Genomic DNA, 144,179 nt, shown 5'->3' on the forward strand with positions numbered 1-144,179 from the left:
ATCAACATCCTCCGACTTCTCCATGACAAGATGCCAGCAACAGTCCCCACTGACGGAAATAAGACAGAAACCTTCAAGCAGGGATGTGTCATTGCCCCCAGCCTTTTCTCCATCTTCATCATCATCATCCTTCACCTTGTCAAGACCAAGCTTCCCAGTGGGGTCGACATCATTTACAGGATGGATGAAAAGCTTTTCAACCTCAACTGGTTGAAATTCAAGAAGAAAACACCACTGACATAGTCTTCAGTGTTATCCTGCTGTCATTACGCTGTTTGTCAATTACATTGTTTATGGTTAAGCAAAACAGATGATTGGTATTATTTCTGTTTGAGCACATATAGACAGGGGATGGTTGGGACACTGGGTCATGTGTCAGGAGAGCTGTGAGACTGAACAAGTCAATGAACACTCTTAGTAAAGAAAAGCTCGATGTCTTGGTTTTACCAACCAGCTTATATCCTACTAACACTCAACCTCAACCTGCTAAAGGCTAAAACTAATATAATCATAGAATTTACAGTGCAGAAAAAGGCCATTCGGCTCATCGAGTCTGCACCGGCCCTCGGAAAGAGCACCCTGACCAAGTCCACACCTCCACCCTATCCCTGTAACCCCACCTAACCTTTTTTGGACACTAAGGGCAATTTAGCATAACCAATCCATCTAACCGGCACATCTTTGGACTGTGGGAGGAAACAATATTAGGCGGGAACTGAAGAACATAGATCGGGGGCGGATGTTTGAGGGCAAATCAACATCTGACATGTGGGAGGCTTTCAAGTGTCAGTTGAAAGGAATTCAGGACCGGCATGTTCCTGTGAGGAAGAAGGATAAATACGGCAATTTTCGGGAACCTTGGATGACGAGAGATATTGTAGGCCTCATCAAAAAGAAAAAGGAGGCATTTGTCAGGGCTAGAAGGCTGGGAACAGATGAAGCCTGCGTGGAATATAAGGAAAGTAGGAAGGAACTTAAGCAAGGAGTCAGGAGGGCTAGAAGGGGTCACGAAAAGTCATTGGCAAATAGGGTTAAGGAAAATCCCAAGGCTTTTTACACGTACATAAAAAGCAAGAGGGTAGCCAGGGAAAGGGTTGGCCCACTGAAGGATAGGCAAGGGAATCTATGTGTGGAGCCAGAGGAAATGGGTGAGGTACTAAATGAATACTTTGCATCAGTATTCACCAAAGAGAAGAAATTGGTAGATGTTGAGTCTGGAGAAGGGTGTGTAGATAGCCTGGGTCACATTGAGATCCAAAAAGACGAGGTGTTGGGTGTCTTAAAAAATATTAAGGTAGATAAGTCCCCAGGGCCTGATGGGATCTACCCCAGAATACTGAAGGAGGCTGGAGAGGAAATTGCTGAGGCCTTGACAGAAATCTTTGGATCCTCACTGTCTTCAGGGGATGTCCCGGAGGACTGGAGAATAGCCAATGTTGTTCCTCTGTTTAAGAAGGGTATCAAGGATAATCCAGGGAACTACAGGCCGGTGAGCCTTACTTCAGTGGTAGGGAAATTACTGGAGAGAATTCTTCGAGACAGGATCTACTCCCATTTGGAGGCAAATGGACGTATTAGTGAGAGGCAGCATGGTTTTGTGAAGGGGAGGTCGTGTCTCACTAACTTGATAGAGTTTTTCGAGGAGGTCACTAAGATGATTGATGCAGGTAGGGCAGTGGATGTTGTCTATATGGACTTCAGTAAGGCCTTTGACAAGGTCCCTCATGGTAGACTAGTGCAAAAGGTGAAGTCACACGGGATCAGGGGTGAGCTGGCAAGGTGGATACAGAACTGGCTAGGTCATAGAAGGCAGAGAGTAGCAATGGAAGGATGCTTTTCTAATTGGAGGGCTGTGACCAGTGGTGTTCCACAGGGATCAGTGCTGGGACCGTTGCTATTTGTAGTATATATAAATGATTTAGAGGAAAATGTAACTGGTCTGATTAGTAAGTTTGCAGACGACACAAAGGTTAGTGGAATTGCGGATAGCGATGAGGACTGTCAGAGGATACAGCAGGATTTAGATTGTTTGAAGACTTGGGCGGAGAGATGGCAGATGGAGTTTAATCCGGACAAATGTGAGGTAATGCATTTTGGAAGGTCTAATGCAGGTAGGGAATATACAGTGAATGGTAGAACCCTCAAGAGTATTGAAAGTCAAAGAGATCTAGGAGTCCAGGTCCACAGGTCACTGAAAGGGGCAACACAGGTGGAGAAGGTAGTCAAGAAGGCACACTGCATGCTTGCCTTCATTGGCCGGGGCATTGAGTATAAGAATTGGCAAGTCATGTTGCAGCTGTATAGAACCTTAGTTAGGCCACACTTGGAGTATAGTGTTCAATTCTGGTCGCCACACTACCAGAAGGATGTGGAGGCTTTAGAGAGGGTGCAGAAGAGATTTACCAGAATGTTGCCTGGTATGGAGGGCATTAGCTATGAGGAGCGGTTGAATAAACTCTGTTTGTTCTCACTGGAACGAAGGAGGTTGAGGGGCGACCTGATAGAGGTCTACAAAATTATGAGGGGCATAGACAGAGTGGATAGTCAGAGGCTTTCCCCCGGGGTAGAGGGGTCAATTACTAGGGGGCATAGGTTTAAGGTGAGAGGGGCAAGGTTTAGAGTAGATGTACGAGGCAAGTTTTTTACGCAGAGGGTAGTGGGTGCCTGGAACTCGCTACCAGAGGAGGTGGTGGAAGCAGGGACAATAGTGACATTTAAGGGGCGTCTTGACAAGTACATGAATAGGATGGGAATAGAGGGATACGGACCCAGGAAGTGTAGAAGATTGTAGTTTAGTCGGGCAGCATGGTCGGCACGGGCTTGGAGGGCCGAAGGGCCTGTTCCTGTGCTGTAATTTCTTTGTTCTTTGTTGGAGCACTCGGAGGAAACCCACGCAGACATGGGGAGAACGTATAGACTCCGCACAGACAGTGAACCAAGCCAGGAATCGAACCTGGGACCCTGGAGCGGTGAAGCAACTGTGCTAACCACCGTGCTACCGTGCTGCCCCATAATCACCATTTCCGTAATAGAACCACAGTATGCTGATGATGCACAAATTAGTGCTCACTGAAGAAGAACTACAACAGATATTTGTTCTTTTCACGGAAGCCCATGAGAGCATTGGACTTTCCACAAACACCATAAAGACCTAGGTCCTTTACCAACTTCCAATTCAATACCTTTAATTCAGGTTCATGGTGAAGTGTTGGATAATGTCCTTCACTTCCCATTTCTTCGAAGTTCTCTATCTCAAAAAGCTGACATTGGATACACAGGTGCAGCACTAAATCCAATGGATATCTCAGTCTATGGTAAATGACATACTCAAGTTTTCAAGATTCGTGATGTCAGACTACATTCAGTCTATCAGGAAGTAGTTTCCCCCAGGCTTCTCTATGGTTGCTGAGGCTTGGATATCTTACAGTTCATAGAATTAGAATCATAGAATTTACAGTGCTGAAGTAGGCCATTTAGCCCATCGAGTCTGCACCGGCCCTTTGGAAAGAGCACCCCACCGAAGCCCACAACCCCGCCCTATCCCCGTAACTCAGCAACCCCACCCAACCTTTTTGGACACTAAGGGCAATTTAGCATGGCCAATCCACCTAACCTGCACATCTTTGGTCTGTGGGAGGAAACCATGCAGACACGGGGAGAACGTGCAGACTCCGCAGACAGTGACCCAATGTGGGAATCGAACCTGGGACCCTGGAGCTGTGAAGCAACTGTGCTACCCACTGTGCTACCGTGCCCCCCTCCATAACAAGGCCTGAGAACAATATAATTAGCGCTATCTTAGAAAGATCTTGCAAATCAGGAGCAAACATGATTATCCTCCAAAACACAGACATGCCAAGTATTGAGGTAATGTCAATCTCACATCAGCTGAGATGGATGGGATATGTTGTCAGAATGCCTAATTCAAGGTTACCCAAAAAGGTGCTCTACTTAGAGAAACGCCAAGGAGCTCATTCAGATGGGGGGTAAAGGAAATGCTTCAAAGTCAACCTCAAACCTCCAAGATGGTCTGGACTATTAACTTCGTCATATTGTTGTACCTTAATGCCCAATTGTGACCAAAGTGGTGATCCATCATCAAAAATGGTGTAAAGAACTTACAATCAAAAGAGCAGCCAGTGAGAGACAATGGCGAGAGAGATGGAAAGAGAGGGCAGCTGCTCAAGCCAACATTTTGCCACCACCTCTGCTGGCTGACAACTGTTGTCCTCGTTGTAGGAGAGCTTGCAAAGCTGAAATAGGACCCATAAACATCTGAAAACCCACATCAAACACTGGCACCTCACTTAAACCCAGCCATCCGCAAGGAGCAATCCTCCTCAACAAAGGAGATTGCCAAAAATTATGATGATGAAACTTTCTGGTCGTCAAAATCATTCCCACCTCATCAGAGCAATGTAAACCTGCATATATATTAGTGCCAGTCACTCTATTAATTCATGGAATTTTAACCATGTGATAAGTAACAGGTGTCCAGGTCACTGAAAGGGGCAACACAGGTGGAGAAGGTAGTCAAGAAGGCATACGGCATGCTTGCCTTCATTGGCCGGGGCATTGCGTACAAAAATTGGCAAGTCATGTTGCAGCCGTATAGAACCTTAGTTCGGCCACAGTTGGAGTCTGGTGTTCAATTCTGGCGCCACACTACCAGAAGGATATGGAGGCTTTAGAAAGGGTGCAGAAGAGATTTACCAGGATGTTGCCTGGTATGGACGGCATTAGCTATGAGGAGAGGTTGAATAAACTTGGTTTGTTCTCACTGGAATGACGGAGGTTGAGGGGCGACCTGATATTGGTCTCCAAAATTATGAGGGGCATAGACAGAGTGGATAATCAGAGGCTTTTTCCCAGGGTAGAGGGGTCAATTACTAGGGGCATAGGTTTAAGGTGCGAGGGGCAAGGTTTAGAGGAGATGTACGAGGCAAGTTTTTTTTACACAGAGGGTAGTGGGTGTCTGCAACCTGCTGCCTGAGGAGGTGGTGGAAGCAGGGACGATAGTGACATTTAAGGGGCATCTTGACAAATACCTGAATAGGATGGGAATAGAGGGATACAGACCCCGGAAGTGTAGAAGATTTTAGTTTAGACGGGCAGCATGGCCGGCACAGGCTTGGAGGGCCGAAGGGCCTGTTCATGTGCTGTACTTTTCTTTGTTCTTTGTAACAAAAATACCTGAAAATATGGTATCATAAAGTAGTGAGCAGAGCTGAGTCACTCATGTTGTAAAACCATCAACGCAGGCTGCCCTGAAACAAAGTTGGGATTGTTGGTCAGAATTTTTCTGTTCTATAAAATGCCAATTCGCTTTACTTCATTTTTTCATTCAGAATTATTACATTGAAATTTTCATTATAAATATTGATGTGACAATCTATTTGTGATAACTCAAAGCTACTTCAAAATCCAAAAATGTTAATTAGGTTAAGTGAATAAAACAATCAAGTGGGAAATTGATCCTTAAATTAAATTATGAAATTATTTAAATTTTGCAGCATTGAATACAGTATAAATTATATTCAAATTGTGACAACAGGAAGTAAGGTTTCTGAACAGGAAGTGAGCATTGTTGCAAAACGTAGGTTTTCTGACCAGCATATGTGTCTCACACTTTAGGCTACAAATGCAAAAGTACATACAAAAAGAAACAAGTAATTTCACCCAATGTGTCTGACTTTGATAAGTTGACATATTTCCCGAAGTCAGGAGCTTTCTTTCCTTAATTAAACTGGGAAAATGACAATGTTCCTGAGTGTGTTTGGACATGTCAGTAGTGTAAATAGCCTCCTTTAAGAGTGCACCACTGAAAATAATCAAATGGAGTTGAATCAAACTAATTGAAGATTGACATGCATTAGATATTTCATTATTTCAACTGATAATGCAATGAATGTCCTGCAGTGTCCCCCAGTTGCGAAAGACCTGCAGCAAACAATGCATCCAAGTCCATCTGGCTAACGACATGTCTGTGTAAGAAAGGAGCAACATACCCTGGTGCAGGTAGTGAGGATTTTCAAGTATCTGCCAACCTATTCAATAACAGCAACTTGCATTTATATAGCGATTTAAATGTCCCTCGATGCTTCATGGGAGCGTCATCAGACAAAGTGCAACATCAGACCACAGAAAGAGCTATTTGAACCAGTGACCTGAAATTGGTCAAAGAGATTTGTTTTATGGAACATTTTAATATCACAAACGAGAGCTACACAGGCACAAGAGATAGAACAGGGGAATGCCAGAGCTCAAGATCTAGGTAACTGAAGGCATGGCCAGCTGTCAGACCTGCTGAGATTTTCCAGAATTTTCTGTTTGTTTCAGATTCCAGCATCCACAGTAATTTACTTTTCTGACCAGCAATGGCCCGGAGCGATTAAAATTGGGAATGCACAAAAGGCCAGAAATGGGGGAGCAGCGAGAGCTTGGAGGATGAACCCATTTTAAACAATTAGCTTCATTAACCGCCGTCTGTTTCAAAATTGCTAATTTTCTAGCAACAATCAAAATTATCACCTCCCCATATCTTCTGAGGAGGAAAATTAGCAGAAACGTGAAGTGCAAATAAATACAATAGAAGATTTGAATGTTATTGGTGTCAAACAAAATATGCCTAGATTGGTTCCAGTCAATAGATGTGATTGCAGGGGTAGAAATACACCCACCCCACCAACCAAATAAGTGAGTCATGAGGAAAGAGAGAAAGGCAGTCTCGCTTCTAAGTAATGCGATTGTGAAGATAATTTATTCCAGGAAGGTTGGCTGAGCAAATAGTTCCCTCAAACCATTTCTGGCCCCACCTCAGAAGCTCTGAACATTTTGAGGCAGACAGTAACAAGATGCTTGACAGATCTTTTTGAGGCAAGAAAGTAATTCTGTGCATCATATTGCATATATGCGAGGACTTTCAGGGCGGCACGGTGGCACAGTGGTTAGCGTTGATGCCTCACGGCGCTGAGGACCCAGGTTCGATCCTGGCCCTGGGGCACTGCCTGTCTGGAGTTTGCACATTCTCCCCGTGTGTGTGTGGATTTCACCCCCACAACCCAAAGATGTGCAGGTTAGGTGGACTGGCTACGCAAAATTGTCCCTTAATTGGGAAAAAAAGAAATAATAATAAATGGGTACTCTAAATATATTTAAAATATATATATATATGGGATGGCTTTACTTGAATACAATATCAAAACTATAATCGTACTTTGCTATTTTTTTCTCCCAAGCTAAAAGCTCTTACAATTTAAAGGTTTTTTAATAAACATGCACTACAAGAAGTGCAAGCATAGTAACTCCTTTACTTGGTTTTAAAATAATTTTACTGGCGTTATATTATTTGTAAATATTTAGGAGCTGGATTATTATTTACATGTGGATCCAAAATGCCTCATCGCTCACCACACCACGACAGTGAAGTCACTCGTTTTGTGTATAAAAATGTGATTATTTTGAACTTTTGGGAAATTCAATGGGGTGCCACTTATTCCATAATTGGCAGATGGAGTCATCATTATTATCATCTTCACTGTTATTAAGGATGCATCAGTCACAGGCCAAAGAACCAAGATGATCTTTAAAATTCGGATGACATTAAGTTTTCAAAGCACTTTAAATAAGCAAACTACTTAATCAGTGTTGCATTAAAATTTCTTTGCCGGGATACAATTTTATTTTAAGAAATACATTTTAATTAAGGACAGGGCTCAGAGAGATTCTACCAGTAACCAGCCAGTCACCCTTGAGCCAAAGGGAAGGTAATGAATTCCAATAAACTGGAGACATGTTGCACACAATTCACCCCGAATATGATCTGAAATCTTATATTCTGGACGCTTTTAAGGCCAAACAATTATAATAAATTAAACAAACTCAGGGTCAAATTAAAAGGAGCTGCTCCTGATAGTGGCACTGCCCAAACAAAACAAAGAGCAATGGAAACTTGATGAACATCAATTCAAAGTGAGGTTCAGAGGGTTGCTAAAGTACTCCAGCCTCTGCGGTGCCCATTGGGCATGGAAAGCTATATTGGTGCCAGTGGACACTACACGCTCCCTCACCCGGCCGCGAACATAGCTGCAAAAGAGGGGCAGACAGTCTGGCCTGACCACCCCCTCGGTGGCCCGCTGCCTGGACCTGTTTATGGTGAGTTTTCTTATACTGTGAAAGCTGGGAACCTGAAAAAAAACAGAAAGCACCCAGCAGATCAAGCAAGATCTGTGAAAAGAGGAACAAGTTAATGTTGCAGAAAAAGAACAATCTTATACTCCTGATGTCATAAAATCTATTTATCTTTCAAAATGTCGGCTCGAGCAGTGTTTTCCAAACTTTTTTTTCCAGGGACCCATTTTTACCAACTGGCCAACCTTCGGAACCCAGCCCGGCTGACGTTTGCGACCCACGCCGGCCGACGTTCGCGACCCACACCGGCCGACCTTTGCGGCCCACGCCGCCCGACTTGCGCAACCCACCATTTTCTCTTACCTTGTTTGTTGCTGACAAAAATGGAGGAAATGGTTTTGGGTCCCTTTGGCCCCCGAACTTGAAACAAAAAGGCTGCGACCATATAAAAAAAATGCGGCCGCACTGCGCATGCGCACCAATGATCGGGCACACATGCGCAGTGCAGACGGATTTTTAAAATCTGTTCCTGGCCCTTTTGAAGGCAGCTCGCAGCCGGCATTATTAAAAGCCGGCTGCTGCGCGCGGATTTGCATGATCCGAACGCCTCGACAGACGTTTCCATGACCCTGCCAACACCCGCCCGCGGCCCACCCGCGGGTCGTGCCCCTGAGTTCGACAATGCCTGGGCTAGAGTGTGGTGTAGCATGCCAATGGCGTGGATTCAATCGGTTTCTGGAACACGTTCCTCCTTGCCTTCCCCCATGCTTGACGTGGAACGGAACCCTCCAGCTTTATAACCACTTGTCTCGCTAAAGGGAGAGATGCCCGTGGCTATGCATAATCACCTTATTCAGTGATGTACCATCAATTACGAGACGAGAATGGTGAAACAATCAAGGCTTTATTGCACAAGATGTTGTGCCTCCTGCAGCTGGAACCAGAATGGGAGCAGTGCAGGAGAGCATATACTTTTATACCTCGCCTGCTGGGAGGAGCCAGCAGGCTGGGATTTACAGTGGTACCTGTAATACATGCAATGTGTTACCAGTGGTGTTTACCACATTCAGCAAACAAGTCATGCAAAATGAGCTGCAGGGATTACAACATCTATGTGCAGAATTTGGCTGCAGGGGCTGGAAAATGATCACAACATTGCAGAAAGAAGGGGTAACAGAACAGCAAAATTTGGAAATGGTCGATTGGTCCGAATTGGATTTACATTTTAAGGCGTACAAGACAGTTCGTACCAGCACCAGTCGGCCACGTCCAAGTTGCTGGTAGTTGAAATGATTGCAAACATGAATGATGTGGTGCAGCTACAGTACATGCAACACTGGCCACAGCCGCCAGCAGCAGCAACAACAAAAATGATGATGATGATTGACAGCGCCGGCTCGCGCAGCCCGGACTTCGCTTCCTGCAGCCCCACCTGCCAGTGCCCCAACCCCAGCCTTGCTTAGGTGCCTCTTTCACTGCCTGACTGCCAGAGCCCAGCTCGGACGACGTGGCCTCCCTCTCGTCACCGGGGCGCGAGTGGCCTCGGTGCCGTCGCTGTGGCGTCGCCACCGCCGGTGGCCCGTCCCTGGCCGCCACCGCTGTCTGTCGTGCGAGGCCCCGGCAGGCAGGCGGTGGCGCGCCCGGGGCTGCGGTTGCTGTGGGGGAGGGGAGAGGGCGGCTTGGCGGGGAAGATGTCCGCCACTCTCCTCTCGCCCATCGTAGATTATTACAACGATGAGGAGGAGCTGGACAGCGTGGACGAGGAGGACGACCGCAGCATCCGGGCCCGCGACTCGGACGAAGGTGAGTCTCGATGCAAAACCGGAGTGTGAAACGAGAAGGCGGGCGGGCGGTTGTCGCCGCCTGACGGCGGGGCCTCATGCAGCGAGAGTGGGGACCGGTGGAGGGACGGAGGGGAGGCTGTTCGCTTGAAGCCGGTGTCACAGAGAGAGATCCGGAGGCGTTGCTTATAAAATGGATGACTTGTTTACATCTTGTTCTGAGGATGAGAAGGTGAGGAGGAAGAGAACCAGCACAAACTTTCAGAACGTCTGTTGGGGACAGAGGAACAGGCTGCCAGCCACTTTCCTCCCTGAAATGTTACATGTACTTTCAAACTCCTCTTATCATCATGGAACAATTCAAACCCCTCATTCCCCCCCCCCCCCCCCATAAAGTAGGCCTACGTTTTACACTTTGCAAGCTCCAGCCGATTCCAGGATGTGGGAAAGTTTGAGAGCCGGTTTAGCTCTGGATGTATTACAGAACAAACGAATTGTCCTGGGCTTTTCCTTACTCCTTCCCACTCCAAGCAAAGTTTAAGGCAGAATTACATGAGTACTTTGTTATCATCCAGGCATTGGTCAAGTATCTGTGAACCTAGATATTGATGGTCAGTGAAGGGCATGTCACTTGGCGTCTACACTGTGTGTATGTAGCAAGGTTTTCTGGACATAATCAAGACTCAACTGAAATCCTAGTTGAATTTCTTCTCTCTGAGTGCCGTTTGCATTTATGTAGCATCATTTGTCTATTAGAAACATCCAAAATAATTTTATATACAGTAAATTACTTTGAAATTTCAGGCGTAGGCAAATATAACCAGTGTGTTGACAGCAAAATGGATTGCCAGTTGCTTATTTTAGTGATAATTGTCAAGGGGGTAATATTAACCAATGCTTTCCTACATTTTGAAAAATGCTACTGCACTTTTAATGTCCACCTGAACTGTGGAAACAGGCAAATGTGATTCAGAGGAGAAATCACTCTGACACTGCAACACTCCTGAAGTACCTAACTTGTATGCCAGACTAGATGATGATGGGGTAGGAAAATGAGCAAAACTGGGAGCAAAAGGCATCTATGCTCACAGTGGAGGAAGAGCTTAAACTACTAGCTGTGCAAGGGAAGCCTTAATATTCAATCACGGGGAAGAGCCTATTGAATTTGATATGCAGTTTTTATAAGATGAGAAAATGAGATTTGAGGTGGATAAATAGCCAGGACCTGAGGTTGCCTCCATAAGGTATGCATTAGTAATCTTTGAAAGTGCACTTAATTCTGCAATGGGTTGAAAAATTACAAGTATTTTTTTTATTCAATCATGGGACGTGGGCACCACAGGCTGGGCCAGCATTTATTACCCATCCTTAATTGCCCTTGAGGGCAGTTAAGAGTCAACCATGGACTCACATGTAGGCCAGACCATGTAAAGACGGCAGATTTCCTCCCCCAAAGGACGTTAGTGAACCAGATGTTTTTTTTTACGACAATTGACAATGGTTTCATGGTCATCATTAGACTTTTAATTCCAGATTTTTATTGAATTCGAATTTCACTGTCTGCAGTGGCGGTATTTGAACCTGGGTCCCCAGAGCATTACCCTCTGGTTTACTAGTCCAGTGTCAGTACCACTATGTCACCGCTGCCTCTTCATTATTTAAGAAGAGAGTATGAAATAAACTGTACAAGTACAAACTTGTCTGAAATTTCTGGACAAAGCACATGGTGACAGATTGACTGAGCAAGTAACTAAATTTGAGCTGATCTTAAAAGTCAGCATGGATTTATAAAGAGTGTGTCTTGTCTAACCAATGAAGTTGAATTGTTTTGTAGGTTACGATTGTTGTAAATAAGGGAGTGTCTATGGATGTTAGTTATGCGCAGTGTAAGAAGGCATTTAATAAGGTATACAAGAATGGTAACAAATTGAAAATACAAACAGTTTGGATGCAATCTCTTGACAAGGATAAGAAATTGGTTTAAATGACAGTGGAAGTAATGAGTATGTACTCTTAATTGGCAGAATGTGACAAATGGTATTCCACTGAGATCTGTACTGGGGCCTCCACTTTTCACCATATTTATCAATGGCTCGGATGAATGAATAGAAAGTTGAATATCGAAGTTTGCAGATAATACCATGTTTTAAAAGAAAAACATTTTTTTTTTAAATTAAAGGTTTTCATAAAATATCAATAACAAAATGAGAAAGAAAAAACAACCCAACAGGGTTAAGTACAAAACACAATCTAGAAAAACAAACCCCCAAACCCCTCCCTCTGTACATAAATAATAAATTAACATTAACACCCCGACTTAACACAACAGGTGTATACACCCCCTCAGACCCTCCGGTGTAAATAACATAAACAAAAATGAAGTAAACCCCCCCCCCCCCCCCCCCCCCCGAGCTGCTGCTGCCATCGACCAATGTCTATCGTTCTGCCAGAAAGTCTAAGAACGGTTGCCACCGCCTAAAGAACCCTTGTACCGACCCTCTCGAGGCGAATTTCACCCTCTCCAATTTAATAAACCCCGCCATATCGCTGATCCAGGATTCCACGCTTGGGGGCCTCACATAGAACATAGAAAAATACAGCACAGAACAGGCCCTTCGGCCCACGATGTTGTGCCGAACCTTTGTCCTAGATTAATCATAGATTAACATTGAATTTACAGTGCAGAAGGAGGCCATTCGGCCCTTTGAGTCTGCACCGGCTCTTGGAAAGAGCACCCTACCCAAACTCAACACTTCCACCCAACACCAAGGGCAATTTGGACATTAAGGGCAATTTATCATTGGCCAATTCACCTAACCCGCACATCTTTGGACTGTGGGAGGAAACCGGAGCACCCGGAGGAAACCCACGCAAACACGGGGAGGACGTGCAGACTCCGCACAGACAGTGACCCAAGCCGGAATCGAACCTGGGACCCTGGAGCTGTGAAGCAATTGTGCTATCCACAATGCTACCGTGCTGCCCTTGAGAACAAATAAATCTACACTATCATTTTACTGTAATCCATATACCTATCCAATAGCTGCTTGAAGGTCCCTAATGTTTCCGACTCAACTACTTCCACAGGCAGTGCATTCCATGCCCCCACTACTCTCTGGGTAAAGAACCTACCTCTGATATCCCTCCTATATCTTCCACCTTTCACCTTAAATTTATGTCCCCCTGTAATGGTTTTTTCCACCCGGGGAAAAAGTCTCTGACTGTCTACTCTATCTATTCCCCTGATCATCTTATAAACCTCTATCAAGTCGCCCCTCATCCTTCTCCGTTCTAATGAGAAAAGGCCTAGCACCCTCAACCTTTCCTCGTAAGACCTACTCTCCATTCCAGGCAACATCCTGGTAAATCTTCTTTGCACCTTTTCCAAAGCTTCCACATCCTTCCTAAAATGAGGCGACCAGAACTGTACACCGTACTCCAAATGTTCTCCATCTTTCCACTGAAGGAGAATCCTTCGCCGGGCCACCAGGGACGCAAAGGCCTGAATTCCGGCCTCTTTCTCCTCCTGCACTCCTGGCTCCTTGCCACCCTAAATATTGTGAGCCCCCAGCCCGGTTTGACCCTGGATCCTACCACCCTCGACACTGTCCTCGCTACGCCCTTCCAAAATTCCTCCAGCGCTGGGCATGCCAAGAACATGTGGGTGTGATTTGCTGGGCTCCCTGAGCACCTAACACACCTGTCCTCACCCCCAAAGAACCTGCTCATCCTTGTCCCGGTCATGTGTGCCCTGTGCAGCACCTTAAACTGTATGAGGCTGAGCCTCGCGCACGAAGAGGAAGAGTTCACCCTCCCTAAGGCATCTGCCCACGTTCCCTCTTCGATCTCCTCTCCCAACTCCTCCTCCCACTTACCTTTCAACTCCACCACCGAGGCCTCCTCCTGCATCACCTGGTAAGTTTCCGAGATCTTCCCCACTCCCACCCAGCCCCCCGAGAGCACCCTGTCCTGTACTGTGTGTGGCAGTAGCCGTGGGAATTCCACCACCTGCTGTCTGGCAAACACCCTTACCTGTAAGTACCTGAAGGTGTTCTCTGGGGGGAGCCCGTACTTCTCCTCCAGCTCACCCAAGCTCGCAAACTTCCTGTCCACAAACAGGTCCCCCAACTTTTGTATCCCTGCCCTGTGCCACCCCGAAAACCCTCCACCTGTTCTTCCTGGGGCGAACTGGTGGTTCCCCCGTAATGGGGTCCACACCGAGGCCCCAACTCCCCCCCCCCCCCCCCCCCCCATGCCGCCTCCACTGCCCCCAAACTTTGAGGGCCGCAACCACCACCGGGCTCATGGTATACCTCCTTGGAGGGAGCGGCAGCGGCGCCGTTGCCAGCGCCCCCAGACTCGTACCCACACAGGACGCCGTCTCCAACCTCTTCCATGCATCCCCCTCCATCAACTACTTGCGCACCATCGTCGCATTGGTGGCCCAGTAGTACCCACAGAGGTTGGGCAGCCCCAGCCCCCCCCATCTCTACTCTGCTCCAGGAACACCCTTCTCACCCTCGGAGTCCCTCGCGCCCACACAAACCCCATTATGTTAACCCGCCTGAAAAAAGCCTTCGGGATAAACACGGGGAGGCACTGGAACAGGGACAAAAGCCTTGGGAGCACCGTCATTTTGATTGACTGCTCCATCCTCCTCCTCCTGCATCACCTGGTAAGTTTCCGAGATCTTCCCCACTCCCACCCACCCCCCCCGAGAGCACCCTGTCCTGTACTGTGTGTGGCAGTAGCCACGGGAATTCCACCACCTGCCGTCTGGCAAACGCCCTTACCTGTAAGTACCTGAAGGTGTTCTCCGGGGGGAGAGTACCCGCCAAGGACAGCGGCAATGCGTCCCACCTCTTGAACTCCTCCATTTGCTCCACCAGCCTTGTAAAGTTAAGCCTATGCAAGGCCCCCCAGCTCCTGGCTTCCTGTACCCCCAAATATCTGAAGCTCCTCTCCGCCCTTTTTAGTGGGAGCTCGCCAATCCCCCTCTCCTGGTCCCCGAGCTGAACTACGAACAGCTCGCTCTTCCCCATTTGAGCTTGTATCCCGAAAAGTCCCCGAATTCCCTAAGGATCCTCATTACCTCTGGCATTCCTCCCACCGCATCCGCCACATACAGCAGCAGGTCGTCCGCATAAAGCGACACCCTATGCCCCGCCCCACCCCGCACCAACCCCCTCCAGTTCCTCGACTCTCTCAGTGCCATAGCCAAATGTTCAATCGCCAGTGCGAAGAGCAGGGGGGGGACAGGGGACACCCCTGTCTCGTCCCTCGGTGCAACCAAAAGTACTCCGACCTCCTCCTATTTGTGGCCACACTCGCCATCGGGACCTCATACAACAGCCTAACCCACCTGACAAACCCCTCCCCAAACCCGAACCTCTTCAGCACCTCCCACAGGTACCCCCACTCCACCCTATCGAAGGCTTTCTCAGCGTCCATCGCCACCACTATCCCCGCCTCCCCCTTTCTCGCCGGCATCATGATAACGTTCAAAAGCCTCAGCACATTCGCATTCAACTGTCTCCCCTTCACAAACCCTGTCTGGTCTTCATGGATGATCTGCGGCACTCAATCCTCGTAGCTAAGACCTTCGCCAGCACCTTGGCATCTATATTTAGCAAGGAAATCGGTCTGTAAGACCCACATTGCAGGGGATCCTTGTCCCGCTTCAGGATCAAGGAGATCAGTGCCCGGGACATCGTCGGGGGTAAAGCCCCCCCCCCCTTGCCTCATTAAAGGTCCGAACTAACAGCGGGCCCAACAGGTCCATTTATTCTTTATAGAACTCGGCTGGGAAACCGTCCGGCCCCGGTGCCTTCCCTGCCTGCGTGCTTCCTATCCCTTTGATCAGCTCCTCCAGCCCAATCGGGGCCCCCAGTCCCACCACCAGTCCCTCTTCCACCTTTGGAAAGCTCAATTGGTCCAGGAAACGGCCCATCCCCCCCCTCCTCCTGTGGGGGCTCGGATCGGCACAATTCCTCGTAGAAGTCCCTGAAGCCCCCATTGATGCCAACCCCACTCCGCACCACGCTCCCTCCCCTGTCCTTAACTCCCCCGATCTCCCTAGCTGCGTCCCGCTTCCGAAGCTGATGCGCCAGCGTCCGACTTGCCTTTTCCCCATACTCATAAATCGCCCCCTGGGCCTTCCTCCACTGCACCTCCACCTTCCTGGTGGTCACCAGGTCGAATTCAGCCTGGAGGCTGCCCCTCTTCCTCAACAATCCTTCCTCAGACTCTTCCGCGTACCTCCTGTCTACCCTCACCATCTCCCCCACCAGCCTCTCCCTCTCCCTCCGCTCCTTGTGGGCCCGAATGGAGATCAGCTCTCCCCTCGCCACCGCCTTCAGTGCCTCCCATACCATCCCCACTCGGACCTCGTTGGTCTCCAAGTACCTCTCTATACTTCCTCGGACCCGCTCTCTCACCACCTCGTCCACCAACAGCCCCACCTCCAAGCGCCACAACGGGCGCTGGTCCCTCTTCTCCCCCATCTCCAAGTCCACCCAATGCAGGGTGTGGTCCGAAATGGCTATTGCCGAATACTCGGTATCCTCTACTCTCGCTATCAGCGCCCTACTCAAAATGAAAAAGTCGATTTGAGAATAAGCCTTATGGACATGTGAGAAGAATGAAAATTCCCTAGCCCCCGGCCTTGCAAATCTCCAAGGGTCTACCCCTCCCATTTGGTCCATAAATCTCCTCAGCACTCTAGCCGCTGCCGGCTTCCTACCCGTCCGAGACCTGGAGCGATCCTGTGCCGGATCCAACACCGCGTTAAAGTCTCCCCCCATTATTAGGCCCCCCACTTCCATATCGGATCCGACCCAACACGCGCTGCATAAAACCCGCATCGTCCCAGTTCGGGGCATACACATTGACCAGTACCACCTTCTCTCCCTGCAGCTTGCCACTAACCATTACGTACCTACCGCCATTATCTGCCACAATGCTCGACGCCTCGAATGACACCTTCTTTCCCACCAAGATCGCCACCCCTCGATTTTTGGCATCTAGCCCCGAATGAAACACCTGACGTACCCACCCTTTCCTTAGTCTTACCTGGTCTGCCACCTTCAGGTGTGTCTCCTGAAGCATAACCACATCCGCCTTGAGCCCCTTCAGGTGCGCGAACACGCGGGCCCGCTTAACTGCCCCATTCAGTCCCCTTACATTCCAGGTTATCAGCCGGATCAGGGGGCTTCCCGCCTCCCTCCCCCGCCGACTAGCCATGACCCCTCCTCGGCCAGCCACGCGCCCGCACCCCACACCCGGCCCGTTCCCCACAGCAGCATACCCCTGTCTCGACCCCCCCCACTCGCTCCAGCTCCCCCTTGACCATAGCAGCAGCAACTCGACCCCCCCCCTAGCCGGGCTAGGGCCCATCCCAGCTGGTTTACTCCCCCCCCCCCCCCCCCCCCCCCCCATTGCACTTCCGCAAGTCAGCTGACCCCTGCTGACCCCGGCCACTCCCGCCTCCCCTTCGACTCCTCCCATTGTGTGGCACACCCTCCTCTCCCGATCCCCATCCACAGGCTCTCCCCGTCCCCCCTCCGTTCTAAGCGCAGGAAACAATCCTCGCTTCCCCGCACCTCTCCACCTACCAGGCCCCGCCACCAACCAAAACAGTACCCAACCCACCCCATCCCCCCCTCTCCAACCCGAAAGAGAAAGACACAGAAAAAAGATACCCAAAACCATGCAAAGGCCCCCCCCCCCGAACAAAAAATAGGCATAACGTATCCATCGCAGCCCCCAATCGTCCATCCCGGCCCCTCAGTCTGTGTCCAGCTTCTCGGCCTGAACAAAGGCCCACGCCTCCTCCGGGGACTCAAAATAATGGTGCCGGTCCTTGTAGGTAACCCACAGTCGCGCCGGCTGCAACATGCCAAACTTCACCCCCTTCCTGTGCAGCACCGCCTTCACTCGATTGTACCCGGCCCTCCTCTTCGCCACCTCCGCACTCCAGTCCTGGTATATTCGGACCTCTGTGTTCTCCCACCTGCTGCTCCTCTCCTTCTTGGCCCAGATAATACCATGTTGTGAGGTACGTTAAATATTTAGTATTTAGGCAAATTTAGTTTAACATGGAAAAGTGTGAAGTCATCCACTCTGGATCCAAGAAAGACAAATCAGACCATTTTCTGAATGGTGAGACGATGAGAACTGTGGAGGAGCAAAGAGTTTTGGGTGTCCAGACATGCAAATCATTAAAGATAAGTAGGTTCAAAAAGCTATCAAAATGTCAAGTAGACTTTTATCTCAAGTTGGGTGGAATACAGGAGAGAGGGAGTTATGCTTCAGTTGTACAAAGCCTTGGTCTGGCACTGTTTGGAGTATTATTTTCACTTTTGAACATTGAACTTCAGGAAGGATATATTGGCCTTTGAAGTGGGCATAATGCAGGTTCACCAGAATGATACCCGCGCTTCGAGGGTCAAATTATAAGGGAGGTTGCATAAAGTTGGCTTGTATTCCCTAGAGTATAAAAGATGGAGGACTGAATCATGGGTGGCACAGTGGTTGGCACTGCTGCTCACAGCACTTGGGACCTGGGTTCAACTCTGGTCTTGGGTCACTGTCTCTGTGAAGTTTGTACGTTCTCCCAGTGTCTGCGTGGGTTTCCTTCGGGTGCTCCGATTTCCTCCCACAGTCCTAAGATGTGCAGGTTAGGTGGATTGGCTGTGATAAATTGCCCCATAGTATCCAGGAATATGCAGGTTTGGTTACGAGGGTGCGGTGGATGTGGGAGTGGAAATGGGTAGAGGGCTCTTTCGAAGTGTCAGTGCAGGCTGGATGGGCTGAATGATCTCAATGGCCTCCTGCTGCACTGTAGGGATCCTCTGATTTAATTGTTTTCAAACCATGAAAAGACTTCATATATGCAGAGAAATGATTTAATCTCATCAGAGAATCCAAAACAAGGAGGCAAAATCTTCAATTTAGAGCTAGGCCACTCAGTGAAATTAGGATGCACTTAGTCATATAGGTCGACAGCACAGAAAAGGCCGTTCCACCCATCGTGTCTGTGCTGGTCAAAAACAAACATGTAAGTATTCTAATCCCATTTTCCAGCACCTCCAGCCCATAACCTCTATGCTTTGGCATTGCAGTGCACATCTAAATACTTCTTAAATGTTATGAGGGGCTCTGTCTCCACCACCCTTGTAGGCAATGAGTACCAGACTCCCGCCACCCTCGGGTGAAAAGTCTTTCCTCGCATCCCTTTATTCTGCTGCCCCTTACCTTAAATCTGTGTCCACTGGTCCCGAGGGTAAGGAGGGGGTTCCTACAACGTAGTAGAGACAGAGGGGGACTGGCGTTGCCGAATTTGGGCGACTACTACTGGGCTGCCAATGTGGCGATGATTCGTAAATGGATGATAGATGGAGAGGGAGCGGCGTGGAAAAGGTTGGAGATGAAGTCCTGTAAAGGGACGAGTTTAAAAGCGCTGGTGACGGCGCCACTTCTGCTCTCACCAAAATTATTTACCACGAACCCAGTGGTGGCGGCAACATTAAGTATCTGGGGGCAATGGAGGCGACAGAGGGGTGTGTTGGGAGCCTCGGTGTGGTCCCCGATCAGGAACAACCATAGGTTTGCCCCAGGGAGGCTGGATTGAGGATTCCAGAGCTGGCACCGGGTAGGAATCAGGAGAGTGGGAGATTTATTTATAAAAGGGACGTTTGCGAGCTTGGGAGCGCTTGAGGAAAAGTATAAGCTGCCCCGGGGAAATTTCTTTAGATATATGCAGGTGAGAGCGTTCACGAAACAACTGGTGAGGGAATTTCCGCTGCTCCCGACACAAGGGATCCAGGGCAGGGTGCTTTTGGGGGTGTGGGTCGGGGAGGGCAAAGTGTCAGAGATATACCGGGAGATGAGAGAAGAGGGGGTTTGGTGGGCGAACTGAAGGGAAAATGGGAAGAAGAGCTCGGGGAGGAGATTGAGGAGGGTTTGTGGGCTGATGCCCTAAGTAGGGTAATTTCCTCTTCCTCGTGCGCCAGGCTTAGCCTGATCCAATTTAAGGTGCTGCATAGAGCACACATAACAGGAGCAAGGTTGAGCAGGTTCTTCGGAGTGGAGGACAAGTGTGGGAGGTGCGGGGGAAGCCCGGCGAACCACACATGTTTTGGCTGTGTCCGGCATTGGAGGGTAGTGACCGGAGTGATCTCGAAGGTGGTGAAGGTCCGGGTCAAACCAGGCTGGGGGTTAGCTTTATTTGGAGTTGCGGATGAGCCGGGAGTGCAGGAGGCGAAAGAGGCCGATGTCGTGGCCTTTGCGTCCCTAGTAGCCCGGCGTAGGATTTTACTCATGTGGAAGGAAGCGAAACCCCCCGGACTGGAGGCCTGGATAAACGATATGGCGGGGTTCATAAAACTGGAGCAGATTAAGTTTGCGCTGAGAGGATCGGCTCAAGGGTTCACCAGGCGGTGGCAACCGTTCCTCGACTACCTAGTGGAACGTTAGAGGGAAGATAGATGACCAGCAGCAGCAACCCAGGGGAGGGGGAGTATTACTTTGTGTTATTTGGTTAGTTTACCATGTTAGTTACACAATGTTATATTGCAGTTATCATGTTACTTGTATTTTTATTTCTTTGATTTGTAAGGGAAAAATTTGTGTTTGAAAACTCTAATAAAATATATTTAAAAAAAAAAAATCTGTGTCCACTGGTCATTGATCCCTGGTCGAAGGGGAAATGTTTCTTCCTGTCTACCTCCTCAGTCTCCTCTGCTTCAAGGAAAACAACCCCAGTCTATCCAATCTCTCTTCTCGGCTAAAACTCTCCAGCCCAGACAACAGCCTGATGAATCTCCTCTGCATCCTTGTCAGTGATACCACATCCCTCCTCTAATTTAGATTCCAGAACTGCAACAATATTCTAGCTGTGGCCTAACAAATGTTTTATACAGTTCCAGCATAACCTCCCTGCTCTTAAACTCTATACGTCGGCTAATAATTTGCGGTGTCGATGTGGAGATGCCGGCGTTGGACTGGGGTGGGCACAGTAAGAAGTCTTACAACATCAGGTTAAAGTCGAACAGATTTATTTGCAATCACTAGCTTTTGGAGCACAGCTCCTTCATCAGGTGACACACTACTCTGCCACCATGCTGCCCTCTATGCCACACATGCTGAGTTTAGATGGAGATTCATGTCACTGAGAAGAATATAATTAATCAGTACTGTGATTGAGAGGATATAAGATATAATATTTCAATTTACGGTAGTACAGTGATTAACACTGTTGCTTCACAGCACCAGGTACCCCGGTTCGATTCCTGGCTTGGGTCACTGTCTTTGTGGAGTCTGCACGTTCTCCCTGTGTCTGCATGGGTTTCCTCCGGGTGCTCTGGCTTCCTCACACAAGTCCCAAAAGATGTGCTTGTTATGTGAATTGGACATTCTGAATTCTCCCTCTGTGCACCTGAACAGGCGCCGGTGGCTAGGGAATTGTCACAGTAACTTCGTTGTGGTGTTAAGTAAGTGTTAATTAGTGTTATTGTCGCACTCATAAAGATTATTATTTTTTAAAAAACTGTTACACCTCTTGCGGGCAGTCAGCAGTGGCATCTTAGATGGGCAAGATGTGCATGGGGACAAAGGCCATGGTGAATGCAGCAGTGCCTCCACATTGGTTTGAGGAGGGCATGTGATGAATATACAACTGGAGGGACGGCGTAAATGGGAGGAAAGAGGAAGGAATCGCCAATAAAAAATTGTGTTTTGTCTGAATAATGTTGACATGATCATGGAGGTTGTGGATGGGTGCCTTATTCACAACAAATGAGTGAAGTGGAAGAGGTAATTCAGAACTTAATGAGAGGGCATGAGAATATTCTTCATGGGAAGATATTGGAGGGATCATGGGAATAAATAAGTTGTTAGTGTCTCATCAGTAAGTAAGGAGTTTGGGGAATACCGAGGTAATGAGGTGCCCTGGCAGCTGCTTGGAGAGTTTGAGTTGTGGGGATATTACTACTACTATTAATAATCTTTTTATTGTCACAAGTAGACTTACTGTGAAAAGCACCTAGTCGCCACATTCCAGCACCTGTTCGGGTACACAGGGAGAATTCTCAGCTGGTACGGGGATTGAACCTGCGCTGCTGGCCTTGTTCTGCATCACAAACCAGTTGCCTAGCCTACTGAGCTAAACCAGCCCTTTGGAGCACAACCAGATTATACCTGTCCAGGAATGATGAAAGTCTGGGACGGCAGCGTAGTTGGAGTTCAGCAGTGGAGTGGATAAGTTAGGGGATTGACAAGGGGATGATGTTATTAAGGTCGAGGAGTGAATTGGGACAGAGAACTAAAGCCATTCGGTGCATAGCAGCAGCTGGAGAGCATATCTGAGTTTATTGCTGAGCATTGGTCAAACAAGGAAGAAGGGAATGAATGCTTAAGATTCTTTGTGGCGTCCTCTGTTTAACCCCACAATTATATTATCCAATCTCACTGCCAGTACCTAATGTCCTGTGACCAAGTAACTTGAGTGAACAAGGATACTGACTGTTGTCTATTTTATTTAAGAAGCTTTCATAACTGATGCTCTTTTTTCACCTGGTATCTACATAGTTGGATTCTGCAACAGGGGTTACTGCGTGGTTATCAGTATGGACATCATCTGTTTGTTCTCCTTCCCCCTGCCCCTACTTCCTAACCGGGTGGTTGCTAGAGCCATTGTTGAAATTAGTACTGAAGTGTAGTTTATATTGATTCCTTAATGTCAAGTTTCTTGGTTCGTTGCATTAACTTCTAAAATGTTATTATATCTGGTTGTGCTTTAAATACTTTCTTTACTTCTAACTCCTTGAAAAATATGCTGCCAAAATTGATTGTACAGAATTCCAGCTTTTCTGTGACGGAATAACTCCCTGCACTGTGAAGATGTATTTTGTTTTTTTTAAGTTAGGAGTACCCAATTCATTTTTTCCAATTAAGGGGTAATTTAGTGTGGCCAATCCACCCAGCCTGCACATTTTTGGGTTGTGGGGGCGAAACCCACGCAGACATGGGGAGAACGTGCATTCTTCACAACCGGGATCAAACCTGGGACCTTGGTGCCGTGAGGCGGCTGTGCTAACCACTGCACCGCCGTGCTGCCACTTGAATATGTATTTGAATGTTTCAGCATTTGTTCAACAAATGCACTGTATCTTAGTCATCTGGTTGAGTGTCCAATATTTGCTATTACAATAAACATAAATTGGTTGAGTAATTGGAAGCTTATTGAATGTTATCCCTTTTCACTTAACCCATCTTTCTGAGACAACATTGTCATCTGTCCACTTGATCTTTCTGTTGATGCGAAGTAACACGCTTGCTGTTGGCTGTCAGTAGAAAATAGATATGAGATTGGATGGAATGAAAATAATGTTCCTTGTGTCTTGGGTGGCACGGTAACACAGCGGTTGACACTTTTGCTTCACAGCGCCAGGGACCCGGGTTCGATTCCCGACTTGGTTACGGTCTATTCGGAGTCTGCATGTTCTCCGTGTCTGTGTGGGTTTCCTCCGGGCGCTCCAGTTTCCTCCCACGAGTTGAGAAAGACGTGCTTGTTAGGTGAATTGGACATTCTGAATTCTCCCTCAGTGTACCCGAACAGGCGCCAGAGTGTGGTAGCTAGGGGATTTTCACAGTAACTTCATTGTGATGTTAATGTAAGCCTACTTGTGACACGAATAAAGATTAATATTGGAAGCTAAGAGAGATTGTTAATTTTCAAGTTTTGATGAACTTTTCATCTCAGTGAACATAGAAATCAGGAGCAATAGTGGGCCATTTGGTCTCTTGAACCTGTTCTGCCATTTGAAGACGATTGTGTTCTGATCATGGCCGCATCTCTACTTTCCTTTTTACAGCCTATACCTTCTGAATCCCTTGTCAGTCAGTAATTTATCCAACTCAGCCTTAAAAATATTCACTGACCCTGTCCTCATTGTTCTCTGGGGAGGAGAATTCCACAGGCCAACAACCCTTTCAAACAGGATAGATACCTCTCATTTTTAAACTGCGTCCCTAGTTACATTTAGATTTATTGTCACATGTACTGAGGTACAGTGAAAAGTATGGTTCTGTATACAGTCCAGGCTGATCGTTCCATACATGAAAAACATAGGACATACGATAAATACACAGAGTAAATACATAAACATAGACATCGGGTGAAGCATATGGAGTGTAGTAGAGAAGATGCGTAGAGAGATCAGTTAAGTCCATAAGCGGGTCATTCAGGAGTCTATTAACAGCTGGGAAGCAGCTGCTTTTGAATGTGTTAGTACATGTTCTTAGACTTTTGTATCTTCTGCCCGATGGAAGAGAGAATAATCTAGATGGGAGGAGCCTTTGGTTATGCTGCCTGCTTACCCAATGCAGTGGGAGCTGTAGACCGAGTTAGTGGAAGCAAGGCAGGCTTGTATGGTGGACTGGGTTGTGTTCCCAACTGTAGTTTCTTACCATCTTGGGCCAAGCTATTGTCTTACCACACTGTGATGCAACCAGATAGGATGCTTTCTACGGTGCATCTATAAAAATTGCTAAGAGTCAGTGTGGGCATGCTGAATTTCCTGATGATGTATAGGCGCTGTTGTGCTTTCTTGGCCGTAACATTGACATGAGTGGACCAGGACAAATTGTTGGTGATGCATCCACCTAGAAATTTGAAGGTGTCAACCATTTCCATCTCGGTGTATACGACATTTTGCTTCCTGAAGTCGATGACCAGCTCCTTAGTTTTGCTGACGTTGAGGGAGAGATTGTTGTTGTTGCACCATGCCACTAGGTTCTCTATCACTTTCCTGTTCTAGTCTCTCATAAGGGAAAAATATCCTTTCAGCATCCACATTGTCAATTTCCCTGCCGATCTTGTATGTTTCAACAAGATCCCCTCTCATCTAAACTCCAGTGAATAGAGGCCCAATCTGTTCAACCTTTCCTCATAAGACGAGCTTGTCATCCTAGAAATCAGTCCCGTGAAATGCCTTTGCAGTGCTTCAAGTTAACTATGTTAATTGCATTTTGCCATTAATATACATACAAAATGAACATCATCTAAATAATTCATAATGGTGAGAGGACCCAGTGTTTTAAAACTTATCTACTTCCTTGATCAAGAATTCAAATGTATATATTCTAGAAGTGGGCGGCACAGTAGCACTGGTTCACAGCGCCAGGGTCCCAGGTTCGATTCCCGGCTTGGGTCACTGTCTGTGCAGAGTCTGCACGTTCTCCCTGTGTCGGTGTGGATTTCCTCCGGGTGCGTTTCCTCCCACAAGTCCCGAAAGTCATGCTGTTGGGTAATTTGGATGTTCGGAATTCTCCTTCCGTGTACCCCAACAGGCGCTGGAATGTGGTGACTAGGGGCTTTTCACAGTAACTTCATTACAGTGTTAATGTAAGCCTACTTGTGACAATAAAGGTTATTATTATTAAATATGTATGAACTCCAGTTGCTTTTGATGTTTTTACTTTATTGTTTCAACTCTCAAAACCTTGTTTGTTTTGAACTATGTCTTTGTTAGTTAAAAGGAGTTTGCACAATCTGAGCATGAATTCTATTTATGGGATACACTAGGAAGAATTTTGAGAGTCCAATTGGAAGAATATTTATTTTCACAATAATGTGTTAATTTGTTTGTTTTCCAAAATGACTGGGACAACGGCCTAGCAATAACTGTATGCAAAATATTCAGCAGGTTAGTCAGCATTTGTAGAGAAATACTCAAGTCCTGATGCAAGGTCATTGACCTGAAATGTTAACTGTTCTATTTCCAGTGATACTGCCTGCCCTGCTGAGTACATCCAGCATTTTCTGTTTTTATTCAGATTTCCAGAATCTGTAGTTTGTTGCTTTTGCCTTGTAATCTGTTGTAGCTGTTGTTGAACAATTAATGCAGGAGAATTTTTTAGCAAAAGCTTTAATTTTGAATATAGGAAAATTGACAATTCACATCAGCATAATTACCGTTGCATAAAAATAAAAGATGCAGTTGTAGCCCATTCAGTGAATGTGCTCGCTCAATGGTGTCAGCTAGTGAGTTCCAGGATTTTGGCCCAGCGATGCTGGAGTGATAACATGTGTCCAAGGCGGGGTGGGGGAGGGATGTTTGATTTGGAGGAGAACTCAGAGGTGAGGGCAGCATGGTAGCACAGTGGTTAGCACAGTTGCTTCACAGCTCCAGGGTCCCAGGTTCGATTCCCGCCTTGGGTCACTGTCTGTGTGGAGTCTGTACGTTCTTCGTGTCTGCATGGGTTTCCTCTGGGTGCTCCAGTTTCCTTGCACACTCCTAAGATGTGCTCGTTAGGTGGATTGGCCATGCTAAATTGCCCTTAGTGTCCAGAAATGTTAGGTGGTGTTACGGGGATAGGGTGGCGGCGTAGGGTGGTGGTGTGTGTTTAAATAGGGTGCTCTTTCTAAGGGCCGGTGCAGACTTGATGGGCCGAATAGCCTCCTGCATTGTAAATTATATCCTCTGGTGGTGTTCTAGTGCATCTGCCCTCGTTCTCCTAAGTGATGGAGGTGACATGATTGGGAGGTGCTGCTGGCACATGATGCAGTTGAGTGCTTGATGTTTTCAATATTTGATCAAAGCTCTTGCATCAAGAAATGTTTCTGCCAACAAAGGAAGGAAGCAGTAAAATGCAATACTTGGGTTACATTTGTGCATATTCTCAGGGTCAGTAGTCGTAAGAGACTTGGGAGAAGATTCACATTCTTCTAGCTTCCTCGACTAGAGCATTTTTTGTTCCTTATTCAAAAAAATATACTTAAAAGATGGAGAAATTGTTCCTTCGAGACAAATAATGCAAATTAACTAAATTTGCAGTTCATGGAATGTAAGTGAATAGCTTTTCTTTGAAGTGTCTCATATCAATGTTTTCCAGCAAGTCTTTTCACTGATGTTGCACAAATATGGATTGAGCTTTTCAGGACCAGAGAGGTTGTTCAGCATTAGTTGTAACATAGTGCACCATTGAACAAGATGCTACTTTTTGGGGGCTTTTTGACATATTAATGTACAAAAGCGCAAGCTGTCTTCTGTGATTTCTAATTGATGCAGCCTAGGGCTACTTCCACCAGTGTACCTCACTGAGAAGCAGAGTATCACGAGCAACAATTTCTGGATTTCAATGTTTAATTGTATGCAAAGTTGCTGTCAGTTTTAGAGGAGTGATGACAGCCAACTCCTGACAGTTTTAGTGTCATTACCACTGCAAATTCCGGGTCACATTACTCAATTCAATAAGCTGCTTATTTCTTTTCCGTCTGTGCACAAAATGCCTGCTGCATTCCCGATGTTACAACTAAGGAGCTGGTTTAGCTCACTGGGCTAAATCGCTGGCTTTTAAAGCAGACCAAGGCAGGCCAGCAGCACGGTTCAATTCCTGTACCAGCCTCCCCGAACAGACGCCAGAATGTGGCGACTAGGGGCTTTTCACAGGAACTTCATTGAAGCCTACTCGTGACAATAAGCGATTTTCATTTCATTTCACTTCAAAAAGTACTTAATTGACTGTAAAATGCATTGAGGTGTCTGGTAGAAATGCAAGTCATTGTCCTTTTCTTTCTTTTAACATGGAATATCAGAAATCCTAGATTTATTCAGTTTACAGTACATACCATGGTACTTGGAACACTTGAAAGACAGGACAGTGGAACTTGACCTTTTGGAGGTGTCCTTGTATTCAAAATGTTAACTGCCTGTACGAAATTGCACAAAAAGAAGACCAACATACACTCGATCCCCAAGAAAGTTAGATGTGAAGAAACTATCATTCACAGAATGCTGTGAACAATTTGGACTCAGAATTCCTCTTTTAAAAAAAAACACCCAACTAATGTTGTTGAATTGTCATAAAATGAATTGCCTTAACATCAGCAGTTCTGGAAACCACTAGTCATGTCCTGGGAAAGCAAAATAAACCACCGAGATTGATTCAATGAAAATGATCAAATTAAGGAGCTGCTTCAGGAGAAAAATGCAGCATATCCAGAATGGCTGGGGAACAAATATCCATTTACTGCTAGGAAATCACTCTAGTAGAACAAAAGGAGCCTGCAACAGGAGCTGCTGGAGATGAAAGAAGCATGATGGGTTAAACAAGCCAGAGAGCTCCAAACCATGATCAGTACGACCTGAGGAATTTCTATAAACCGTAAGGTGTGTATAGTCCTCCTCTATGTGGCTATTTACCTGTCCTCGGCACTGATGGGGCATCTCACTTTGACGGGCAGGACAGTTACCAAAGAGTACTGTGATGAGCATTCTAGGTGTGCTGTCCACTGTAAATGTGGTCGCTTTAGGAAAGCTTCCAGTTAGGGCAGCATGGTGGAGCAGTGGGTTAGCCCTGCAGCCTCACGGCGCCGAGGTCCCAGGTTCGATCCCAGCTCTGGGTCACCGTGGAGTCTGCACATTCTCTCCGTGTTTGCGTGGGTTTCGCCCCCACAAACCAAAGATGTGCAGGCTAGGTGGATTGGCCACGCTAAATTGCCCCTTAGAAAAAATGAATTGGGTACTGTAAATTTATTTAAAAAAAAGAAAAACTTACAGTTTGCCCAAATGTGAAAACCTGGACAGCAAACCCTCTGTTGTGGAGCTTGACAAAACCATTATCGCCACTGAAGCAAAGCTTCAGGCTCTGATGGGATCCCAGGACAAATATACAAATCTGGAGACCCCAGCTAGCCATTAGATTCACAAGATTATATCACCGAATAAAGATCAACAAACCATCCTGAGGAGTTCAAGAATGCTACAATTGAATAAAGGAAATAGGCACAAATCTATGACAACCACAAAGGAATCTTGCAGCTTGTGATAGCTGTTAAGATTCTAGTGAAAACAGACTGGCAAGCCACATAGCAGAGCGTGTGCTGCCAGAAAGTCAAGAAAGGTTGAGGAAAGACAGAAAGATACTTGTGACATGATCTTTATCCTTCGGAAAATACAAGAGAAATACTGCAATAGGTGAGACTCCAGTGTGCCTTTGTTAACCGGACAAATGCTGTTGTTACTGTAAATAGAGAGGCCTTGTGGAATGTGTTGGCCAAACTTGGATGTCCTGGTAGAGCTGTAAATCTGATGCAACAGTTTCCACAATGGAATGAGTACTGGAGTCACCGACTGGTGAAAGCATTGACTTCCTTGGTATAACAAGTGGTGTGAAGCAGGAATGTTTCATGGTTCCTTTGCTTTTGAGTATATTCTTCGCTGCTATGCCTTCTGGTACATTTGATTGAATATATGTCCAATTTAGAACAGATGGCAATCTCTAACTGGTGGACTGAAATCTTCAATTAATGTCTCCAGGAAGGTGACAACGAATTGCTATTTGGCAATGATGGTGCCCTTGTGTCACACACTGAACCTGGTTTTGAAAGAACTATGGATTGTTTTCAAAATGGTTGATAATTATGGGCTAACGTCAACTTAAGGAAGACAGATACTCCACCAACCATGACCAAATTCTGACTATACCGCACATGTGACACAATCCTAAAGGCTGTAGATAACTTCACCCATCTTGGGAACACAGCCTATCTTGGGGAAACAATCTCCAGAAATGTCTGCGTTGATAGCAAGGTGGCAAATAGAACTGCAAGAGCAAGCTCAACACTTGCCTGTTTGTGTGGACGCAACTAGGTGTCAAACTTGCAGTTTACAAAGCTATGGTAATCCCTACCTAACTGTATGCCGATGAGACATGGACTACCTTCTCCACACATATTAAACAGTTGGACAGATCTCACGTGAGATGCATTCAGAACATCATTAGCACCAAATATAAGGAGAAAGTGCTCAACAAAGATATTTTAAAGAACTGAAATGTCAGGATCTGCGAGGTAGGCTGATTAATGTTCAAGGACTTTTTGAAGGCAAACCTCAGAAATGTGGCATGATTACCACAGACTGGGAGAAAAATGCCAATAAAGAACTAACTGGGGGACAATCTCTCCAGTCTCAAACATTATTTCCTTCGAACAGTAAAAGATGGCATGGTGGCACAGTGGTTAGCACAGCTGCCTTGCAGCACAAGGGACCCAGGTTTGATTCTGTCATTGGGTTACTGCTTGGAGTTTGCATGTTCACCCATGTCTGCTTGGGTTTCCTCTGGGTGCTCCTGATCCTCCTACAGTCCAAAGATGTGCAGATTAGATAGGGTTACAGGGATAGGATAGGGAAGTGAGCCTAGATAGGGTGCTCTTTCAAAGGACCTCCTTTTGCACCGTCGGCTCCTCTGTGGATCAGTAAAGAATACAGGCAAATGACAAAAGGCAAGTTGGAAAGACTGGGCACTCCCGACAAAATCAGACCATTCACCTTGCCTGCACTCTGGCTCCAGAGCTGTGTTAAAACGTATGTATAGCAGATGACTGCGTGCAAGAAATGGCCAAGTTCGATAATGAAGGGAAACTGATGTACAGTTCTAAAAACAAAAATTCCCATATAATTTTGAAGCATCAGATGAGATGATCGCACCTATTCAGATACAATGTGACATGAATCCCTCTTTCACAAAGCAGCGTTCAGTTCTGTCCACTTAATGGTTTTGCAGTCTAAATTCATATTTCAGTTCAAACTGCTCTCTCTTGCACTTGCATTACTAGAGTGTAACCTCAGTAATTAACTACACTTCTTGGGGTTCCAAGGCTGGCATCGGGCGGGGATAAGAAGAATGGGGGACCTGTTCATTGACGGGACATTTGCGAGCCTAGGGGCACTGGAGGAGAAATTTGAGTTACCCCCGGGAAATGCATTTAGATATATGCAGGTGAGGCCTTTTGTGAGGCGACAGGTGAGGGAATTTCCGTTGCTCCCGGCACAAGAAATTCAAGATAGGGTGATCTCGGGGGCATGGGTCGGGGAGGGCAAGGTGTCGGAAATATACCAAGAGATGAAAGAAGAGGGGGAAGCGCTAGTAGAAGAATTGAAAGGTATATGGGAGGAGGAGCTGGGGGAGGAGATTGAGGAAGGGCTATGGGCGGATGCCCTGGGTGGGGTTAATACCTCCTCCTCGTGTGCCAGGCTCAGTCTGATACAATTTAAGGTGGTTCACAGAGCGCATTTGACGAGGCGAGGCTGAGTAGGTTCTTTGGGGTAGAGGATAGATGTGAAAGATGTTCAGGGAGCCCGGCGAACCATGTCCATATGTTTTGGTCATGCCCGGCATTGGAGGGGTTCTGGAGAGGTGTGGAGGGAGTAATATCCCAGGTGGTGAAAGTCCGGGTCAAGCCAAGCTGGGGACTAGCAATATTTGGAGTAGTGGATGAGCCGGGAGTGCAGGAGGTGAAAGAGGCCGGAATTCTGGCCTTTGCGTCCCTAGTAGCCCGGCGAAGGGTCTTGCTATTGTGGAAGGAGGCGAAGCCCCCTAGCCTGGAGGCCTGGATTAACGACATGGCGGGGTTCATAAAATTGGAGAGAATTAAGTTTGCTTTGAGAGGGTCTGCACAGGGGTTTTACAGGCGGTGGCAACCGTTCCTAGAATATCTCGCGGAGCGTTAGAAGAAGGTCGATCAGTAGCAGCAGCAACCCTGGGGGGGGGGGGGGAGAACGAGAGATTGTTCGAGGGGGTGGACGAGCGGGAGATAGCATGGAGGGTGGGGGGAAACGGTACGTGCGGCCAAGAGTCAGTGTATAAAGCTATGTAAATATACCATCTTGCCATGTATATATCTTGCTCAGGGAGATTTTGCGTTATTTTGTTACGGGGGGGGGGGGGGGAACTGTTTGTAAGGGGAAAAATTGTGTTGTTAAAAAACCTTAATAAAAAAATATTTTTTTAAAAAAACTACACTTTGTTTCATTTACCAGCACGAGGGCAGTTGCAGGATTAAAAAAATATATATATAGATGTATAATATAACAACAGGTTGTGCCAATAGATTGAAGCTTCCAAAGACAGATCTTGGAATGGATTGAGAACATTTGGGAGGGAAAACATAGGTCACATTAAATAGTGAAACTGCAGCTTTCTCGCCAAGTAGTAAGTCTGCAAGGAGACTGGCTCAAGTCCGTCTGTCTTAGAGGGGTGGGGACACCTGGGATTGCCTTCACTTACGTGCCCGGTGCCCGGGTGACGGACATCTTTGACTGGCTTGAAAGGATACCAGAGGGGGAGGATCCAGTTGTTGTGGTCCACGTTGGCACAAACTGCATAGGCAACACTGTCAGGATTATCAGGCACTAAGAACTAAATTTATATAAAAAACAGGTCCTCCACGTTCATAATCTATGGATTACTACCTGAGCCAGGTGCAAATTGGCATAGGGATGAGAAAATTAGGGAAGTAAACACATGGCTAAAGGAGGGGTTTCATTTCATGGGGCTTTGGCATCAGTATTGGAACAGGAGGGATCTGTACCATTGGGACAGTCTCCATCTTAACCGATCTGGGACCAGTGTTTTAGCGAAAGGATAAATAGGGTGGTCTAAACCAGCAAGTAGGGGGGTGAGGGAAGGGTAACATTACGGGAAGTACAATTGTTAATGGGAGGCAAAGCAGCAGGTTAGCACATGGGAAAGTGGGTTCAACTACATCGAAAGATATGAAAAAAGATAAAGGGAAGAACTCGGGGGATGTTATTAATGGAGGTGTTCGAATTCAAAAAGAAGATATTAAAACTAGCATAAAGGCACTTTACCTGAATGCGCGTAGCATTCGAAACAAGATAAATGAGTTGACGGCACAAATCATAGCAAATGAGTATGATTTAGTGACTATTACAGAGACATGGTTTCAGGGTGGTCACTTAAATATCCAGGGGTATCAGACTATTCGGAAGGACAAGCAGAAAGTTGGTGTAACATTGATATTCAAAGATGACATCAGGGCGGTAATGAGAGATGATATAGGTTCTATAGAGAAAAAGATTAAATCCATTTGGGTGGAAATTAGAAACAGGAAGGAGAAAAGGTCACTGATAGGCATAGTCTATAGGCCACCAAATAATAACATCATGGCGGGACGGGCAATAAACAAAGAAATAACTGATGCATATAAAAATGGTACGCCAATTATCATGGGCGATTTTAATCTACATGTCGATTGGTCAAACCAGGCCAGTCACGGCAGCCTTGAGGAGGAGTTCATATAATGTATTTGCGATAGTTTTCTCGAACAGTATGTAATGAACCTACGAGGAGCAAGCTATCCTAAATCTGGTCCTGTGTAATAAGACAGGAATAATTAATGATCTCATAGTTAAGGATTCTATCGCAAGGAGCTATCTTAGTATAGTTAAATTTAAAATACAGATGGAGTGTGTGCTTAAACAAAGGAGACGACAATGGGATGAGGGAGAAGTTGGCTTGGGTAGATTTGGAGCAAAGACTTTGTGGTAGGACAATTGAGGAGCAGTGGAGGACTTTCAAAGAGATTTTTCATAGTGCTCAGAAAAAGGACAAATCAGTGAAAAGGAAGGACTGTAGGAAAAAGGATAGTCAGCCATGGATATCTAAGGAAATAAAGGAGGGTATCAATTTAAAAGAAAAGGCATACAAAGTGGCAAAGGTTAGTGGGAAACTGGAGGATTGGAAAATCTTTAAAGGTCAACAGAAAGCTACGCTAAAAGCAATAAAGAAAAACAAAATTGAGAGTAAACTAGCTCAGAATATAAAAACAGATAGCAAAGATTTCATTTAAAAAAAAAATTTATACAAATTTTTCAACAAATTTTCAACAACCCCCCCCCCCCCCCACCCCAACAAAAAGAAAGAAACAAGAACACAACAATCAGAAATTACGCATTGGAAATCCCCCATATGCAATAACCCCCCATATAACATTTAAAAACACAAATAGGGGGAAAAAAACCACCTTCACCCAAACGCCACCCCAAAAGAACCCCCCCCCCCCCACCCTGGGCAGCTGCTGACCTCCTAACGCTCCGCGAGATAGTCTAGGAATGATTGCCACTGCCTGAGGAACCCTTGCACAGACCCTCGCAAGGCAAACTTTATCCTCCTCAGCTTGATGAACCCTGCCATGTCATTGATCCAAGCTTCCACACTAGGGGGCGTCGCATCTTTCCAAAGTAGCAAAATCCTCCGCCGGGCTACCAGTGACGCAAAGGCCAGAATACCGGCCTCTTTCACCTCCTGCGCTCCCGGGTCGTCCGATACCCCAAATAATGCCAATCCCCAGCTCGGCTTGACCCGGGCGTTCACCACCTTGGACATAGTCCTCGCAAAATCCCTCCAGCGCCGGGCACGACCAGAACATATGGACGTGATTTGCTGGGCTCCCCGAGCACCTCCCACATCTGTCCTCCACCCCAAAGAACCTCCTTAACCTTGCCCCCGTCATATGCGCTCTGTGAGTAACTTTGAACTGTATTAGGCTGAGCCTAGCGCAAGAGGAGGAAGAGTTAACCCTACTCAGGGCATCAGTCCACAGACCCTCCTCTATCTCCTCCCCAAGCTCCTCCTCCCACTTGCCCTTTAACTCCTCCACCGAGGCCGCCTCCTCTTCCTTCAGCTCCTGGTAAATCGGCGAAACGTTGCCTTCTCTAACCCATACACCTGAAATCACCCTGTCCTGAATCCCACATGCCGGAAGCAGCGGGAATTCCCTCACCTGCCGCCTCACAAACGCTCTCACTTGCATGTACCTGAAAGCGTTTCCCAGGGGTAGCCCAAACCTCTCCTCCAGTGCCCCTAGGCTCGCAAACGTCCCATCGATGAACAGGTCCCCCATTCTTCTAATCCCTGCCCGATGCCAGCTCCAAATCCCCCATCCATCCTGGGACGAACCGATGATTCTCCCGAATCGGGGACCAAACCGAGGCTCCCACCTCGCCCTGTGTCGCCTCCACTGCCCCCAGATCTTCAGCGTCGCCGCCACCACCGGACTCGTGGTGTACCTTGTCGGCGAGAGGGCAGCGGTGCCGTCACCAGCGCCCTCAGCCTCGTGCCCACACAGGACGCCATCTCTAGCCTCTTCCACGCCGCCCCCTCTCCCTCCATTACCCACTTACGGATCATCGCCACATTGGCTGCCCAATAATAGCCACACAAATTCGGCTGCGCCAGCCCCCCCCCCTGTCCTTGCTACGCTCCAGAAACACACTCTTCACCCTCGGAGTCTTATTTGCCCACACAAATCCCATGATGCTCCTGCTTATCCTTTTGAAAAAGGCCTTGGGGATCATAATGGGAAGGCACTGGAACACAAAGAGAAACCTCGGGAGGACCGTCATTTTTACCGACTGCACCCTACCCTCTAGTGAGAGTGGCAGCATATCCCGTCTTTTAAAATCCTCCTCCATCTGCTCCGCCAACCGCGTCAAATTGAGCTTGGTGCAGGGCCCCCCAACTCCTAGCTACTTGGATCCCTAGGTACCGAAAGCTCCTTTCCGCCCTCTTCAGCGGTAGCTCGTCTATCCCCCTTCCCTGGTCCCCTGAATACACCACAAAGAGCTCACTCTTCCCTATGTTGGGTTTATACCCCGAAAAGTCCCCAAACTCCCTCAGGATCCGCATTACCTCCGCCATCCCCTCCACTGGATCCGCCACATACAACAACAGGTCGTCGGCATACAACGACACCCGATGTCTCTCCCCCCGGACCAGTCCCCTCCATTTCCTGGACTCCCTCAGTGCCATGGCCAGCGGCTCAATTGCCAGTGCAAACAACAAGGGGGATAGGGGGCACCCGTGCCTCGCCCCCGGTACAGCCGAACGTACTCTGACCCCCGCTGGTTCGTAGCCACACTCGCCACTGGGGCTCTATATAGCAGCCTGACCCAACTGATGAACCCCTCCCCTCCCCGAACCCAAATCTCCGCAACACTTCCCAAAGATACTCCCACTCCACCCGATCAAAGGCCTTCTCCGCGTCCATAGCTGCCACTACCTCCGCTTCCCCCTCCACCGAGGGCATCATAATCACATTGAGGAGCCTCCGCACATTTGTATTTCGCTGCCTACCCTTCACAAATCCCGTCTGGTCCTCATGAATCACCCCCGGTACACAGTCCTCAATTCTCGTAGCCAGCACCTTCGCCAGCAACTTAGCGTCAACATTGAGGAGCGAGATCGGTCTATATGACCCACATTGCAATGGATCCTTGTCCCGCTTAAAGATCAAAGAAATCAGCGCCCTGGATATTGTCGGGGGCAAGGTCCCACCCCCTCCCTCGCCTTATTAAAAGTCCTCACTAGCAACGGGCCCAGCAGGTCCACGTATTTTCTGTAGAATTCAACCAGGAACCCATCCGGCCCCGGGGCCTTCCCCGCCTGCATGCTCCCCAATCCTTTAACCAGCTCCTCTTGCCCAATCGGCACCCCCAAACCAGCCACCACCTCCTCCTCCACCCTCGGGAACCTCAGCTGATCTGGGAATCGTCGCATCTCCTCCTCCCCCGCTGGGGACTCAGACCTGTACAGATCCCCATAGAAGTCCCTAAATACCTCGTTTATTCTCACCGCACTCCGCACCGCATTCCCCCCTCTATCCTTAACTCCACCAATCTCCCTCGCTGCCTCCCTCTTACGAAGCTGATGTGCCAGCATCCGACTCGCCTTCTCCCCATACTCATACGTCGCCCCCTGCGCGGGGGCCTCTGCATACCTCCTGTCCACCCTTAAAATCTCCCCCACCAACCTCTCCTTCTCCCTCCCCTCTCTCTTCCCCCTGTGGACCCTAATGGAGATTAGCTCTCCCCTGACCACCGCCTTCAACACCTCCCTGACTACCCCCACCTGCACCTCCCCATTGTCGTTGGCCCCCAAATATCTTTCAATACACTCCCGCACCCGCCCGCACACCCCCTCATCCGCCAACAGTCCCACATCAAGGCGCCACAGCGGCCGCTGGTCCCTCCTCCCCAACTCCAGCTTGTTGCTAACTTTGCCTTAGTTCAATTACTCTGTTTTATCACCTTTGCTCTTGAGTCGCCAGGTATCTTTATGATACCGCCACGTGGTTCAAGTCCGAGTAATGATCAATAATCTAATACACCGATTAGTAAGATTTAAATCAAAGCACATTTATTATACACCGTAATCGCTACTCATGCACAAATTCTACGTCGAAGCTACTTCTACAACTAGCAGGCCTATACTTAACTTGGAACTGGCCCACCAGGTCAGGGGAACAAATGGCCTTTCGTTCGGGTTCTGAGCCTGCGGGATTCGAAGTTGTTACAGATTGGCAGCTAGGAGCGCCTATCTCGTAGCGAGCGTTGAAGTAAGACTTACAGGTTCGATCAGCTGCTGAAGCGTGAAGAGCTGGAGAGGACGTGGAGAAGAGAGCGACTTGAACTTGGGGCTCAATTCTTATAGTTCTCAGGGGCTTCCCGCCTTTCGGGGCGGACCCTGTACCTGGTCCCAAGTGATTGGACTTTGTCCCAATCGCTTGGTTCGATTTTCTCCAATGCTGGAGCGGTTCCCTGATCGATGGGTGGTCTTGAGGTGCTCGTTCACCTCCTTTTGTGTAGGCTCCTGCTGGCGCCAAAGAGTCTGGTTTTGCTTTGTGTGTCTAAATGTTGCTTATTGCTCCCGGGGATTGCTCATTAGTATGCAGATGGCTGGTGTTTTATTATGCTGATGGTTGCTGGTATCGACCTTGTCTGGCCTTTCCAAAGGTAAATACACAGCCAACCTGCAGCTGCTTGTTTTTGTCTTGTTGGCTGACTTTCCCACCAGCCTTTGCCGTTCGCCATTTTGAATCGGGGGTTGGCCATTTTAAGTGGCTACAAGCTCCACCCAATGCGGGCCGTGGTCTGCGATGGCTATGGCCAAATATTCTGTTTCCTCCACTTTCAGGATTAGCGCCCTACTCAAAATGAAAAAATCTATCCGGGAGTAGGCTCTATGGACGTGGGAAAAGAAGGAAAATTCCCTGGCCAGTGGCCTGGCAAACCTCCATGGATCCACTCCCCCCCCCCCCCCCCCCCCCCACAATCTGGTCCATAAGCCCCCTGAGCACCATGGCCGCAGCCGGCCTCTTACCCATCCTGGACCTAGAACGGTCCAGTGCCCCCCCCCCCCCCCCCAAATTATCAAGCTTCCTACCTCCAGATCTGGAATCAGACCCAGCATGCGTTTCATAAATCCGGCATCATCCCAACTCAGGGCATATACGTTCACCAGTACCAGCCGCACCCCCGGCAACCTACCATTCACTATCACATATCGACCTCCATTATCCGCTACAATATTCAGTGCCTCGAACGACACCCGCTTCCCCACCAGTATTGCAACCCCTCTGTTCTTCACATCCTGCCCTACCCACCCCTTTCTCAGCCTAACCTGATCTGCCACCTTCAGATGTGTCTCCTGGAGCATAACCACGTCTGCCTTCAGTCCCTTTAAGTGAGCGAACACCCGGGCCCTCCTGACCGGCTCGTTCAGGCCCCTCACATTCCAAGTTATCAGCCGGATCGGGGGGCTACCCCCCCTGCCCGGCGACTAGGCATCTCCTTTTCTAGGCCAGCCACGTGCCCGTGCCTCCCACACCCTCCAGAACCCCAGGCGGCGGACCCCAGCCCCGACTACCTCTCCTACTTCCAGCTCCCCTTTGGCCAATGCAGCCAGCAAACCCCCCCCCCCCCCCCGCTCGATCCTCATCTAGTCATTTTGCCCCCCCCCCCCCCCATGACACTCCCGTAAGTCAGCTGACTCCAGCTGACCCCGGCCTCTCCCGCCAGTCCATCGACCCCCCAGTGTGAAAATCTCCCCACCCCTTGGCAGTCAGTGTGCGCTCCTCTCTAACCCCCCCCCCGCCCCCTCCCCCATCCCTCCCTAACGCGGGGAAAAGCCCACGCTTTCCTGAGCCGGCCCCGCCCCCTCTAGCGCAGCTCCTTTTTGCGGCCTTACCCCAACTCCCCATCCCCGGGCCTCCACTCCCCCTCTTCCTCCGTGGGGCCCCCCCCCCCCCCACGACAAGCCCTCAATTCGAGTCCAACTTTTCAGTCTGTATTAAGTTCCATGCCTCATCAGGCGTTTCGAAATAGTGGTGCCGATCTTGGAACGTGACTCACAATCGCGCTGGCTGCAACATCCCGAACTTCACCCCCTTCCGATGGAGCACCGCCTTAACCCGGTTAAAACCAGCTCTCTTCTTAACCACCTCCGCACTCCAGTCCTGGTAAATTCGGATCTCCGTGTTCTCCCACCTGCTGCTCCGTTCTTTTTTGGCCCATCTCAGGACACACTCTCTGTCCATAAAGTGGTGGAACCTCACCACTACAGCCCTTGGCGGCTCGTTGGCTTTGGGTCTCCTTGCCAGGACCCGATGAGCCCCATCCAGCTCCAGGGGCCTCGGGGAAAGCTCCAGTGGCCTCGGGAAAGCTCCCGCGCCCATCAGCGAATTGAGCATCGTGCTCATATATGCCCCGGCATCGGACCCCTCCACTCCTTCAGGGAGACCCAGAATCCGAAGATTCTTCCTCCTCAACCTATTCTCCAGGTCCTCGAATTTTTCCGCCAACCTCTTGTGCAGCGCCTCGTGTGCCTCTACCTTCACCGCCAGGCCCAAGATCTCGTCCTCGTTCTCTGATGCTTTTTGCTGCACCTCCCGGATCGCCGCCCCTTGGGCCTTCTGGGTCTCCACAAGCTTCTCAATCGCCTCCTTCATTGGCGTCAGCATTTCTGTCCTCCGCTCCTCAAAGCAGCGTTTAAGAAACTCCTGCTGCTCCTGCGACCACTACTCCCACGCTGCTTGGTCTCCACCCGCCGCCATCTTGCTTTTCCTCCCTCGCACTTTTCGCTGCACCAGGATCATTTTTTTAACAGCTCCACTCCTGGTCCAATCCATATAATGTCGGGGGGACCTTGCTGTTACCTTCCCACGCTGGAAGCCGTCGAACAATTGCTGTTGGGGCCCCTCTGAAGAGCCCAAAAGTCCGTTCCCGGCGGGAGCTGCCGAACGTGCGACCTACCTAGGCATAACCGCAACCGGATGCCCGATAGCGAAGATTTCTACAAATCCATAAAACAAAAAAAGTGTAGCTGAGGTAAACACTGGTCCTTTAGAGGATGAGAAGGGGGGATTTAATAATGGGGAATGAGGAAATGGCTGAGGCATTGAACAGGTATTTTGTGTCGGTCTTCACAGTGCAAGACACAAATAACATGTCAATAATTGTTGGCAACGAGGCTATGGCAGGTGAGGACCTAGAAACAATCATTATCAATAAGGAGGCAGTGTTGGGCAAGCTAATGGGGCTAAAGGTAGACATGTTTCCTGGCCCTGATGGAATGCATCCCAGGGTACTAAAAGAGGTGGAGGGGAAATAGCAACTACATCGGTGGTAATTCACCAAATTCGCTGGACTCTGGGGTGGTTCTGGCAGATTGGAAAACAGCAAATGTGCTGCCACTGTTTAAAAAAGGAGATGGACAAAAGGTAGGTTACTGTAGGCCGGTTAGCTTAACTTCTGTAGTTGGAATAATGCTTGAATCTGTTGTTAAGGAAGAAATAGTGACATCTGGATAGAAATTGTCCCATTGGGCAGACGCAGCATGGATTCATGAAAGGCAGGTCATGTTTGACTAATTTAGTGGAATTCTTTGAGGACATTACGAGCGCGGTGAACAGGGAACTGGTGGATGTGGTGTATCTGGATTTCCATTAGGCATTCGACAAGGTGCCGCACGAAAGGCTGCCGCATTACATAAAGGCGAATGGCGTTATGGGTAATCATAGATTATCATAGAATTTACAGTGCAGAAGGAGGCCATTCGGCCCATGGAGTCCGCACCGGCTCTTGGAAAGAGCACCCTACCCAAAGTCAACACCCCTGACGAATGTGATATAAAATAGTTACTTTAGAGATACTAGTTAATGTAATGTAGAAATAAGCCACTTTGATTCTGGCAGTTAGGGACAAAGGGGTTTGAGACCGCATGGAAAAAGCAGGAAGAGGTGTGTCTATGAGAGTGATGCTGCATTGATAGGGGCCAGAGAAAGGGATTGGAAGTGAGCCAATCAGAATAGATCGAACAGGTCAGGAGGGACATAGGCTGACCTATGTCCGTCGAGTATGTGAAACTTGATACCATTTGAATTGATTTTGCAGAGATCCCTTTGTCTTTTAGTCAGTCGTTTTTCTGGGGTGTAAGAGGCTGGATGTCTTTTACGTTTCTGTAAGATGATTAAGCTTGCAAGCTAAATAAATAACTTCTTTTTACGTGCGAATCCGTCTCAACTTTTATTGAGGCCAGACTGACAGAGAAAGAAATTTGGGGATCTACACCCCCAGCCTATCCCCATATCCCAGTAACCCCACCCAACACTAAGGGCAATTTTGGACACGAAGGGCAATTTATCATGGCCAATCCACCTAACCCGCACATCTTTGGACTGTGGGAGGAAACCGGAGCACCCGGAGGGGAAACACGCACACATGGGGAGGACGTGCAGACTCCGCACAGACAGTGACCCAAGCCGGGAATCGAACCAGGAACCCTGGAGCTGTGAAGCAATTGTGCTAACCACTATGCTACCATGCTGCCCATGGTAAAATATTGCAGCATGCTGCAGTGCAGAGAGACCTGGGTGAACTTGTGCATGAATCGCAAAAAGTTGGTTTGCAGGTGCAGCAAGCAATTAAGAAGGCAAATGGAATTTTGTCCTTCATTGCTAGAGGGATGTTGTACTGCAGCTGTATAGGGTCGAGTGAAGCCACACTTGGAGTACTGAGAAAGGATGCACTGGACCTGGAAGGGGTACAGATGAGATTCACTAGGTTGATTCCGGAGTTGAGAGGATTAATTGTGAAGAGAGAGACTAAGTAGACTGGGACTATACTCATTGGAATTTAGAAGAATGGGGGGGATCTTATAGAAATATATAAAATTATGCTGGGAATAGATAGGATAGTGAGCAGTGAGGTTGTTTACACTAGCGGATGAAACTAGAGCTAGTGGGCGTAGCCTCAAAATAATGGTGAACAGATTTAGGACTGAGTTGAGGAGGAACTTCTTCACTGAAAGGGTCGTGAATCTATGGAATTCACTGCCCAGTGAAGCAGTTGAGGCTACCTGGTTAAATGTTTTTAAGGCAAAGGTAGATAGATTTTTGATCAGTAAATGAATAAAAGGTTACGGTGAGCGGGCGGGTAATTGGAGCTGAGTCCACAAAATGATCAGCCATGATCTTATTGAATGGCAGAGCTGGCGCGAGGGGCCAGATGGCCTATTCCTGCTCCTAGTTCTTATGTTCTTATAAAGGCCCACAAAGAAGCAGATCTACAGTTTTTTAAAAATGATCAAACAACGGCAGGATCAGGGAGAGAGGTAGTGCCTGAGGTAGCGCGTGGTTGCAGGACTGGGCAGGAAACGATGGCCCTGTTACTGTCGGCAACAAAATAAGTTTCCTTGATTTGGGATGCTAGTGAAGTTATTACAATGCAAGTCATCATGCGGTGGCAATGGGTCATAAGAAATCGTTTGATTGAATGGTGCATTCTTTACCCAGCATACACAGCAGCAAATAAACTGATCTATCCTTGAGATAGAGCTGTGCAAGCATTCAGTCCTATTCCACAAAAGGCAATTTTTCACAAGACCATCCTTTGTCACCATGTGCTGACCTGCCTGTCCTGTGCTTATAAAGTTATTTGTGGCTGCCAATTATTCATAATTTGTAATTGCCTATTTGTACAGATTTTACTGAATTTACAACAGAACGGTCCTGATTTAATTGATGGATAAACGTGTCACTGTTCTTAAGACAGTATTGTCTCCTATTTCTACAATTTAATAAAGGTGCTGCATACACTGATTTTCCTTTGCAGAGAAATCAAATTGCACTGGTATATTTCTTTTAAAAAAAAATTAGAGTACCCAATTATTTATTTTTCCCAATTAAGGGGCAACTTAGCTTGGCCAATCCACCTAACCTGCACATCTTTGCCTTGTGGGGGTGAAACCCACGTAGACACGGGGAGAATGTGCAAACTCCGCATGGACAGTGACCTGGGGCCAGGATTAAACCCAGGTCCCCAGCGCAGTAGGCAGCAGTGCTAACCACCACCACCGTGCCGCCTGCACTGGTATATTTCAAATATGTTTACCAAACTGACTAAACTGTTCATTGTTCAACAGTTCAGTGGTCATGGTTTCTGAGGTGCTTTATATTTCCTACTTAACAGATGAAGACAAAAGGTTCATATTACTAGAGTATGAAGAAAAATCAATAATAATGTAACATTACTCGACTTCAGGATAGTCTCATTAACATGGCATAATCCAGAAGTTGTACCTGAAAATGTGCCTGAAGTCGCTATTTTGCAAATCTCAAATTGCACCCAAGTATTCCCCAATCTTATTGGGTTGCACCCAAACTTAAATGGGCAGAAATCAGCATGAACAATCAGACCCTTGGGAAATGCTGAACCTAATAACAGCATGTTTATTTTTAAGTGTTAAAATTACGAGGCCAGCACGGTGGCACAGTGGGTTAGCCTGCTGCCTCACGGCGCCGAGGTCCCAGGTTCGATCCCGGCTCTGGGTCATTGTCCGTGTGGAGTTTGCACATTCTCCCCGTGTTTGCGTGGGTTTTGCCCCCACAACCCAAAGATGTGCAGGTTAGGTGGATTGGCCACACTAAATTGCTCCTTAATTGGAAAAAATGAATTGGGTACTCCAAATTTATTTAAATTAAAAAAAAAAATAAAAAATTACAGGTTTCAATTCATTTCACAATAGTTCATGCCCCATCAGGCACAGGATTTGTGTGCAAATACAACTGGGTAAGCTGCTCAGCTGAGATTCACTGAGTCACAACATTTTGGATTCATGACCCACTTTCGGACTTGAAGACAAAATCAAGACTGACAGTCCAGTTCATTCCTGGGAGAATGCTGTGCTTTTAGATGAGATGTTAAACAGAGTCCTCAACTGACCTTTCGGGTGGATATTTAAAGGGCAGGGGAGTTGGCCGCTTTGGCCGATCCAATATTTATCCCTCAATCAACATTACAATAAAAGATTGGTTGTTAGATCACATTGCTGTTCGTTCAAGCTTGCTATGCAAAACAAATGATGCCGTGTTCCTACATGCCATCAGTGACTACATTTCAACAGTAATTTATTAGTTGCAAAGCACTTTGGGATGCCAGGTGATTGTGAAAAGTGATCTTTTTGTGTTTTAGTGTAGCATACCTTCCGATAAAATGCAATCAAGGAATTGCATAATACAGTTCAGGTCTTAGTTTAAAAAAAAAAGCTCAGATAAAAGACTGGGAAAAATGACTGTTTCCTGCTGTGCCAAAAGCTGGATAGAACTTGAGACCCCCAAAAAGCAATAGGAGAATACTTTTGTTAAAAAAACAAAGGTAGTTTTAAGAGATTTTTATTGGTAAACATTAGAAATAAGGTAAAGTTTTAAGTGGATTTACTTTAATGTTTCTGTGTTTGGAAGGGTAAAAAAACAATTGTGAGATATGTGAGGGGGTTGGTTAAGTTTCAAATTTGTTTCTATTGTGCTTCGAGAGGGCTATGGCGTTAAGAATAAATAAAAGGCATAAATATGCGGCTGTTGCTTTGCAGCTGGGGTCTTATAAGATACAGAAGCTTTTAAGTTTTGATTGCAGTTGGAGATAGGTAGTGAGACAGAGGCAGCTTTCACAGCTCTGCTAGAAACAGTTGATTTAGAAGGCAAGAGAGGGAACATCTCTCAGCTTTGCTAGAAGAGAAGCCACACCATGGAGTAATGGTTAAGAAAGACAGGGCAGAGACCTGAAGAACAGCTAGTTAAGGAAACTAGGGAAATGAAGATAAGTTTCCAAGAAGTCTGAGGTTAAATGTGCTGGAACAAAGCACTATTCAGTAAAGACAGACAGAGCTGAGATGCCAGAAAGATATCTGAAGTGACTTTTCAGGTTTGTGAAATTTTACTGCAGCCTGTGGAATGTGATTTGAAATAACTATGGAAATTGGTGGCTGGATCTGAGTTTGTGTAAAAACAGTTGAGATAAAGGGAACCTCAACAGAGGCGGTGTAAAATCCTGGACTGGATTTGATGTTAAAAGTAGAATAGAAGCTTCTGTTAAAAATGTCATCAGGAAAACCTGGTCTGGATTTCAGAATGCAAAGCATTATTAAGAAAAGATTTTAAAGTGTGTCTAATTCACCTAACAAGCATGTCTTTCTGGAATTTTGGGAGGAAACTGGAGCACCCGGAGGAAACCCACGCAGACACTGGGAGAACGTGCAGACTCCGCACAGACTGTGACCCAAACCAGGAATCGAACCCGGGTCCCTGACACTGTGAAGCAACAATGCGAACCACTGTGCTACCGTACCTATCTTTCTACAATCAGGCCATTGTAGTTTAAGATGTCCTTTGTAATCCATGTTGATCTTTAAATCTGCATGTATTTGTTCAACTAAGTCTGGAGTAAAGGAGTATTTTATAAGAATCCTTCCTGTTGCTCTTCTCCCTGTTGGCGGCATTGACCTGGCTGGGAATCCGCGACCATCCGGCACCATGAGTGACCCATATGAGGGGCCAGGGCCGCGGGCGCCGAGGCCTAGGCCAGCGGCTCACCGCGCTCCCGGACATCATCCTGTCCGCATCCCGAGACGAAAGCTGAAACATGTGGCAGTTGTCTCTGGGATGAGAAAATGATGTTATCCCTCAACATCAAGGCAGTGATGTCACTTTGAGACTGCAGCGGGTTCGTGGAGGATGTACCCGGCCGTTTGTTGATCACATGAAAGATATTCTGAGCTTTAACTTTATAGATAACTGATGTGCATGACAAACTGATCAAGCTGTCCACATTTTAGGAGTGTGGAGATTGACACTGACAATAGACATGCTTTCAACTGCGTCCTTGTTTTCATACACTATCCTTGTATATGGAGGCATATGGGGGTTTCCACCCTTAAAGGTTTGGAACCTTGCAAATTGCAAAGACTAACCACATTGGACAGGCTGGGAATTTGAATTCTGCAGTAGTATCTTTAGATGATCCTTGCCTTGGGTGGAAAGGATGGTCAAGCACTTCTGTGGAATCTGAATCAGGGCAGCAGGGAAAAGCCTGGGAACTACAGACCGGTGAGCCTAACGTCTGTAGTAGGTAAGTTGCTAGAAGGTATTCTGAGAGACAGGATCTACAAGCATTTAGAGAGGCAAGGACTGATTCGGGGCAGTCAGCATGGCTTTGTGCGTGGAAAATCATGTCTCACAAATTTGATTGAGTTTTTTGAGGGAGTGACCAAGAAGGTAGATGAGGGCAGTGCAGTAGACGTTGTCTACATGGACTTTAGCAAAGCCTTTGACAAGGTACCGCATGGTAGGTTGTTGCAGAAGGTTAAAGCTCACGGGATCCAGGGTGAGGTTGCCAATTGGATTCAAAATTGGCTGGACGACAAGGCAGAGGGTGGTTGTAGAGGGTTGTTTTTCAAACTGGAGGCCTGTGACCAGTGGTGTGCCTCAGGGATCGGTGCTGGGTCCACTGTTATTTGTGATTTATATTAATGATTTGGATGAGAATTTAGGAGGCATGGTTAGTAAGTTTGCAGATGACACCAAGATTGGTGGCACAGTGGATAGTGAAGAAGGTTATCTAGGATTGCAACGGGATCTTGATCAATTAGGCCAGTGGGCCGACGAATGGCAGATGGAGTTTAATTTAGATAAATGTGAGGTGATGCATTTTGGCAGATCGAATCAGGCCAGGACCTACTCAGTTAATGGTATGGCGTTGGGGAGAGTTATAGAACAAAGAGATCTAGGAGTACAGGTTCATAGCTCCTTGAAGGTGGAGTCGCAGGTGGACAGGGTGGTGAAGAAGGCATTCGGCATGCTTGGTTTCATTGGTCAGAACATTGAATATAGGAGTTGGGACGTCTTGTTGAAGTTGTACAAGACATTGGTACGGCCACACTTGGAATACTGTGTGCAGTTCTGGTCACCCTATTATAGAAAGGATATTATTAAACTAGAAAGAGTGCAGAAAAGATTTACTAGGATGTTGCCGGGACTTGATGGTTTGAGTTATAAGGAGAGGCTGGATAGACTGGGACTTTTTTCCCTGGAGCGTAGGAGGCTTAGGGGTGATCTTATAGAGGTCTATAAAATAATGAGGGGCATAGATAAGGTAGATAGTCAACATCTTTTCCCAAAGGTAGGGGAGTCTAAAACTAGAGGGCATAGGTTTAAGGTGAGAGGGGAGAGATTCAGAAGGGCCCAGAGGGGCAATTTCTTCACTCAGAGGGTAGTGAGTGTCTGGAATGGGCTGCCAGAGGTAGTAGTAGAGGCGGGTACAATTGTGTCTTTCAAAAAGCATTTAGATGGTTACATGGGTAAGATGGGTATAGAGGGTTATGGGCCAAGTGCGGGCAACTGGGACTAGCTTAATGGTAAAAACTGGGCGGCATGGACTGGTTGGGCCGAAGGGCCTGTTTCCATGCTGTAAACTTCTATGATTCTATGAATGAGGGGTACCCTGGATGCCGAGGCTGTTGACAATGCTTTGCTTTAGCTGCAACAGATACTGGTACTTGCTACTGTTCCCTGCAATTCCATTTGGGGGTTTAAAGGGAAGATCATGGTTGATGAGCTGTGTCTAGAAGTTATCAGTACCAAGAACAAGGCTGTGCTGCCACAGTGCCCAGTCCTAGCCTGTTCTGATGATGGCCAGACCCTGTTTTCAGTTTGAACTGATCATCTGATCCACGTCTGGCAAGTAACTATTGGGACCAAATGAAGATGCATTGTTTCTCTTGGGAGAATGTTTTAAATTTACTGCTGCGATCTTGCAACATACTATTTCCAGGAATCAAAAACAAATAAATTGATCCAGCAAACCCTAAAAAAAAAAGAATCCTTCCTGTTGTTAAAACTAATTAGCAGCTGTGTGACTCAGTTCCTCCACGTTTTATGAACAAAAAGTAACATTTGTGGTCTTTTGAGCCAGGTTCCATTCTGGGATCTTCCTGTCCATTTATAACATCAACTGGGATCATAATATTTGCACTTGGGAGTTGGGAACTTTGGCATTTTTCAGGGAAGTAATTTGTTTGGACAGAGATTTTCATGGATGCATGTTTTTAAAAAAAAAAGCCAAAGGGATTTGGACATCTTGTGGTTCGTAATTCGGTCCAAAATACCATTCTCGTTGCTTTGCATTCAGATTGTGTTTGTGTGCTGTGAGTGATCTGAGAGTGTGGTAAAGGCGGATTTAATAGAGGCGTTCAAGAGGGAATTGGATCATTATCTGAAAAGGAAGAATATGCAGGGCTGCATGGAGTGGTAGTAAGTGAATTGCTCCTTCAGAGAGCCAGCATAGACACAACAGCCAAATGGCTCCTGTGCTGTAACCATATATATGATTCTAAGTGTTTGTACTGTGCGCAAGATTCTTCCATTTTATCCAAAATGATTTTAATGGCATTCTGTTTCCTTTATATATGACAGATACAGAGGATGCAAGTGAGACAGATATTGCTAATAAGCAAGATGATGAAGACTACCTGGAGGTGAAAGAGCAGTGAGTATTGTTGCCATGTGATGCAGTTGCTTGGTGCAATGCAGACCACAGAGTAAGAAATTGCTGTGTGAAAAATCCTGATTTATAGCAAATAATTTTAGTTCATGAGCCTTTTTGAATAATTTGCATGCTTTAATGAAGTTTTGCTGTCTTGATTGAACATTTCAGGGTATTGAGGGTTTTAAAACAGTGGAGATTTGAATTGACTTTGTTGCCAAGTTTCAGTTAAAGCAAATGGTACTTTCTGAAATTGTGCATTATAGACCGGAGTGTAGAAAGTCCTATTGCAGTAAATAGTTGTATTTTAGATGCTATTTACAGCAATTTGCTTCAGATTTTTGAGTTTTTTTTCTTTTTAACTTGCTGTAACAGCATGATAATAGTACTTTTACATCTGTCAATATTTGACACAATTTCACTCCTTTTTGTGTTGAGATTTTACGAAGCAAAATCTGTAATGCAAAGAACAAAGAAAAGGACAGCACAGGAACAGGCCCTTCGGCCCTCCCAAGCCTGCGTCGACAATGCTGCCCATCTAACCCAAAAGCAGTTACACTTGTGGGGCCCGTATCCCTCTATTCCCATGTATTTGTCGAGGCGCCCCTTAAACATCACTATCGTACCTGCTTCCACCACCTCCTCCGGCAGCGAGTTCCAGGCACCCACTACCCCCTGTGCAAAAAAAAACTTCCCTCGCACATCTCCTCTAAAGTTTGCCCCTCACACCTGAAACCTATGTCCCCTAGTAATTGACTCTTCCACCCTAGGAAAAAGCTTCTGACTATCCACTCTGTCCATGCCCCTCATAATTTTGTAGACTTCTATCAGGTCACCCCTCAACCTCTATCTTTCCAGTGAGAACCAACCAAGTTTATCCAATCTTGCCTCATAGCTAATTTTCTTCATCCCAGGCAACATCCTGGTAAACCTCTTCTGAACCCTCTCCAAAGCCTCCACACCCTTCTGGTATAATTTATTGTCACAAGTAGGCTTACATTAACACTGGAATTACCTTACTGTTAAAAGCCCCTCGTCGCCACATTCCGGCGCCTGTTCGGGTACACACAGGGAATTCAGAATGTCCAAATTACCTAACAGCCTGTCTTTTGGGACTTGTGGGAGGAAACCGGAGCACCCGGAGGAAACCCGTGCAGACACTGGGAGAATGTGCAGACTTCACACAGACAGTGACTCAAGCTGGGAATTGAACCTGGGACCCTGGCGCTGTGAGGCAACAGTGCTAATCACTCTGCTACCGTGCTGCCCTGGTAGTGTGGCGACCAGAATTGAACACTATATTCCAAATGTGGCCCAACTAAGGTTCTATACAGCTGCAGCATGACTTGCCAATTTTTATACTCAATGCCCCGAATAAGGAAGGCAAGCATGCTGTATGCCTTCTTGTAGTGTTGTTTATTATTGTAAAAAAAAAAGTCACCATAGTCCCAGATGACCATAGGCTGCTTTCGCCTTTTGAGGGGGGGAGCTAACTGGTGGTGATTTCACCTTAACATGAGGACCACCACACCTCACATGAGGGACAAGGTTGAGAAGGTGGTCCTTCATGAATAACCTCAATTTTTTCAAAATGCTGACTGCTAATTATTAGCAGTCAGCTTTTTGAAAAATATCCCAAGTGAAGCCAATTCCAGCTGTGTCTCCAATCACCCCATGATTTTTGGATATTTCTTGTGACCGGCTGCCGACTTTAGTCATTAATTTCCCCCCTCCATTTCTGCACATTAGTCTACTTAATTTGGAATTTTGATGGGGTCCCATTGAATTGGTGCAATCTTGACAAAACACCGCTGTGTCATGTGAAACAACTTAAGTGCACCTACAAAATAAAGTGTTGCAGATTCGGGAGACGAGAGGTTGGGGACTGCATGACCAATTAGGCAGTTACTGCACAAGACTCTTAAATGGAATTTCTTATTTGGGGATGGCTTATTCATCAGTATGCAGAGTTTGATAAGTATTTCGAGAATGAAGAAGATCATATATCCACACTGGAATGCAATATGCATCATACTGATCAGTAGATATTCATCAAGATTGTTGTCAATGGTTGGAAGAAATATGTGCATTTTGAAAGATGTATTTCTGTTTTAACAAAGTCACTGATTTAAAAGGCTGTTCGAACTAATTATTACAGGAATATAGAAATTTGCAGCACAATAGAAGGCCATTAAGTCCATCATGTCTGGGCTGGCTGACGAGCCATCCATCCAAAACTTGCGTCCCAACATTTTGAACTTTTAAAATGTTATGAAGGTTTCTGCCTCTATCACCCTTTCAGACAGCAGCTTTCAGATCCTTGTTGTGAACTGTATATATGAAGGTTGAGTGCATACAGCTTGGGGGCTTGATTGGATGGTTATTTGAGCACATATAACGAGACCATTACTGAGCAGCTGAGTCAGGAAATATATACCTGCAAAGTTTCACTCTGAATAAATCTATTCCAAGTAAAGATTGGCTCTGGTTTCTTGTTTTCTGTATTGGAAACACTGGTTAGGCCACACCTGGAGTACTGCGTGCAGCCCAATGTAGGAAAGATGTAAATGCACAAGAGGCATGGAGGAGATGCATGAGTATGTTGCCTGCACTGAAGAATTTTAATTATGAGGAAGAATTGGATATACTAGGTTTTATTGGAGCAGAGGAGACTGAAGGGAGACTGAATTGAAGTGTATAAAATTATGAAGGGTCTAGATAGATTGGAGAGGAAATGTCTCCTTAGTTGAAGGGTCCACAATCAGGGCATAGATTTCAGGGCACGAGGTAGGTGATTTAGAGGGAAGTCCTGGAAGGGATATGAAATGGTCGCAGAGGCAGATAACCTCAATATTTAAAAAGTACTCTGAAATGCATTGGAGACATTGTAACTGCAAGGCGAAGGATGCTGAAAAGAGGGATTAGTCTGGATGGCTCCTTGAGGACCAGAGTGAACACGATGGGCTGAATGGCCACCTTCCAAACTAAATTTCTCTGATAATTAGTTCTAACAGCCTTTCAGCGCAGTGATCTTTTCAATGTAGATAAACATCTTTGAAATTACATGTATTGTTTCAAATCACCAACAAAAATGATCCTGATTGGAGATTTAGAGATTACAATAATGCAGGTTACATTCCACAGTGGTTCCTCATTCTCCAAATACTATTTGATCACCACATACCCATGAATGGATAGTCAGTCAAATAAAACACTCCATGTCAGAGTTTTGTACATAATTGCCTAATTGGTCATGTATGATGCACGTGTGACCAGAAACCAGAAATGTGGTCACTCTAAAACTGCCTAGAGTATAGGCGGAGGAGGAATAGGTAAAGTGTAGAAAAAGCAGAGGGTCTGCTGCCCAGTGTTTTGCCACTGACCACCATTGGCGTGTCTCTCCTCTTGACCTGTTGTGTTTTCATCCACTCGTTTGTGTTTATTTTCTGTTGGAGAATGGCATCGCTATTGAGGTAGAGGTGCAAATTCTTTGGATTCTTTTGCCTTGTTTTGTTGGGTGCACCCAGATCTGACAGCCTCGTAGAGGGTGGTTCAATGCGCTTGAGTTTTTAGTTTGTTTTGCGCCCTGTCTCTGTTTTTTCCTTAACTTTACAACGGTTTTGTCTCCTTAACCTCCTCAATCTTCCCCTGGGTTCCTGTCCTATCTTCCTCTGTTGACTTTGTTGACGAGCAAAATTGTTATCAACTGACGGACTTTCTTTATATATTATCTGCACGCTGACATTGCCCGCCAGTAGCAGATGTTACTGCATGGAGGTGCTCATGTATGTTTTGTACGGTTTTTAAAAACACTGTGGGTACATGTGTTTTTTTCTGTTATGGCTACAGATTCTTAATAACTTCAGAATTGCCTGAGTGTCTGCCTGTTGACAACGTTCTGAAAGTTTAGGGCCATAACACATGAAATGTCTAACCTCTTGCTTTCCTAAATAGTGCTTGTTGGTAACTTTTCTCTTTGTTACCAATTACTCCTGAGGTTTTCTGAACTTGCCATTCAGTTTCAGCAAAACTGCTGATACGATACTTTTATAATTTGTTCATGGGATGTGACCTCCGGTGGCAAGGCCAGTATTTATTACTCATCTGAGATTGACCTCAAGACGGTGATGGTGAGACACTTCTTGAACCACTGTCATCTGTGTGGTATGAGTGCTCTTAGTGAGTGGGGTTCAGGACTTGACCCAGTGAGTGCTTCCAAGTCCAGTGGTTTGTGGCTTGCAGGTAGTGGGTGGTGATGTCCCCATGCATCAGCTGCCCTTGTCCTTCTAGATGGTAGAGGTCAGGGGTTTGAAAGGTGCTGTTGAATGAGGTTTGGTGAATTGCTGCAGTGCATCTTGTTATTGGTGCATGTTGCTGTCATTGTATGCCAGCAGTGGAAGGAATACATGCTTAAGGTGGTGAACAGGGTGTCAATTGAGTGGGCTGCTTTGCCCAAATGATGTTGAGCATCTTGAGTGTTGTTGGAGCTGAGCTCATCCGGGCAAGTGGAGTGTATTCCATCACACTCTTGACTTGTGCCTTGTAGATGCTCGGCAGGCTTTGGACAGTCAGAAGCTCCAATATTTAGTTGGCTGATCCAGTTAGGTTTCTGGCTTTTGGCTACACCCAGGGTTTTGGTGGGGATTCCTTAATGATTGTGCTATTGAATGTCGAAGAGAGATGATTGGATTCCTTTTTGTTGGAGATGGTCATTCCCTGGCATCCTGCAAGCAATATTCACACTGTACCCATCAGCCCAAGCTCAACTGTTGATCAGGTCTTCCTGCATGCAGGTACGGACTACTTTGACAAGTAGTCAGACAAGTTACGAATGGTGTTAAACATTGTGAAATCATCAGTTAACATCCTCACTTCTGACCTTATGATGGAGGGAAGATCATTGATGGAACAGCTGGAGATGGTTGGGACACTGCCATGAAGAACTCTAGCAGTGATGTCCTGGGTTGAGATGATTGACCTTGAATGACCACAACCCTCTTTCTTTGTGCTAGATATCACTCCAGCCAGTGAAGAGTTTTCACCTTTATTCCCATTGATTTCAGTTTTGCTAGAGCCCTCTGCTACACTCTGACAAATCCTGCCTTGATATCAAAGGACCTTATCTTACCTCATCTCTGGAAATCGTCTGTTTGTAAAAAAATCCATAGTTGGACCAAGGCTGTAATGAGGTTTAGTAGCATTGAGTGGTCAAGGTGGAATACAAACTGAGCATTGGTGAGCCGGTTATTGTTAACTAAATACCTCGGAATGCTGTTAATAACACCTTCCGATATAATGTTGATGATTGAGGCCGGAATGGATTTGCCCTGTTTTTTGTGGACTGGACAAACTTGGGCAATTTTTATTGTATTTTCATATAGATGCTCATGTTGTAACTGTACTGGAACAATTTGGCTCAGGGTATGGCTGGTTCTGGAGCACTTATCTTCAGCAATATAGTCTGAGCCCTTTATTTTTCAGACATTTCTTGATAGCACCTGGGAATGAGTTGCATTGACTGAAGAATGACATTTGTGATGCTGAGGACCTTGGGAAAGGCTGAATTGGATCCTCTTGATGAAGGTTATCACATATGCTTCAGCCTGGTCTTTTGCACTCACATGCTGGACTCTACCACATTCAGGGTGAGAATGTTCGTTGAGCCAGCTCCTCCCGTTGGTTGTTTTCCTTGTCAACGGCCATTCAAACTGGATGTGGAATGATTGCAGAACTTTGATCTGATTTAGTGATTGTGGGATGGCCTAGCTCTGTTTATTGTGTGATACTTCTACTATTTAGCTTGTTAGTAATCCCAGGTAGTTTCACTTGGTTTGTACCTCATTTTCAGCTATGACAGGTGCTGCTCCTGCCATGCATGCTCTTCTCCACTCTTCATTGAACCATGGTTGGTCTTTTGGCTTGATGTACTGTTAGAGTGAAGAGTTTGTTGGGCCAAGTGGTTACAGATTCTGTGGAGTACAACTCTGCTGCTTCTGATGGCTCAAAGCACCCCTGGTGGATCTGATCTGAATCTACCCATTTAGCACTATGCTTGTGTCACACAACACAAAGGAGGGTGTCTTCATTATGATGATGGGTCATCATCTCCACAGGGGCTGTGTGGTGGCCCCTCCTCCAATACGGTCATTGGTATGTGCATTTAAAAAAAAAAAAAAAAAATCATTTACAAGATTTGGGTATCGCTGTTATGCCAGTATTTACTGTCCATCCCAAGTTGGCCTTGAGAAGGTGGTGGTGAGCTGCCTTTGTGAACTGCTGCAATCCTGGAAGTGTAGGTACACCCAAAGAGTGTTAGGGAGGGAATTCCAAGATTTTGACCCAGCAACATTGAAGGAGCGATGATATATTTTCATGTCAGGATGGTGACTTGGAGGGGAACTTCCAGTTGGTGGTATTCCCAGGTATCTGCTGCTCTTTTCCTTCTAGATGGACGTGGATTGGAAGGTGCTACCAAAGGGACCTTAATGAGTTCCTTCAGTGCATCTTGTAGATGGTAAACGGTGCTACCACTGTTCGTTGTTGGTGGAAGGAGTGAATGTTCGTTGGTGGAGGGAGTGAATGTTTGTGGAAGGAGTGCCAATTAGGCGGGCTGCTTTGTCCTGGATGGTGTTGAGCTTCTTGTGTTGTTGGAGCTGCACTTACCCAGGCAGGTGGAGATTATTTCATCACGCTCCTGATTTGTGCCTTGTAGATGGTGGTAGGCTTTGGAGAGCCAGGAGCTGAGATACTCGCCTTTGATCTGCTGTTGTAGCCATAGTATTTATATGGCTATTCCAGTTCAGTTTCTGGTCAGTGGTAATCTCCAGGATGTTGGTAATGCCATTGAATGTGAAGGGCCAATTGTTAGATCCTCTCTTGCTGGAGACAGTCATTGCCTGGCACTAGTGTGGCATGAATGTTGCTTGCCAATTGTCAACCCAAGCCTGGGTATTGTCCAGGTCTTGCTGTATTCGGACATGAACTGCTTCAGTGTCTGAGGAGTCATGAATGGTGCTGAACATTGTGCCGTCATCAGCAAACCTCACCACTTCTGACCTTATGATAGAAGTATGTTCATGGATGAAGCACCTGAAGATTTTGGGCCAAGGGCACTCTCCTGAGGAACTCCTACAGTATTGTCCTGGAGGAGCTGAAATGATTGACCTACAGCCAGCACAACTATCTTCCTTTGTGCCAGATATGACTCCAACCAGTGGAATGTTTTCCTCCTGATTTCCATTGACTCCAGTTTTGCTGGGGTCCCTTGATGCCGTATTCAGTCAAAGGCTGCCTTGATGTCAATGACAATCAGGCTCTCCTCGCCTTCGGAATTCGGCCCTTTTACCATATTTGAACCAAGACTGTCATGTGGTCAAGAGCTGAGTGACCCTGGCGGAATACAAACTAATGGATAGATTGGTGAGGCCAAGGTCAAGTAGGCTTTTCCCTTGTGTTGCTTCTCATCACCTGTTGCAGGCCCATTCTTGTAGCTGTGTCCTTTAGTGCTCTGCAAGCTCCCAGTCAGTAATGGTGTTCCTGAGTTACACTTGGTGATGAACATTGAAGTCCCCATACACTACCATAACTGCACCCTTCCAATTGGTGTTCAGCATGGAGAAACATTGATTCAACGATTGACAGAGATGGTAGTCAGCCGGTTTCCTTGCACATTTTTGACCTGATGCCAGAAGATTTCTTTGGACTCCGAGTCAATGTTGAGAACTCCCACAACCACTTCCTCCTGACTGTATCTTCCGTTACCAGCACATCTGGTGGTGGGACATCACAACAAAACAAAGAAAAGTACAGCACAGGAAGAGGCCCTTCGGCCCTCTAAGCCCGTGCCGACCATGCTGCCCTACTAAACTACAATCTTCTACACTTCCTAGATCCGTATCCCTCTATTCCCATCCTATTCATGTATTTGTCAAGATGCCCCTTAAATGTCACTATCGTCCCTGCTTCCTCCACCACCTCCGGTGGGAAGTTCCAGGCACCCACTACCCTCTGTGTAAAAGACTTGCTTCGTACATCTACTCTAAACCTTGCCCCTCGCACCTTAAACCTATGCCCCCCCAGTAATTGACCCCTCTACCCTGGGGAAAAGCCTCTGACTATCCACTCTGTCTATGCCCCTCATAATTTTGTAGACCTCTATCAGGTCGCCCCTCAACCTCCGTCGTTCCAGTGAGAACAAACCGAGTTTATTCAACCGCTCCTCATAGCTAATGTCCTCCATACCAGCAAACATTCTGGTAAATCTCTTCTGCACCCTCTCTAAAGCCTCCACATCCTTCTGATAGTGTGGCGACCAGAATTGAACACTATACTCCAAGTGTGGCCTAACTAAGGTTCTATACAGCTGCAACATGACTTGCCAATTCTTATACTCAGTGCCCTGGCCAATGAAGGCCAGCATGCCGTTTGCCTTCTTGACTACCTTCTCCACCTGTGTTGCCCCTTTCAGTGACCTGTGGACCTGTACACCTAGATCTCTCTGACTTTCAATACTCTTGAGGGTTCTACCATTCACTGTATATTCCCTACCTGCATTAGACCTACCAAAATGCATTACCTCACATTTGTCCGGATTAAACTCCATCTGCCATCTCTCTGCCCAAGTCTCCAAACAATCTAAATCCTGCTGTATCCTCTGACAGTCCTCATCGCTAGCCGCAATTCCACCAACCTTTGTGTCGTCTGCAAACATTCTAATCAGACCAGTTACATTTTCCTCGAATTCATTTATATATACTACAAACAGCAAAGGTCCCAGCACTGATCCCTGCGGAACACCACTAGTCACAGCCCTCCAATTAGAAAAGCATCCTTCCATTGCTACTCTCTGCCTTCTATGACCTAGCCAGTTCTGTATCCACCTTGCCAGCTCACCCCTGATCCCGTGTGACTTCACCTTTTATACTAGTCTACCATGACCTTGTCAAAGGCCTTACTGAAGTCCATATAGACAACATCCACTGCCTGACCTGCGTCAATCATCTTTGTGACCTCCTCGGAAAAACTCTATCAAGTTAGTGAGACACGACCTTCCCTTCACAAAACCATGCTGCCTCTCACTAATACGTCCATTTGCTTCCAAATGGGAGTAAATCCTGTCTCGAAGAATTCTCTCCAGTAATTTCCCTACCACTGACGTAAGGCTCACCGGCCTGTAGTTCCCTGGATTATCCTTGCTACCCTTCTTAAACAGAGGAACAACATTGGCTATTCTCCAGTCCTCCGGGACATCACCTGAAGACAGTGAGGATCCAAAGATTTCTGTCAAGGCCTCAGCAATTTCCTCTCTAGCCTCCTTCAGTATTCTGGGGTAGATCCCATCAGGCTCTGCGGACCTATCTACCGTAATATTTTTCAAGACGCCCAACTCCTCGTCTTTTTGGATCTCAATGTGACCCAGGCTATCTACACACCCTTCTCCAGACTCAACATCCACCAATTCCTTCTCTTTGGTGAATACTGATGCAAAGTATTCATTTAGTATCTCGCCCATTTCCTCTGGCTCCACACGTAGATTCCCTTGCCTATCCTTCAGTGGGCCAACCCTTTCCCTGGCTACCCTCTTGCTTTTTATGTACGTGTAAAAAGCCTTGGGATTTTCCTTAACCCTATTTGCCAGTGACTTTTCGTGACCCCTTCTAGCCCTCCTGACTCCTTGCTTAAGTTCCTTCCTACTTTCCTTATATTCCACACAGGCTTCGTCTGTTCCCAGCCTTTTAGACCTGACAAATGCCTGCTTTTTCTTTTTGACGAGGCCTACAATATCTCTCGTTATCCAAGGTTCCCGAAAATTGCCGTATTTATCCTCCTTAAAAAATGAAATGAAATGAAAATTGCTTATTGTCACAAGTAGGCTTCAAATGAAGTTACTGTGAAAAGCCCCTAGTCGCCACATTCCGGCGCCTGTTCGGGGAGGCTGGTACGGGAATTGAACCGTGCTGCTGGCCTGCCTTGGTCTGCTTTCAAAGCCAGCGATTTAGCCCTGTGCTAAACAGCCCTCCTTCCTTACAGGAACATGCCGGTCCTGAATTCCTTTCAACTGACACTTGAAAGCCTCCCACATGTTAGATGTTGATTTTCCCTCAAACATCCTCCCCCAATCTAGTATCTTCAGTTCCCGCCTAATATTGTCATAATTAGCCTTCCCCCAATTTTGCACAGTCACCCTAAGGCCACTCTTATCCTTGTCCACCCGCACTTTAAAACTTACTGAATTGCGGTCACTGTTCCCAAAATGCTCCCCTACTGAAACTTCTACCACCTGGCCGGGCTCATTCCCCAATACCAGGTCCAGTACAGCCCCTTCCCTAGTTGGACTGTCTACATATTGTTTTAAGAAGCCCTCCTGGATGCTCCTTACAAACTCTGCCCCGTCGAAGCCCCTGGCACTAAGTGAGTTCCAGTCAATATTGGGGCAGTTGAAGTCTCCCATCGCCACAACCGTGTTGTTTTTAGTCTTTTCCAAAATCTGTCTACCTATCTGCTTCTCTATCTCCCGTTGGCTGTTGGGAGGCCTGTAGTAAACCCCCAACATTGTGTGACTGCACCCTTCTTATTCCTGATCTCTGCCCATATAGCCTCACTGCCCTCTGAGGTGTCCTCCCGTAGTACAGCTGTGATATTCTCCCCAACCAGTAGCGCAACTCCGCCACCCCTTTTACATCCCCCTCTATCCCGCCTGAAACATCTAAATCCTGGAACGTTTAGCTGCCAATCCTGCCCTTCCCTCAACCAGGTCTCTGTAATGGCAACAACATCATAGTTCCAAGTACTAATCCAAGCTCTAAGTTCATCTGCCTTACCCGTAATACTTCTTGCATTAAAACATATGCACTTCAGGCCACCAGACCCGCTGTGTTCAGCAACTTCTCCCTGTCTGCTCTGCCTCAGAGCCACACTGTCCCTATTCCCTAGTTCTCCCTCAATGCTCTCACCTTCTGACCTATTGCTCCCGTACCCACCCCCCTGCCATACTAGTTTAAACCTTCCCGTGTGACACTAGCAAACCTCGCGGCCAGGATATTTATGCCTCTCCAGTTTAGATGCAACCCGTCCTTATATAGGTCACACCTGCCCTGGAAGAGCGCCCAGTGGTCCAGATAACGGAAACCCTCCCTCCTACACCAGCTGTTTAGCCACGTGTTTAGATGCTCTATCTTCCTATTTCTAGCCTCACTGGCACGTGGCACATGGCGTAATCCCGTGATTACAACTCTAGAGGTAAAACCCTCTTTTAACTTTCTGCCTAGCTCCCTAAACTCATGCTGCAGGACCTCATGCCCCTACCTGCCTATGTCGTTAGTACCAATATGTACAACGACCTCTGCCTGTTTGCCCTCCCCCTTCGGGATGCCCTCTACCCGTTCGGAGACATCCTGGACCCTGGCACCAGGGAGGCAACATACCATCCTGGAGTCTCTTTCACGTCCACAGAAGGGCCTATCTGTGCCCCTGACTATTGAGTCCCCTATTACTATTGCTCTTCTGCGCTTTGACCCTCCCTTCTGAACATCAGAGCCAGCCGTAGTGCCACTGCACTGGCTGCTGCTGTTTTCCCCTGATAGGCTATCCCCCCCGACAGTATCCAAAGGGGTATACCTGTTCGAGAGGGGGACAACCACAGGGGATTCCTGCACTGACTGCCTGCCCTTTCTGGTGGTCACCCATTTCTCTGCCTGCACCTTGTGTGAGACCACATTTATATAACTGCTATCTATGACGCTTTCCGCCACCTGCATGCTCCTAAGTGCATCCAACTGCTGCTCCAACCGAACCATGCGGTCTGTGAGGAGCTCCAGTTGGGTGCACTTTCTGCAGATGAAGCCATCCAGGACGCTGGAAGCCTCCCGGACCTGCCACATCTCACAGTCAGTGCACTGCACCCCTCTAACTGACATTGCGTCAATTAATTAGTAAATTAAAGTTAAAAGTTTTTTTTAAAAAAGTTACTGTTAACTATATGTTTCCGAGCACTAGATTTCCACTATAAATGTGAAAGCTAAATATAGTAATCTCCGATCTCTGGCTTAGATACCCCTCTAAATTATAATTAAGTAATTATGTTTAATTAGTTTACCAATGCTTAATTTTTTTAATTTAGTGTAGATTCCCAACCAGCCAATCAGGTCACAGCTTTTCTGTGATGTCACTTCAGTTTCCCCCCCCCCACACAATTTGTAAAGGTAATAAAAGTAAAAATGAGTAAAAATCACTTACTTACCTTCTGAGGGTTTCAGATGCTCTCAGGTTCTCTCCCTGCTGATTAAAAGTTACAGGCCAGAAGAAAGAGAGAGAACAAAACAGTAGGGAATAAGCACCTTCTCCCACTCTGCACCGAATTACCTCACTGCACCAAATTACCAAGTTTCAAATTCCCGCTCTGGATGTGTCTCACTCACTCAGACTGTGTCTCTTTGACCTGCACAACGTATTTAGAGATTGTGAGGGAGCTAGGGCAGTGGCTGTAAGGTATGATTGGTGTGAACAACTATGTCAGTCTGTTGCTTGACTAGACTGTAAGACAGTTCTCCCAATTGGGGCACAAAGTCAGCAGATGTTAGTGAGGGGAATTTTGATGGTGTGCTTTTGTTCTGTTTAGTGCCCAGGTTAATGTTGGGTGGTTGCTTTATTTTCATATTTGACTTTCCATAGCAGCTTTTGGTGCAACTGAATGGCTTGATGGGCCATTTCAGAGGCCAGTTAAGACTAAACTACATTGCTGAATGTCTGAAGCCACGTGTTGATAAGGCCACATAAGGACAGCAGGTTTCCTTCCCTCAAGAACACCTGTGAACCATTTGGGTTTTTAGTTCCATGGTCACCATTACTGAGATCTGGAAAAAAAAAATTCCAGGGTTATTTAATTAATTGAATTGAATTTAAATTCTCCCAGCTTCTATGGTGGTAATTAAAATCACCTCCAGTGCATTACTGCAGGCCTCTGGGATAGTCATCCGGCAACACTATGACTCTGCTTCTGCAAGTGTGCAAGAGTACCATAGTCTATGATTGTGTCACTGTACGAGTAACCCAGTGGCCTGCAATGACCCAGAGAATGTGATTTAAGTTCCATCATGGCATTTTAATTCCATTTTAAAAATCTGGAAATAAAAGTGACCATGGAGTTGCTGGATTATCTTTTTTTTAAAAAAATTTAACAGGTGACTGCAGTCCTGCACCAATGTGGCTGACCATGAATTACCTCTGAAGTTGGCTTGCCAGCTGCTTCTTAGTTTCTATCGAACAAGATAGCCATGAATGCCAGCCTTGCCAGCATCACTTGGACATCAAGGGTGAATGGGAAAATAAATACTTTTGAGGTTTGAACATTAGCTACATTGATTTGTAAAGGAATGTGCTTACCGAATACCCAGTAATGTTAAGCCTTAAATTAGAACAGGTTGAGGTACTGTGTTTTTGTACAGTGCACAAATTTGGCTTTCATTGTAACTAAATTCCGTCTTTTTGATCTTATTCATAGGATGTACCAGGAAAAATTAACATCACTTAAAAGGCAGCTACAGCAGTTGCAGGAAGGTGAGTACCTTTTTTCTGGTACTTTGGCAAATGGAGTGCATGCACTGGGTAGTTGTGGATTATGGAAAATAAGCCATTTGGTGACCAGGAACTTTGAAAGCCGGTTAGGTCAGTAGGTTTGATAGCTGGTTCATGATGGTATGGTGACATAGTGGTTAACACTGTTGCTTTACAGCGCCAGGGACATGGGGTCAACTCAGTTTCCACTCTTTCTACCCCCCCCCCCCCCCCCCCCCCCCCCTCGAGGTGACTTGATTGAAATATAATAATAATCTTTAGTAGTGTTACAAGTAGAATTACATTACCACTACAATTAAGTTACTGTGAAAATGGAAGATCCTGTGGGGTCATGACAGGGTGGATGTGGGAGGATGTTTCCTCTTGTGGGCGAATCTACGACTAGGGGTCACTGTTTGCAAGTAAGTAGAGATGAAGAGATTTTTTTTCTGAGTATTTTCTTTTTCTTTGCTTTTCATGTACTTAATGATCTATTTGAGCTGCTCACAGAAAAATACTTTTCACTGTACCTCGGCACGTGACAATAAACAAATCCAAATCCAGTAAGTCTTTGGAACTCCCTGAAAATGTGGTGGAGGCAGAGTCTTTGAATATATTAATGGTATTGGTGGATAGATACTTGGTAAGCATGGGGGTGATAGGTTAACAGGGGTAGGCAGGATGCAGATTTGAGGGTACTATCAGATCAGCCATGATCTTATTGAATGGGAAGCAGGATCGATGGGCTGAATGTCCTATTCCTGCTCCTTGTTCATATATTCATATAGAAATTGCTTCTTAGTTCCCAAAGATGTGGGGTTATGGGAATGGGGGTGGACGGGGGGTGGTTGGCCTAGATGGGATGCTCTTTCAGAGAGTCGGTGCAGACTCGATGGGCTGAATAGCCCCTGCACAGTAGGAATTCTATGGTTCTGTGATACGAAATTACGGCAACATGGTCCTTGGGGACTATGGCGACTTCCACTTTTAATTTGGAGGAAAGCTGGGGTCCTCTCTCTGGGCCAGTCCAACATTGGATTAGGTTATTTAGTTATTATCTCATTATTGTTTGTACACAGTTCTGTGCACCAGTACATCACAGCAGTAATTGCACTATAAAAAGTATCCTTTGCTGTAAAGCACTTTGAATGCCTTGAGGTTGGGAAAAGTGCTGTGTAAATGCCCATTCCTTATTTCATCATTTGCTGCCTCCGCCTATTAAAATCACTAAGATTAAATTGGAATGGATATTCGTCGGGTGAAAGAAAAGTGGGAAGAATAGCAGGAGGCAATAATGGTGAGTAGAACAGGATAATTGAAATAAAAACACAGAATGCTGGAAAAGCTCAGCAAATCTGGCAGCATCTCTGGAGAGTGAAAGATTTGAAACCAAATCAAAATGGAGGACAGAGTTCATGGTCTGAAATAAATAAATAATCTTTATTGTCTCAAGTAGGCTTATATTAACACTGCAATGAAGATACTGTGAAAAGCCCCTAGTCGCCACATTCAGACGCCTGTTCGGGTACACAGAGGGAGAATTCTGAATTCTCAGCTGGTACGAGAATTGGACCCGTGTTGCTGGCCTTGTTCTGTGTCACAAAACAGTTGTTGAACTCCATGTTAAGTGCAGAAGGCTGTAAAATGCCTAATCGAAAGATGTGGGGCGTCATTCTCCGACCCCCCGCCGGGTCGGAGAATGGCCGTTGGCCGCCGTGAATCCCGCCCCCACCGAAGTCTCCGCTCCCGGAGATTGGGCGGGGGCGGGAATCCGGCCGCGCCGGTTGGCGGGACCCCCCGCTGGATTCTCCGGCCCGGATGGGCCGAAGTCCCGCCCAAAAATTGCCTGTCCCGCCGGCGTAAATCAAACCTGGTATTTACCGGCGGTACCAGGCGGCGTGGGCGGGCTCCGGGGGAGGGCGCGGGGCGATCTGACCCCGGGGGGTGCCCCCACGGTGGCCTGGCCCGCGATCGGGGCCCACCGATCCGCGGGCGGGCCTGTGCCGTGGGGGCACTCTTTCCCTTCCGCCTCCGCAACGGCCTCCACCATGGCGGAGGCGGAAGCGACTCTCCCCACTGCGCATGCGCGGGAAACTGACAGCGGCCGCTGACGCTCCCGCGCATGCGCCGGGAAACTGACAGCGGCCGCTGACGCACCCGCGCATGCGCCGCATTTCCGCGCCAGCTGGCGGGGAAACAAATGCCATTTCCGCCAGCTGGCGGGGCGGAAATCCCTCCGGCGTCCGCCTAGCCCCTCATTGTTGGGGCTAGGCCGCCAAAGATGCGGAGCATTCCGCACCTTTGGGCAGGCGCGATGCCCGTCTGATTGGCGCCGGCTTTGGCGCCAGTCGGCGGACATCCCGCCGTTGGGGGAGAATTTCGCCCGTGATGTTCCTCCAGCTTCTGTTGGACTTCATCGGACCATAGTAGTAGGTTGAAGACATAAATGTGGGCATGAGAGCATGGTGGTGAATTGAAATAGCAAGTGACAGGAAGGGTGGGGTCATTCCTGTGCAGATGTTCTGCTATAGCTGTCACCCAGTTTGTGTTTACTCTCCACAATGTATAGGAAACTGCATTATGAGCAGCAAATATATATATATAATATATATTTTTAAAAACGCATTTTGTTACAAACTTGTATCAAAGTAGGTTACAGCAAATAAACACCCCGGAAAACATACTTCCCAACAATCAGCAATACAGTTTGTACAGATTTTTCTCCGTCCCCTCTCCCCATCAGCCACCCCCCTGCGACGAACAGCTCCTCAAACACGGTCACAAACATCCCCCACCTTTTCTCAAACTCCCCTGCTGAGCCCCTTAACTCATACCTTATCTTCTCTAGCCGCAGGAAGTCATACAGGTCACCCAACCATGCTGCTGCCCCCGGTGACAATGCCAACCGCCATTCCAGCAAAATTCGTCGCTGTGCAATCAGAGAGGCGAAGGCCATGATATCGGCCTCCCTCCTCTCCATGAGCTCCGTCTTCTCTGAAACCCAAAAAAGCGCCACCAAAGGGTCCGGGTCCTCCACCTCCTCCACTATCCTGGCTAAGACCGCAAACACTCCCGCCCAGAATCTTCCCAGTTTACCGCAACCCCAAAACATGTGCACGTGATTCGCTGCCCCCCGCCCACACCTCTCACACACATCTGCTACCCCTTGAAAGAACCCACTCATTCTTGCCCGAGTCATATGCACCCTGTGCACCACCTTAAACTGTACCAGACTCATCCTTGCACAAGAGGAGGTCTCGTTTACCCTTTGCAGTGCCTCACTCCATACTCTCCAATTGACCTCCATTCCCAACTCTGCTTCCCATTTCTCCTTGATCTTCACCGCCCGCTCGCCTCCCTGCTCCCCCAGCCACTTGTATGTATCCCCAATTCTTCCCTCCCCTTCCACATCCGGAAGCAGCAGTCGCTCCAGCAGGGTGTATCCCGGCAATCTAGGGAATCCCTTCCAGACCTTTCGTGCAAAGTCCCTAACCTGTCGATACCTGAACTCACTACCCCTCGGCAGCTCTACCCTCTCCCTGAGCTCCTCCAGACTGGTGAACCCTTCCTCCAAATGCAAATCCCTTACCATGACCAGCCCCAATTCCCGCCACCTCCTGTATACACTAATCATTCCCCCCCACCCCCGGCTCAAACCCATGGTTCTCGCACAGCGGCGTTAGCACCGACATCCCTTCCACCCTAAAATGCCTCCTCAGCTGATTCCATATCTTCATCGTGGACCGCACCACAGGGCTCCCTGAATATCTACTCTGAGTCATTGGCAATGCTGCTGTCACCATAACCCTCAGTAGATCCCTTACAAGATTCCTCCTCCATCCTAACCCACTCTTCCCCTTCCCACCACCGCCGCACTTTGTCCACATTCACCTCCCAATAATAATGAAGCAAGTTCGGCAACGCCAACCCCCCCTGCTGCCTCTGCCTCTGTAACAGGGCCCTCCCCACCCTCGGCACCTTCCCTGCCCATACAAAGTCAGAGATTTTTTTTAATTTTTTTTTTTAAAGAGTACCCAATTCATTTGTTTTTTCCATTTAAGGGGGAATTTAGCGAGCCCAATCTACCTAGCCTGCACATCTTTGGGTTATGGGGGCAAAACCCACGTAAACACGGGGAGAATGTACAAATTCCACACGGACAGTGACCCAGAGCCGGGATCGAACCTGGGATCTCGGCGCCGTGAGGCATCCGGGCTAACCCACTGCACCACCGTGCTGCCCTCGTACAGAGTCAGAGATGCTTGTGTCCACTTTCCGAAAAAAGGCCTTTGGTATAAAGATAAGGAGAGCCTGAAAGATAAACAAGAACCTCGGCAGAATATTCATTTTCACCACTTGGACCCTCCCCACCAACGTTCAGTGCAGTGTATCCCACCTCCTAAGATCCTCCCTGGCCTCCTCCACCAGCTTCGTTAAGTTCCACTTATGGAGCCCCGTTCATTCGCTCGATACCTGAATCACTAAATGCCTAAACCTATCTATCGCTACTGTAAATGGCATCCCCCCCCTAAATTAGCCCCCTGTGCCAGCTCAATCACCGGGAATACCTCGCTATTCCCTACATTCAGCTTGTATCCCAAGAACCCTCCAAATCTCCCCAACAGGCCCATAATCCTCCCCGTACTCTCCAACGGATCCGAAACATACAGCAAGAGGTCATCGGCACAGAGCGACACCTGATGCTCCCTCTGCCCCCTCATTATCCCCTGCCACTCTGCCGACCCCCTGAGAGCCATCGTCAATGGCTCTATGTCCAGCGCAAGCAGCAGCGGTGACAGCGAACACCCCTGCCTCGTAATGAGCAGCAAATATAGTAGGCAACATTGAAAGAAGTGCCCGTGAATCGCTGTTGCACCTGAAAGAAGTGTTTTGGGTGTTGGACAGTGAGGATGGAAGAGGTAAAGGGGAAGGTGTTACACCAGTAATGGCTAATATCCTTCACCAGCAATAACAAATACAAAACAAAAAGCCATAGAAAAACCCAAGGACCAATCAGAAAAAAACTGGGAAATTCTACTGACTCGTGGAGGGGGTTTCATTGCTGTTTTTGTGAATTTCCTGTGTACAAAATGGTTGGCATGTTGCTCACACAACAGTGACTGAAATTAAGCATTAGTTCACTGTATGTGAAGTGCATTTAAAAAAAAAAAATCTTTGATGGGATGTGGGCCTCGCTGGCTAGACCAGCATTTATTGCCAATCCCTAATTGCCCTTGAGAAGATGGTGGTGAGCTGCCTGTTTGAACTGCTGCAGTTCCGTGGTGCAGGTACACCCACAATGCTGTTAGGGAGGCTGTTCCAGGATTTTGACCCAGAGACTGTGAAGGAATGAACTGTAAAGGAATGGCGATATGGTCAGGATGGTGAGTGGCTTGGAAACCAGATGGTGATGTTCCTTTGTCATGCCCTGAGAAATGTAAGGCATTGTATAAATGCTAATTCAATCTTGCAAGCAAGAAATGTGACTTGCATCACCCAGTATCTGAAATGCATCAGATCTGATGAGAACCCGGGGAAAAAAAGCAGAGCATAACTGTCCAATATTCATAGTGCTGCACTCCGACTTTAAAAAGCAGGAGTTGTAAAACTGGTTGCATTAGCACAGTGGTTAGCACTGTTGCATCACAGCTCCAGGGACCCTGGTTCGATTCCCGGCTTGGAGCGCTATCTGTGTGGTGTCTGCACATTCTCCCCATGTCTGAGTGGGTTTCTTCCGGGTGCTCCGGTTTCCTCCAACAAATCCCGAAAGACGTGCTTGCTAGGTGAAGTGGACATTCTGAATTCTCCCTCAGTGGACCCAAACAGGTGCAGGAATGTAGTGACGAGGGGCTTTTCACAGTAACTTCATTGCAGTGTTAATGTAAGCCTACTTGTGACAATAAAGATTATTATTATATTATAGTGGTACATTTTATTCAAAGTTCTGTCCAGCATTCAAATAATTTGGTTATTCCTAATATACAGTGAAACCTGTACAAAAAGACACCCCAAAAATGAACACCCCCTGACTGTCCCAATAACTTGCATCATAATAGATACAAATTTTCCCTTGAAACCACAGACACTTGGCAGTTATGAACGATGATCAACTTTCAATGCGCCAAGTCTGTTTACAACTTAAAACGTGGGATACGCATGTTAATGAGGGTCAGCATCAGGTGAAATGGAGACCTCTTTATCCAGCTTGCACAGTGACAGAAAAATCCTTTTTTATTTCTTGAATTCTACAGTTGAATGGCTCTGTACCAGGGATATATGGTGCTAAAAGATCTCCATTACATAAATGCAGGAAATAGCTGGTTGAGGAAAGCAGAAACTGTTGCTCTAAACTTGAGTTGGAGGATAAATTGCGGCCTGTAGCACTCGAGTTGGGGAAGAAGGAAACTGGAATGGGGGCTGGGATGCAGAATTGGGGCTCCGAGATAATGAAAGAAAGAATTGAATACCCAATCCTTAGTTTCCCCACTTCACCTGGCGACATGGCAGCATAGTGGTTAGCACTGTTGCATCACAGTGCCAGGGACCCTGGTTCCATTCCCAGCTTGGAGCATTATCTGTGTGGAGTCTGCACGTTCTCCTCATGTCTGCGTGGGTTTCCTCCGGGTGCTCTGGTTTCCTCCCACAAATCCCGAAAGACGTACTTGCTCGGTGAATTGGACATTCGGAATTCTCCCTCACCGAACAGGTGCCACCAACCAAAAAGTTGTCAGCCCTAATAAGGTGCTAGCCAGCTACTAACAACCATCTACGCACTTCAAGCATTAGTAGTTGCAGCACATGGAGGGATAGTTCTGGATAGTGAGGTTTCAGGACATTAATTCCCCATCCCCATGTCTCCACCCCACCCAATATTTCTGGAATCTACAAGGCACTCCACCCCTACAACTGCCACCTTGCTCTGTGCAGGCTGCCGTTGAAGTAGATCCCAGGATGTGGACATCTCTCCCTTAACGGAAAAGGACCGCAACATGGCAATGATCTAGGAAACCCAACAGGAAGAAATTGAACTGAATCATATTCAACTGTTGAATTAAGCAGGATCCTGGATGATGATGAAAACAGGAAAGTATGCTGCAGAGGATGCAGCCAATCCTGGAATATTTGGCTCATACATTTTACTGAACATACTGTTACCATCTTCAAACTAAATACACTGAGAGAAATCCTTTGGATATTCTTTTTTTAATAAATTTAGAGTACCCAATTCATTTTTTCCAATTAAGGGGCAATTTAGCGTGGCCAATCCACCTAGCCTGCACATCTTTGGGTTGTGGGAGCGAGACCCACATAAACACGGGGAGAATGCAAACTCCACACGGACAGTGAGCCAGAGCCGGGATCGAACCTGGGACCTCAGTGCCGTGAGGCAGCAGGGCTAATCCACTGTGCCACCGTGCTGCCCCATCCTTTGGATATTCTTAATCTACAGGTCTCGCTGTAAGTTTACATTTCGAAAAATCAAAACATTAAATAAAAAGATTCAAATCATTGACGCAGCAAAAATCTGACATTTACAGTACATAAAATAGGTTGAACTGGGTTGCAAGGAAACTGTCCATTTGGGTTATGCCAGAATGTCTTGTTAGTTCTATGAAATGCGTGATTCTGATTCTATGTTCCACTCCTGTATTTGTATTGGGTTTTCCTCCAAGTAACTGTTCTTATGTTGCAAGCATTGCGTGATGATGCGTAATGCCAGATAGCATCATGAGATGGCTGCATAGTGGTAACGTCGCTGAACTAGTAATTCAGAGAGCCCGGGCTAATTCTCTGGGGGTGTGGTTCAAACCCCACCAAGGCAGCTGTTGCAATTAAAATTCAGTTAATAAATCTGGAATTCAAAGCTACTCTCGGATTGATTGTTGTAAAAATCCATCTGAAGGAAATCTGCCACCTTCACTTGATCCATATAACTCCCAACCAACAGCAATGTGGTTGACTCTTAATTTAGCCGAGAAAGCTATTCAGTCCAAGGGCAATTAGGGCAACAAATGTTGGAATCGCCAATGATGCCCACACCCTATGAAGCAATAAAGAAGGGGAAAAAAGTGTTTGCTGAAGTGATGAATTACAAAGGAATGCTCCATGTCATGTATTAAAACATCAATTAATCCTTGACTAGCTATTTCTATCATGTGGTAATGTAGGTACATTGCAGGAATATCAGAAACGGATGAAGAAACTAGATCAGCAGTACAAAGAAAGAATAAGAAATGCAGGTCAGTTCTTGAATTGCCTCTGCGTTAAGTTGACCATTATTTTTGTTTGTTTCACTGAGCATGGATTGAGACGGAAGTGTTAAAGAGAGGGTGAATTCATACCAAATCAGTTGCAGAAAGAAGAAACTGGTTTGAGGTAGATAAAGGAAGCAGAAAGGAAAGTAAAAAACATTTTTAAAGATCTGCAACTGTTATTAAACTGAAGAAATGAGAGTCCACATTCAATTCCTACAGTGCAGCAGGAGGCCATTCAGCCCATCGAGTCTGCACTGACCCTCTGAAAGAGCACCTCACTCCATATCTTTGGAGGTTAAAGGGCTATTTTAGCATGACCAATCCATCTAATCTGCACATCCTTGGCACGTGGGAGGAAACCGGAGCACCCGGAGGAGACCCACGAAGACACAGGGAGAAAGTGCAAACACCACACAGACAGTCACCTAAGGCCGGAATTGAACCCGGGTCCCAGTGCTGTGAAGCAGCAGTGCGAGCCACTGTGCCACCATTACATGTGCCAGACATTCTGTTGCAAGGTAATAATTAATGCTTATTACCAAATGGACAACAGAACTTTTCTGTGGCTTATTTAGTTTCTATTATCATTGTAAACACAACAACTGTAAGTCAATCAGTGCATTTCAGTGATGAGGCAGACGGTGAGATTCCTTTTACACGAGGCAGTTGCGTAGTGGTATTGTCGCTGGTCCAATAATCCAGAGACCCAGAGTCATGATCTAGGGACCCAGGTTCAAATCCCATTAGATGGTGAAATTTAAATTCAATAAAAATCTGGAATTAAAAATCATCGTAAAAAGCCACCTGGTTCACTCAAGACCTGTCGTCCTTGTCTGGCCTAAATGTGACTCCAGATCCACAACAACAATGTTGTTGACTCTTAAATGCCCTCTGGGATGGGCAATAAATGCTGGCCCATCCAGCGATGCCCACATCCCATGAACCAATGAAAAGAAAAGAAAAAGCATCTAACAGAACAATGCAACTCAATCAGAAATGTTTGGATTTCTGCCTTTAACTGCGTGTTCGCTTCTCACCTGCAGTTACTGTAGCATTTGTGTACACATCATTACCCTCCCTGTTAACTTGACAGCAAGTTATGGTCCATTTTTTTTGGATGTTCTTTGTGAAGTTCGACAGTATTGGAATTACTTTTGCAGTATTAGGAGATACCAACGGCACGAGCAGTGCATATCATGAATACTATTTTTTCCCTTTCTTTTCCCAGAGCTTTTTCTGCAACTGGAGGTGAGTGACCGTCCTTTTTTATATTTACCAAACTGAATTCTCTTAAAAATATAATGGTAATGGAATAAAATATTAAGATTGTCCTTTACATTGATGCCATATGTTCTGTTTGGAAGGACCCAAGTGTAGTACAACTTGAAGGATTATAAGTTTGATTTTTTTGGAAGATTGCTCAGTTGCTGAGTTATACATAGAACATATGAGTAAAGATTTTGATCTCCACTGTGAGGAAAAGAACATTTATTAGAAGAACGTTTATTAGGCTTTGGATGACCACCAGGAAATAAACAAAGAGCATTGGTAGAGGTCAACAACAGACTGCTTACAACTTTAGTGGCAATGGCATGGCAGGATTTAAAAATACCGGGTTTGTGTTAAAAGCTGTGAGTAAATGCTGTTCAAAATGTCATAAAGCTAAAGCAATCCAACATGTAGATATGGGACTTTCCTTTCAACTTTTGAAAGGGTAAGTTCCCAATTTTCTAAAAGTCTAATTGCATGAGGTGGTTACTCGGTTACGGGTGGAGTTGTGGGGTTAAGTAGCATGCTCTTTCCAAGGGCCGATGCAGACTCGATAGGCCGAATGGCGGCCTCCTGCACTGTAAATTCTATGGTTCAGTGTGAAAGATCGGACTTCCTCAGGGAAACTTTGATGAATCCAGAATAGATTTGGACATGGCTGGAAAATGGATCATTGTCTCGGTCAGCAGAAGAATAGGGCACGTCATTGATGCAAGGAAAAGGATAAAAGATAAAAATAATTACATAATCAATTTGTTTAACTGAAGTATTTTGAATCAATAGCTTATTTGGACCGGATAGATGCTAGCGAATCTGCTCCCATATTTCTGCTAGTGTTGGGGAAAGGTTAACTGTCATGTTGTTTCCTCAATTCAAATTTTCCAGATACTCATGAAATATAATCTAATGGACCCTTTTAGTTTAAATATTGGTGAAACACTTGAATTGTTTTACAGGATTCAGAGGCGTTTTAATTCTTTCCACTTTTACAAATCATTTTTTAAATAAAGAAAATATTAATACTCGATCAAAGGCATCGACAGATTTGGAAAATAAATGGTCTAAATGATAGATTTCAATCTTTGCCATAGATGCTATTTCAGAAACCAGTTGTACAAGATGGTAATCAAGTGATTAGCATTCATTTTGCAATAACTTGACCCTTACATCATAGTTAAAATTGGTTTCTGTTTTTGAATGTGAAAAAGGAAATGCAACAACAGCAAATAATTGTTAGCACAGAATAACAGAATTGTTACAGTGCAGAAGGGTGGCCATTTGGGCAGCACGGTAGCACAAGTGGCTAGCACTGTGGCTTCACAGCGCCAGGGTCCCAGGTTCGATTCCCCACTGGGTCACTGTCTGTGTGGAGTCTGCACGTTCTCCCCGTGTTTGCGTGGATTTCCTCCGGGTGCTCCCGTTTCCTCCCACAGTCCAAAGACCTGCAGGTTAGGTGGATTGGCCATGCTGAATTGTCCTTAGTGTCCAAAACGATTAGGTGGGGTTATTGGGTTACCCGGATAGGGTGGAAGTGAGGGCTTAGGTGGGTTGTTGCAGACTCGATGGGTCGGATGACCTCCTTCTGCACTGTATGTTCTATGTTCTATTTGCCCCATTATGTCTGCACTGCCCTCAAAGTCAGCAATCCGTGTAGTGTCATTCCCTGCCTTCACCCCATAATGCTGCATGTTCTTTCTTTTGAGATATCAAGCAAATTCCCTTTTGAATGCTTTGATTGAAAGTATCTTCCTATTCTGTATTCTTTGTTTTTTTTTGGCCACGGTTGGTATCATGACAGGAAGGGCCTGTTCCTGTGCTGTATTGTTCTTTGTTCTTTGAACCTGCCTCCACCACACCCAGGCAATACATTCGAGATCCTAACCACTCGCTGCATGAAAATAATTTTCTTCATGTTATCATTGCTTCTTTTGCCAATTATCTTAAATCTGTGTTCTCGCATTCTCAATCCGTTCATGAGTTGGAACAGTATCTCACCATCTACTCTGTCCAGACCCCTCCTGTTTTTGAATAGCACTATCAAACCTCCTCTCAGCCTTCTCTACTTCAATAAAACACTCCCAACCTCTCCAACTAATCCTCGTAACTGGCGTATTCTTGTGAATCATTTCTTCACTTTAATGCCTTCATCTTTCTGAAAGTGCAATGCCCAGAATTGGGCACAATATTTCAGTTAAGGCCGAACCAGTCTCTTACACAAGTTTAGCATAATCTCCTTGTTCTTGTACTCTCTCACCCTCCGCTGCATTGAACCTCAACTGCCGTTGTCTCCCATTACATCAACTTGTTTATGCCCTTTTGAAATTGTGTACTGTCCACCAAGGTTCAAGTCATTAATATATAATCAGGAAGAGCAGTTTAAAAAAAAAAAAAAGAATTTTTTAAAATTTTTTTTTAAGAGTACCCAATTCTTTTTTACAATTAAAGGGCAATTTAGTGTGGCCAATCCACCTACCCTGCATATCTTTGGGTTGTGGGGCTGAGACCCACTCAGGCACGGGGAGAATGTGCAATGCATCCTTTTTTTAAACAAGACTGCATTAGTAATTCTCCAGTCCTTTGGCACCACTGCTTATTCTAAGGAAGGCTGGAAAATTATGAATTATGAATGGTGCTTCAGCAATTTCTACTTTCACTTTCCTCATTATCCTTGGATGTGTCTTATACGGTCCTGATGCCTTTTTAAGTACAGGCAGCCTATCCAATACCTCATTGTTTTTAAATCCTTCTCACATATTAATTACTTCCTCATTCGCTGCTCTGGAGACCATCTTCCTTGGTAAAAACAGGTGCAATACCTCCGTTCTGCACCCTGTCTCCATGCATAAATCCTCTATTCAGCCCTTTCCTCTTTGTACCCCACTGTTACTATTTACCTATCAAAGACTTTGGGATACCTTTTTCATGTTGACTGTCAGTCTCTGTTCATACTTCCTCTTTGCTTCTCTTATTTGTTTTTTTGTTTCCCTGCAGAACGGTCTACATTCAATTTGATTTTTGTGTATATTATTCACCTATTATCTGTCATAAGCATACTTTTACTTCATCTTAATCTCTACCTCTTGTCATCCAGGGAGCTCTGGTATTATTGGCCCTACCTTTTATCTTTGTGTGTGTGTGTGTGTGTGTGTATATACCTGGACTCTATTTGAACATTTTCTTATTTAAAGGCAGCCCTTTGTTCAGTTACTCAAATCTCCAATTCCTGACCCAGATCCATTCTTACCTGATTGTAATTGACTTTCCCCCAGTTAATTATTCTTACTCTGGATTGTTGTTTGCCATTTTCATAGTTAGCCTAAACGTTATGATTCAATAATCACTCTCCCCTAAATGTTCTTCAACTAAGACTTGATGCACTAGACCCCCTTCATTTCCAAGAACCAGGTCAAGTCGCACCTCCTTTCGCATTGGACTGGAAACACCGCTGTTGAAAACATTTCTGATCATACTCTCGGAACTCTTGCCCCCCCCTCTCTTTTTTACATGACTAGGAAATATGTTAATTGTACAATAAATTGTATCTTGCTGTTTCTCATATTTAAAAGTATTATGGCACATTTGAGTAATATCTGTAGCTGAGTTCTTTTTGCTGTGCACTGTAATTCAAATCGCTCAACGTGTCTGCTAGCTCTTTATAGCACCAGTGCATTTTTTGATGCAAGATACAGGTATAAATCTATTCAAAGAATGATGATCTCAAGTTAAGTCAATGAAAAGAGTTTTATTTCAGCATGGCTGTCCCCTCTTTTGTGCTACTTTGACAACTTTATGATTCATTTCATTTTTGTGCTTTTGGTCATCTATCAAATTCTGAGATCTTGTAGCCTAAAAATGTTGTTATTTTCTCTTGATTCGCACACACAAAGCTTGCAGGAAGACCTCTAAAGGTTTTGATTGACTGATTCTGTCCTTACTGATTTCTTTCTTTCAAAGCCATAGCAATGAGTCACCAATATTATTTTTCTTTGTTCCAGACAGAACAAGTGGAAAGAAATTATATTAAAGAGAAAAAGGCAGCAGTGAAGGAATTTGAAGATAAAAAGATTGAGTTGAAAGAGAATCTGATTGCTGAGTTAGAAGAAAAGAAAAAGATGATTGAAAACGAGAGACTAACAATGGAGCTCACTGGAGGTGTGTCATAGAACATTACAGCGCAGTACAGGCCCTTCGGCCCTCGATGTTGCGCTGACCTGTGAAACCACTCTAAAGCCCATCTACACTATTCCCTTATCATCCATATGTCTATCCAATGACCGTTTGAATGCCTTTAGTGTTGGCGAGTCCGCTACTGTTGCAGGCAGGGCATTCCACGCCCTTACTACTCTGAGTAAAGAACCTACCTCTGACATCTGTCCTATATCTATCTCCCCTCAATTTAAAGGTATGTCCCCTCGTGCTAGACATCACCATCCGAGGAAAAAGGCTCTCATTGTCCACCCTATCCAATCCTCTGATCATCTTGTATGCCTTAATTAAGTCACCTCTTAACCTCCTCTCTAACGAAAATAGCCTCAAGTCCCTCAGCCTCTCATAAGATCGTCCCTCCATACCAGGCAACATCCTGGTAAATTTCCTCTGCATCCTTTGCAATGTTCCAAAGAAAGATGAATTGTTAGCAAGTTGTTTTGTATTTTGACCAGAATGAATTAATTGTCCAATGAATTAACTTTTAAAATAATCTATTGGCTAGAAACTTAATGTATTTATCATGGAATTTACTTGTATTTTTTGCAGTGAGATTTATGAAATTCTTCATAAGGCATTAAGAATTTTGGTGCAATACTTGCAAACCATGTATACTGTGCAAATTGGATTGCTTTACATTTGTTGTGCTGTAGATTAGTAGTTAGCTCTCAAAGCCAACCACATACATCTGTTTACTATTGCAGATTCAATGGAGGTTAAGCCAATTATGACCAGGAAGTTGAGGAGGAGACCTAATGATCCTGTTCCAATTCCAGACAAAAGAAGAAAACCCGCACCTGATATCCTTTTATTAAGTAAAGTACCAACTGGACTAATCGCTATTGGTTTGTTGTGAAATTAAGGATAGTTGGTATTTTCTAATTCTTATAAATGTGCTTGTTGCATCCTAAAATTCAAAGCTTCAACGTTTCCGTTTTTTGAAACCCGTTCTTTAAAATCTTTTTTAAAATCAAAGTTAAACAAATCAAAATGGCAAAGAATGCCAGAGCTATTTTTACATTTTTCTTTACATCAAATGCTTTTGAAAAACTGTTTAATACATAATTGGGTCCAAATCCTAATACCATCATGGTTTGAAAAATATTTGTGAATATTGTATTTCTGCTGGGATGAAAAGCAAATGATAAATTTTAAAGTATAGTTGCTTTGCTGATTGTGGTCAACCCACTGCAAAGCAAGGTTTGAAAAATTTTAAGTTTCTATTAAAAAGCCCTATCATGCATTATTTGTTGGATCAGAGTAACCTTTTAAAATTTGTTAATCATGACTTATAAATAATTATCTTTATCATTGTCACAATAAGGCTTACATGTGAAAATCCCCTAGTTGTCACACTCTGGCGCCTGTCCGGGTACACAGAGGGAGATTTGAGAATGTCCAATTCACCTAACAGCATATCTTTTGGGACTTGTGGGAGGAAACCGGAGCACCCGGAGGAAACCCATGCAGACTCCGCACAGACAGTGACCCAAGCGGGAATCGAACCCGGGACCCTGGGACTGTGAAGCAACAGTGCTAACCACTGTGCTACCGTGCACTAAAGGATAGAAAATGGAATTGACCTACATTTAACCCGTTATTTTTAGGATAAACTTTCAGGTGCATTAATCCAAACCACAATCTCTCTTTTGTGGCCTCTTGTGTAATAAAGAATTGGTCCTGGCTCAATCCTGGTGCAACCCATCTGACCTGCCCATCTCCCCCAGAACTAATCCCAATGGCCCAAGAATCTTATGCCTTCCCCCCTGAATCATCCCTCCAGCCACATATGAATCTCTCTCATCTCTCTCTCCTCTCTCTCTCCCTCTCCCTAACTATTGAATCTCCAATCACTATTTCTTTTGCAGTCTTCGTGCCAGCTGTGGTGCCATGGACTTGGCTCTAGCTGCACTCCGAACTGAACACGGGTTGGAGAGTGCGTTGCACTCAGGGGCTTCTTGCACTCTATTTCTTCTTAAACTATCTATTTCTTTTTGACTACTTGCTGTCACCCATTCCCTCTCTCCCTACATACTCTCGACGTGGGCTGACCACATCTATGAATGTACTACCCACAAAACTCTCAACGTTGTGGGTATGTTGCCGCGAAGCCAGTCGATACTCAAGCTCTGAAACCGGAGCTCATTTATCTGCAGCTGATGACACTACCTGCGCATGCAGCTATCCAAGACACAGGAAACGTCCTTGAATTGCCACATGGAACAGGGTGTGCACTCAAGGCATTGGAGTGGCCTTCCGTTTCTCCATCTAGGTTCACCACTTGAGTATATAAAAATTCACCAATTATTTATTTCTCCTCTTCTGCTGTCACCAAATATAGGGATGTTAATTGAAATGTGTTACTTAATCTGTATTATCAAAAAAAAGAACATTTTAGTTTCCCAGTTCTTTAGATTAGCTTCTTAACTTTGGAGGAAAGGAAACAAAGCTACAATACTCACCAGCCAACTAACTATTAGATTTATGGTAATGTCACACTTGTTTTTGTTCTCGTTCACAATTCGGTAATTCTGCTTCACACTCCTCCCGGTCTGCCTCTCTCTGATACTGACCTGCTTCATACTCCTGGTGTGTTTCCTTGTGATACTGATCTGTTTCATACTCCTCCTGGTCTGCTTCACTGTGATACTGACCTGCTTCACACTCCTCTCGGTCTGCTTCACAGTGGTCCTGCCCTGCTGCGCACTTCTCTTGGTTTGTATTGAAAAAGTATCTTTAATATTTCAGAGTGTAGGGCAGCGCGGTGGCGCAGTGGTTAGCATTGCTGCCTCACGGCAAGACCCGGCTCTGGGTCACTGTCCGTGCGGAGCTTGCACATTCTCCCTGTGTTTGCGTATGTTTCACCCTCACGCTAAATTGCCCCTTAATTGGAAAAAATTAATTGGGTGCACTAAATTTATATCAAAATAATATTTCAGTGTGTTCTTAAAACATAAAATGGATAAGAATGCCTTGATATGAGTTTGCTGAAACCAAGATCTCAATAATATTACGATCCGCATAGAGACTGATAACTTTTGAAAAGAAATTTGAACTCCCAGTGAATGACTGAAGGAGTCACATGACAATATTTTAAAAGTTTTAAAACGTTTTTCCTGTAAGAAATAAACTCAAAGCAACATTACCTAAACACAATTTCAGTAGGCAACTCATACTCTAAATTACCAACAAGATTCCCCCATTTCACAACAACCGAAACCCCGCTGCCAGGGTATACTTTACTTTGCTCGTTAAGTGGACACTTCATTCTCCAGGAACCAGTCCCCCAAGTGTAGATAACTGGTCAACTTCAAAACTTCCCGGAAAGAATTACCAAAATGCTCAGAGTCTGCTCAGCCAATTACTGACTTGTTTCTCCACGCATTGGTTGCTGATAGGCAGCCACTGGTGAGTGTTTCAGCAGACAAGCACGGTGAAACCAGCATGTGAGTGGACGAGCAAAATGCCATCGGTTACTGGGTAAATTTTTCATATCAGTTTATGGCTGGGGAGCTTAGAGTGGAATAGCAAGTTCAGTGAGACTGGGTAGGAACTGCTGGCAAATATACTTGCACCAGCATGCGGTTGAGGTAGAGAGTGAGTGAGAGAGTGTGTGCATGCGCTCAGAGCTTGGAGGGGAGGAATTGGGGGTGCGGGTGGTGTGTGTGTCTCAAGTTTGCTGTACTTTTGCGCAGCAATTCTTCCCTTAAAATCCCAACTTTAAAAAAAAAAAATTATCTTTATTGCCATGTCAAATCTTATCTTTCCGAAATTTCCTCTTTGGCCTCTTGAACTTTGGCCTCTAGGGGCTGGTTTAGCACAAGGCTGAATCACTGGCTTTGAAAGCAGACCAAGGCAGGCCAGCAGCATGGTTAAATTCCCGTACCAGCCTCCCCGAACAGGTGCCGGAATGTGACGACGAGGGGCTTTTCACAGTAACTTCATTTGAAGCCTACTTGTGACAATAAGTGATTTTCATTTAATTTCATTTCATTGAGTGAGAAAAATATGCAAGTTGTCCCATCCCGAACAAGGAGGTTGGACAAGCCTGGTTTAAAATAATAATCTTTATTAGTGTCACAAGTTGGCTTAAATTAACACTGCAATGAGGTTACTGTGAAAATCCCCTAGTCACCACACTCCAGCGCCTGTTCGGGTACACTGAGGGAGAATTCAGAATGACCAATTCATCTAACAAGCACGTCTTTCGTGACTTGTGGGCGGAAACTGGAGCACCCGAAGGAACCCACGCAGACACCGGGAGAATGTGCAGACTCCGCATGGAAAATGACTCGAGCCAGGAATCGAACCCGGGTCCCTGGTATAACCACATACAAACCTGGCAGTACTGACCACCTCTCTGGAACCGGGAACTCACAGTCTAGCCACCTTATGACTGGCTAAAACAGAGGAGGGCTGTGAATTATGTCTAGTGACTGGACAAGTGGAAAAAATAACACTTAAGAAGGAATTGGAATAGAATCGTAATAGTACCGAAGGTGGCTATTTGGCACATCCCGTCCCTACTGGCTTCTCACAACAATTGAATGTCCAAGAGCATTTACTGTCAACAAAGTACTTTTTTTTGAAGTTGTCATTATTGAAATTTAGGAAGCTTGGCAGCTGATTTGCATACAGCAAACTCCCACTAAAAGCAAAGTGATACACAGCAGATAATCTATTTTTGTGATGGTGATTGAGGGGTAAATATTGTCAGGACACTGAATATCGCCCTTGCTCTTCAAAATCATGCCATGGAATCTGTCTCAGCTGAGGTAGGAGCCAGGGCCTCAATTTAATGTCTCACTTGAAAGACAGCACCTTTGACAGTGTAGCACTTCCTCAATACTGCTCTGGAATATCAACCTAAATTGTTGTTCCTAAGTTTTGGAATGGGGTTTAAGCCCAAAGCTCAGAAGTGAACATTCTACCTACTGATTCAGAGCCCACATGAAAGAAAACAAAACTAATTATATTACTTCAAATGATCACAGAGTATCTTTTAAATTTGTTCTATTGCAATATATTAATCAAAGGCTGAGGAAGCATCTTTTGTGTTCTCCTTAACCAACAATACCGCAGTTAAATTATTTGTTAACAGATGAACAGATTATGGAGGATCTACGAACTCTCAACAAGGTGATTTACTGGGCGCATTGGAAATAAAGGGACTAAAAGATTAGGTTTCACTTTTTCCTAATAAAAGATTGTTAGGTGCATAGGACATTTTCCTATAATGTGCTGTTCACATAATGTGCTGCTTGATGGAATCTATATAAACTCTGAAAGAGAGTTAGGCCTATTACATTAACGTGTAAAACTATGCAAAGTAGAAAAGATATAAGAAAGAAGTGTTTGTAAACTATATTTTAAAAAATGTGCTTGTTCTATTCTTACCGCCATGAATACTTGTATACAAGCTGGCCTGTGTATAAGATGATCCTTTCACCTTCCAATGATAAACGTCTTCCTTAGTAGGCAAGGGCCAATGTTCTAGGCACCAGGTAGTGGTCAAGTTATACACGATTCTCTTTGTACTGATGGTTGATCATGATTTTATTTTTAAACCATGGTGACTCTGCCTGATCCCAGTATGATTTTCTAAGTATCCTCCTATAACTCTTAATAATGAATTGTAGCACTTCCCCTGTGACAGATGTCTGGAATTCGCTGCCCAAGATGGTGGTGGAGGCAGAGACCCGAAACTCTTAAAATTTTTTTTAAAAAAAAAAAGTACTTGGAACTGTACCTTAAGTGCTCTCTGCTGCAGGGTTATGCACCGGGTGCATGAAGGTGGGATTAGAAACGGCACCCCTGTGTCCTTGGGCTGGCATGGACAAGATGGGCCAAACAGCCTCCTGTGCTGCAAAGCTTCTGTGATTCTACGATAGACTAACTGGCCTATAGTTTCCTGCTTTCTGCTTCCCTTCTTTCTTGAATAAGGGTGTTATATTTGCTATTTTCTAAGCTGCTGGAACTCTACCAGAATCTATGGAACCTTAAGAGGATTATAACGAATGCCTCTACTATCCCTGCAGCCATTTATTTTCAGACCCTAATATGCTGGGCATCAGGTCCTGAAACTATTTAGTTTCAATAGTTCTTCTAGTACCGTTTCCTTGATTGTTTTTAAGTTCTTCCCTCCCTTTCACCTGTTGATTTTAAGTAACTTTGGAAAGTTTTTAATGTCTTCTGAAGACAGATGCAAAATACCTGTTCAATGCTTAGTTATTTCCATGTTTTCCATTATTAATTCCCCAGGTTCTCCCAGCACTCACTTTAATTACTCTTTTCTTTTCAAATACTTGTAGAAACTTTAATTATCTGTTTTAATATTTCTAGCTGGCTTTCTCGCTCACAAATGTTTTATTTTTTTTGTTGGTCCTTATTTGCTGTTTTTAAGAATCTGTCCCGTCTTCTGAACCTATCACTAATCTCCACAGAATTGTGGTGTATTTTTTCTTCCTGCCGTACTCTGGTAATCATTCCCTGAATTGCTATCCTCTATTATCCTGTTTTCTGTTAATTTATCATATCTTCCTGGGCGACACGTTGGCGCAGTGGTTAGTACTGCTGTCTCGCGACGCCAAGGACCCGAGTTCGATCTCAACCCAGGTCACTGTCCATGTGGAGTTTGCACATTCACACCATGTCTGCATGGGCCTCACCCCCACAACCCAAAGATGTGCAGGGTAGGTGGATTGGCCACGCTAAATTGTCCCTTAATTGGAAAAAAATGAATTGGGTACTCCAAATTTATTTTTAAAAAATTTATCATATCTCACTTCACATCCCTTCCCCCACTATTTAGTTTCAAGCCCTCCTAATCCATAGTTACACGGTTTGCCAGAACATTGGTCTCAGACAGTTCAGCTGAAGACTGTCCCAATGGCATAGTTCTCACTTTCCCCCGCACCTGTGCCAATGCCCTATGAATTGAAACCCATTTCTCCCACACCAGTCTTTGAGCCACATGTTCAACTCCCTAATCTTATTTTCCCTATGCCAATGAGCTTGTGGCTCAGGTGACAAGCCAGGGATGATTACCTTTGAGGTTCTGCTTTTTAATTTGGTCTCTAGCTGCTCATATTCCCCAAGCAGAACTGCTTTCCTAGTCCTATGTATGCCGTTGGTATTTACGTGGACCACTGGATCCTCCCCTCCCACTGCAAGTTCCTGTTCCGTTCCACGCAGATATCCTGAACCTGAACCTGGCCCTGGGCAGGCAACACAGTCTTCTGGATTCTTGCCCTTGGCTACAGCGAACAGTGTCTATCTCACTGACTATACTATCCCAGCTACTATTACATTCTTAGTCATCTGGATTCTTGCCCTCGGCTACAGAGAATGGTGTCTATCTTCCTGACTATACTATACTACTATTACATTCTTCTTTACTTTCCCCATTTAAATAGCTTTCTGTACTACAGTGCCAAGGTCAGTTTGCTCATTCACCTTAATATAAAAGCAAATTACTGCTTTTGCTGGGGATCTGAAATTGGAGACAAAGTGATGGAAAAACTCGAGGTCTGGCAGCATCTGTGGAGAGAGGAACAAAATTAACATTTCAAACCCAATATGACACTTCTTCAGAACTGAGTTCCCAGTTTCAACCAAGACTCACATTGGACTTGAAATGTTAACTCTGTTTCTGTCTCCACAGATGCTACTCGACATTAGTTTTTCTAGCATTTTCTATTTTCATATCGCTCACACATCTTGCAGTCCATGCCCTCATCCATACAAGCTGCAAGAACTTGATGCTGTTGGACAATTGCAAGGACTTATCCTCCGCCACCGTGTACCTGTGCAGTCACAGCCCCGTGTCCTTCATCACTGACCATATCAGAAGACCCTAACTTAAGGGGTCTGACTGCCTTCTTGAACAAAGTGTCCAGGTAACTTTTCTCCCCTCCCTGATCCATTTTAGTGTATGCAACTCAGATTCCAGCACATTAACTCTGAGCTGACATTCCTCAAGCTGCAGACACTTACTGGAGATGTGTTTGCTGTGGATCACACTGGCATCCATGAGCTCCACATACTGCCGGCACGACACATCATCTGCCCTGCTATCTAATTAATTTATTTTTGATCAATTTAGAAATGATAAACACTACTGCTAAGAAGCTTTAATATTGCCAGTAAACCGTACTACAAATTAAACCTTCCAATTGCTAATATATTTCCAGAGTTTTGGTAGAGAGTTGAAAGAAATACTCACCAACCAATCTCTTTCCTGTTTCATTGTGATGCCGCACTTTGTATTTTCCCAGAGTGCGGTCAGTCCTCAGGCTGGCCTAGCTATTTTAAAATGAAATCTCCACCTCTCCTAAGATGAAGTCTCCGCCATTTTCCACGTTCTTTTAAAAATAAATTGGTTTAGCTGAAATACAATGTTTAATTAGCAAGATATTTTTAATATTTTAACTAGTTAACAATTTTGTTTGATCAGTGGTTAACGATTACTCATGAGTAAGCCATACACCCCTGAAGCAGTGACATAAATTTTATATTCATGTTCCCACTTGTTAATTGTTTAAGGTGACAGGGGTCTGCAGAAGTTTAATTCTAAAGGGGAGTAATTTTTTTTTTCTTCTCATTCCCTGCAGCTCAAATCTCCAAAAAGGCCAGGTAGATATGCTTTTTATAACCATTTCCCACATTGTTCCAAAACCATTCTTTCTAAAATAATCCTACCAAGAGAAAACAAGAGAATGTGAATAGTTGATGCAGTCTGCACTGTAACCATATGCATATTTTATTTGGGCAGCATCTCCATCTTCTCCTGAGCACCTTCCCAGCACGCCGGCTGAATCACCAGCACAGAGATATGAAGCACGAATAGAAGATGGAAAGTTGTATTATGATAAGAGATGGTGAGTTAGGAATTTTTATTTATCATCACTTGCTGCTGTGGCTATAATTCACCATAATAATTGGTCGCTTGATTGACAGACACCATTCTTGACATTTTACAATTTTTAATTTGTGATATAAACCTGGGGTCCTTTGGTCAGTGATTCTGAACATGCCAAATAAATACCAAATACATATCTTTGTCCCACCACTGGACTATAAAAATCTCTATTTTTAAAATTTTGGAAGATCATACACATATCCAAGTGTTCTGTGTTAATTCCTATAAAGTCTTAACCTTATTTCTTTAAATTGTCTGATGCTTTGGGTAATGCTTTCTGTACGTAAACCTAAAAGGCCACTAGATGGTGGTAGAAACCCGGTATTTCTAAATTTTCATCTGAGCATCTTTAGCCACTGTCCGTTAAGATTCTTTGAAACAATCACCCGATTACCCTTGTTTTCTACAGGAAAATTTATCACGTGTGCATCATTCTGCAAATGCATGCTTCAGTGATCAAATGTTAAAATTATCCTGTCCAGTTTTATATGAAAGTTTAAAAATACTAATGGGGAATTATTAAAGCATCAATATAGGAATAAAGCAACTGTTTTAAGGGTGAGATTCATGACATAGGGGTTATGTTATTGGTTGACTAAACAGGAAGTTGTCCTAAAGATATGTAAATGGTGTGGAGAGAAGACATGAGCCATCCTGCCACATTCCCTCCATAAATGAAACAAAAAGTAAATATTTTCTGTTCCATCTGCCATAATTCATTTTCTTGTTCGAACATCAGTATACTGTGTACTATACTGCTAAAATTCTCTTCTTTCCCTAAAAATAATTAGATGCCTGTACCTTTGGTGCATTGTGACCTTTTTAGACAAGTACTCAAGGTTATTTATCCAAATCACCATGAATTGATTTCACTGTCTATTTTACATTGTCCTTGAACATTTTGGATGTGACTTTTCACTCTCCCTGCAGCCGCTCTTGCGGCGGCGGAGGCGACCTGTAATTGGCTGGCGGGTTTTCCCGTTGTTCGCTCCCTCTGCTACTTGGGAACTCGTGGGGTGGGGGTCACCGTCGGAAGGACTGGAAGATCCTGCTAGCTAGAAGATTTTGGCCTTTATTTATTCGATTAGAAAATTAGCATCCTAGTACATTCTATTATTTACAGCACAGAGGGAGGCCATTCGGTCCATCGTGTCTGCACCAGCTCCCAAAAGAGCTACCTAGCTAGTCCCATTCCCCAGCCGTATCTCCATCGTGCTCTAAATTATTCACTTTAATATATATCCAGCTCTCTTTTGAAACGTCCTATAGAATCCATCTCCACCACTTTCCCAGGCAGCCCATTCCAATGCCCAACAACTGAGTAAAGAGGTTTATCCTTATCTCACTCCTAGCTTTCTTGCTGCCACCTTGAAATTGTCAGCCTTCGTCACTGACATATTAACTCGTGGAAACCTAATATCCTTCTTTACCGTGTCAAAATTATTCATAATTTCGAACACCTCAATAAGGTCATGCTAGCACATTGTTGCTTCACAACGCCAGGGATCTGGGTTCAATTTCCGGCTTGGTCACTGTCTGTGCGGAGTCTGCACGTTCTCCCCGTGTCTGTGTGGGTTTCCTCCAGGTGCTCCAGTTTCCTCCCACAGATCAAAAATGTGCAGGTTAGGTGGATTGGCCATGCAAAATTGCCCTTGGTGTCCAAAAAGGTTAGGTGGGGTTAGGGTGGCAGCGTGGGCTTAAGTGAGGTGCTCTTTCCAAGGGCTGGTGCAGACTCGATGGGCCAAATGAACCCCATCACTGTAAATTCTATGAAGGTCTCCTCTTGATCATCTTTGCTCCAAGAACAAGCCCAATGTTTCCAATCTTTCCTTGTATCTCAAATTCCTCATTCCTGGTGTAATTCTAATACATCTCCTCTGCACTCTCTCCAGGGCTTTAACATCCATCCTTAAATAAGATGCCCAGAACTGAACACAATACTCCAAATGTGGTCTGACCCAATGATTTGTAGAGGTGTAACATCACTTCTTTGCTTTTATACTCTATCCCTCTATTTATAAACCCGAGAATCCTCCGAGAATCTTCTTAACAACTGTTTCAACTTGCCTGCCCACCTTCAGAGAATTATGCACTTGAACCCTGGGGTACCTCTGCTCCTGCACTCTCCTCAAAGTAGCACCATAGCCTATATTGTCTCCATGTTTCTTCTATGAAAATGCATTCCCTTGTTACATTGAAGTTCATCTGCCAGGAGTCTGCCCATTTGACCAACTTGTCAATATCCCTATGAAGACGCTCAGCGTCATCCTCCACTATTCTCCCTAGCTTAGTATCATCTGCAAATTTGGAGATTTTGCCCTCAACACCCACTTCTAAGTAATTTATATAAATCAGAAAAAGCAAGTGTCCCAACACTGAGTCCTGGGGAACACCAGTTTCAACTCGTCTCCAGTCTGATAAATGCCCATCTATACCTACCTACCCTCTGTTCCTATCTCTTAACCAACTTATAATCCATGCTGCCAATGGCCCATCAATCCCAAACATTTTTAATTTGCTAACTAACCTGTGATATGGCATCATGTCAAATGCTTTCTGAAGTCCAAATATACAACATACACAACACTACCTTCATCCACTCACTGCCTGTCACCTCGTCAAAGAACTCTATTAAATTTGTCAGACATAACTTCCCTTGACAAATCCATGTTGACTGTCTAATATTAAACTTATTTTCCTCTAAATGTATATTTATCTCATCCCGTATTATGGCCTCCCATCGGTTTTCACACTATTGATGTCACACTATCCTTATGGACTATGGCGGGGCGTAGATTGAGGGCTCTCTAAATTGCTACCCTCGGACTCTCATCAGTTCTCGCTGACTGATGCACTTTCATAGATTAAGTGGTTTTATCTGATTGCAGAATTTTCAAATCGCAATGCTGGGACTTGTCAGAAGTATGTGTGCTAACATTGTAGATAGTGGGTTATTTCAGAGTTCAAAATTTCCCAGGAGCGCAGCCTTGCAGGTAAATGGAACCATTATGCTTGTCAGGCAAATTCTTCCATTCGTTTGGATGCTGACTAACTCATGAAGTCCCAAACTAAGCAAACATTCTCTTGATATAATACGCTAACTTTGCTTTCGCAATTAAAGCTAAGCAACTTTAAATGCTCCAAAATAATACTGACTTAGTTAATGAGTAGATATGATAAACAGATGTGCCAGGTACATTGAGCCACCTGTGTACACATGCAGCTGTTTGGAAACCTTTTGAGCCCACTCTCATTCTGTCGGTAGTCGACAAGTTGTAACTCCACTCCTTTTCCAGTTGGGGGCAGCAAATGACTTTTCCTTTCTTTAATCTGTATTCCTCAACTTCCTCATACTGAATCGGATGTCTTAAGATTTGGGCATATTTTCTGCATTTTTCAAGTTTTTCTGTAAAATGGTAGTTTTAATATCAGACCTTTAATGATAAAGGTGCTGATTTACTTTAATTTGGATCTCCATGTAAAAAAACAACACGTGAGGTAGCTCACTTATGACATAGAACCCTTTTCCTGCCCATGCATGTAAACCTTTCCCCTTAGACTAGCCAGCAGGCCTGCATCTTTCACTAATTTCCTTCACCAACTTTGCTTTTTTCTGCAGTTCTGTTTGTGGGATTCTGACTTTCTGTCCATCTCTGCTTTGGCGCCCTTGAGTAGCTTCCTTGTATTGTGGCTGGATACCTAAGTCACTATGACGTTGGAGAGCTTCATTAAAGAAAATTGAACTGTTTGGGCAAAATTGAATTCCGATGAGAAGATGCAAAATAAATTAATGTTACAGGCATAACATTGTTCCAGTCGAGTAGCTTTATTACTGGAACATTTTTTCAGTACCATGATGAGCAAATGGAATATTTGCAAGATGGCTGACATAGGGAGATAGTGATTTTCTTGGATACACAAGCAGTCCAACGGTTAATTGTTAATGCTCTGTAAGGTGAGGCAAAGTTATCTGCTGATGGTTGGAAGTAAAACCAAGGACCAGATGTAGGTTATGGAGCTTCTCGAGCCTGAATTAGATCATGACTGATCTGTACCTCAACTCCATTTATCTGCCGTTGATCTGCATCCCTTGGTAACCTTGCCAGATAACAATGTTCTCAGTCTTGAAATTTGACCCTGTATCCACAGCTTTTTGAGAGTGAGAATTTCACATCTCCATTACTGTATGAAAAGTAATTCCTTGTTTCACTCCACAGTTGTCTTGTTCTAATTTTTAAGGTTGTTACCTCTAGTTCTGGATTCCCCCATCACAGGAGGAAGCTTCTCCATCTTTCCTTTATTGTATACTTTTTAAAAGCTCATTACCTCACCCTATAACTGTCTAACCTCTGAGAAATGCAACCCAATTTTCACAGAATCACAGAAAAATACAGTGGAAAAAAACCCACCGAGTCTGCACCGTCACTTGATCTGCCAATCCTAATCCCATTTGCAGCATTTGGGCCATAGCCTCGGATGTTAAGTCGTGCCAAGTGCTCATCCGGGTACTTTTTTAAGGATGTGAGGCAACCCACCTCTACCACCCTCCCAGGCATTGCATTCCAGACTGTCACCTCCCTCTAGGTAAAAACGTTTCCCTCATCCCCCCTGAACCTCCTGCCCCTCGCCTTGAACTTGTGTCCCCTCGTACTAAGGGGAACAGCTGTTCCCTATCCAGCCTGTCCATGCCCCTCAATCTTGTGCACCTCAATCAGGTCGCCCCTCATTCTTCTCTGCTCCTGCGAAAACAACTCAATCCTATCCATCTTCTCTTCATAACTTAAATGTTCCAACCTAGGCGACATCCTCGTGAAACGCCTTTGCACTGATCAGTGCAATCACGTCCTTCCTATAATGTGGTCACCAGAATTGCACACAGTACTCCAGCTGTGGCCTCACCAATGTTCTCTAACTCCAATATGACTTCCTTGCTTTTGCAATCTCCGCCACGATTGATAAAGGCAAGTGTACCATATGCTTTTTTCACCACCCTATAAGCCTGCCCTTCTGCCTTCAGAGATCTATTTACAAACATGCCAATTTTATGGAACTTTAAATTCTAGCATAATTTTGGTATCTATTCCAAGGTCATTATATCAACCCTGAGGTACATCATCCAGACCCGAGTTCAGCACCAAGTATGAGATCTGACCAAGGCTTGTACAAATGAAGCATCTTGTTATTAGTTCCCTCCAAACAATCCTTATCAGCTTAATAATCCATGTTAATTAATTCTAGATTTTTAAATGAGAGTCTTCCACATTTCAATATATTTCTTCAAAAATAGCACTATATAGATTTGATTTGGGTTTTGTTTTTCAAGTCACAGAAGTTCCACATATGTACGCTGCTTTAAGGCATTGATTGAGAATTTAGACAACGGATGTTCCAAATATCAAGAGCCCCAAACTAACAAATTTGTTTGAATACTTGCTATGAGTCAGACTTGTGTCATACACTGTTTATTAGAGCGGTATTGTTACCAGTAAGTCACTGCACAGTATGAAAACAAAACCCAAGGTTTTGAAGCATTTGGTGATGTACAAGGCTATTGTTGATCATTATACATTGCCCTTTGAATTTCCACTGATGAAATTTGTAGCGAGAAATGTAAGGCAGTCTTGAGAACCTTGGCATCCCTGTATCATTGTATGAAATTGAATGATATTTGACCTTGAATAGAACTCGTTTCACAAAGATTGGGTAGGGGAAGGGGGGGGGGGGGAATGGTGGAGAGAAATATATGCGAGCACATCTGTTTCAGTGTTGCTAATGTTCCAATGAACCATATCAAGTAGTGGGTCGAAGGCAGGCTCATTCTTAATTTCACCTACATCACAGGAACAAGATAAAGTTCGTGAGCCAGTCTAGTTTTCATTCAGCTGGAGACTGGCAATGACTTAATTCTAAGGGTTTTACTCACCTTTTGACCGTGTATGTGGAGGTGGGAATGTGGAGGGATCTGAATGGTAGAACTGTCTTTAGATGGAGACCCAAGTACTTCTGGTCTATATCTGGCTTAGAGCCCCTGAGTAGCTTCTTTGTATTGGATATCTAAGTCATGATTCTATGATGATGTGCTACTCCCCACTTTGTACAGCATTGAGACATTCTTTATTGGTCCCTCTCATCTTTTCTTCACTATTGATTGTGGAAACTAACCTATCAATGCATGTACTCCATTAATGGGGTTGTAATAGCAAAGGATGAAATTCACAGGGACCTAATAGTCTTAAACTATTAATTCATTCCTGAATTTTATTATTCCCAGAAATGTAAAATGTAAAAACACAACTTACCAAGACACTGACAGGGGCTGAGGCAGGTACTTCCCATAATTGTTTACTTTTAAATATGGTCCCCAATAAATTGTACCATTTGTGTGAAGGATGATTAATTTTGGTTATTACTTTTGTTCAACTAGATCATGTAGGATACTAGACTGACATCAGTTTCTGCAACCAAACATGCAAAAGAAGGAGCCTTGTATTTGGATATCTTTTCATGTCTCAGGATTACCTTAAAGAGCTTCACAACTAATTGAATGTTTTGAAGTGCAGTTACTGTTGTCATACAGGCATACAAGCAGCAATGTGTTGAATAATTAGTTCATTTGATTTTTATGGTAGTTGAGGGTAAACGTTGATGAGAGAGAGCAAATCCTCACTGTTCTTCTTTGAATAACGTTCTCCAACTGTTAATATTGACCTGAGCAAACAGAATAGACAAATAAAGTATTTGATTTCACATCTCATCCAAAGGGATAATAATAATGTAGCACTTTCTTAGTAGTAATGAGTTCAGGCCCGGGAGTGGGGCTTGAAAAATAATATTTCAGTGAAACGTGATAATTTGAGGTATGCTTAAAAATGTTACTGTTCCTTCTATAGGTATCACAAAAGTCAGGCTATTTATCTGGAATCCAAGGATAATACGAAGATCAGCTGTGTAATTAGCTCAGTTGGAACAAATGAGGTACTATGTCTTCTGACCAGTGTGCCACGATGTTTTAACATTCTGACAGATATTTAAATTTTTGTATTTTCTCTTTAAAGCCTGATCTGATAACTTAAACATTCACTCTCTCCACCACCAACACACAATGGCAGCATTGTGTACCATACACCAGTTGCACTGCAGCAGCTCATCAAGGCACCTTCGGCAACACCTTCCAAACTGTGACCTCTACCACCTAGAAGGACAAGGGCAGCAGATGCATGGGCACTCCACCAACTGCAAGTTCCTTCCAAGCCACGCACCATCCTGACTTGGAACTATATTGCCGTTCCATCACTGTCACTGGATCAAAATCCTGGAACTCCTTCCCTAACAGCACTGTGGGTGTATCTGCAGCAGATGGTTTATAGTTGTTCAAGAAGACAGCTCACCGACATCTTCTCAAGGGCAATTAGGAATGGGTAACAAATGCTGTCTTAGCCAGCAACGCCCTCATCCCGGGAAAGATTTTTTAAAAAATCAGTGATTTAAATTAGGAAAACAAATCTTTAATCTCGTTATGCACTTTTAATCCACTAAAATGATAAATAATTACATCAATGTTAGTGTCAAAACTCAATAACATTAGATGATTTCTTTATGTGGTCAGTGATCACGAGTAATAGGGGAATGGGACTTGCTGCTAGTTAAGACAAGGCCAGCTAGGTCTGGATGACCTTGAGTGTTCAGAGGACAGAATGTAGGAGACGTGTCGCAAGTGTGGTAGAATAGTTGAGTCTAGTGCAAACAAAGACATGATTGAGGGTTTCAGCAGCAGATGAGGAGTGATGTGGACATAGTTTGGCAATGTTACAGAGATAGAAATAAATAAGCTGCCTTCGTCATGGAAAGAATATGTGATTGATGACTCATCTTGGAATCAAATGTGACACCAAGGTTGAAAGCTGACTGGATTAATCGGAGTGTTGCCAGGGAAAAGGCTGGAGTTGGTAGTCAGGGACCGGAGTATGAATCAGAGACTGAAAATAATGGCTTCAGTCTTCCTAATATTTAATTTGAGGAACTATCTATTCATTCAGTACTGGATGTTGGATGAGCTGTCTGATAATTTTGCAACAGTGGAGGAGTCAAGAGTGATGGTAGTGAGGTAGACCTGGATGACATCAGTACACATAAGAAAATGAATGCTGTGCCATCGGATGATGTCACTGAGGTGCAGCATGTAGATAAGAAATAGGGACCAAGAATAGATCTTTGGGAAACACCAGAGGTAATGGTGCTGGAGCAGGAAGGAATGCCATTGCAAGTAATTTTAGCTCCAATTAGTTAGATAGGAATGGAACACCTCACCCAACTGGATGAGAGTGACTAAATGTTGGAAGAGGTTCAACCGTGCAAAAGGCTACAGACAGGTTTAGATGAACCAGACGAGGAAATTTTACCTTCATCACCCTCGCACCGGAATTCTGTTAATTAAACAAATCTGGATTAAAAAGCGAGTAACAGTAATGGCAACTATGAAGTGATTAGATTATTGGCAAAACCAACTGGTTCATAATGTTTTTCAGGTTAGGAAACCTGCGGTCCTTACTAAGTCTGGTCTCTTACTCCAGACCTGTATCAATGTAGTTGATTCTTAATTGCCCTGTGAAATGGCCTAGCAAATCACTGTCTCCTATTTGAGGACAATTAAAGGGGGGCAATAAATACTGGTCTTGCTCGTGATACCGCATCCCATGAATGATTAATATATAATAAAAAATGAGGCCTCATTTGCCCTCAAGTCACTACTAAAAACAGGTTAACTGGTCATTACCGCATCCATACTTTTGCAGCCTTGTTTTTGAAAATTGGCTGCATGTTTTCCTCCATCACAACAGTGACTAAATGATTTTGGGGAAGAAAGTTTCCATGAATAGACTATAGATGTTCTACAGACAATTAGCAGTTTGCTACAAAAGTCTGATGTCTGATCATTTAAATAGAACAAATTTAAATAATGCAGAAAATAAATAGCAATTAAATATTAAAGACTAATGCTTGCGTGTGGAATTGATGGGAGCAGTGTAAACCGGAGTGACAATAATATTCATCGCTTAGTAATTGAATGATACATTGGACAGATAACCAAAGTTCAGTTTTATGTTTCAGTCAATTAAGTATTATTTGTATGTTCTGGGTTTCTTGCATTCCTGGCAGTAGTACCTCTTCTAGATGTTCTGAAGCTGTCTGGCAATGAATGGAGTTCAGTTTTCTACTGTCAGCGAAATACCTTGGAACAAAGCACATTGCTTAGTAAAAACAAAAAATGGTTGAAACACTCAGCAGCTTATGGCAGCATCTGTGGAGAGAAACTGAGTTATCATTTCAAGTCTGTGATCTTTCTTCAGAGAACTGGGAAATGTTTGCGATGTAATAGATTCTCAGCAAGGGGTGGCCTCAGCGCCAAGGATCCGGATACGATTCCGGCCTTGGTGGCTGTGGAGTTTGCACGTTCTCCCTGTGTCTGCATGGGTTTCGTCCGGCTGCTCCAGTTTCATCCCACAGTCCAAAGATGTGCAGGTTAGGTGAATTGGCCATGCTAAATTTCCCCTTAGCGTCCAACGGTGTGCAGGTGAATTTACAGAGTTACAGGGATAGGGCAAGGGCCTGAATAGAGTACTCTTTCGGAGGGCCGGTGCAGACCCCATGTGCCGAATTGCCTCCTTCTGAATCTATTGATTCTATGGAAGGCCTGTGATAGTGAAAGTCCAGAGAGTAAGTCTTCCAGCACGGCAGGAAAAGTAACAAAGATGTGCCTCGAGCGGGTGTATTGCTGACTGAAGAAAGAAGGAAACAAAATGGAGCACAGGCTATGGTCTGAAGTTGTTGAACTCTATGTTGAGTCTGAAAGTCAAACCGTCTGTACGGTAATAATCAATAGATGAGGTTCTTAGCCTCAAGTTAATGGTGAGGCTCACTGTAGTAGTGCAGTTGGCTGAGGACATAAATGTTAGTGTTAGAGCAAGGTGAAGAATTAAAATAAATTGGAAAAGGTCATCAGCATTGCTTCAAATTTCCACCTTTCTCTTAGTTTCACACGGTCCACCCCTGACTCTCCTCGCCTTCCTTTACTTGTCAGCCTCCATTTCAAGGGATATTAACTTATATTCTTTATAAGCTCCCACAGCTACCTCAACTATGCTTCATTGCACCCTATAATTATTCCATTTCATTATCCAGTTTCTCCACTGTATCTGTTCTGATGTGATGCACCTTCCACAACTTTTTTTGATTCATTCAAGGGGCGTGGGCTTCGCTGGCTAGGTCAACATTCATTGCCCATCTCTTAATTGCTATTGAAAAAGTGATGGTGAGCCGCCGCCTTGAACCACTGCAGTCCATGTGGTGTAGGTACACCCACAGTGCTGCTGGGGAGGGAATCTGCTTCTGAGTTGTCTTTGTTTTCCTCAATTGAGGAATTCACCCCGCTTTTGGTTGAAATGGTCCTCGACCGTGTCTGCCCCATTTCCCGCACTTCTGCTCTCATTCCTTCCCCTACCTCCCAGAAACGCAATGGGATTTCCCTTGTCCCCTCCTTCCACCTCACCAGCTTCCATATTCAATGGGTCACTTTCTGCCACCTCAAGTCTGAAGATACACCAAACACATCTTGCCCTGCTGTCCCTTCTCCTTTCAGCATTCTGAAGGGATTGTTCCTTCCTTGGACCCACCCTGTTCCATTCCTTAGCCACCCCAACAGCCCGGCCCCTTCCCATGGCTTCCTTCCATGCAAATGCAGGAGATGTAAAACCTGCCCTTTTACCCTCCTCTCTCCACACTGTCCAAGGCCCCAAACCCCCCTTCCAGGTGAAGCAGTGATTTATATCTTTCAGTCCAGTCTTCTATATTCACTGTTCACAATGTGGTCTTCTCTACCCTGAGGATACCAACACCGATTGGGCAATCGCTTTCAGAACACATCTGTTCAGTCTATGAGCATTACCCTGAGTTTCTGGTGGCCAGTTGTTTTAATTCTTCACCTTGCTCTCACACTCATTTCTGTACTTGGCCAACAGAACTATTCCAGTAGATCTCAGTGTAAACTTGAGGAACAGCACCTCGTCTTTCGATTAGGCACTTTACAGCCTTCTGGACTCAACATTAAGCTCAACAGTTTCAGACCACAATCTGTGCTCCATTTTGTTTCCTTCGCATGTTTCCTTTTTTCTTCAGACAGCAGCACACCTGCTTTAGGCACATGTTTTGTTTCTTTGCCTTTTTTTCTCTTGCCCTATCACCGTTCCCTCTGGCCCTGGCAGACTCTTGTCATTCAGTCACACCTTTCTGCCTTTCACTCTATCCTTATGTCCTTGTCCCATCTTGATCAAAACCGATTAAATTTCTTCCTTTTCACAGTTCTGATGGAAGTTTAAACATTAACGCTGTTTCTCCCCACAGATGTTGCCATAACCTGCTGAGTGTTTCCAGAATTTTCTGTATTTATTTCAGATTTGCAGCATCCCAACATATTCTGCTTTTCTGTGTATGCTTAGTGTTTTGTGGTAGAAACTGTTTTAAGTTTTTAAAAACTCTTAACCTGGCAGACATTGAATTTTGGATGGAGTAACTATATTTGTCTCCTTCATAGTTATTGAACCAATTGTATTTTTGTTTCTCTTAGGTATGGGTGAGGAAGACAAGTGATAGCACAAAGATGCGTATATATTTGGGACAGCTACATAGAGGAGTATTCATTTTACGTAGGCGATCTGCTGCCTAGCACTCTTGCCAAAACAATTTGGAAACAGACCTTCCTGTTATCTCTGCTCAAGAGAGTGAATCCTCCCTGGTTTTTGTATGGAAATCTGTATTAATATGAGCAAACTTAGTGACAAACTGAGGAACATGTAATTTAAAGACTTTTCAATGTCAGTTCTGCTGATTGTGTATATTTTTAAGAATAAAATTCGCCTTTTCAAGGATTTTTCTTTACTTCCATCATCCTCCAAGATGAAGCTGACCATTCTCTATGGCTGGAAACTGCCCATTTGTGAAACGTTACATTTATTCCAGACAAGATGGAAAAAAAGCAGTTTTGCTTCATTGCTGGACAATCTGAGACAACTGAATCTGAACAATTCAGTCACTTTTTTTGCGAGGAATATGTTTTGTACATGCTGTTTATTTTGTAATAGAATACCATAGTCACTATTGGACACAGGCCAAAAACATGTATTTTTTTGTTTTTAAAAGTGTATTAAATAACCTTGTTTCTTTGAACAAATCAACTTGAGTTCATGTTTTAATAGTCTTTAACCTTTAATAAAACTGAAAATGGTGGTGGCAGCCTGTGATTATGGTTAACACTGGTTATGATCTACATCACAAAGTTCTACCCTTTTCCCTGAAAATAAGTGTTTTACAGCCTCTAATATTGGAGCAGAATCTAATCAAATGCTGCTCTAATTTTATGCTACTAACCTGATTGCCAGATTACAACTATATTTTGAAGTTGCCCCTAAAATCGGCCATGGTAAATGACAGATGATTCAATATTTTTAGAGCCCTCTCCACTTGGTTTGGCTTTCAAGAAAGGTTTGAAATATTTGAAGCATTTTGCTCCTGCAGAAACAACATTTGAGGGATATGATTAAATTAAAAATATACTCCTTTTGAAAGTAGTCACTGGTGACCCCAAAACTAGTAACAAATGCATTATCACTGTTTATATAACTGCGGTGCAAAAAGGGTCCTTTGGAGCTTTTGCTGTTGCCTCCACTTTCCTCACTATCATTTAATTCTGCAATTGAGTGTAGGTGTTATTGAGTTGGGAAAATTGAATTGTGGGCTTTAGAACTTATTTGCTATATAGACCTTATTTTGGGAAATAAAACCCACAGTAAAGTTAGATTTTGTTTTGGTTCAGTCTTTAGAAAGTCAATGAACTTGAAAGCATACTAGCTCTCTTACTTGGATAGTGTTGCTGCTAACTCTTTATCAAAAGCAAAATAACATTAAGTCTAAAATTATTTGAAATCCCCATGCAACAAGATATGGAAATTCAATTGATTACATGTCCAACAAAACTGGTTCTAGTTTGCTGGATGGATATCCTGAAAGCCCACAGTTAATTAGTGTGTTGCTCACATTGGGTTTTTTCGTCGATGTGATGCCTTCAATAAATGTCCATTTAGATTTTTGTTTTTATACAATGTTGGAGATTAGAATTGCTGTACGTGGCCCATGGTGATTTATTCAGTTACAGATGCAATTACTTGCAGATAATTGTGGAATATCGTGATACATCAGTATAATGAATAATACAATCAAGACTGCAACTGCGTTTTATTCATCTTTATAACTTGAAATAAAAAGTTTTTGCACTGCTTGTGTTATTTTCATCAATTTTTCATCATCTTTGAAGCACGTCCTTTGGCCTGTTCTTCAGGAGATTTGCTTTGGCAGTCGGGACACTGACATCTTAAGCATGTGGCCAGCCCAAGCCCAGCGGAGTTTTCGGATGATCATAGCCTAGATGCTGGTGCCCTTGGTTCCTTCAAGAACGCTGATGTTCATATGCCTGTCCTCCCAGCTGATGCAGAGAATCTGCCTCGGACGTTGATGGTACCTTGCCAGGGTCTTGAGGAGGGCACCCGATGGCCAGAGGAGGCCCAGAAAAGGAACCTGAGAAAGAAATACCAACGATCTAGAATTCAAGGACCGATGCACTCCTGGAAACACCTGCCATGTGTGTGGTTGAAGATGCGGCTCTAGGATCAGGCTCACCAACCCTGCAAGGGCACACAGCCCAAGATCAGATTAGGTGGACAATCGTACGAGTTAGGGAGTGATTGCCGAAGAAGATTTTTGATTAAAATAAAGGAATTTGGTCTTTATTTATGAAATGGTATATCAAACATGATGCCAGCTAGTCATAGAATAGAATCCCTACAGTGCAGAAGGAGGCCATTTGGCCCATTGAGTCAACACAGACCCCCTAAAGAGCACCCCACCTCAACCCAAACCCCATCTCAGTAACCTACCTCGGGTGAATTTACCTAACCTACACATCTTTGGACTGGGAGGAAGCTAGTTTTAGAGATGTTGTATTTTGTAGTCCTCATTGACATTTTGACTGATATTTTGTCAGGTAAAGGTGTCTCAAGTAATTGGTATATTGCTTATGAATCCCAAGCAATCTTACCACAATGTAATACAATAGTTTAAAAAAAAAAAAAAAATTTTTATTAAAGGTTTTCATAAAATATCAATAACAAAATGAGAAAAAAAAGAACCCAACAGGGTTAAGTACAAAACACAATCTAAAAAAGCAATCCCCTCCCCCACCCCCCCCTTACCTAAATAATAAATTAACATTAACACCCTGACTTTTTGACAACAGGTGTATACACCCCCTCAGACCCTTCCAGTGTAAATAAAAATAAAGTAAACCCCCCACCCCCTGAGCTGCTGCTGCCATTGACCAATGTCTAGCGTTCTGCCAGAAAGTCTAAGAACGGTTGCCACCGCCTAAAGAACCCTTGTACTGACCCTCTCAAGGCGAATTTCACCCTCTCCAATTTAATGAACCCTGCCATATCGCTGATCCAGGATTCCACGCTTGGGGGCCTCGTATCTTCCCACTGAAAGAGAATCCTTCGCCGGGTTACCAGGGACGCAAAGGCCAGAATTCCGGCCTCTTTCGCCTCCTGCACTCGCGGCTCCTCTGCCACCCCAAATATTGCGAGCCCCCAGCCCGGTTTGACCCTGAATCCTACCGCCCTCGACACCGTCCTCGCTATGCCCTTCCAAAATTCCTCCAGCGCTGGGCATGCCCAGAACATATGGGTGTGATTTGCTGGGCTCCCTGAGCACCTAACATACCTGTCCTCACCCCCAAAGAACCTGCTCATCCTTGTCCCGGCCATGTGTGCCCTGTGCAGCACCTTAAACTGTATGAGGCTGAGCCTCGCGCATGAAGTAGAAGAGTTCACCCTCCCTAGGACATCTGCCCACGCCCCCTCTTCGATCTCCTCTCCCAACTCCTCCTCCCACTTACCTTTCAACTCCACCGAGGCCTCCTCCTGCATCACCTGGTAAGTTTCCGAGATCTTCTCCCCCCCCCCCCCCCCCCCGCGAGAGCACCCTGTCCTGTACTGTGTGTGGCAGTAGCCGTGGGAATTCCACCACCTGCCGTCTGGCAAACGCCCTTACCTGTAAGTACCTGAAGGTGTTCCCCGGGGGGAGCCCGTACTTCTCCTCCAGCTCGCCCAAGCTCGCGAACTTCCCGTCCACAAACAGGTCCCCCAACTTTCGTATGTCTGCCCTGTGCCACCTGAAAACCCTCCACCTGTTCTTCCTGGGGCGAACCGGTGGTTCCCCCGTAATGGGGTCCACACCGAGGACCTAACTTTCCCCCCCCATGCCGCCTCCACTGCCCCCAAATTTTGAGGGCCGCCACCACCACCGGGCTCGTGGTATAGCTCCTTGGAGGGAGCGGCAGCGGTGCCGTTGCCAGCGCCCTCAGACTCGTACCCACACAGGACGCCATCTCCAGCCTCTTCCATGCAGCCCCCTCCACCTCCATCACCCACTTGAGCACCATTGTCGCATTGGCGGCCCAGTAGTACCCACAGAGGTTGGGCAGCGCCAGCCCCCCCCTATCTCTACTCCGTTCCAGGAACACCCTTCTCACCCTCGGAGTCCCTCGCGCCCACACAAACCCCATTATACTCCTGTTAACCCGCCTGAAAAAAGCCTTTGGGATAAACACGGGGAGGCACTGGAACAGGAACAAAAACCTTGGGAGCACCGTCATTTTGATTGCACCCTACCCGCCAGGGACAGCGGCAACGCGTCCCACCTCTTGAACTCCTCCTCCATTTGCTCCACCAGCCTTGTAAATTTAAGCCTATGCAGGGCCCCCCAGCTCCTGGCCACCTGGACCCCAAATATCTGAAACTCCTCTCCGCCCTTTTTAGTGGGAGCTCGCCAATCCCCCTCTCCTGGGCCCCCAGCTGAACTACGAACAGCTCGCTCTTCCCCATATTGAGCTTGTACCCCAAAAAGTCCCCAAATTCCCGAAGCATCCTCATTACCTCTGGCATTCCTCCCACCGGGTCCGCCACGTACTTCAGGTATGTGCAGGTCGACGCATTAAGCGACACCCTATGCTCCTCCCCACCCCATACCAACCCCCTCCAGTTCCTCGACTCTCTGAGTGCCATAGCCAGGGGTTCAATCGCCAGTGCGAAGAGCAGGGGGGACAGGGGACACACCTGTCTCGTCCCTCGGTGCAACCGAAAGTGCTCTGACCTCCTCCTATTTGTGGCCACACTCGCCATCGGGACCTCGTACAACAGCCTGACCCACCTGACAAACCCCTCCCCAAACCCGAACCTCTTCAGCACCTCCCACAGGTACCCCCACTCTACCCTATCGAAGGCTTTCTCAGCGTCCATCGCCACCACTATCTCCGCCTCTCCCTCCCTCGCCGGCATCATGATAACGTTCAAAAGCCTCCGCACATTCGCGTTCAACTGTCTCCCCTTCACAAACCCCGTCTGGTCTTCATGGATGATGTGCGGCACACAATCCTCAATCCTCGTGGCTAAGACCTTCGCCAGCACCTTGGCATCTACATTTAGCAAGGAAATCGGTCTGTAAGACCCACATTGCAGGGGATCCTTGTCCCGCTTCAGGATCAAGGAGATCAGTGCCCGGGACATCGTCGGGAGTAAAGCCCCCCCCCCCCCCCCTCCCTTGCCTCATTAAAGGTCCTAACGAACAGCGGGCCCAACAGGTCCATATATTTCTTATAAAACTCGACCGGGAAACCGTCCGGCCCCGGTGCCTTCCCCGCCTGCATGCTTCCTATCCCTTTGATCAGCTCCTCCAGCCCAATTGGGGCCCCCAGTCCCGCCACCAGTCCCTCTTCCACCTTTGGAAACCTCAATTGGTCCAGGAAACGGCCCATCCCTCCCTCCTCCCGTGGGGGCTCGGATCGGTACAATTCCTCGTAGAAGTCCCTGAAGACCCCATAGATGCCAACCCCACTCCGCACCACGCTCCCTCCCCTGTCCTTAACTCCCCCGATCTCCCTAGCTGCGTCCCGCTTCCGAAGCTGATGCGCCAGCATCCGGCTTGCCTTTTCCCCATACTCATAGACTGCCCCCTGGGCCTTCCTCCACTGCACCTCCGCCTTCCTGGTGGTCACCAGGTCGAATTCGGCCTGGAGGCTGCGCCTCTTCAACAATCCTTCCTCAGGTTCTTCCGCATACCTCCTGTCTACCCTCACCATCTCCCCCACCAGCCTCTCCCCCTCCCCCCCGCTCCCTCCGCTCCTTGTGGGCCCTGATGGAGATCAGCTCTCCCCTCACCACCGCCTTCAGTGCCTCCCATACCATCCCCACTCGGACCTCCCCGTTGTCGTTGGTCTCCAAGTACCTCTCTATACTTCCTCGGACCCGCTCGCTCACCTCCTCATCCGCCAACAACCCCACCTCCAAGCGCCACAGCGGGCGCTGGTCCCTCTCCTCCCCCATCTCCAAGTCCACCCAATGCGGGGCGTGGTCCGAAATGGCGATTGCCGAATACTCGGTATCCTCTACTCTCGCTATCAGCGCCCTACTCAAAATGAAAAAGTCGATTCGAGAATAAGCCTTATGGACATGTGAGAAAAATGAAAATTCCTTAGCCCCCGGCCTTGCAAATCTCCAAGGGTCCACCCCTCCCATTTGGTCCATAAATCCCCTCAACACTCTAGCCGCCGCCGGCTTCCTACCAGTCCTAGACTTGGAGCGATCCAGTGCAGGATCCAACACCGTGTTAAAGTCTCCCCCCATTATCAGGCCCCCCACTTCCAAGTCTGGGATCCGACCCAACATGCGCCGCATAAAACCCGCATCGTCCCAGTTCGGAGCATACACATTGACCAGTACCACCCTCTCTCCCTGCAACTTACCACTTACCATTATGCACCTACCGCCATTATCTGCCACAATGCTCGACGCCTCGAATAACACCTTCTTTCCCACCAAGATCGCCACCCCTCGATTTTTGGCATCTAGCCCCGAGTGAAACACCTGACCTACCCACCCTTTCCTCAGTCTTACCTGGTCTGCCACCTTCAGGTGTGTCTCCTGGAGCATAACCACATCCGCCTTGAGCCCCTTCAGGTGCGCGAACACGCGGGCCCGCTTAACCGGCCCATTCAGTCCCCTTACATTCCAGGTTATCAGCCGGATTAGGGGGCTACCCGCCCCCCTCCCCCGCCGACTAGCCATGACCCCTCCTCGGCCAGCCACGCGCCCGCACCCCACACCCGGCCCGTTCCCCACAGCGGCATACCCCCGTCTTGACCCACCCCACTCGCTCCAGCTCCTCCTTGATCTTAGCAGCAGCAACTCGATTCCCCCCCCACACCCCCCAAGGCTAGGACCCATCCTAGCTGGTTTACTCCCCCCATTGCACTTCCGCAAGTCAGCTGACTCCTGCTGACCCCGGCCACTCCCGCCTCCCCTTCGACTCCTCCCATTGTGTGGCACACGCTCCTCTCCCGCTCCCCATTCACAGGCTCTCCCCCTCCGTTCTAAGCGCGGGAAACAATCCTCGCTTCCCCGCCCCGGTCCCGCACCCCCCAGTCTTCGGCGCGGGAAAAAAATCCCGCCCTCTCCACCTACCAGGCCCCACCACCAACCAAAACAGTGCCCAACCCGCCCCATCCACCCTCCCCAACACGAAAGAGAAAAACACAGAGAAAAAGAAACCCGAAACAATGAAAAGGCCCCCCCCCGAACCAAAAATAGGCATAACATATCCAACGCAGTCCCCAATCGCCCATCCCGACCCTCAGTCTGTGTCCAGCTTCTCGGCCTGAACAAAGGCCCACGCCTCCTCCGGAGACTCAAAATAATGGTGCCGGTCCTTGTAGGTAACCCACAATCGCGCTGGCTGCAACATGCCAAACTTCACCCCTTCCTGTGCAGCACCGCCTTTGCTCGATTGTACCCGGCCTCCTCTTCGCCACCTCCGCACTCCAGTCCTGATATATCCAAACCTCCGCGTTCTCCCACCTGCTGCTCCTCTCCTTCTTGGCCCACCTGAGCACACACTCCCGATCGACGAACCGATGGAACCGCACCAGCACCGCCCGCGGAGGCTCGTTAGCCTTGGGCCTCCTCGCCAACACTCTTCCCCTTATGGGCCCCTTCCAGCTCCAGGGGCCCCTGGAAGGACCCCGCTCCCATCAGCGAGTTTAACATGATGACCACATAGGCCCCCACGTCGGGCCCCTCCAGCCCCTCCGGGAGGCCCAGAATCCGCAGATTCTTCCGCCTCGACCGATTCTCCATCTCCTCGAACCGCTCCTGCCATTTCTTGTGGAGTGCCTCGTGCGCCTCCACCTTTACTGCCAGGGCTAAGATCTCGTCCTCATTGTCAGAGATCTTTTGTTGAGCCTCTCGGATCGCCACCCCCTGGGCCGTCTGTGTCTCCAGCAGCTTATCAATAGAAGCCTTCATCGGCTCTAGCAGGTCCTTTTTAATCTCTCTGGGGCAGCGCTGGATACCCTCCTGTTGCTCCTCCGCCCACTGCCTCCACGCTGCCTGGTCTCCGCCCGCCGCCATTTTGTCCTTCTTCCCTCCCTTCTTCTGGTCCACCACCACCTTTTTTGTCGCCCCGCTCCTAGTTAAAGCCATACACTGACGGGGAACTATTATTAACTCCTTCCCACACCGGGAAACGTCGAAAAAGTGCCCTTGGGGGCCCTGAAAAGAGCCCAAAAGTCTCGAGAGGGAATCCTTTCGGCAGTATTCGCTTCACCAATCTGCCCCAAAATGTCCGTGGAAACTCCTGGAAAAGATCTAAGTGTCCGTTCCAGACGGGAGCTGCCGAATGCGTGACCTACTCCTCCATGGCCGCCACCGGAAGCCTCGTCCCCGCTTCTTCAGTGGCCCTGGTGAGATCTTTTCACAGTTGTTCCCTCTGCTGTTAGAATTCACTTTTGACTAAAGGTCCTCATGTCAGTTTGCGGCTTTAAGCTTGCCCTTCCCCCGCTTGCATGCTGGAAGGGGCCCTGTTTATCCTGTTGCAGCCAAATCTTCCACTGCTTCTGCCGGGCCTGGCAGCCAAAAGACACAACACTCCTGGGGGACACCGTCAGGGGAGTGTTGCAGTCCTCTTGCCACACCGGGAAATGTCAAACAAATGCAGTTGGGGCCCTGCAAAAGAGCCCGAAAGTCCGTTCCAAGCGGGAGCTACCGAACATGCGACCTAGCTCTGCATAGCTGCACCCGGAAGTCGTAATACAATAGTTAATACTTACCTACAGGATCTTCCTATTTAGAAACAGCAGCTTATCTGAAGGGTGGAAGATTAACAATTACCAAGATGTAAGGAAAGTAGCTATTTAAATGTATGTCCTTGCATCTAATTTAAATGGTGTTCAACCATGTGGGAATATTGGGAGTACATACTGTAGTGCTGTATTCTTTCACTAGATAAAAATTGAAATGACTGACAAACTAAGAAATAGCTTGCATTATACAGCACCTCTCATGTCCTTGGGCATTCCAGAGTGATTCACAGCCAAAGACATTGATGCCTGATCTGATCACTGATTTCTGGCATTTTCTGCTTTGTATTTGCTTTTGAAGTACGGTCACTTGTTATGTAAGCAGATGTGGCATTAATCTGTTCGATGATAGTGCTGATCCAAGGATATTAAAACTGCCCAAACTAAAGCAAAATACTCCAGATTCCAACAAACCATTATCAACTGCCCCAGCAGCCTCCGACACATCCATACCGTCACCGCTTCCGAAGTCAGATCGACCTTCTTGAAAATAAACCCTTGGAAAGCAATGGGTCTTTTTTGTTAAACATATTTTATTACAAACATGTATCAAAGCAGGTTACAGCAAATAAACACCCCGGGAAACACACTTCCCAACAATCAACAAACAGTCTGTACAGATTCTTTCACTTTTTCACCTTCATGCGACAAACAGCTACTCAAACATGGTCACAAGCAACCCCCACCTTTTCTCAAACCCCCCTGCTGAGACCCTTAACTCATACTTTATCTTCTCCAACTGCAGGAAGTCATACAGGTCACCCAACCATGCCGCTACATCCGGTGGTGATGCCGACCACCACTCCAGCAAAATCCGCCACCGTGCAATCAGAGAGGGGAAGGCCACGACATCAGCCTTCCTCCTCTCCATGAGCCCCGGCATCTCTCAAACCCCAAATATCGCCACCAAAGAGTCCGGGTTCACTTCCTCCACTACCCTGGCTAAGACCGCAAACACTCCCGCCCAGAATCTTCCCAATTTTTCACAACTCCAAAACATGGCCGTGTGATTCGCTGGCCCCCGCCCACACTTCTCACACAACTGCTACCCCCTGAAAGAACCAACTCATTCTCGCCCGAGTCATATGAACCCTGTGCGCCACCTTAAACTGTATCAGGCTCATCCTTGCACAAGAGGTCCAGTTTACCCTTCGCAGTGCCTCACTCCATACTCCCCAATTGATCTCCCCTCCCAACCCTGCTTCCCATTTCTCCTTGATCTTCACGACCTGCTCACCTCACTGCTCCCCCAGCCATTTGTATATATCCTCAATTCTTCCCTCCCCCTCCACATCCGGAAGCAGCAGTTGCTCCTGCAGGGTGTTTCCCGGCAGCCTAGGAAACCCGTAAGACCATAAGACATGGGCGCATAATTAGGCCACTCGGCTCTTCAAATCTGCTCCGCCATTCAATCATGGCTGATATTTTCTCATCCCCATTCTCCTCCCCATAACCCTGATCCTGTTATCAATCAAGAACCTATCTATCTCTGCCTTAAAGACACTCAGTGATTTGGCCTCCACAGCCTTCTGTGGCAAAGTGTTCCACAGATTCACCATCCTCTGGCTGAAGAAATTCCTCGTCATCTCTGTTTTAAAGGATCGTCCCTTTAGTCTGAGATTGTGTCCTCTGGTTCTAGTTTTTCCTACAAGTGGAAACATCGTCTCCACGGCCACTCTATCCAGACCTCGCAGTATCCTGTAAGTTTCAATAAGATCCCCCCTCATCCTTCTACACTCCAACGAGTACAGACACAGAGTCCTCAACCGTTGCTTATAAGACAAGTTCTTCATTCCAGGAATCATTCTTGTGAACCTCTGGACCTTTTCCAAGGCCAGCACATCTTCCATTAGATACGGGGTCCAAGGGCTTGTCCGAAATTGAGGAGATTCTGGCAGGGATTTGCGGACATTATGTCAGAGGTCCGGGAAGGAAGGGTAACTCCGAGTCCAGAATTGGCAATATTTGGGGTATCGGAGGATCCGGGAGCCGCGGGGGGGGGGGGGGGGGGGGGATGTTCTGGCCTTCTCCTCCCTGCTGGTCCGCACACGGGGGGGGGGGGGGGGGGGGGGGGGGGGCGATGTTCTGGCCTTCTCCTCCCTGCTGGTCTGGCGACAGATTTTGCTGGGATGGAGGGACTCAGAGCCTCCAAAGTCAGGAGTGTAGGTCGGCGATATGGCAGGATTTCTCAGTCTGTAGAAAATTAAATTTGCTTTGAGAGGATCAATTCAAGGGTTCGCCCTGAGATGGCAGCTGTTCATAAGACTACTTCAAGGAAAACTGAATGTCAGCAGTAAGGAGGGAGGGAGGGGGAGGGGGGGGGGGGAGGTGGGGGGGGAACAGGAGGCATAGCAATGTTACAACGGGACAGAGAATTTTGTTTACGGGTAGCTAGGGGATAGAGCAGGGGAATGGGCATTCTGTAGGTTTTTTTTCTTTCTTTGCATGTGTCGGCCCACATGGGTGTTTAAGAGATGTTATGTGTTAAACTGTAAAAATGACAAATGTCTCAATAAAATATCTAAAAAAAAAAATACGGGGCCCAAAACTGCTCACAATACTCCAAATGGGGCCTGACCAGAGCCTTATACCGCCTCAGAAGTACATCCATGGTCTTGTATTCTAGCCCTCTTGACATAAATGCTAACATTGCATTTGCTTTTTTAACTGCCGGCTGAACCGGTACGTTAACCTTAAGAGAATCTTAAGAGAATTGTGAACAAGGACTCCCAAGTCCCTTTCTGCTTCCGATTTCCTGAGCATTTCCCCATTTAGAAAATAGTCTGTGCCTAAATTCCTCCTTCCAAAGTGCTTAGCTTCACACTTTTCCACATTGTATTTCACTCTCCCAGCTTGTCCAAATCCTTCTGCAGCCCCCTTGCTTCCTCAATACTACCTGTCCCTCTACAGATCGTTGTATCATCTGCAAACTTTGCAACAGTGCCTTCAGTTCCTTCTTCCAGATCACTAACGTATATTGTAAAAAGTTGTCCCAGCACGGACCCCTAGGGCACAGCACTAGTCACCGGCTGCCATCCTGAAAAAGACCCCTTTATCCCCACTCTCTGCCGTCTGCCAATCAGCCAATCCTCTATCCATGCCAGGATCTTACCCTTAACACCAAGGGCTCTTAACTTATTTAACAGTCTCCTATGCGGCACCTTGCCAAAGGCCTTCTGGAAATCTAAATAAATCACGTCCACTGGTTCTCCTTTGTCTAACTTCCTTGTTACCTCCTCAAAGAACTCTTTTTTAATAAACATTTTATTGAGGTATTTTTGGTGCAGTAACAACACCAAAATAAACAATATACATGAAACCATAAACATAGTGTAAAAGCCATTTACCTCTCGTACAGGTCCCACCCTTATTGACCCCCTACTCTAATCTAAACTATTCCCCCCCCCCCTTCTGCTCACGATTAATTTCCCGCAAAGAAGTCGACGAATGGTTGCCACCTCCGGGTGAACCCTAACAGTGACCCTCTCAAGGCGAACTTGATTTTCTCCAAACAGAGAAAGCTAGCCATGCCCGATAGCCAGGTCTCCGACTTCAGGGGCTTTGAGTCCCTCCTTGCTAATAGTATCCGTCTCCGGGCTACCAGGGAAGGAAAGGCCAGAACCTCTGCCTCTTTCTCCTCTTGGATTCCTGGGACTTCTAACACCCTGAAAATCACCACCTCTGGACTCGGTGCCACCCTTGTTTTTAACACCGTGGACATGACATCCGCAAACCCCTGCCAAAATCCCCTAAGCTTTGGACATGTCGAAAACATGTGGACATTGTTCGCCGGTCGTCCAGCGCATTTTGCACACCTGTCCTCCACCCCAAAGAAATTGCTCATCCCCGGGCCACTGTCATGTGAGCCCGGTGAACAACCTTAAATTGTATCAAGCTGAGCCTGGCACATGTTGCGGACGCGTTGACTGTACTCAACGCGTCTGCCCATAGACCATCCTCTATCTCACCTCCCAGCTCCTCCTCCCACTTGTGCGTCAGGTCCTTGGTCTGCGTCTCCTCCGACCCCATACGCTCCTTATAAATGTCAGAGACGCTCCCTTCTCCTACCCACCCTCTGGAAACTACCCTGTCCTGAATCCCCCTCAGCGGTAGGAGCAGGAAGGTTGGAGCAGGAAGGTTGACACCTGTTTATGAAGGACATCCTGCACCTGCAGATACCTGAATTTGTTTCCCCTCGTCAACTCAAACTTTTCCTCCAACGCCCTCATACTCGGAAAGCTCCCCTCTATGAACATATCCTCTCAATCCCCGCTCTCCACCATAACCGGAACCCCCCGTCCATACTCCCTGTGGCAAACTGGTGATTATCACAGATTGGGGCCCAGACCGATGCTCCCACTGCTCCCACATGCCGCCTCCACTGGCCCCAAACTCTCAGGGCTGCCACCACAACTGGACTGGTGGAGTACCGTGCCGGCAGGAACGGCAGAGGCGCAGTTACCAACGCTCCCAAACTGGTGCCCTTACAGGAAGCCGCCTCCATACGCTCCCATGCTGACCCCTCCCCCACCACCCACTTCCTGAACATGGCTAAATTAGCCACCCAGTAATAGTTGCTAAAATTTGGCAGTGCCAGCCGCCCTCTCCCCGACTCCGCTCAAGCATTACCTTCCTTACTCGCGGGGTCTTGCCCGCCTAAACGAAGCCCGTGATCACTCTGTTGACCCGCTTAAAAAAGGACCGCGGAATAAAGATGGGTAGTCAGTGAAATACAAATAGGAATCTCGGGAGAACCGTCATCTTCACCGTTTGCACCCTCCCAGCCACAGACAACGGAAGCGCGTCCCATCTCCGAAAATCATCCTTCATTTGGTCCACCAGCCGGGCCAGATTCAATTTATGCAGCCGGTCCCATTCCCGCGCCACTTGGATGCCTAGGTACCTAAAGCTTCCCTCTACTAACCTAAACGGCAGCTCTCCCTGTCCCCTCGCCTCGACCACAAACATCTCACTCTTTCCCATATTGAACTTATACCCCGAAAACTGGCCAAATTCTCCTAGAATCCTCATGATTTCTTCCATCCCCTCTATTGGGTCCGAAACGTACAGAAGCAGGTCATCCACATAGAGCGAAACCCTGTGCTCCCCCCCGGACCAGTCCTTTCCAGCCCCTCGAGGCTCTCAGATCAATTGCCAATGGCTCTATAGCCAGCGCAAACAACACGGGGAGAGGAGGCATCCCTGTCTCGTCCTCCGGTGCAGTCTAAAATAGTCTGATGTTGTCCTATTCGCCTGTACACTTGCCACAGGAGCCTGATATAGCAATCTGACCCAGTCAATAAAGCCCCGCCCGAATCCGAACCGTCCCAGTATCTCCCACAGACAGTCCCATTCTACCCGCTCAAAAGCCTTTTCTGCATCCATTGCGATCACTACTTCCACCTCCCTACCTTCCGGGGGCATCATGATCACATTTAACAGCCTTCTTACATTGGCCACCAACTGCCTGCCCTTAACAAACCCAGTCTGGTCCTCCCCAATAACGTCCGAAACCCAATCCTCGATCTTGGAGGACAAGATTTTGGCCAGCAACTTGGCATCTACGTTCAACAGAGAGATCAGCCTGTAGGACCCACACAGCTCCGGGTTCTTGTCCCGCTTAAGATCAGCAAAATCATTGCCTGTGACATCGTCGGGGGCAACACCCCTCTTTCCCTTGCCTCATTGAACATCCTCAACAACACCGGCCCAATATCCCCGAGAACGTTTTATAAAACTCCACTGGGTTCCCGTCCGGACCCGGGACCTTACCCGCCTGCATGGCCTTCAAGCCCTCCTCTCAATCTTCCAGCCCGGTTGGGGCCCCGAGCCCTTCTACCCGCTCCCCGTCCACCTTTGGGAAATTCAGCCCCTCCAAGAAGTGCCTCATCTCCTCCGGCCCCGTAGGGGGTTCCGACCTGTACAGCCTGCTATAGAAATCCCAAAATGCCTTATTCACCCCTACTGAATCACCAACCAGGTTCCCATCTCAGTCCTTTACTTTCCCTATCTCCTTAGCTGCCTCCCTCTTCCTAAACTGCTGTGCAAGCATTCTGCTGGCCTTCTCTCCATGTTCATAGATCGCCCCCCTCGCCTTTCTCAGCTGCTCCACTGCCCTCCCTGTGGTCAACAAGCTAAACTCCGCCTGTAACCTCCACCGTTCCTTTAAAAGCCCTGCCTCTGGGGTCTCTGCATACGTTCTATCAATCTGTAGTATCTCCTTTACCAGCCGGTCCGTCTCTGCCCTGTCCACCGTCTCCCTGTGGGCCCAGATCGAGATCAACTCCCCCTGACCACCGCCTTCAGTGCTTCCCACACCACCGCTGCTGAAATTTCCCCCGTGTCATTGACCTGCAGGTAGCTCTGAATACATTTCCTCAGCCGCTCGCACACCCCTTCATCCTCAAAGAACTCTTAACAGATTTGTCAGACATGACCTCCCTTTGACAAAGCCGTGCTGACTCAGTCCTATTTTACCATGCACTTCCAAGTACTTTGCGATCTCATCTTTAATAATAGACTCTAAAATCTTACCAATGACCAAAGTCAGGCTAACCGGCCTATAACTTTCTGTCTTCTGCCTCCCTCCCTTCTTAAACAGCGGTGTTACATTAACACTTTCCAGTCCTCTGGGACCCTTCCTGCCTCCAGTGATTCCTGAAAGATCATGACCAATGCCTCCACAATTTCCTCAGCTATTGGGGTGTAGACCATCTGGTCCAGGTGACTTATCCACCTTCAAACCTTTCAGTTTCCCCAGAACCTTCTGCTTAGTGATGGCCACTGCACTCACCTCTGCCCCCTGATTCTCCTGGAGCTCTGGTATCCCACTGGTGTCTCCCACCGTGAAGACTGATGCAAAGTAAATATTCAGTTCGTCTGCTATTTCTTTGTTTCCTATTATTACTTCTCCAGCCACGTTTTCCAGTGATCCATGTCTATTTTTGCCTCTCTCTTACCTTTTATATATTGAAAGAAACTCTTCCTATCTTCTTTTATATTACTAGCTAACTTGCACTCATATTTCACTTTCTCTCTCTTATTGCTTTTTTAGTTGTCCTCTGCTCGCTTTTAAATGATTCCCAATCCTCAAGCTTCCCACTAATCCTTGCCACTTTGTATGTTTTTTCTTTTGCTTTTATGCTGTCCTCTACTTGTCAACCATGGATACCTGGTCCTGCCCTTAGCATGTTTCCTCCTCCTTGGGATGAATTTCTGCTGTGCCTCCCGAATAATCCCCCAAAACTTCTGCCATTGCTGTTCCACTGTCTTCCCTGCTCATCTCCTTTTCCAGTCAACTCTGGCCAGCTCCTCCCTCATGTCTTTGTAGTTACCCTTATTTAATTGTAATACCGTTACATCTGACCCCAGCTTCTCCCTCTCAAACTGCAGGGTAAATTCTATCATATTGTGGTCACTGCTTCCTAAGGGTTCCTTCACCTTAAGATCCCGAATCAACTCTGCCTCATTACACATCACAAATCCAGAATTGCCTGTTCCCTAGCGGGCTCTACCACAAGCTGCTCCAAAAAAACATCTCTTAAACATTCCACAAATTCCTTTTCTTGGGATTCACTACCAACCTGATTTTCCCAGTGCACGTGCATATTGAAATCCCCCATGATTATTGTGATATTGCCTTTTTTACATGCTTTCTCTATCTCCTAATTTATTTTCTGCCCTACATCCTGACTACTGCTAGGGGGCCTGTACATAACTCCCATCAGGGTCTTTTTACCTTTGCGATTCCTCAACTCTACCACATAGATTCTATGCCTTCGAATTCTATATCGCTCCTTGTTATTGATTTAACTTCATTCCTTACTAACAATGCAACCCCGCCCCCTTTGTCTGTTCTTTCAATAGGACACATACACTTGGATATTTAGATCCCAGCCCTGATGCCCTTGCAGCCACGTCTCTGTGATGCCCACAACATCGTACCGGCCAATTTCAATGTGCGCAACAAGCTCATTTACCTTGTTCCATATACTGCGCGCTTGAAGGTACAATACCCTCAGTCCTGCATTGACCACCTCCGGTCTCACACTGGTCACCTTTTTTGCTCTGCCTGAGGGCGACGTTCAATTATTTTTGTTCTCTATTTCCCCTTCAGTTATGTCACCTTTTTAGAAAATAAATTTAGAGTACCAATTTATTTTTTCCAATTAAGGGGCAATTTAGCGTGGCCAATCCACCTACCCTGCACATCTTTGGGTTGTGGGGGCGAACCCACGCAAACACGGGGAGAATGTGCAAACTCCACACGGACAATGACCCAGAGCTGGGATCGAACCTGGGACCTCGGTGCCGTGAGGCTGAAGGGCTAACCCACTGTGCCACCGTGTTTCCCCTTATGACACCTTCTAAGCCAATCCTCTGGTTCCCACCCCCCCTGCCATATTAGTTTAAATCCTCCAGAGTGACTCGAGCAAACCTCCCAGCCAGGATATTGGTGCCCCTCCAGTTTAGATGCAACCCATCCTTCTTATACAGGTCACACCTGCCCCGGAAGAGATCCCAATGGTCCAGAAATCTGAAACCCTCCCTCCTACACCACTGGTTTAACCACGTGTTTAGCTGAACTATCCTCCTATTTCTAGCCTCACTGGCATGTGGCACAGGCGGTAATCCTTTTTTTTAATGTTTAAAATTTAGAGTACCCAATTCATTTTTTCCAATTAAGGGGCACTTTAGCATGGCCAATCCGCCTAGCCTGCACAGCTTTGGGTTGTGGGGGCGAAACCCACGCAAACACGGTGAGAATGTACAAACTCCACACTGACGGTGACCCAGAGCCGGGATCGAACCTGGAACCTTGGCGCCGTGAGGCAGCAGGGCTAACCCACTGTGCCACCGTGCTGCCCACAGGGAGTAATCCTGAGATTACAACCCGAGAGGTCCTGCTTCTTAGCTTACTGCCGAACTCCCTGAACTCCTCCTGCAAGACCTCATCACTCTTCCTGCCTATGTCTTTAGTACTATGTGTACTACGACCTCTGGCTGTTCACCCTCCTTCTCCAGGATGTCCTGTGTTCGTTCAGAGATATCCTTGACCCAGGCACCAGGGAGGCAACACACCATCCTGGAGTTTCTTTCATTTCCACAGAAGCGCCTATCTGTGCCCCTTACTATAGAGTCCCCTACAACTATCGCTTTCCCTGCACTTTGCCCTCCCCTGCTGAGCAACAAAGCCAGTTGTGGTGTCACCGTTCTGGCTGCTGTTGATTTCCACTGAGAGCAACCCTCTCCAGACCTTTCACGCAAAGTCCCTAACCTGCAGATACCTGAACTCTACTCCTCGGCAGCTCTACCATCTCCCTTAGTTCCTCCAGACTGGCAAACCCTTCTTCCAAATACAAATCCCTCACATTAACCAGCCCCACTTCCCTCCACCTCCTGTATACATTATTCATCCTCCCCGGCTCAAACCCATGATTCTCGCACAGCAACATTAGCACCGACATCCCTTTCACCCTAAAATGCCTCCTCAACTGATTCCATATCTTCACCGTGGACTGCGTCACTGGGTTCCCTGAATAGCTACTCGGAGCCATTGGCAATGCTGCCATCACCATAGCCCTCAAACTAGATCCCTTACAAGATTCTTCCTCCATCCTAACCCACTCTACCGCTTCTCCTTCCCACCACCGCCGCACCTTGTCCACATTCGCCGCCCAATAATAATGAAGCAAGTTCGGCAATGCCAACCCCCCCCCCTGCTGCCTCTGCATCTGTAGTAGTATCCTCCCCACCCTCGGCACCTTCCGGATGATTGTGCCCACTTTCCGAAAAAAGGCCTTTGGTATAAAGATCCGGAGAGCCTGAAAGATAAACAAGAACCTCGGCAGAATTTTTCACGACTTGGACCCTCCCCACCAATGTTAAGTGCAATGTATTCCACCTCCTAAGATCCTCCCTGGCCTCCTCCATCAGTTTCGTTAAGTTCCACTTATGGAGCCCCGTGCATTCTCTCACTACCCGAAATACCTAAACCTATCCCTCGCTACGGTAAATGGCATCCCCCCTAAATTAGCCCGCTGTCCCAGCTCATTCACCGGGAATACCTCGCTTTTCCCTGCATTCAGTTTGTACCCCGAGAACCCTCCAAACCTCCCCAACAGGTCCATTATCCTTCCCATACTCTCCAACGGATCCGAAACATACAGCAAGAGGTTATCGGCATAGAGCGACACCCAAAGCTCCCTCTGTCCCCTCATAATCCCCCGCCAATCCGCTGACCCCCTGAGAACCATTGCCAACGGCTCTATGGCCAGCGCAAACAGCAACGGTGACAGTGGGCACCCCTGCCTCATACCCCTGTGTAAGTCAAAGCTTTGTGAGCTCATATCATGCATCCTCACACTCGCCATATCATTTGTCCCCACCCTTGCCATATCATTCGTCCTCACCCTCGCCATATCATTCGTCCTCACCCTCGCCATATCATTCGTCCTCACCCTCGCCATATCATTTGTCCTCACCCTCGCCATATCATTTGTCCTCACCCTCACCCTATCACGCATCCTCACCCTCGCCATATCATGCGTCCTCACCCTTCCCTGTCATGTGTCCTCACCCTCGCCATATCATTCGTCCTCACCCTTCCATATCACGCATCCTCACTCTCGCCATATCATTCGTCCTCACCCTTGCCATGTCATTTGTCCTCACCTTTGCAGGAAAGCAATGGGTCCTGACGGAGTCCTTGGTCATGCACTCAGATCCTGAGTGGACCAACTGGCGGGTGTATTCATGGACATCTTCAACCTCTCCCTACTCTGTTCTAAGGTTCCCACCTTCAAAAAGACCGCTATCATACCGGTGCCAATGAAGAACCAGGCAACGTGCCTCAACGACTACTGTCCAGTGGCCTTGACATCTATCAGTATGAAGTGCTTCGACAGATTGGTCATGAGACACACAACTCCATACTCCTATAATGCCTTAATCCACTGCAATTCGCATATCGCCACAACTGGTGCATAGCAGATACTATCTCCCTGATCCTACATATCCCTAGAGCATCCCGACAACAAGGACTCCAACATCAGACTCTTATTCATTGACTAAAGCTCCCCTTCAACACCATAATCCCAAACAAGCTCATATCAAAACTCCAAAATCTAGGACTTGGCTCCTCCCTCTGCAACTGGATCCTTAACTTCCTGACCCTAGACCATAATTAGTAAGGATAAACAACAACATCTCGTCCACGATAGTCCTCAATACTGGGGCCCTGCAAAGCTGCATATTTAGCCTCCTACTATACTCCCTATACACGCACGACTGTGACAAAATCTGGTTCCAACTCCACCTGCAAGTTTCCTGATGACACAACCGTAGTGGGTCAGATCTTGAACAACGATGAGTCGGAGTACAGGAGGGAACCTAGTGGCGTGGTGTAATGCCAAAAATCTCTCCCTCAACGTAAGCAAAATTAAGGAGCTCGTCATTGACTTCAGGAAGCAAAGTATCGCACACATCCCTATCTGCATCAATGGTGCCAAGGTGGAGATGTTTGACAGTTTCAAATTCCTACGTGTTCACATCACCAACAATCTGTCCTGGTCCACCCACATTGATGCTATGACCAAGAAAGCACAACAGCCCCTATACTTCCTCAGGAAACTAAGGATATTCAGCATTGCCACATTGACTCTTACCAACTTTTACAGATGCACCATGGAAAGCATCCTATCTGGCTGCATCAGAGCCTGGTATGGCAACTGCTCAGCCCAAGGCAGTGAGAAACTACAGAGAGTCGTGAACATAGCCCAGTCCATCACGTGGACCTGCCTCCCATCCATTGACTGTCTGCACCTCCTGCTGCCTTGGGAAAGCGGGCAGCATAATCAAAGACCCCTCCCACCCATGTTATTCTCTTCCAACCTCTTCCATCGGGCAGAAGATACAAACGTCTGAGAACACGCACTAACAGATTCAAAAATTGCTTCCCCGCTGCTACCAGACTACTGGACTGATCTTATCTCTCCACGCATCTTAACTACTGAGTAGTACCTCACTGTACCTCGGTAAATGTGAAAATAAACCCAGACCCCAAATTCTGAAAATCTTCAATAAAAAAGATTCTGTTGGAAACACTCGAATTCTGTTGGAAACGTCAGGCGCCATCTGTGGTGAGAAAAAGTAGTTAATGCTTCAGGCTTTTGTTTTTTCACTAGAAAAATCATCTCTGAATAGTGGGTAAGTATGGGTAATCCTCAGTTTGATATCTCGTCTCAAAGATGCATCTCCGACAAAGCAGCAATTCCTCTGCACTGAATTGAAGTCATCTGTAAAGACGAACATCTTGCCAAGGTCATCCCCACACCCCCACTACTTGCCTTCAAACAACCGCGCAACCTCAAACAAACCATTGTTTGCAGCAAACTACCCAGCCTTCAGAACAGCGACCACGACACCACACAACCCTGCCATGGCAATCTCTGCAAGACGTGCCAGATCATCGACATAGGTACCACCATTACACGTGAGAACACAACCCACCAGGTACGCGGTACACACTCGTGCGACTCAGCCAGTGTTGTCTACGTCATATGCTGCAGGAAAGGATGTCCCGAAGCGTGGTACATTGGCGAGACCATGCAGACGCTGCAACAACGGATGAACGGACATCGTGCGACAATCGGCAGGCAGGAATGTTCCCTTCCAGTCGGGGAACACTTCAGCAGTCAAGGGCATTCAGCCTCTGATCTTCGGGTAAGCGTTCTCCAAGGCGGCCTTCAGGACGCGCGACAATACAGAATCGCCGAGCAGAAACTTTTTTTTTTGATAAACAATTTTATTGCGGCATTTTGGCATAGTAAACAACAATACAAAACAGTGCAAAGAACAATCAACATAGTGCAAAAACCAGCTCCCCTCCTACAAGGACCTGCCTAACTACCCCCCTAATCTACATTGCCCAAACCCCCCCCCCCCCCCACCCCCCCGCTGACGATTAATTTTCCGCGAAGAAGTCGATAAATGGTTGCCACCTCCGGGCGAACCCTGACAGTGACCCTCTCAGAGCGAACTTTCTCCAGACCGAGGAAGCTCGCCATATCCGATAGCCAGGCCTCTGACTTCGGGGATTTTGGGTCCCTCCATGCCAGCAGAATTCGTCGCCGGGCAACCAGGGAAGCAAAGGCCAATACGTCAGCCTCTCTCTCGTCCTGGACCCCCGAGTCCTCCGAAACCCCAAAAATTGCCACCTCTGGACTCATCACCACCCTTGTTTTCAGTACCCGCGAATCCCTGCCAGTACCCCCTGAGTTTTGGACATGCCCAGAATATGTGGACATGGTTCGCTGGTCCTCCCGAACATCTGGCGCACCTGTCCTCTAATCCAAAGAATTTACTCATCCGGGCCACTGTCATGTGGGCCCGGTGGCCAACCTTAAATTGAATCAGGCTGAGCCTAGCGCATGTTGCGGTCGCGTTCCCTGCTCAACGCCTCCGCCCAAAAGCCCTCTTCTATCTCACCTCCGAGCTCCTCTTCCCACTTAAGCTTCAGCTCCTCGGTCTGCGACTCCTCTGCCCCCATACGTTCTTTGTATATTTCTGAGACCCTCCCCTCCCCCACCCATCCACTGGACACTACCCTGTCCTGGATCCCCCTAAGTGGCAGGCGGGGGAAGGATGGAATCTGTCTGCATAGAAAGTCCCGGACCTGCAAGTACCTGAAATCATTCCCTCTCACCAGCCCAAATTTCTCCTCTAGCACCCTCATGCTCGGGAAGCTCCCTTCCAAGAACAGATCCCCCATCCTCTCAATCCCAGCCCTCCACCATGCTCGGAACCCACCGTCCATATTACCCGGGGCAAACCGGTGATTGTCGCAAATTGGGGACCAAACTGATGCTCTCACTTCCCCCACATGCCTTCTCCATTGGCCCCAGATCCGCAAGGTCGCCTCCACTATAGGGCTGGTGGAGTACCGTGCCGGCGGGAGCGGCAGGGGCGCCGTAACCAGGGCTGCCAAACTGGTGCCCCTGCACGAAGCGGCCTCCACCCGCCCCCAAACCGACCCCGCACCCACCATCCACTTCCTTATCACAGCTATGTTGGCCGCCCTGTAGTAATTACTAAAGTTTGGCAGCGCCAGCCCCCTTCCCCTCGGTTCCTCTCAAGCAGCAATTTCCTCACCCGCGGGGACTTTCCCGCCCACACAAATCCCATAATCATTTTATTGACCTTCTTGAAAAAAGACCGCGGAATGAAAATGGGGAGACACTGGAATACAAACAGGAATCTCGGGAGGATTGTCATTTTAACCTTCTGCACTCTCCCCGCAAGTGTCAGTGGGAGCGCATCCCACCTCCGGAACCCGACCCTCATTTGCTCCACCAACCGAGATAAGTTCAACTTGTGCAACCGGCCCCAGTCCCGCATCACCTGTATCCCTAAGTATCGAAAACTGTCCCCTGCTAACCTAAACGGCAGACCCCTCAGCCGACCCTCCTGGCCCCTCGCCTGGACTACAAACAACTCGCTTTTTGCCATGTTCAGTTTATACCCGAGAACCGGCGGAATTCCCTCAGGATTCCCATGATTTCATCCATCCCAGCCACTGGATCCGTGATGTATAAGAGCCACTGGATCCGTGATGTATAAGAGCAAGTCGTCGGCGTACAACGTAATTCTGTGCCCCCCTCCCCCCCCACAACCGTACCAGCCCCTTCCAACCCCTAGAAGCTCTCAGGGCAATTGCCAGCATCTCTATTGCTAGCGCAAACAGCAGTGGGGTGAGGGGGCACCCCTGCCTCGTCCCTCGGTACAGTCTAAAATAGTCAGCCGTCGTTCTATTCATCCTAACACTAGCCTCCGGAGCCTGATACAGCAGTCTAACTCAGTCGGTAAAGCCCTCCCCGAACCCAAATCGTCCCAGCACCTCCCATAAATAGTCCCACTCAACCCGGTCGAAAGCCTTCTCGGCATCCATTGCCACAACTACCTCTGCCTCCCTACTCTCCGGGGGCATCATGATCACATTCAGCAGCCTTCTTAGGTTGGCCACCAACTGCCTACCCTTGACGAACCCGGTTTTATCTTCCATCATAACGTCCGGCACACAGTCCTTAATCCTAGAAGCCAAAAGCTTGGCCAGAATCTTAGCTTCGACATTGAGCAGAGAGATCGACCTATAGGACCCACATGCCTCCAGGTCTTTGTCCAGTTTCAATATCAGGGAGATGGTGGCCTGTGACATCGTCGGGGGTAAAACCCCTCTGTCTCTTGCCTCGTTAAAAACCCAACCAGCACCAGCCCCACTATCTCAGAGAACTTTTTATAAAACTCCACCGGATACCCAGTTGCTGTGCCAGCATTCTACTGGCTTTCTCTCCGTGCTCATAGATCACACCCCTCGCCTTCCTAAGCTGCTCCACAGCCTTACCTGTGGACAACACCCCAAACTCAGCCTGTAGCCTTCGTCGTTCCCTTAATAGCTCCGCCTTCGGGGTCTCCGCATATCTCCATTCTATCTGTAAGATCTCCTTTACCAGTCGGTCTGTTTCTCCCCTGTCCGTCCTGTCCCTATGTGCTCGAATCGAGATCAGTTCTCCTCTCACCACTGCCTTCAGCGCCTCCCAGAGCACCGCTGCTGAGACTTCCCCTGTGTCATTGGCCTGCAGGTAGTTTTGCATACATTTCCTCACCCTCTCACACACCGCCTCGTCTGCCAACAAACTGACCTCTAGGCTCCATTGAGGGTGCTGAAAACTTTCCTTGCAGACATGCAGATCCACCCAGTGTGGAGCATGGTCCGAAATAGCGATCGCCGAATATTCTACATCTGTCACCCCTGCCAGCAAATCCCTGCTCATGATGAAAAAATCGATTCGGGAATACACCTTATGAACATGTGAATAGAACGAAAACTCCTTCCCCGTCGGCTGACGAGTCCTCCATGGATCGCCCCCCCCCCCCCCCCCCCCCCCCCACCCATTTGCTCCATAAACCCCCTCAGTTCTTTTGCCATTGCCTGCACCTTACCCATTTTTGAACACGACCGGTCTAGGCCGGGGTCAAGGACTGTGTTAAAATCACCTCCCATAATCAGCCTGTGCGAGTCCAGGTCAGGTATCTTCCCCAGCAGTCTCTTAATAAAATCCACATCGTCCCAATTTGGGGCATATACCTTGACCAAAACTACCCTCATCCCCTCGAGCTTACCGCTCACCATGACAAATCTGCCTCCCCCATCCGAGATTGTACTACCCGCCGAGCACAAACTTGTAGCCAAGTTCCGCACTCATGAGTACGGCCTCAACCGGGATCTTGGAATCATGTTGCATTACATTCACCCCCCACCATCCTACCAACTGTCCTGTCTTGAAACAATTCACACCTCTTTAACCTGGGATTACCCCTCTCTCTGGATCTGTAAAGACTTAATTACCTATAAATGCTCACATTCAAAGTAACGTCTTGCATATTTGACTTTGTCTACATACATGTTTCTGGAACCTACCTCTTCATTCACCTGAGGAAGGAGCAGTGCTCCAAAAGCTAGTGATTCCAAACAAACCTGTTGCTTGAACCTGGTGTTGTAAGACTTCTTACTGAATTGAAGTGTCAAACTAGATTATGTGAAACTCTGGAGTCGAACTTGAATTTAACTGAGGCAAGAGTGCTATCACTGGACCAAGCTTGCAATTGTAATGATAATGTAACTATAATCCACCACTTGTCCTGGCTTAGAGGTTATGGGGACATTTTTCTTATTTCTAGAACATAGAACATAGAACAATACAGCGCAGTACAGGCCCTTCGGCCCACGATGTTGCACCGAAACAAAAGCCATCTAACCTACACTATACCATTATCATCCATATGTTTATCCAATAAACTTTTAAATGCCCTCAATGTTGGCGAGTTCACTACTGTAGCAGGTAGGGCATTCCACGGCCTCACTACTCTTTGCGTAAAGAACCTACCCCTGACCTCTGTCCTATATCTATTACCCCTCAGTTTAAGGCTATGTCCCCTCGTGCTAGCCATTTCCATCCGCGGGAGAAGGCTCTCACTGTCCACCCTATCTAACCCTCTGATCATTTTGTATGCCTCTATTAAGTCTCCTCTTAACCTTCTTCTCTCTAACGAAAACAACCTCAAGTCCATCAGCCTTTCCTCATAAGATTTTCCCTCCATACCAGGCAACATCCTGGTAAATCTCCTCTGCACCCGCTCCAAAGCCTCCACGTCCTTCCTATAATGCGGTGACCAGAACTGTACGCAATACTCCAAATGCGGCCGTACCAGAGTTCTGTACAGCTGCAACATGACCTCCTGACTCCGGAACTCAATCCCTCTACCAATAAAGGCCAACACTCCATAGGCCTTCTTCACCACCCTATCAACCTGGGTGGCAACTTTCAGGGATCTATGTACATGGACACCTAGATCCCTCTGCTCATCCACACTTCCAAGAACTTTTCCATTAGCCAAATATTCCACATTCCTGTTTTTCCTTCCAAAGTGAATCACCTCACACTTCTCTACATTAAACTCCATTTGCCACCTCTCAGCCCAGCACTGCAGCTTATCTATATCCCTCTGTAACCTGCTACTTCCTTCCACACTATCGACAACACCACCGACTTTAGTATCGTCTGCAAATTTACTCACCCACCCTTCTGCGCCTTCCTCTAGGCCATTGATAAAAATGACAAACAGCAACGGCCCCAGAACAGATCCTTGTGGTACTCCACTTGTGACAGAACTCCATTCTGAACATTTCCCATCAACCACCACCCTCTGTCTTCTTTCAGCTAGCCAATTTCTGATCCACATCTCTAAATCGCCCTCAATCCCCAGCCTCCGTATTTTCTGCAATAGCCTACCGTGGGGAACCTTATCAAACGCTTTGCTGAAATCCATATACACCACATCAACTGCTCTACCCTCGTCTACCTGTTCAGTCACCTTCTCAAAGAACTCGATAAGGTTTGTGAGGCATGACCTACCCTTCACAAAGCCATGCTGACTATCCCTGATCATATTATTCCTATCTAGATGATTATAAATCTTGTCTCTTATAATCCCCTCCAAGACTTTACCCACTACAGACGTGAGGCTCACCGGTCTATAGTTGCCGGGGTGTGAACAAAGGGACCACATTTGCTATCCTCCAGTCCTCTGGCACTATTCCTGTATCCAATGATGACATAAAAATCAAAGCCAATGGTCCAGCAATCTCTTCCCTGGCCTCCCAGAGAATCCTAGGATAAATCCCATCAGGTCCCGGGGACTTATCTATTTTCAGCCTGTCCAGAATTGCCAACACCTCTTCCCTACGTACCTCAATGCCATCTAATCTATTTACCTGGAGCTCAGCATTCTCCTCCACAACATTATCTTTTTCCTGAGTGAATACTGACGAAAAATATTCATTTAGTATCTCGCCTATCCCTTCAGACTCTACACACAACTTCCCATCCCTGTCCTTAACTGGTCCTACTCTTTCCCTAGTCATTCGCTTATTCCTGACATACCTATAGAAAGCTTTTGGGTTTTCCTTGATCCTTCCTGCCAAATACTTCTCATGTCCCCTCCTTGCTCGTCTTAGCTCTCTCTTTAGATCCTTCCTCGCTACCTTGTAACTATCCATCGCCCCAACTGAAACTTCACACCTCATCTTCACATAGGCCTCCTTCTTCCTCTTAACAGGAGATTCCACTTCTTTGGTAAACCACAGTTCCCTCGCCCGGCACCTTCCTCCCTGCCTGACCGGTACATACTTATCAAGAACACGCAGTAGCTGATCCTTGAACAAGCTCCACTTATCCAGTGTGTCCAACACTTGCAGCCTACTTCTCCACCTTATCCCCCCCAAGTCACGTCTAATGGCATCATAATTTCCCTTCCCCCAGCTATAACTCTTGCCCTGCGGTGTATACTTATCCCTTTCCATCCTTAACGTAAACGTCACCGAATTGTGGTCACTGTCCCCAAAGTGCTCACCTACCTTCAAATCCAACACCTGGCCTGGTTCATTACCCAAAACCAAATCCAATGTGGCCTCGCCTCTTGTTGGCCTGTCAACAAACTGTGTCAGGAAACCCTCCTGCACACACTGTACAAAAAACGACCCATCTAATGTACTTGAACTATATCTTTTCCAGTCAATATTTGGAAAGTTAAAGTCTCCCATAATAACTACCCTGTTACTTTCGCTCTTATCCAGGATCATCCTCGCCATCCTTTCCTCTACATCCCTAGAACTATTTGGAGGCCTATAGAAGACTCCCAACAGTGTGACCTCTCCTTTCATGTTTCTAACCTCAGCCCATACTACCTCGGAAGATGAGTCCCCATCTAGCATCCTCTCCGCCACCGTAATACTGCTCTTGACTAGCAGCGCCACACCTCCCCCTCTTTTGCCTCCTTCTCTGAGCTTACTAAAACACCTAAACCCCGGAACCTGCAACATCCATTCCTGTCCCTGCTCTATCCATGTCTCCGAAATGGCCACAACATCGAAGTCCCAGGTACCAACCCATGCTGCCAATTCCCCTACCTTATTTCGTATACTCCTGGCATTGAAGTAGACACACTTCAAACCACCTACCTGAACACTGGCCCCCTCCTGCGACGTCAAATCTGAGCTCCTGACCTCTGTACTCTCATTCTCCCTTACCCTAAAACTACAATCCAGGTTCCCATGCCCCTGCTGCATTCAATTAAACTTTCAGACCACGTGTACTGCTGTAGATAGCATTTATCATCTATTCGCACCATGTGTTCAGATGTGAATCTGAGGATGTACAGAAAAATAATCCCCATCAGTTCTCAGAGCAGCATCAGTAAATTTCCCAATTATTATTGGATTGCTCGTTTCAATTTTGTGTTCGTGAATAACTAGTGCTGGCAAAGCACTCTGGGAGGCATGCAGGTGTTCCTGGTGTCAGCAGTCAGTACCAATAAAAATGTCTTAATAATGCAATAGTTAGGGTATTGAAACATGCAGAAAGTGAAACCTGAGGCAGTTCTGTGGCAAGTTCTGACATCAGACGAACTGCAGCAGTTCAAGAAGGCGACACACTACCATCTCGAGGGTAATTGTTTACAGGCAACAAATGCTGGCCTTGCCAGCAACACTTATCCCATCAGCAAATTTTGAAAAGTCAGTAATTACAAGGTGAGAGGGCTGTATATATTCAGAATTTGTAATTTTTATCACACTCAATGACATTTTGCTCAGTTTTAAAGTTCTCATCCACGTGTCGTTCCGTCCGTGGCATTGCTTCTACCTTTGTCAATAACCTCCGGCCCTTCAGGAATCTATTTCTCTCATTTTGACCATGTGCCACCTCCACTATTGGCTGTTACGGTTCCCTAAGCTTTGTATTTCCCTCCATAAATTGCTCCTTTTCCTGCTCCTTTAAGATCCGGATTAGTCGCCTGTCCCAAACATCTGCTTTGGATCAGTGTCAGTTTTTGTCTGATTATCCTTATGTGAAACTAATTTTCCATTGTTGAAACTGACGCACAATTGCAAGTTGATGTTTCGTTTACATGTTTGGAATTATAGTATTGGGAAGCTGAATGCTGCCGAAGATTGCATAAATACATAAATGGGTATGCAGGATCTTAGACTGTTTGAATTGCAGACTTCATTAATCCCTCTGTCTGCATTGGAGAACACAAATGGGTGTGCAATTCAGGAAACTAGACAATCTGGGGCTCTTTTCATTTGAGGAGAGAATGTTAAGAGGAGATCTGGGGCGTCATTCTCCGACCCCCCGCCGGGTCGGAGAATGGCCGTTGGGCGCTGTGAATCCCGCCCCTGCCCCCGCCGAAGTCTCCGGTACCGGAGATTGGGCGGGGGCGGGAATCGGGCCGCGCCGGTTGGCGGGACCCCCCGCTCAATTCTCCGGCCCGGATGGGCCGAAGTCCCGCCCAGAAATTGCCTGTCCCGCCAGCGTAAATCAAACCTGGTATTTACCGGCGGGACCAGGCGGCGTGCGCAGGCTCCGGGGTCCTGGGGGAGGCGCGGGGCGATCTGACCCTGGGGGGTGCCCCCACGGTGGCCTGGCCCGTGATCGGGGCCCACCGATCCGCGGGCGGGCCTGTGCCGTGGGGGCACTCTTTCCCTTCCGCCTCCGCCACGGCCTCCACCATGGCGGAGGCGGAAGAGACTCTCCCCACTGCGCATGCGCGGGAAACTGTCGGCGGCCGCTGACGCTCCCGCGCATGCGCCGCATTTCCGCGCCAGCTGGCGGGGCACCAAACGCCATTTCCGCCAGCTGGCGGGGTGGAAATCCCTCCGGCGTCGGCCTAGCCCCTCAATGTTGGGGCTTGGCCCCCAAAGATGCGGAGCATTCCGCACCTTTGGGCCGGCGCGATGCCCGTCTAATTGACGCCGTTTTTGGAGCCAGTCGGCGGACATCGCACCGTTGGGGGAGAATTTCGCCCCTGATATCCAAATTATGGAGGGTTTAGATAAAGCAAATGAATGAGAAAGATTTGCATACAGAGTGCCTTCCATGACCAAAGGATGTCCCAAAGCACTTTATAGGGCAGCACGGTAGCATTGTGGATTGCACAATTGCTTCACAGCTCCAGGGTCCCAGGTTCGATTCCGGCTTGGGTCACTGTCTGTGCGGAGTCTGCACATCCTCCCCGTGTGTGCGTGGGTTTCCTCCGGGTGCTCCAGTTTCCTCCCACAGTCCAAAGATGTGCAGGTTAGGTGGATTGGCCATGATAAATTGCCCTTAGTGTCCAAAATTGCCCTTAGTGTTGGGTGGGGTTACTGGGTTATGGGGATAGGGTGGAGGTGTTGACCTTGGGTAGGGTGCTCTTTCCAAGAGCCGGTGCAGACTCGATGGGCCGAATGGCCTCCTTCTGCACTGTAAATTCTATGATGATAGCCAATGGAGAGCTTCTCAAATGTAATTGCAATTGTAATGTCGGAAATGGGGAGGTAAAATCTTGACGAACTGTCATAAATTTAAGATCAACAAAAGAATAGAGCTTACTAACATTATTGGGACATGTTAAGTCCTACCAGAAACAGTGTTGGAGCTGAATTGATAATATTCCTTGCAAGAAAAGTATTTGAGGCATTAACATTAAAAAGCAGGCAATGGGACTGATACCTGGGATGGCGGGACTGACTTATGAGGAGAGGCCAGGACTAGACAGGGTAAATGCAGGAAGGATGCTCTCGATGGTAGGGGAGTCCTGAACCTGGGGTCACAGTCTGAGGATATGGGGTGAACAATTTATGACTGAAATTTCTTCACCCAGAGAGTAGTGAGATGGTGAAATTTGCTACCACAGAAAGCAGTTGAGGCCAAAACATTGTCAGCGGGATTTTCCATTCCTGAGACTATGTGCTGACGCTGGCGCAGGACTCGTGGACTTCCACGACAGCAAAACTGGCGCCTCACCTGGACTGATTCAGCGATCGTTGAGGAGCTAGGACAGGCGCCACGTGGAACACAATCGATTCCAATGAGAAAGGGTGCCGGATTCGCTGGGTCCGAGATTGACACTGAGGAGGCTGACAAGCTGCAGCAGCATATACACACTTCACTCCCCACGCACACCATCCCAGCCAATATGATGGCAGCGAGGAGAGCGGCACCCCATTTCACAGAGATGCCGAGCTGGAGATCCTCCTGGACGCGGTAGAGGAGAGGTGCTTGACCCTGTACCCGGCTCAGGAAGCAGGCTGCCAGCCGCCACCATTCGCCATGCCTGGCCAGACTGGTCAGCAGGAAGAAACTGCATGACCTCCTCAGGGCGTCCAGGGTGAGTAGGCAACATTGTACCCCTGGCCCTAACCCCTGTCCCACACACCTGACCCCTCCTCCCCAACCCGGAGGGCGGCCAAACCCCCACCTTGCACCACGAGCCTGCCATGGCCAGGTTCCCTGGCCACTGAGGCCACCATCTACTCACCCCCTGGGCTGCATGCATTGGACTATTAAACAGTGCCGTTTTCTGTTTCCCTACCACTCCCCCAGGAGAAGGCCGCCCCTAACTACCAGGAGCAGCAAAAACTGGAGGGGGACCGCCAGACCTGTGGCCCCTCACTGTGGCAGAGCAGAGGGCCCTAGATGTGGTCGGTGGCTCGAAGGAAACGGAGATTGCCGGGGTGGAGCATGGCCGGAGAAAGGAAGTGAGATCCGGCTGAGTTGCGGTTCCCCGTGACACGTGTATCAACTCCCCACCCCACCTCAACTCCACCCCCACACCACTCTCAGCATCACCTTCACCCCCACACCACTCTCACCCTCAGCATCACCCTCACCCCACACCACCCTTACCCCCCGGCCCACGGTCCAATCATGCGTCTTGTCTTGTGTCTTGCAGGACCAGCTAGTGATGCGGCAGGTCTGTCCGTTCATCTTGCCCCCAGCCAGTACCACAGCTGGAGCCCCCTTTATGAGCCGAGCACTGATGAGGAGAGTAGCCCGGATGGCAGCCCCTTGACTCAAGACTCTGGACACCCCGAAGCCCGAGTCCGATGATGACACGGATTTCCCGTCACAGCGTCTCCAACACCCTCCACCAGCCCAGAGACACTCACCTCGGTTGGGCACGTGAGTGAAGAGGCTCCTGGGACACTATCTGGTGCGTACTGCACAGCTGCTTCGGTACATCGGGTGGAGCGAAGAATTCCCAAGCGGCTGTACAGTTGGAGGCCAGGCCGACCCCAGGGACTAACTGTTATCCAGACGGGTTTTGGGCTTCTGGACAGGCAGTCCCATCGATTGTGGAGATGCAGTCGGAGAACCAGGGACCACAAGAGGGGTTGTCGATGAGCAGCCAGCACCTGAATGTGCAGGTGTTCAACCACCTGCAGGAGCAGAAGGTGCTGCCGGCCATGCATGCCACTCAGGCCAACACCACACGGGTGGCGTCTGCAGTGGAGACTTTGGGGGCCAGGCTTGCAGTTATAGATCAGCATAGTACAAAGTCTTACAACACCAGGTTAGAGTCCAACAGGTTTGTTTCGATGTCACTAGCTTTCGGAGCGCTGCTCCTTCCTCAGGTGAATGAAGAGGTCTGTTCCAGAAACACATATATAGACAAATTCAAAGATGCCAAACAATGCTAGGAATGCGAGCATTAGCAGGTGATTAAATCTTTACAGATCCAGAGATGGGGTAACCCCAAGTTAAAGAGGTGTGAATTGTCTCAAGCCAGGACAGTTGGTAGGATTTCGCAGGCTAGATGGTGGGGGATGAATGTAATGTGACATGAATCCCAGGTCCCGGTTGAGGCCGCACTCATGTGTGCGGAACTTGGCTATAAGTTTCTGCTCGGCGATTCTGTGTTGTCGCGGGTCCTGAAGGCCGCCTTGGAGAACGCTTACCCGGAGATCAGAGGCTGAATGCCCTTGACTGCTGAAGTGTTCCCCGACTGGAAGGGAACATTCCTGCCTGGTGATTGTTGCGCGATGTCCGTTCATTCGTTGTCGCAGCGTCTGCATGGTCTCGCCAATGTACCACGCTTCGGGACATCCTTTCCTGCAGCGTATGAGGTAGACAACGTTGGCCGAGTCGCACGAGTATGTACCGCGTACCTGCTCGCATTCCTAGCATTGTTTGGCATCTTTGAATTTGTCTATATATGTGTTTCTGGAACAGACCTCTTCATTCACCTGAGGAAGGAGCAGCGCTCCGAAAGCTAGTGACATCGAAACAAACCTGTTGGACTTTAACCTGGTGTTGTAAGACTTCGTACTGTGCTCACCCCAGTCCAACGCCGGCATCTCCACATCATAGATCAGCATGTCCAAGGCCTGGGGCATTCTGTGCAGGTGCTGGCCGAGTCCCAGGACAGGGATGTCTCCTCACAGGCAGCTATGTTCGAAAGTCATCTCCAAATTGCAGCTTCTGAGCATGGCCATGTCTGAGAACGTCGGCGGCATTGCCCAGACGCTGGTCACGTGGCGAAGACACAGAGGGAGGGGGCCTAGTCCAGAGGGAGATGGCGCAGTCACTGGCTGATGTGACACAGATGCAGACGGTGGTGGCACAGTCAATGGGTGATGTGGCGCAGTCCCAGATGACGATGGTCCTCTCCATGTGCTCCATGGCTGCGAACATGAAGATCCTGATCGAGACCAGAGCGGGCCTCCAGGACTGGCAGTGCCAGGGAGCCTCAGAGGTTAGCTCTGCTCACACCCCTGTCCAAATGGAATAGCCTGGGGGCCACCGGAGGAGGAGGAGGTGATGGGGCACATTCCGGTGACTCCTGGAGTGGAGGTGCCAGAACACCACAGCAACTTGGACTCCCCCCACCCCCCTGTCCCTGGCACATCTGGTGGGCAGCAGGCAGAACAGGATGGCACCATGCTACCTGGGACACCCGAGCAGCAGCCGGGCCCATCAGGCCCTGTCGCCCCAGAAATGGCCACCAATGGAGGCCCAGGTTGCAGGGCAAAAATCACAGCAGGGCACCTCCACTCCCGATGTACTGTCTGGAGATTCACCTAGACGTAGCATTAGGGCCCATAAGGCTGGAAAGTTAGACACTAGTTAAGTTGGCAAGAGTGCTGGACACAGTTTAGTGATAGGGGCTCGGGCACGACTCTGTATATATGTTGTCACACTGAACACTTGTTCACACTATTACAACCTGCCTCGGTGCTCTGTCAGATGGGTGTAAGGGGTGGGCTGGTCTCGGCTGGCAAGAGACCGGGTTCGGGGGTGGGGGAATGGGCGGATGTTGCTGGTGGCCTGGGCTCCACAGCCAAACCCCTCCACCCCCACCCCACCAGCCATCCCCACAACCGTTACCCCAGGAATCCGATGGCAACCTGTGATAGATTGATCAGCTCGCATGCAGGGATCACCCAGGTGTGGTGGAAATTGCTACCGTGGGTAGGTGTCAGACGTTGTCATACGATGTGGAGCTGCAGAGCTCATCGCAGAGTGGGTTGTCATCATCCTCCATCCCATTGACCAGACCCGGTGTTACTGCCAACCCAAGGCATGCATCACGGAGGGGGCTGCAGGTAGGAAGGTGACTGAGGCATGGCGGGGGGGGGGGCAAGATGCGGTGTCCGTGCCCCTGGTCAGTTCCCCCCCACCAGTCGGTGAACCTGGAAGCGACCAGGGCGTCCCATGTGCGTTGGCCCTGACACACACGTTGTGCGGCCTCCCCTGCCTGCATGCGCCCCAAGTCCTGCCCATCCTCCCCTTCAACATGCATCCTCCTCATCGGACAATGACTGCCATTTATCCTCCTCCAGCATGTCACCCCTCTGCTGTGCGATGTTGTGAAGGACACAGCAGGCCATCACGATACGGATGATCCCCTCAGCACCATACTGGAGAGCCCCTCCAGAGCGGTCCAGGCACATGAACTGGACTTCCAGGAGGCCGAAGCATCGTTCGATCATGCTCCTGTTTGCTGTAAGCGCATCACTGGCGCGCAGCTGATGGTCACACCCTGGATCAGTCCATATTGAAATCGATGTATTGATCCGCCTGGGCATACAGAAACTCTGTGACAGCGTAGATGCACCTGTGCACCGAGGTCTTTGAGGTCCCGGAGAGGTTTCCACTCGCCGCGTGGAAGGACCCCCTTGCGTAAAGGTTCAGGCGACTGTCAATATGACAGCTACCGGGAGCGGGTGCCCTCCCCCATACCCCCGCGGTTCCAGGTGTGCCATCATATGGCAGATATGTGGCACTGTCCCTGGCTCAGTTGGAGTCTTCAATGGCATGCCCGGTAGGTACTTGAATGACAGGCAATGTCGGCACTCACGAGGCCTCATGCGGCTCCTCCTTTGCACCCCCTTGACCTCCTTGGCCTATTGGGTGGCCGGCTCTCCATCCTCAGCGGCTGCCCCTCTGGGGCAGGCTCCACTGCTGCAGCTTCCTCCTCCTCCTCAAGCAGCGCCCACTCGTACAGCCGCAGGGCATCCCCCTGGGCTGCGGCGACTATCAGGAAGGCCACCATTGCTGGTTGAATTCCAATATCCATTGACTGCAGAGGGTGAAAGGCTGACATGTTAGCATGCTGCGTACCCCCATGCCCAACCAGGTCCACCGGTCTACATGATGGCCCTGGCTTGCATTGTGTGCTCTACCCCCGCAGGACACCCTCCCCCACCCCCACCCCCTGGCCCCATCGGTGCCTGACACCATGAGGGCCTCTGGCCCTGGTGCCCATCTCTGCTGCCAGGGGCACCATCGGCAGGCACTGTCTTTGCCAGCGGCATGCTCTGTGGCCCCCATTCAGCGCCCCCGCAATAATAATAATTTTTATCATTGTCACAAGTAGGCTTACTTTAACACTGCTTTGACGTTACTGTGAAAATCCCCCGTTGCCCTTGAGTGGGCTGCCTGATGCACCATCGGCGGATGGCGGCCAGGTGGGGGAGGTATGGCAGAGGGTGGGGGACGGGGGTGGGGCCATCCATATGGCCAGTGTCACCCTGCATAACCAGGGGACAAGATGGGTGGTCATGGGGTGAGCAGCAAGATGGCTGCCTTGCAGGCCTCGGCAGTGGCGGTCCATGCCTGGACACTGTCCCAATCCCATCGGAGGTCACCCCAGCCACATGGCCTGTTCCCCTGACACCACCCCCCCCCCCCCCCCCCCCCCCAACCGATGCTGGCAGGGCCCCACCCCTCACCCAGCCAGTGTTCTGGACTTGCAGCCCACGGTCGCACCTCTCCGTGTCCTACCGCCTCCCTCTGTCTCATCAGCCACGATGTCAGTTTCACAATTTTAGAAGCACAAGTGAACTGCATCATCGGGAACTCGGGGCCCATCGGAGGCGGAGAATCGCAGAGGCCCCGGAGAATATGGGTCAGGTCCACGAATGATATGTATGCAGTGTTTACTGTAGTGTGAACTGGACCGCATCGATGCCGCTGTCGAGGTGACAGAGAATTGCGATTTGCCATCAAACCAGCACCTGCCGTGATATCGGTGTCGGAACCAATTCTCTGCCCAATCGCGTTTCCCGCTTCTGGCATCAGCCAATGGAGAATCCGCCCTGTATGTTTCAACGAGTTAGATATAACTTGGAGCTAAAGGGATCAAAGGATATGGGGGCAAAGCGGGGACAGGTTATTGAGTTGGATGATCAACCATGATCACAATCATGACTGAACAGGCTTGAAGGGCCGAATGGCCTACTCCTGCTCCTAATATCTATAGGACTAATTAAATAGTGCTTTTAGAAGATTAGTGCAGGACCTCTTTGCTGTAAAATGTTTAAAAAGTTCACATTCAACATGGTACCATTCAGTATCTATGTCAGTCCGCAATGAGTTTGATGAATATTGTCCACTAATGAGGTAGACACTAACATTTCTGCTTTGTATTTTTTCTAATTTGATGACATTTTATTCAGCATTTTGAAAGATTGCAGAAAATATAAGTGGACATTAATTTTAATCAGTTGGAATGTGACCAAAAATGTACTGCGCAGCACTGTTGCGCAGAAGGGAGGTAATTTTGTCCCATTGTGTTTGTACCAGTTCTCTGAATGGACAACTCACCTAGTACCATGCCCCTGCCTTTGCTGGTACCCTGCACATTCTTCCTTTTCAGATAACTGTCTGATGCACGATCAATTACACTCAAGACAAAGTGATTTCATAACCGAAGGCTTTAATCAACTGGAACTTGTTCCCCAGCAGCTTCGGTACAGAAAGTGAAGGCTGCTGGGACGGCACCAGTTCTTATTCTCCGCCTGTCAGGGCGGAGCTACGTATCAACAGCCAATGGTAAACTCCTAGGTTTAACCAATGGTCATCAGCCTCTTAGGTACAGCAATACCTGATAATACCACACTGTCTAAATCCATTTTGAATGCTTCAGTTGAACCTGGCCCCAACACTCTATCAGGCTATCAAACCCTAACTATTTGCTGTGCAAATGTTTTTTTTCCTGCACTTTTTTGCTTCTTTTACTAATAATTTCAAATCTGTGCTCTCTCGCTCTCAATCCTTTCATGAGGGAGACTATGTTCTCGCAACTACTCTGCCCAGACCCCTCTTGATTTTGAATGCCATCAAATTTTCTCTCTGCCTCCTTTTCTGTCCTAACCTTTCCAGTCTGTGCTCATACTTGAAGTTCCTCATCCCTAGAATCATCTCATGAATCCATTCTGCACCCCCTCTAATGCCTTCACATCCTTCCTCAAGTATGATGTCCAGAACTGGATGCACTACTCTACTTGAGGCTGAACTACTGACTTCTACAAATTCAACATAACCTTCTTGCTCTTGTACTCTATGCCCATAGCAATAAAACGCAGGATACTTTATACTTTATTAACTGTTCTCTCAACCTCTCCTACCCATTTCAATGATTAATGTAGATCTACAATGGTCCCTCTACTCCTGCACGCTATTTAGAGTCATACCCTGTAGTTTATATTGTCTCTCCGTGTTCTCCTAAGAAAACTAATCACTTTACAATTTTCTGCATTGAATCTCATCTATGATTGCCTATGATATTTTCCGTTTAAATAAAAAATATTTCATTGAGGCGTTTATAATTTTAACAATTTTAAACATCAGGTTTCAACAATAACAAAACCATATAACCAGTACACCCCCCAGTGACAAACCCCAGCCAACATGGCTAACACAAACAGTGCCATCTTTCCCAGTCCCCCTTCCAGTGGTTCTCCTGCCCTTACTCGCATCCCCGCCAATGCCCCCCGCTGACAGCCTTATTTTTATCGAAGAAGCTAATGAACGGCTGCCACCTCCGGGCAAACCCCTGTAGCGATCCCCTCAAGGCGAATTTAATTTTCTCGAGTCTGAGAAACCCCACCATGTCGCTAACCCATACCCCCAACTTCGGGGGCTCCGAGTCCCTCCATCCTAGTAGGATCCGTCTCTGGGCCACCAGGGAGGCAAAGGCCAGGACATCGGCCTTTCTCACCCCTTGTGCTCCCGGATCTTACGACACACCAAAGATTGCCGCCTCTGGACTCGACACCACCCCCACTGTTAAAACTTCTGACATGATGCCAGCAAACCCCTGCCAGAAACTCCTCAGCCTCAGACATGCCCAAAACATATGGACATGGTTAGCAGGACTCCCCGCACAGCACCCACACTATTCTCCACCCCCTCAAAGAACCTGCTCATCCGGGCCAATGTCATGTGCGCGCTGTGGATCACCTTAAATTGTACCAGGCTGAGCCTGGCACATGACGAGGATGTATTGACTTGCCATAATCCGGCCTCCAACTCCTCACCCAACTCTTCTTCCTACTTTCTCTTCACCTCCCCTATTGGATCTCCCTCCCACTCCATCAGTTTCTTGTAGATCTCTGAGACCTTCCCTTCTCCTACTCCTGTTCTCAACACCACCTTATCATGTAGCTCCCGGTGCGGCAGGTGCGGGAAGGTTGATACCTGCCTCCTCACAAAATCCCTCACTTGCAGATACTGGAACCCATTCCCACCTGGCAACTCAAACTCCTCCTCCAACTCCTCTAAGTTTGGGAAACCCGCATTAATAAAGAGACCCCCAAGTCTCTCGATCCCCGCCCGCTGCCACCTCCGAAACCCCCCATCCAGCCCCCCAGAGCGAAACGATGAGTACCACATATCGGTACCCACACCGACGCCCCCTCCAACCCCATATGCTGCCGCCACTCTCCCCACACCTTCAGGGCTGCCACTACTACCGGGCTTGTGGAGTACCTGGCCGGCGAGAATGGCAAAGTTAACAATGCCCCCAAACTTGTGCCCCTGCATAAAATAAAATTCGGAAGAGCCCCCCCGACACCTCCACCCCCCCCGCTCCAGCAGCACCTTCTTCACACGCGGGTTCTTTTTTAAAGAATGCCTTGGGGATAAAAATTGGAAGACTCTGTAAGGCGATCAAAAACCTCGGAAGGACCGTCATTTTCATTGGCTGACCCAGTCCCACCAATGAGAACGGGAGCACATCCCACCTCCGAAAATACCCCTTCATTTGCTCCACTGACCGACCCAAATTCAGCTTATGCAGCTGCTCCCACTCCCGCGCTACCTGAATGCCCAAATCCCGAAAGCACCCCCACACCACCTTGAACGGCATCTCACCCAATCTCTTCTCCTGCCCCCTCGCATGGATCACAAAGACCTCACTCTTACCGATATTCACTATATATGCCGAAAACCGACCGTATTCCTCTAATATCCCCATAATCCATCCAATCCTCCCCAGCCATTCCAATATGTACAAAAATAAATTGTCCGCATAAAGCGAGATCCTGTGCTCCACCCGCCCCCCCCCCCCCACCCCGTACTCTCACCTGCCAGAATCTCGATGCTCTCAGTGCCATTTCCAATGGCTCCATAGCCAGGACAAACAGCAGTGGGGAAAGTGGGCACCCCTGCATCGTCCCCTAGTGTAACCTAAACTAATCTAATCTCACCCGGTTCGTGTGCCCACTGGTGCTTGATACAACAACCGGACCCAGTCCCTGCCCAAATCCAAACCGCCCCAGGACCTCCCACAGGTATTCCCACTTCACTCGATCAAAGGCCTTCTCTGCATTCATGGCCACCACCAGCTTTACCTCGCGTCCCTCTGGAGGCAACATTAAGTAACCTCCTGATGTTGGTCACCAGATGTCTCCCCTTAATGAACCCCATCTGGTCCTCCCCTATTACCCCTGGGACATAGTCCTCGATCCTTGTGGCCATGATCTTCGCCAGTAGTTTGGCATCTACATTTAACAGGGAGATTGGTCTATATGACCCACATTGTTCCGGATCCTTATCTCACTTTAGAATGAGGGAGATTGACGCCTGTGACAAGGTCGGTTGGGAGTACTCCCAGCTCCTTTGCCTCATTAAAAGCCCTTACCAACCACGGTCCCAATACCCCTGAGAACGTCTTGTGGAATTCCACCGGGTATCTGTCCGGACCCGGGGCCTTACCTGATTGCATCGTCTACAGCCCCTCCACTACCTCTACCAGCCCAATTGGGGTGCCCAGGCCCTCCTCCACCTCCTCATCCACCTTTGGGAACTTCAACCTATCCAGAAACCGCCTCATCCCCTCCTCCCCGGCTGGGGGTTCCGACTCGTATGGCTTATTAAGAAGTCCCTAAACACCCTATTCACACCCGCTGGGTCCAAGGCCGTATTCCTGCCTGTGTCCTTCACTTTCCCAATCTCTCTCGCCGCCTCCTGCTGCCTCAACTGGTGCGCTAACATCCTGCTCACCTTCTCCCCAAACTCATATATCGCCCCTCTCCCCCTTCTCAACCGCTCACCACCTTACACATGGATAATAGCCCAAACTCTATCTGCAGCCTCTGCCGTTCCTTTAGCAACCCTGCCTCCGGGGCCTCCGTTTATCTCCTCTCCACCTGCAGGATTTATTCCACTAGCCTCTCTATCTCTGCCCGCTCTGCTTTCTCCCTATCCGCTCGAATTGAAATAAACTGCCCCCTGACCACTGCCTTCATTGCCTCCCAAACTTTACCTGCCGGCACCTCCCCTGTATCATTAATCTCTACATAGCCCTGAATGGCCTTCCTCACCCGCACACACACCTCTTCCTTCGCTAACAGTCTCACATCCAGCCTCCATGTAGGCACGGGCTCCCCTTGCTCACTCGTAAATCCACCCAGTGCGGGGCATGGTCCGACATCACTGTTACTCGAATCTCGATATCAACCACCCCTGCCAACAACGTCTTGTCAAACACAAAAAGGTCTATTCGGGAATGCCCCTTGTACACATGGGAGTAAAAAGAAATTTCTTGTCGCACTCGGTCTCCCAAATCTCCACGGATCCACTACCCCCCATGTGCTCCGTGAACCGCCAGAGCTTCTTAGCTGTTGCCGACACCCTCCCCGCCCTCGAGCTCGATCGGTCCAGCCCGGATCCAGGACCATGTTGAAGTCCCCCCCGATGATTAACCAGGTCAGGGATCCTCCCCAGTACCCGCCTCATAAATTCAACATCGTCTCAATTTGGGCATAGGTGTTTACTAACACCACCGGCATCCCCTCCAGTTTCCTGCTCACTATAACATATCTTCCCTCAGAGTCCTCCACGATACCTCCCACTTCAAACGGCACGCGTTTATTGATCAAAATCGCTACCCCCTTCGTTTTAGAGTCCAATTCTGAATGAAATACTTGCTCAACCCATCCCTTCCTCAGTCTAGTCTGGTCCCCCACCTTCAGGTGAGTCTCCTGTAGCATGGCCACATTCGCTTTTAATCTTTTTAAATGTGCGAACACACGGGCCCTCTTAACCGGCCCATTCAACCCTCACACATTCCAACCTGGTCAGGGGGGCACCCTAACCCCCACTCCCCGGCCGATCAACCATAGTCCCTCTTGAGGCAGCCCGCGCCCCGCACCTCCTCAGGCCCGTCCTGGGGCGCCCACATCATCGATCCTCCTCCCATTACATTTTAAAAGCCCTACCCCCCTCAGTACATACCGTCCACCACCACTCAGTCGCCCCAATACCAACCCCTACCCCATCCCCCCACTAACCTTCTGCTCACCCCCCACTGCACTGAACTTGCCTGCCCAGCTAGCCTGGCAGCCCTGCCCATGGCGCCTAGCATCCTACCCCTGATTCCCCTCCCCATGCTCAATCTTCCTGCAACAGAAACAACTGCCCCCTAAGCCCAAATGAAGAGATCTACCCCCCATCTTCCAACAAACAACAAAAACAAACCTGAGGCTGAACAATGCCCCCAAACACAAACTAAACGCAGCGCCAAAGCATCTCAACCAATGTTCAAAGTCCACCAACTCCTGCCAGTCCATTGTCTCTGATAAATTCAATTGCCGCCTCCGACGTCCCAAAGTACAGCTCTCGGCCTTCGTAGGTTACCCAAAGATGTGCAGGGTACAACATCCCAAACTTCACCCCCTTCTTGTAGAGGGCAGCCATCGCCTTATTAAAACTCGCTCTCCTCTTGGCCAGCTCTGCACCCAGGTCCTGATATTTTCGAAGTTCACTGCCCTCCCAGGTGCAGCGCCTAGTCTGCCTGGCCCACCTCATGATCTGTTCCATGTCCAGGAAACGGTACAATTGCACCACCATCGCCCTCGGCGGCCCATTCCCCTGGGGCTTCCTCATTTGAACTCAATCCACCTCCAGAGGCTGTGCGAATGCTCCCTCTCCCAGCAGCTTCTTCAGCATCCTCCCCACATACACGCCAGCGTCGGCTCCTTCACTTTCCTCCGGCAGGCCCACAATCCTAATATTCTGCCTGCGCGATTGGTTCTGCAGGTCCTCGACTTTCTCCTGGAGCCGCCTCTGCTGATCTCTCATCAACCCCATCTCCACTGCCATCGAGGCGAACTGCTCCTCATGCTTCCCCGCCACCTCCTCCATCTTCTGGATCGCCTGACTCTGGGCCTCCAGCCTCGTCTCCACACGGTCGATCACCGCCTTATCCACCGCCCGGGTCAGGTCCTCCAGATTCTCCTTGCGTTCCTGGGTGAACGTCTCGTTCAGGAAGCCCACCAGCTGCTCTGTTGACCACTGAGCCAGCAGGGCCACTCCCTGACCCTCCATCATCTTCACGTGCGTCGCAGGCACCGCACCAACATTTACAGTCTGTTCCCCACCTTTGCAACTGCTTCTGGCCCTCAGCTCCAGACACCAGTGGGTCAATGTCTTCTACTCACTCTCCTGCACCTTTTTGCCTCCTCACATCCACCCGTTAACCGGGGAAAAAGTCCGAAAAAAACGCCATGAGTGGGAGCCACCAAATGTGAAACCACTCACATCATGGCCGCCACCGGAAGTATATGATATTTTTCTTAATTGTGACTTTTAGTTTCAGAACAATAGCTCTAGTATAAAAATTGTTGAATGAATTCAAATTCATTGGCTCCGGAGAAAATGGTTAACAGTAAACCTTTGAAGGAACAAAAGTATCCTTAATGTGCAATTACTTTAACTGACAATGAAACTCGCCAAATTAATCGAGGAGATTGTATTTGTCTTAATTCCGAATAAGTAATTAGAATTGATGGACTTTTGAACCAGACGTCACTGGGGTATGTTAAACAGCCCAAAATAAGAAAGATCAGAATTGTCTTTCCTTTATGTTTAAAGATTCTCAATGTATATGCTGCTTACCGGTCTCTGAGATAGATTTCCAACGTGTTTTATGAGTACAAATATCCCATATGTTCAAGCTATATAGCTTGGTTTTGTTTAATTGTGGCATGTGGTGGTAAAACGCATCTCTAAGTATGCCCTTATAAATCCTGGAAAGATGTTATTGGCCCATGAGGAAATGTAGACCAATGATTGTTAAAAGCATTCCTTTTCTCTCTAGTTGCGCAAGGAAGCTTTTAAATGATCTCATGGATATTTTATTTTGTTCAAACCTCCAACTGTATTTCCTGTATTTTTGGACTGTTTTATTGTGAAATTTTAGAATAGGAAGGAACTTGCATCAATTGGACAGTTTTTTTCACTGCCACTATTTCAAAGTTTGCCTTTAAAAAGAAAATAATTTAATTTTCTTCAAGGGAAACGTTTCAATTGAATCAGTTATTTTGAAGAATCATATTATGGGTTCTTTATATTGCAGTGGTGATGGCTCATTGTGAATCCGAGGCCTGTGTGTTTAAACATAAATACCTTTATTGATAAGCTATTTACAGTTTCAAGTATGACCTTGCATGGTGTTGCTCACTGTGCAGCCTAGCTGCTTACAGAGTTCTGTTCTCTGACCATGTGACTACATACAGCACACTGTGGGCGTCGCCACCCTCCAGTCCCACTTTAACTTTGCTCTACTGAGCAACATTTACATCATAATGCGTGCAGGCACATATCACATCCCCTTTTTTCAAAAACCTCCTTCCTTTCTAACAGAGAATATACAACGTAACCGCCTCCCCTTGCAGAATGAAGAACAGTATCCTAAGGTATGGGCCATTGAAATAGAGAGCCACGCACCTAAGAAGAGATATTGCCAGAGCCTGAGTAATGTAATGTCAAAAAAGATGGACAGTTACGAGATGAGTGAGCAACGGAGAGAACATGGCAAGATGCCTGGAGGCAGTGATGTAGTGGTATTGTCACTGGACACGTAATTCAGAGAGCTGGGTAAAACTCTTGGGACCCCAATTCAAATCCCACCAAGGCAGATGGTGAAATTTGAATTCAAGTCTCTGGAATTAAAAGGCTAATGATAACCAGTAAACTATTGTTGATTGTCGTAAAGACCCATCTGGCTCACTAATGTCCTTTAGGGAAGGAAATCTACCATCCATACCTGGTCTGGCCTACATGTGACTCTTAAGTGCCCTCTGACTGGCCTCAGTTCAAGGGCAATTAGGGATGGGCCCACATCGCATGAATGAATAAAATAAAATTCCTTTATTTCAATTGCCACCTTAGGGGTGTTGTCCAGATCTCGTGAATGAATTCAAATAATAAAAATTCCTTCATTTAGTTGCCACCTTTCTGACTGCCATTGATCACCACCGCTGATCAACATCGTGCTGTCACCAAATCCTGTTCTGGCATCATGTCATAATATGAGGTCTTTAGATTCCACTGGTGGTGGCTCATTGATGAGATCTTAAGGCTTGTGTGTTCAAACAAAGGATTTAACTATTTACAGTTCCAAGTATGGTCTTGCACGGTGTTGCACACAGTGCAGGTTAGCTGCTTACAGAGTTCTGTTCAAGACTGTTCTCTGACCTTACATAAAGCACACTGTGGGCAGTCCCACGCTTCAGCCCCATGTTAACCCTTGCCCTGCCAAGCACCTTTTACATTACAATGCATGCAGGCACATTTCATCACAAGACAAATGACTGAACTCATGAAGGCTTTCAGCAAGTACAGTTTATCGATGATAAAGTATGATAAGTACTTGCGAATTGTGTAAAACATCCAGCAAATGGAGATTTACCATATGTTATCCTCTATATTCCTTTGCCCAGCTCTCTCCTCTCCCGCCAACCGCCCCCCCATAAAATGCACTCTCTCTCACGCCCACAATACGCACACAGTTCAGCACAGTTTGCATATTTCTGTAAGGACTAGCTGCTTTCCTATGTAATTTCTCATGTGAGTGAAAATAATGGGGATGACATTCACAAAGTGCGATTGCATAATGTTCCAGGAAGTGACAACTATACATTTGAATACTTTATTAGTCAATCTTTTGCTGTGTTGAAGGATCAAAATGACGTGTTTATAAGTGTTCTGGTAGGAGGAATGAATAATTCGAATTAATTTTGCCTGCATTTTAAAATCATACTGTGATATCATGGTTGTGTTGCAATTCATCGATTGACCAGTAGGAGTCTCACTAGTGCATTCGTGAATGTTAAAATCAGCTGATCCCTCAGACTGGCTAGAGGAACTGAGAGAGACTGCTTGTGCATGATTTAATCTGCTTTTTTCATCTGTTTTCTTGTATATGGTCAGCACTGTTGCTTCACAGCGGCAGGGTCCCAGGTTTGATTCCCAACTTGGGTCACTGGCTGTGCAGAGTCTGCATGTTCTCCCTGTGGCTGTGTGGGTTTCCTCTGGGTACTCTGGTTTCCTCCATAAAGTCCTGAAAGACAAGCTTGTTAGGTGAATTGGACATTCTGAATTCTCCCTCAGTGTACCTGAACAGGCGGCGGAATGTGGTGACTAGGGGCTTTTCACAGTAACTTCATTGCAGTGTTAATGTAAGCCTACTTGTGACAAAACAGATTATTATTATATAGTTTACCCACAGTTAAAGGTAATAAATCATTTATGGCTTTAACAACAAGTGTTCTTGTAATAAATAAGGCTATCCGACAAGAGATTTACATGTTATCAGGGTTCGAATGTAATAAACACCGGGAGAAAACTATCAGCCTGTCACAGAAATTCTTATTGCAGTAAATTTAGATAATCAATCAGGTTCACGTAAGGTAGCAATTCTCCTAACAGCGGCAGGGCCAGAAGCAATTGCTGCGTTCAATACGTTTAAATTCGCAAACGATGAAGATAGTAAAAATTTTAATTAAGTAATTCGAAGATTTGATGCCCATTGCAGCCCCAGTGTCATGTGAGAGTACCTTTAAGACATGGATGTTTAAGCAATGTACCTTTAAGAAAACAGTGATGTCAGAGAGTGGGTGGGGCTGAGCTCAGGTGAGCCATTTTGCAGTTTTGTTTTGCAGTTTGAAAAGCAGCTTGTGTGTGTCTGTGTTTGCAGTGAGCTGGATCTCTGCCATAAAAGAACATCTCTGGATCATTTGGGTGATTTAAACTCATAATAGCAAAACCTCTAACCTGAAGTGATTTTGTTTAAAGGTGTCAAGTCTCTTGGAAGTTTGAAGGAACATTTTATGGAATTATTTACTGTTGCAATATTTTCTGAGTTATCTTTGAAGTAAGGGGTGTTAAGAGATCCAATGTTTATCTAAGATGTTAAGTTGTGTTCATGGAATAAACAGTGTTTTGTGTTTAAAAACCCACGTGTCCATAGTTGTAATCCCACACCTAGGGAAAATGTTGTGTGCTAGGAAAAGCAACAAATCCATTAAAGGGAGAGGTTGGTTGAACTCCATGATACATTTTGGGGTCCTGAAAACGCCTCGCCCATAACACCAGAAAGAATGAAATTTGTGAACGCTCTGGGTTTAGATCACATTGAAAGAAGGCAGAAGAGTCCATTGATCATTTCATCACTGATTTAAAGTAAAAAGCTAAAACCTATAATTTTTCTGATGTGGAATCTTCCATGATTTGGGACTAGATTGTGTTTGGTGTGAATGAAAATAAGCTGAGGGAACAGTTGCTGAGGGAATCGGAGCTGTCTTTGGAACAAACAGTTAAGATTTGTCAGGCTCACGAGCTGGCAGCACAACATTCTGAAATGTTTCTCAGTAATGACGGCGACTTATTGGAGGAGAAAACTCCGCTTGCTGCCCTTTTTCCAAAAAGATGGGAAAATTCTGAAAAAAGGTGGGAAAGTTCTTGCAGCTCCTCGTACACCAGCAAACAGGTTAAAGATCAGGACAAAGTATTTCTGTGTAAAATATGTAATCAAAGGCACAAATTAAGGCAGTGTTCAACGTTTGGCAAGTTTTGTTCCAGATTGAAAGGAAAATATTACTTTGCTCAGAATTGTTGCTCTAAGCTCAATCCACTGTCAGCACAGTGGAAGACACAGTCTCGAGTGATCAAGCATCATTGTTTGTTGGAGTAATAACAGCGAAGAATAATTTTTTTGAGACATGAAAAAATTCCCCAATGCTCAAAAAAATGCAAACTGATACTCCATTTAAAATAAATGAGATTGATGAGGACAAATGGCTGCTACCACTTTAAGTGAATGGTACAGTGGTCCGATTGAAGTTAGACACTTGTGTCAAAGCCAATTTAA

At 46.9% G+C, this 144,179-nt stretch overlaps 1 protein-coding gene across 2 annotated transcripts; it reads left to right on the forward strand.

Moving 5' to 3' along the window:
• The first annotated feature begins 9,408 nt into the window (after positions 1 to 9,408).
• Positions 9,409 to 97,898, forward strand: suds3 (SDS3 homolog, SIN3A corepressor complex component). 2 transcript variants are annotated; one of them, XM_072496981.1, is made up of 12 exons: positions 9,416 to 9,933; positions 48,301 to 48,373; positions 61,869 to 61,924; positions 70,090 to 70,161; positions 71,405 to 71,424; positions 75,441 to 75,597; positions 76,356 to 76,451; positions 80,729 to 80,790; positions 84,264 to 84,285; positions 84,425 to 84,530; positions 91,462 to 91,546; positions 96,192 to 97,898. In XM_072496981.1, the coding sequence occupies exons 1-12, from the start codon at positions 9,822 to 9,824 to the stop codon at positions 96,288 to 96,290; spliced, it is 960 nt and encodes a 319-aa protein (XP_072353082.1). In that variant the 5' UTR covers positions 9,416 to 9,821; the 3' UTR covers positions 96,291 to 97,898. The 2 variants fall into 2 exon arrangements, with proteins under 2 accessions (XP_072353090.1, XP_072353082.1); XM_072496989.1 differs by lacking the exon at positions 70,090 to 70,161 and having other exon boundaries at positions 9,409 to 9,933.
• Positions 97,899 to 144,179: the final 46,281 nt, after the last annotated feature.

Source organism: Scyliorhinus torazame, chromosome 1 (assembly GCF_047496885.1).
Source record: "Scyliorhinus torazame isolate Kashiwa2021f chromosome 1, sScyTor2.1, whole genome shotgun sequence".
In the NCBI taxonomy this organism is placed as follows: domain Eukaryota; kingdom Metazoa; phylum Chordata; class Chondrichthyes; order Carcharhiniformes; family Scyliorhinidae; genus Scyliorhinus; species Scyliorhinus torazame.

Coding starts and splice junctions, on each gene's coding strand:
- suds3 (XM_072496981.1), top strand. CDS start 9,822: ATGTCCGCCACTCTCCTCTCGCCCATCGTAGATTATTACAACGATGAG. Junction 9,934..48,300: donor GGCCCGCGACTCGGACGAAG/GTGAGTCTCGAT, acceptor TATATATGACAG/ATACAGAGGATGCAAGTGAG. Junction 91,547..96,191: donor GCTCAGTTGGAACAAATGAG/GTACTATGTCTT, acceptor TGTTTCTCTTAG/GTATGGGTGAGGAAGACAAG.